Source organism: Leopardus geoffroyi, chromosome B2 (genome assembly GCF_018350155.1).
Source record: "Leopardus geoffroyi isolate Oge1 chromosome B2, O.geoffroyi_Oge1_pat1.0, whole genome shotgun sequence".
Taxonomy (NCBI): Eukaryota; Metazoa; Chordata; class Mammalia; order Carnivora; family Felidae; genus Leopardus; species Leopardus geoffroyi.
Genome location: NC_059332.1, coordinates 126,006,903 through 126,151,081, shown reverse-complemented (window position 1 = coordinate 126,151,081; position 144,179 = coordinate 126,006,903). Strand labels below are relative to the sequence as shown.

Genomic DNA, 144,179 nt, shown 5'->3' with positions numbered 1-144,179 from the left:
AGCAAGGCAAAACAGTAAATTGTCTAACTCTATAACTTAGAAATTCCTCTATTACATACCCAAAAAGTGAATACATATATGCGCCAAAGACAAGTACAAGAACAGGAATAAAAAAGTATGTAGTATCTGATTCCATGCATATAAAATTCAGAAGGAGGCAAAAAAAATTTGTGGTAATAGAAGTCAGAAGAGAAGACTGATAAGTAGAAAACGAAGTATGACTGATAGAAGGTCAAAGGAAGCTTCTGGGCTATAGAAACTTCTTTTTCTCGATCTACATGGTATCTGCATAGGTAAATGTTCACTGTAAAAATTCATTGAGTTCCTCACTTACAATTTGTGTATTTTGCTGAATATATATTATACTTTACCAAAAAGTATACTTTTATGAAACCACTTATACATCAACACTTACATGCATATCCATACACACAAACAAATCTTATGAGGCTGTCTTGCAATAATTTAACTGTTTATCCACATGAATAGTTGGTTGAGGGACACTGACAGCTGATAGCTAGAGCAAGAATAGTAATATCTTTAAAATGAGGGGGCCTTCTGTTCAATCCCATTACATTTCATTATTAAAGAACCTTATCTCATTTGATATTTACACCAAACCTCTGATTGTCTTCTCCACATCAGAGATGAGTAAAAGTAAACAGAGGAGGGAGAGTTAAAGGAATTTGCCCACGATCGCACAGTCATGGAAGGGTGGAAGTGAGATTCAGGCAGCAATGAAAAATCAATCAGCCAACTTTTATGAGGCAAGTCCCTTGTCTTGTACAAAGAACTTCTTGCTGAAAAAGTGTCTCTAGATCAATACCCCATAATACCCAGTCATTGAAGGGTTAGAGTTGTTGACCTTTAGATACGTTAAAAGCAACAAGTATTTACTGGGTTTATATTAGGTACCAAGGCTTGTCTGAGGTTCTAAGACCTCAAAATTAAAGAAGACGCCATCTTTATCCTCAAATAGCTTACAGATCCAGTAGAGAACATATATCAAAAGAAAGTTCAAATCAGCCTGGCAGTCTTAAAACATGGCCTCCAATATTTTTGATACTTCTCCCATTGAGAGGTGGGGTCTACACCCCCGTACCTTGAATCTGAGTTGACTTGCAATTGTCCCAGCCACGCAAAAATAGGAAAGTGAAGGTAGGTCATAACAGGCCATATAGCTTTTGTCTAGTTCTTTTGAATGCATGTTCACCTGGACTCTCCCCCTCAGAACCCAGATGCCATATTGTGAGAGGTCCAAGCCATATGTAGTTTCTCTTGTTGACAGTCTCAGCCAAACACAACCTTTGAGTCATTCTGACCACGGAGCCAGCCATGGGAGTGAGAAAACCGCAACGCAAGAGATCCTGTGGCCTATCTATTCCAGCCCTCGGCCATTCAAGTCACCTAGACCTCTGCGTCTTCCTTGCTGAGACTCCAGGTGTTAAGGAACAGAGCCAAGTCATTCTCCTGTGTCTTAGACAAATTCTTGACTTCAGATCCATGCCCATAATAAACGTTGTATTTTAAGTCTCTAAGTGTTTGTTTATGCCACTAAGGGTAGCTGGTTATGCAGCAATAAATAACTGAATGAGTCATTTTCCTCAAAGTCTGCTCCTCATACATCTGTATCAGAGTTATCTGGAGTACATATAGAAATGGCAGATTTCTAGGGGCACCTGAGTGGCTCAGTTGGTTATGCGTCCGACTCCAGTTCAGGTCATGAGCTCACGGTTTGTGGGTTCAAGCCCCGTGTCAGGCTCTATGCTGACCACTTAGAGCCTGGAGCCTGCTTTGGACCCTGTGTCTCCCTCTCTTTCTGCCCCTTCCCTGCTCATGCTCTTTCTGTCTCAAAGATACATAAACATTAATTTTTTTTTAAGAAATGGCAGCTTTCTGGATTCTTTCCTCAGTATTCTTGAGTGAGAAATTTGATTTTCTTTGGGGTTCTAGTAATTAGAATATCATCCAGATTTGGGCAATTCTGACATTCAATAAGTTTGAGTACCACTGTCCTAAACTGAGCTTGTGATCAACCATAATAACAGCAAGCCAGACATTTATTGATCTCTAAAACTGTCAGTGATTCTCAGACATCATTGAAAAATTTGCATTTTTCAAAAGCTTTGTGGTGACTATGTGAAAGAAGGAATTAGGTAAAACCATTAGAATGCTATTATAATAGCTGGGCCAAGAAAAAACTTAGACTAGTTGTCAAAGTAGAGAGGGAATCATGAAATGATATCTATCAAAAAAGGAAATGCCTCAGGTCTCCCCTTGGTCTCTGGTTGAAAGAGGAAGGCCAGATTAACGCATGCATCTTCCAAAAATATAAAGATGCGGGAACCATTTATTAATACCAAGTATACTTGTTATTCCATAACCTTCCCTTAGTTACTTTTTTTTTTTTTTTTTTTTTGGAGAATTATCAACATAACTGAAAAAGAGGTATGGCTTTTTGCAGGGTCTTGACCACTGTGTCTAATGGAGCTCATTTACTCTGTAGAAACAATTTGGAATTAGAAAAAGAAGTAAATAGTCTAACTTCGGATGGCTTCGTCTAACTCTTCATCCAGCTGCTGCATTCTTGATGTGCAAAGTGGGATGTTACTGGAGCCGTTATTAAAATTGCACAACAACAAGGAAGAGATGATGAAATGACATATCGTTCTTGATTGGGCTGTCCACTCACATAGCTAAAGACAGGATATGTGTGATAATAAAATCTTAAATCTGTGAAAGTAATTGCTTCTGACATCTCCAACTAGGCAGCAGCCTGCTCAGGCAGTGCTGTTCAGTCACAAATTCTAAGCCTAATGAAGTGAGAAGACCACAGTATAGATACAAATTAAAATCTACTTACCATGAACAGTCAGTTTTGCTTTTTTGTATACTTCCTTGTTTTATGGAGAAGGAGAAAATATCTGTTAGGAATAATCACCCTTTTATGTTCTGAGTCAACACAGCACACCTGCTATTAACCACAAGAAATGGCCATCCGGTAATTCTAATCTATTATTGAAACCATTGGCTCCTCTAGAACTATTTTAAGATTTTTTAAATGATTATTGTTAAGCAGGTGAAATACAGTTGCGAGGGGGAAAAAAAGGAACTGCTTAAAATAATAACCAACCATTTATCCTATTGCTTTGATATTTTTGACCTTTTTCTCTAGCACGTTTGAAATTTGTGAAGGCACAATCTTCTATCAACTACATTGCAACGGATATTATACATTTGAGAGGAGTCAGAACTTTAGGATGGGGATTTCGTGTAACTGAACTGCAATGAGGTCTTATGTAAATAACTAAAGATCATGAACAGTCCCATGAATTGCCTTTCTAATGATCATGTGTTCTGTGTCTGATGTGAATTGTGAGTAACCTTGTTGTTAACTTAGAAAAACAAATAGACAGAAAACCTCCTACAATATATGACTCAACCTAAAACCTTGCTCACATTCTTTTATATCACCTCTGAGTAAAATATAAGTTGAGATGCATCTTCTATGATATGGAACTTTCAATAAGGAAACTAGGCATCACTAAACATAGCAATAAGTCATCTATCATTCAAAGACCAATTATACGTTGGCAGCTCTAACTTAGACTTTTGTGGCTCAGATAAGTCTCTCTGGGTTTGAGAAACGAGATGAAAATTCATGCAAACAACTCTACTTTTGTTCGTTCAAGGAGGGGAGTTCTTTTATAACTATTTTCCAAATGTGGGTGCAACACTATATGTGCAGTGCATTTTTCAAATATAAAAGTGATTATTGCATTGCAAGTAAGAAAAATAAGATGATATGAAAAAGAAAAAATGGGTCTTCAGCCCCTTCCTTGCTTCTACTCTACATCCTGAATATTGCTGCCAAAATTGCGTAGACACATGGCTCAGTTTCAATGAGGATTTTATCAACTATAAAATTGCAAAATTGGAGGTAACCTCGACATGTCCCTCAAGCAGATTATTAAGACATGTGAAGTGCTCATCTTAACTAGGAAGACACAAAGAACACCAGTTAGAGAACTCTCTGCCTCAATGCATTTCAGTACCTTTTCTTAATGACTACTGTCAAAAGTTTTTATATAATAAAAATCCATTTTTTAAGAAAACCTACCAGATGCTGACATTTAAAAAAAGAAAAAAAAAAGTACTTCAGGGTGCCTGGGTGTCTCAGTCAGTTGAGCATCCGACTTCGGTTCAGGTCATGATCTCACAGTCTGTGGGTTCAAGCCCCGCATCAGGCTCTGTGCTGACAGCTCAGATCCTGGAGCCTGTTTTGGATTCTGTGTCTCCCTCTCCCTCTGCCCCACGCCTGCTCACTCTCTGTCTCTGTCTCTGTCTCTGTCTCTCTCTCTCTCAAAACTAAACATTAAAAAAATTTTTTAAATACTTCTAATATTTTTCTATGTTCTATGACTTCTTTCCAAATGTAAAGAAAAGGGAGGGATTCAAATGAGAAGAAATCAGTGTAACTGGGCAAAGAACAGGATAATTTCAAAAGAAAAAGCAAGAGTTAGCAAGTACTTATTGACTATCTGCTATGTCCTTGTCATTCGTGGCATGAGAAATGTAAAGCAAAGTGTACTCTGATATCTACTTTCAATAAATTTGTAATCCCACTGGAAATATAGAACAAACAGAGTGAATAATACCAAAGAATAGTTAATGAGTCCTTCCTATTTTTTAGTGTACCAAGGGCATAGCATATATGATCTCCTTCAACATAACATGCAACAATCTGGAAAGCTAAGTATTATTTTACCCATTTTACACATTAGAAAGCTGAGACTCAAAGAGACAAAGATAATAACTCCAGATCCACACAGCTAGTAAGGAACAGACCTGGATTGAAACCCAGGACTGTGATACCAAAGCCGGTATCCTTAAGCATTACCATATAGCACCCCATTTTTAAAAGTTAAACTCAATTACTTCTTTCCAAACCACTTGCAATAGCTTCCCTGAAACCAAAATAAGAGTATAAGCATCTTCAGGGTGCCTGGGTGGCTCAGTTGGTTGGGCGTCCAACTTCAGCTCAGGTCATGATCGCGCCGTTCATGAGTTCAAGCCCTGCATCGGACTCTGTGCTGACAGCTCGGAGCCTGGAGCCTGCCTCGAGTTGTGTGTCTCCTTCTTTCTCTTCCTCTCCCCCACTTGCACTCTTTCTCTCTCTCTCTCTCTCTCTCTCTCTCTCTCTCTCTCTTTCTCTCTCTAAAAAAAATAAACATCAAAAAAAAAAAGAATATAAGCATCTTCTGTGGCATATCTCAGTAGCAATGAGAGGGTCTATTCAAAGAAAAAAGCATCAGTTGCCCAGAGCCTTGTTAGCCAACACCTTGAACTTCCCTCAAGGCTGACTTGGTCATGAACATCAGTTCTCTTGCACCATAGGTGGTAAAACAGTCTTCTAACGATTGACACAGTGACTGGTTACAAGAGCCCAGAAGACTTGAAACTGCCATGGCATTCAAGCTCCTTAACCATTCTGCACATTCCTAAAGTGTCACCATGATAAAGTGTGCACTGATGCACAGATAACACCAAAGCCGGCAGGGGGGAAACATGACTTTTAGAACAACATTTCAAGGTCAAATGTTACCTAACTGTGCAGGAACATGTTCAACTCTTGGATTATAAAAATGCAGATCCAGTTTCTCAAGGTCTCTAAGATAAAGTTCAAATTAGGTGTTTTAAGAGCAGGCTCTTATCAGTTGTATGAGCAGCTTTCTCTAGAATTTAGCCAGCTCATTTGATAACATTGGACAAGAGGAATTTTCCAGCAACAGACCAAGGAGCCAAACAGTGGCAAGTTAAGAGCTATGCTCTGTTCTGATCCAGATGTAACATTTATCTGAGGAAGTTCTTCTCCAAGGAGATTATACAATTGCCTCTTGGGACTCACTCCAAACCTACTGCGGAATCTCCTAAAGTGCCACCAACCCTCACCCTCCCTGACTCTTCATATAAAGACAGTGTTGGTTGATCCTCCCTAAAGAAGCTTTCCCCAGAGTAAGGAGTATGGCCAAATAGTATTTATGAAGAATTTATAGATTGTATTTAACAACTGAACTTCCACTCTTCTGGAGTCAATCTGAACATGGCTAGTGAGTTGTTATTTACTTGGTATGTCTTTGCCAGAAATCTGTATCCCCTGATAGTGAGGTTGGTTAATATATTGAGATATTAGTTTGGGTTTTGTTTATCCTCTGCATTTTTTCTTTACCTCTCCCTTATCCCAAAAAGGCAGCCAGGTCTGTGTGCTGCCTACATCAAAGATTTTTGTTGTAGAAGTTTCCTGAAAACATCTCTGCTCCTTTTGTTACTTTTGCATTCAGAAATTCTGGATTGCTTGAAGATATTAAGCTAAGAGTCAGGAAGAGGTAGAGAGAGGGAGTGCTTTTGGTAGGTAAGGTATGGAAACATCAGTGGAAAGCTGGGCATTGCCCTGGAAAGGGAGTGGAGTGGAGGAGCCCATCGGTGGTGAGACTACATGCTCACTTTCCGGCAGGACTTTGAAAAGTAGCATAACTTTATAGAGAAATGGCTGCCTTGTATATCTAGAAGGCTGAGTCCTAGGAAGTGTGGCTCCCAGATCAAGCAAACACCATCACAGCCTACTTGGCATTAGGACAGCAGAGCCATCCACATTTAAGCACTAGTAAGGCACAAACAATGAGGATCTTAGCAGTGGCCATAAGGCTCTTTCACAATTTTTTAAGCACCATTTTGGCTTTTTGATGACCCTAGGGTCCCAAAATGACTGAGATAGATAGAGATTTACTTTGATTTAGAGGCACCTGACTGCTGTTCTCCACCTGAATTCCAGTTTAACAATAATTTGAGCTTCACTACTCTTCTGGCTCTACCCTGCGCCCCTTTGCTTCCTGACCCCATCTCTACCCCTTCCTCTCCCCACCCTCCACACAAGTCATCAGAGATATATCTATACCATTGTTCTTGTGGATGATAGAGGGATTTTTAATTTCCAATAAAAGGAAGTAGTCACCCATAACTTCTCAATATGAAAACGGTAAAGATTTATCTTCACTTACATATGCAACTAGAAATAGCAAATAATTTGCCAATTCATTACCTTTTGAAGAATATCCTGGAAAATTTGAGCTGAAATTAAGTGAAACTTTTGCCAAAAGGAGCATTTGAATTTTGCTTTATTGAGCTATTAAACTAATATATTCTCTTCTTTAAAGTTTCTGCTGTGGTATGTTTGATTCAAGCAATCTTCCAATTGTTTTACCATTAGCTTGAAGCAAAGGAAAATGAAAAGCATGACAAGGCATAAAATTGGCCTTAGCAGTATCTAAGCTTGGTTCAGCCGTGACCATTATCCTCAGTGATCTTACAGTCTGAGCAAAACAGCCATAAAATCGGGTTATTGTTTTTAATTTTACAACCCATGATTTATTTTGTTTAACTTTAGTGACAGCCTGTGATCCCAGTAAGTGTCTTCAGTTAGGAAATGCAAGCAGGAAATCAAGGCCCAGAAGTCATTAGTTGTAGCATGTAGCCATCTCATTTATCTTCCTGTATCACTATGAGAGTGCGATCCATGTGATTCCTATTATATAAACTCACACTAGAAATTCGGTAATAAGAATAGCTCATAGAATGGAACAGAGTTCACATGGTCGCTTCAACTTCCATGGCACTCTGATTCTGGACCCTCTAGAGCTGAAACCTGTGTTCTATATTTTGCATTCAAGGGCTCCCCAAGCAAAACTCGCAGCTAAGGAGGTAACAAGTTTGATAAGGAAGACCTGACCCTTAATAGCTGTATGCCCTTGGGTCACTCTATTTAACTTTTTCGAACCTCAATTTCTTCATCCAAAACTAATAATAATGAATAATAATAATAATATACCTGCATCATAGGCTTGTTCTGAGAAATAAATGATGGAATACCTACAAAGTATTTAGCAAAGTACTTGATAAGACAAGCCTTCCGTAAATGTTTGCCAATACTATTCCTCATTTTTTTGTGAGGATGGCAATGAATGAATGAAAGAATTTTGAATCCTTTACAAATGTCAAATTAACCAGCTCTTTAACAGAAAGGACATTCCCTTTTCACATTACAAATGGTGTTATTTGTTGGCATCATAAAAGACTGTGATACAAATTTGTCTGGCATATTATTCTGAATTTGTTTAAAGTAAATGAGGAAGAAAGATACTGATGTTATTTATTCATCTTTATACCCCATGTTACTTATCTACCAATACTTCATGGCTTAAAATAACAATATTCACCCCAATACTTCGTGGCTTAAAATAACAATATTCACCCCAATACTTCGTGGCTTAAAATAATAATATTCACGTACTCAAGGTTTCTCTGGGTCAGGAGCTCAGAAGTGGCTCAGTCAGGTAGTTATGGATCAAATTTCTCGTGAGGTTGCAGTCAGAGGTCACCTGGGGCTATAGTCACCCAAAAGAAATGGAGAAACCATCTTCAATGTGGTTCACTCACATGGTTGGCAAGCTGGTGTCGGCATGGTAAGTCCTCTCTAGGTGGGCCTCTCCACAGGGCTGCTAGCTTCCCACAGAGCTGTAATGCTTCTTAAGATCTAACCTCAGAAGATATATACCCTCATTTCTGTCATCATTTATTGGCCACACAGGCCAATCTTGATTCAGTGTAGAAAAGTGCTATAGACTAAATGTTTGTGCCCTTCCCAAACTTCAAACGTTGAAACCTAATCCCCAATGTGGTGGCATTTTGGAGTAAGAACTTTGGGAGATGATTAGGTCAAAGGTGGAGCCACATGAATTGGGTTAGTCCCCTTGTATAAGAGACTCAGAGGGACGCCTGGATGGCTCAGTCAGTTGAGCATCCAATCTCTCGCTCAAGTCATGATCTCATAGTTTGTGAGTTCAAGCCCTGTGTAGGGCTCTCTGTTGTCAGCGCAGAGCCCATTTTAGATCCTCTGTGTCCCCCTCTGTCTGCCCCTACCCCCCCTCTCAAAAGTAAATAAAAATTTAAAAAATAAAATAAATAAATAAAAGAGACCTCAGAGAGCTCTTTTTCCCCTTCTACAATGTGAGAACACAGTGAAAGACATCTGTCTATGAATCAGTAGACCCTCACCAGACATCTGCCAACACCTTGATCTTAGACTGCCTAGGCTCTGGAACTGTACAAAAGTACAGTTATTTATAAGCCACTCAGTCTGTGTTCTTCTTTTACTGAAGCCCAGATGAATGTCTTACAGACAGGGCCATAGAGGGGTCTGAGTACCAGGAGATGAGGGTCATGTGGCACTCTCTAGGAGGCAAGTTACCATGGCCCAATATCTGACTTTCAAGGATCCACCCACTCACTCACTCACTCACCTCACCCCAAGGCCACTAAAATTCTCATCCCATTACAGCATCAGCTTAGGCTCAAGGCCCAGGAGCTCATTACCTAGCACATATGCCAGATCCTTGATTGGGGCTTAATCCTACTTCTTCCTGGGAAGTTTTGTCCACAGTTGTTGGCTCCTCTCTCTGGGCCCTCTGTTTTGGGTTTTTTTGTTTTGTTTTGTTTGTTTTTTGGTTTGTATAACATTGCTCTACTCTAAGATACCAAGTTGCATATTAGTTATTTATTGCTGCATAATAAACCACCTCAAAACTTAGTGACTTACACTGTTATTCAACATAGCTTGTTCCATGTTCAACTTGGAAAGCCTAGCCTCAGCAATCAGACAACAAAGAAATAAACAGCACCCAAATCGGCAAGGAGGAAGTCAAACTTTCACTCTTCGCAGACAACATGATACTCTATATAGAAAACCCAAAAGATTCCACCAAAAAACTGCTAGAACTTATGCAAGAATTCAGCAAAGTCACAGGATATAAAGTCAATGCACAGAAATCTGTTGCATTTCTATACACCAATAATGAGGCAGCAGAAAGAGAAATCAAGGAAGCAATCGCATTTACAATTGCACCAAAAACCATAAAATACCTAGGAACAAACCTAACCAAAATGGTGAGAAATCTATACAATGAAAACTATAGAAAACTTATGAAAGAAATTGAAAAAAGGCACAAAAAAATGGAAAAGTATTCCATTCTCATGGATTGGAAGAACACATATTGTTAAAATGTCGATACTACCCAAAGCAATCTACATATTCAATGCAATGACTATCAAAATAATACCAGTATTCTTCACAGAGCTAGAACAAACAATCCTAAAATTTGCGTGGAACCAGAAAAGACCCTCAGTAGACAAAGCAATCCTGAAAAAGAAAACCAAAGCTGAAGGCATCACAATTCCAGACTTCAAGATGTATTACAAAACTGTAATCATCAAGACAATATGGTACTGGCACAAAAACAGACACCCAGATCAATGGAACAGAATAGAGAACCCAGAAATGGACCCACAAACATATGGCCAACTAATTTTTGACAAAGCAGGAAAGAATATCCAATGGAATAACGACATTCCCTTCAGCAAATGGTGCTGGGAAAACTGGACAACGACATGCAGAAAAATGAACCTGGACCACTTTCTTACTCCATACACAAAAATAAACTCAAAATGGATGAAAGATCTAAATGTAAGACAGGAAGCCATCAAAATCCTAGAAGACAAAGCAGGCAAACACCTTTTTGACCTCGATCACAGCAAGGTCTTACTCAACATGTCTGCAGAGGCAAGGGAAACAAAAGCAAAATTGAACTATTGGGACCTTATCAAGATAAAAATCTTCTGCACAGCGAAGGAAACAATCAGCAAAACTAAAAGGCAATCAATGGAATGGAAGAAGATATTTGCAAATGACTTATCAGATAAAGGGTTAGTATCCAAAACCTGTAAAGAACTTATCAAACTCAACACCCAAAAAACAAATAATGCAATGAAGAAATGGGCATAAGACAGGAATAGACACTTTTCCAAAGCAGACATCCAGATCACTAAGAGACAAATGAAAAAATGCTCAACATCACTCATCATCAGGGAAATACAAATCAAAACTACAATGAGATACCACCTCACACCTGTCAGAATGGCTAACATTAACAACTCAGGAAACTAGAGATGTTGGCAAGGATGTGGAGAAAGAGGAAACCTTTTATACTGCTGGTGAGAATGCAAACTGGTGCAGCCACTCTGGAAAACAGTATGAAGATTCCTCAAAAAATTAAAAATAGAACTGCCCTATGACCCAGATATTGTACTTCTAAGTATTTATCCAAAGGATACAGGTGTGCTATTTTGAAGGGGCACTTGCACCCCAATATTTATAGCAGCACTATCGACAATAGCCAAAGTAGAGAAAGAGTCCAAATGTCCATCAACAGATGACTAGATAAAGAAGGTGTGGTATATGGAGTATTACTCATCAATCAGAAAGAATGAAATCTTGCCATTTGCAACAACATGGATGGAACTAGAACGTATTATGGTAAGCGAAATTAGCCAGAGAAAGACAAATATCATATGATTTCACTCATATATGGAATTTAAGACGCAAAACATATGAACATAAGGGAAGAGAAGCAAAAATAATATAAAAATAGGGAGGGGGACAAAACATAAGAGACTCTTAAATATAGAGAACAAATTAAGGGTTGCTGGAGGGTTTGTGGATGGTGGGATGGGCTAAATGGGCAAGGGGTATTAAGGAGGACGCTTGTTGGGATGAGCACTGGGTGTTATATGAGGGGATGAATCATTGGATTCTACTCCGGAAATCATTATTGCACTATATGCTAACCAACTTGGATGTAAATTTTTAAAAAAATAGGTAACTGAAAAAAAAACTTCGTGGTTTAAAACAACAATTATCACTTCTAATCTCTTATGGTTTTCTTAAACCATGAAGTCCAGAGTAGTTAGATTAGTCATTTCTAACTCAGAGGCATTCATGAGGTTGTAGTCTTACGTTGGCTGGGGTTACAAGCACCTAAAATCTTGACCAAAACTATAGGATCTATTTCTAACATGGTTAAGTCATATGGCTGTTAAGTTAATTCTTCTCACTGTGGGCCTCTATACAAGACTGCTTGGGTGTCTTCATGATATGGTGGCTGGCTTTCCCCAGACTAGGTGAGCTAAGAGAGTCAGATGGAAGCCACAGTGCATGTTATGAGTCTGTCTTGAAAATCACACACGTTCAGGGGTGCCTGGGTGGCTCAGTTGGCTAAGCGGCTGACTCTTGATTTCAGCTCAGGTCAAGATCTCATGGTTCATGTGATCAGGCTCTGTGTCGGGCTCTGCACCAACAGTGTGGAGTCTGCTTGGGATTCTCTGTCTCCATCTCTCTTTCTGCCCCTCCCCTACTTGCATTCTCACTCTCTCAAAATAAATCAATGAACTTAAAAAAAAATCACACATGTTCATTTCCACCATATTTGCCACACGGACCAGCCCTCATCCACCTGAAAGGGACTATGGAAAGGCATGAGCACTGATGATCACTGGAAGCTGGCTACCACATATCCCTTCCCAAAAGAAAAAATTGGGTAATCCTTTTCTCTAAATTGAACTATGACTATACATTTATATTTTATAAACAGGCCTATTAACAAATCAAGTTTATCAATTTTCTATATACAACCCCAATGAATTATATATCTGGAAAGGAACTTTTTTTTTTAATTTTATTTATTTTGAGAGAGGGAGAGTGCAAGCAGGAGAGGGGCAGAGAGAGAGAGGAGAGACAAAGAGAGAGGGAGAGAGAGAGAGAGAGAGAGAGAGAGAAAATCCCAAGCAGTCTCCTCGCTGTCAGCACAGAGCCCGATGTGGGGCTCAATCCCACAAACCATGAGATCATGACCTGAGTCTAATTCAGAAGTCTGATGCCCAACTGACTGAACCACCCAGGTGCCCCTCTGGAAAGGAACTTTCTTCCCATAACTGTATTAAATCAGTGTGAGGAAAAGTCGGCCTTCAAGGTCACATGTCACAGGGCAAATGTCACTCAGTGAGAAGTCACAAGGCATCAAATTAGGGAATTCATCAGAGTCTAGGGTCTGACCATTAACCCTAGAAGTTAAATTTGCCATCCTATTAAGAAATAATTCACCTTTCTAAGGTTGCTATAGATTGAATGTTTGTCCCCCACTCCCCACTTCAGATGGTGAAACCTAATCTCCAGTGTGAGGGTATTGGAGATGGGGCCTTTGGGAAGTGATTGGATAATGAGGGTAGAGCCATCAGAAATGGGATTAGTACCCTTATTAAAAAAAAGGCCCCACAGAGCTCACTTTCCCTTTTCACCATGTGAGGACATACACATCTGTCTATGAAACAGGAAGTGGGACCTCATCAGACACCTGTCAGTGCCTTGATTTTGGATTTTCCAGCATTCAAAACTGTAAGAAATAAACTTCTGTTGTTTATAAGTTACCCTGTCTATGGCATTTTGTTATAGTTGCCCCAATGGACTAAGACAAGGGTGGATTTATATATTTTTTTATTATTTAACTTTTTTAACGTTTATTTATTTTTGAGAGACAAAGAGAGACAGAACAAAAGTGGGGGAGGAGCAGAGAGAGAGGGAAACACAGAATCCAAAGCAGGCTCCAGGCTCTGTGCTGTCAGCACAGAGCCCAATGTGGTGCTCAAACCTACGAACCGTAAGATCATGACCTGAGCTGAAGTCGGACACTTAACCGACTGAGCCACCCAGGTGCCCCAAGGGTGGATTTATATTAACCAAGCTCTCAAAGACTAATGTACAGAAAACCAATAGCCAATTTGTTTATTTCAACTGAGGCCCTAAACCATAACAGATGAATAGGGTTCACTCCACAGACATATCTACATGTGAAATAAAAGTATTACTAGAAGAAATGTTATCATTTGTTGAGCATGGAATCACATATTGTAAGAGGATTTAGTTGGACTGTCATCAAACTCTCAGAGCTTCATGTTTTTATCTCCACTTACAGAGATAGAATTGCCACCCTGGCAAGCAGTTCAATCCTAGGTCAGGTTGCTCTGAAACACTCTTGGATGAGGGACCATTGGTGTTTGCCTTTGTCCCTCAACTTTTGCAGTGTTTCTGTAGCTGACCAACTCCCATTATTTTCTGACTTCACATCTAGTAGCTTTCATCTTATTATGGACGATTCCACAACCATTCAGTCACTTGAAGACACGGAGATTTACATTTTTTTTTCCACCCCAGCATACTTAAGAGGAATGATGTGTTATCACCAATAACTGTGGCTAAATTATAGTAGTGAAGTTAGGAGAGGGTGAGACGGAGGTGATTTTAAAACTAAAATCATTCTAGGGGCGTCTGGTGGCTCAGTTGGTTAAGCCTCAAACTTTGGCTTGGGTCATGATCTCATGGTCCATGAGTTCAAGTCCCACATTGGCCTCTGAGGTGACAGTGCAGAGCCTACTTCAGATCTCTGTCTGTCCCCAGCTTGTGCTCTCACTCTCTCTCTCTCTCAAAATAAATAACATTTAAAAATAATAATAATAAATAAATAAAAATAAGATCATTCCATTATGGTCATGAGATTGATTGATTGATTGATTGACAGAGGGTGCAAGTGACTGAGAGGCAGAGAGAAAGGGAGAGAGAGAGAAACCCACGCAGGCTCCACACTTTCAGTGTAGAGCCCAAAGCGGAGCTCAAGTTCATCCAATGGGGGCTCAAGTTTATCTCATGTAGGACGCAAACTCTCAAACTATGAGTTCACAACCTGAGCCAAAGTTGGATGTTTAATCAACTGCACCACCCACGCACCCTTACGTATTTCTACTGTGATTCATTGAACATGTTTATAGTTCAGCTGTTAGGGTTATTTCCTTATGTTCAAATTTTAATAGGGTACCTCAGTTTTGCCTCCAAATCTTGCCTACATGCCCCTATTTTTGGCTTGAGCTTGGAAAGAGGCACATATTTTCTTCCATCAAATGGAATTACATTGGTTGGGCATGCTAAGTTTAGAGGCAGAAATCAGCCAATTGACCCTGTCCCAGAAGCTTCACAATATCCATATCACTGACTGACATATAACCACTTACATCCAGGGGTATTTGTGAGTTTGCTCCTATAAACTCACCTACTTTGTGATCTTGGAAACTGCTTCATTTTCTGCTGCCCTTTGTTCTAGACAGCAGACCAGCCGCTATCGTCCATCCGGTTTCTAACCAGAGCATGAAGTCATCTAATTCTCTGCGTTTTCTGGAGTTTCCACTCATCCCACTTGGCATCCCATTCTGCTTCCCAAGTGAAAGTCAAGTATAAGCTTTCCCTGGCCGTATACATTTATGAGAGTTCTGGTATCTTTCAAACATTCAGTTTAATTGGTGTTAAGATTGTAGAATTGCGGTAAATTTACATGAACACTTCCCTCACTCTCTTTCCCTTTTTTTTAAAAAAAGAAAGTTAAATATGTGATCTTTTTTTTAAAAAAATGTATAGATGACTTTGTTACAAGTTGGCCTCTCCTTTCTAATTTCATTGTCCCCACCCCACCCTTGCCCCATTGCTCAGGAATAATATTCTCCCATTTTGAATAGCAATAAAAATGATGATTTATAATTATGTAATTTTGCTATGAAAGTTACATTAGTGGACCTAACATCCATTAATAGGAAACAAAATTACAGACTACTAGGTGTTATTTCATTAAAGAAATGCCCACTCTGGTTACTTATTGAAATGTTTATTTTCATTCTTCCTAGATGGAAGGCATATTTCAAGACACCTCTACAGAAATGCTAAGTTCTCCTTGGTACCAGGACAGGGTGAGGTGCTGAGGTCAAGGAAGTACTCATGTAGTACCCCTGCGCATTGCTTTGGAGCATAACGAGACCATTGAGCAGGGGGTGGCGATACTGCCCTTAGTAAATGTGCGGTGTTCACACTGAACCTCTGACTGGTCATCATCCACATGATAGTGAACCTCTCCCAAGCAGAAATCTGCTGTGTGTTCACACCCCCCCATTTCCCTCGCTGCTAAGAGGGGCTCAGCACCATCTAATCTGGCAGCACCTCACTGGCATCACTACCGACAGGGTCAATTCCTATTGCACAAAACGGATTGGATAGAGCACCTGCTGTTCACTGCCTCAGTGGAAATTTCTCAAGAACCAGAAAAGAATTCCACCAGTTGTCAGGAACTGTGGTGCCTTTTATGTTGAACAGCTTACATAGGAAGTCCAGAAAGCAATAAAATTTAAAAGTCAGCTGGCCTATGTCATAGATCTTTCAGTCCAGTCCTGTGAGAGACTGTCATGATGAGCCTTGTCTAAATTCTGGGTTTCAGGGGCACCTGGGCAGCTCAGTCCATTAAGCAACCTTCTCTTGATTTTGGCTCAGGTCATGATCTCACAGTGTGTGAGTTTGAGCCCCACAGCAGGCTCTGCGCTTACAGTGTGGAGCCTACTTGGGATTCTCTCTCTCCCTCTCTCTCTCTCTCTCTCTGCCCCTCCCCAACTCACACATGTGCATTCTCTCTCTTACTCTCTCTCAAAAAAAAAAAAATGAAAATGAAAAAAAAATAAATGCTGGATTTCATTTCTTCTCAGACTCATTCAAATGTCCGATTTTCACAAGTGAAGTCCAAATTACCAAAGCATGCTGTCCCCATTTGTTAATGCAAGATGTCAGCTCATAATCTTCCTTTCAACACTACCGCTAAATCTCTCTTGGATTGCTTATGAAATTTCCAGGGAGATCAGGGGCTCCTGAGTTGTTCTGGCATTGTTGTCCTCCAAGAAGGCACCGCCGGATCTTGACAATGGTGGCCCAGAGCTTCAGAGGCAAAGCTGTGTCCTTGGTGGTGGTGGACGGGGAAGCCTTGTACGTGCGTGTGGTATGAGGAGGGTGTGTATAGTGCGTGTATGTGATATTTGTGTGTGATTCACAGTGTGTGTGTGTGTGTGTGTGTGTGTGTGTGTGTGTGGTGTCAGACAATGCATGTGGCTCCCTATTCCCAAGGCTCCAGTTGCATTACTCTGCCCTTGAACCTCTGTGACTTGGATGAAACTGCCTCTACTACCCACTCTCTCTGCTCACGCTCCAGATCGGCCCCACAGGGCCATCTGGGCAGGAACGCAACAACACTTCTCTAACCCTGGAAGTTCTCGTTCCTTTTCCTCCGTCTCAAGAGACCCTGTACTCCTCCCCACAACCCCATCTCAGTACTCCTTTAGCCAAAAAAACACAAAACAAAACAAACCCTCCCAAACGCGTCAATAGATACAAGAAAGGCTGGGGAAGGGGATAACCCGACACCAGGCACGTCTAAGCCTCAGTTCCAGCCCAGCCGGGGCTTTGTGTTACATCAATCTATCCATTAACGAAGTAATTGAATTCCTCAATAAATAATCCTGAGCTCTGAACATGTGCTCAACAACAAGCTAAAAACTGAGACACAACCATAAATAAGATAAATGAGAGGTATCTGTGGGCGCTGAACTTAGTTTAAAGGGAGATACACACGGGGCGCCTGGGTGGCTCGGTCGGTTAAGCGTCCGACTTCAGCTCAGGTCACGATCTCACGGTCTGTGAGTTCGAGCCCCGCGTCAGGCTCTGTGCTGACAGCTCAGAGCCTGGAGCCTGTTTCAGATTCTGTGTCTCCCTCTCTCTCTGCCCCTCCCCTGTTCATGCTCTGTCTCTCTCTGTCTCAAAAATAAATAAACGTTAAAAAAAATAAAAATAATAAAAATAAAATAAAGGGAGATACACACAAGGAGGAGACAATTATGACACTCTGCTCTGTGCACTTGGTTGGAGGAGGCAGGCTCCTAATGGAGAGCAATGAGAAGACATCAACCTCATTAGGGGCTTCAGCAGCGACTTCCTGGGGAAGAGGATGTCTAGGTAGAAATCTGATTGGCAAACAAAGACGTAGGAGAGGGCTTCAGGTAGAAGACCCATTATTTGTGTGAAGGCCTGAAACACTGAGAAGTTTAAAGAACTTCTAGTAAGCTCAGAGAATAAAGTGGAAGGGGAGGGTGCAAGAAATACATCTAAAAAAGAAAACACGAACTAGGTTGGTTTCTTAAAAACACGGTCCAAAGGATGCCTGGATAGCTCAGTCGGTTAAGTAGCTAAGCATTCGACTCTTTTTCAGCTCTGGTCATGATCTCACTATTCGTGAGTTCAAGCCCCGCATCAGGCTCTGTGCTGTCTGTGCAGAGTGGGGGAATTCTCTCCCCGCCCCCTTTCTGCCCCTCCCCTGCTTGTACTCACGTGCATTCTCTCTATCTCAAAGTGGATAAACTTAAAAACAAAACAAAACAAAATACACGGTGTAAGGACGACCTGAAAAAGAATCACCCACTTTAGTTATTTTTTAATACTTTTAGCTACTCTCCAGATTCATTCCCTTTGAATCAATTAAACACATTTCCTAGGTGGTTCTTCCCAGAGTAAAGTATGAGAACCACTGGATTAAATCAAGCAAGGCCAGATGAGTCACTTTCAAGAGTTTGGACTTATCCAAAAATAAATGGGAAGCTTTGTTATGCAATGCAGTGACGTGATTAAGATGTGTGCTTTTGATAGCTCATTATAGAAGCAATTTAGAGAATGGACAAGTTGAGCAACAGAGATCTCTCTGCCCATTTTTGGCTGCGGTCATCAGGTTGAAGTCCAAGATTTCGGCATATTTGAATATTTGGATTACCAAATTATAAAGCCAACTAAAATCCTATCCATTTCGTTTCTCAATTTATGTTAGTTTGCTTTAGGGTGATCAACTGTCCCATTTGCCCAGATCTGAGGGATTTCCCAGGAAGTGGGACCTCAATGCTAAAAACAGAAAGGTCCCAGGCAAACTGAGATGGATTAGTTACCCTATAATTACCAAGAATAATCCCCATAATAATCTATCAGGTCACACAGAGTTCTCATTAGAGTAGCCTTCTTTAAAAAAAAAAAAAAAAAAAATTCTGAGATTAAAAGCATCTTTTGGAAAGTGAAAAAAAGAAGGTATTAAAGAGAACAGAATTAAAGCAATCATTTGTAGTTGAAAAATAATAATAATCCCACACACACTGTTGCTTGAATGCAAATTTAAAGCAGAAATAAAAATTCTGGCAGCACCTTTTAATTTGTAAGAGCAGAGGCTCTCAAGCATGGTGTTGCAATCAGTAGAGGGGCGTGTTGCAAGGAAATTGTTTTTTACTACTCATAATTAAAGGACTGAGTTCGTCAATGATTTACTCTTAAAAATACAGAAAATCAAGGTTGCCTCACTTGCATTCTGTTATACTTGCTTCGGCAGGAGAGAAAGCGGTTAGAGTTATGGCACACTTGTTCACAATAACCAACAGCTCAGGGACTGGTTCCGGACAGAGAGCTCTCTCTCATTCATCCTTCCACATGGAGGAACAGAGACCAAGCACCGCTACTTGAGGGGTAACGTGACAAGTCAGTTCACCATTTCCGGACTTCAAAAAGGAAAGAAAGAAAAAAAAGAAGATAAAAATATTAAAAATCCTTTTCCTTTAAAGGCACCCAGTTGTCATACCAGGAGAGTGTTTGCCCAAACATTGGTACTGCAGTTGATTTTAGGAGGTACAAAGATAAGACATTTTGAATTTTAACACGGTAGTACCTGGGTTACTACTAAGGAATGGGAGAACATTAAATTAGTCCATCAAATCTGTCATTTCATAAGTATTGTTGCTTAAAACTGGTTAAGCAAAAGGGCAGCTGAGTGGCTCAGTTGGTTAAGCGCTGACTCTTGCTTTCGTCTCAGGTCATGATCTCCCTATTCATGAGTTTGAGGCCCACGTGGGGCGCCACACTGACAGCATGAAGCCTGCTTGGAATTCTCTCTCTGTCTCTGCCCCTGCCCTGCTCTCTCTCTCTCTCTCTCTCTCTCTCTCTCTCAATATAAATAAATAAACTTTAAAAAATGTTTAAGTACAAAAATAAGTCAATTAAAAATATATTTAGTGGGGCGCCTGGTTGAGCATCCGACTTCAGCTCAGGTCATGATCTCGCCGTCCATGAGTTCAAGGCCCGTGTCGGGCTCCGTGCTGAGAGCTCGGAGCCCGGAGCCTGTTTCAGATTCTGTGTCTCCCTCGCTCTCTGCCCCTCCCCCGCTCAGGCTCTGTCTGTCTCCCTCTCTGTCAAAAATAAATCAACATTAAAAAATTTTAATAGGGGCGCCTGGGTGGCGCAGTCGGTTGGGCGTCCGACTTCAGCCAGGTCATGATCTCGCGGTCTGTGAGTTCGAGCCCCGCGTCGGGCTCTGGGCTGATGGCTCGGAGCCTGGAGCCTGTTTCCGATTCTGTGTCTCCCTCTCTCTCTGCCCCTCCCCCGTTCATGCTCTGTCTCTCTCTGTCCCAAAGATAAATAAACGTTGAAAAAAAAAATATTAAAAAAAAAAAACTTTACTAAAAAAATTTAATAAAAAAATATATATATCTATTTAGTAAATAATAAGACAGGTGGCAGGCAGCAAAAATTTGTGGAAGTGGTGTGGGAAGACTCAAGTGTGGGTAATGTTATACTCGTCCAAGTTAAAAGCAGAGAAAAATGCTACATCTTCATGTTGCAAAGGTGAGAGCAACACAAAATTCACATTTCAAAGCAGAATCACTTACCTTCTTGCAGAGTAGAAATGTCAGCTCATGTATTTCCACCAGGTTCAGTTATCACAGTTAGATAGTCCCAAAGTAACTGTCCAATTGAAAAAAGAACAAATCAAAATAAACGGCAGCATGAATACACAGCAGAATTTTTAAATTACGATTCTTTTCATCAATCAAATCATAAGGAATCTAATTTTCCAACAAAAGTGTGTCATAATGAAAATATAATAGCAGCTCAAACTTTCAACTTCATTGCCTAAATGGATATGGTCCATCCAAATAGGTCAGAAAACAAACACTTTTAAGTCAAAAACAAAACCAGACAACTATGAAAAAATTAAAGAACTTTGACTGTTGTATAGATACAGCTCGTGTCTTCCATGGATGTTACGATACAAGAACGTGGACAACAAAACCCCTTACATTTATTAACAACTATGATTTTAAACCATTCCTATTTCTCCAAGTATCTTATAAATTTTTCCAAAACTCTATTGCAAAACTCCATAAAGCAAAAATAAATAAATAAATAAATAAATAAATAAATAAATAAATAAGCTTCAAGATGCCTGCCATCAGATTTTATTTTCTCTCCTTTACAATCTAATTATTTATCATGAGACCACATTTTTCAGTTGAACTCTACTGTATGATTTTACGGTCGAATAAATGCAGTTCTCCTGGATTTGAGCAAAACATATTAGACTGAACTTTTACACTCCAAAATGTATTTTCTTAAGTTAACTGGATTTTTCTTCCTGGAAAAAGGTACCATTTTTTAAAAAATAAAATAAGATAAAAACAGAAAGCATCGCAATTCAACCTAAAGCTTATTCTCTAACTGGCCTTGTGTGCAACTGTTCAGTTCCAGAAATGACATTTTCATGATCTATAGGAAGTCAGCAGTTACACTATGATTCTGAATCTTTCATTGGTCAATTTACTTCTAATAAAGTAAACATCAATGTTCCTATGGTGTTAGAATGCTCCTAATGTCAGATAATCATACAGAAGGCTCTGAAAGTACCCTTAGGGAATCAGATTTATCTCCATCATAAGTAACGTCTCCAAGAACTATTCTTATTTCCACTAACTACAACAGTCTGTCTTCTAGAACAGTATGACCTAATAGTAAAGATGCCAAGTGTTGGAAGCAGATGCCTTGGTTTGAATTCTACGTCTTTCACTTACTAGCTGTTGACCTTGGGCTATTTACTTTACCTCTCTTTTCCTCCTCTGGAGACTAAGAATGATAATAATACTTTCCTCCTAAGGTTGTCGTGAGTATTAAAGAGTTAATGTACGTGAAGTACTAGGGAGGTGTTTCCCCACATAGTTTCCTCAGTCAGCTAGCTTTTATCATAATCGCTAACCCATCACTCACCACCCTTGTGCAAGCTATCAAGGACGTCTCAGGAATCACTGTTTTCAAAAGACCCATTTCCTTGAAAATACACTGGGAAATACTAACAGGAGATTTTTATCGAAAGCAGCAAGTGTGGCCTAAACATAAACCAAGACTGCCCCCATTTCTCAGGAACAAGTAGACTCACATTAGCCAAAATGTGAAAACCAGAATGACTGAAAGCAATGAGATATTAGAAAGTTTATTACTAAATCCATGCTATCAGTGAGCTGCAGCTGATGTATGGAAAGAACTGAACAACTCTCGGTGAGTCATGATTCTTCGGTAAATGTGGACTAAAATAGCTACTTTCAAAGATAACTCTGTACAAGAGCGAGAAACATACATCATTTCATATTTCTACACTGAATTTAGAGGAAACATGGAGGTTTGCTATTTAAATAAAATAGTATTTAAAAATAAAATTTCAGGTGATATTACTAGACTTTTATTAAAGTCTCATCAATACAAGGTACGTATTTAGCACTTTGTGCTATGAAGTGAATTGTGCCCACAAATATCTATTTCTTCTATTTCTTTATCTCCAATCAAAGATTACCATACTTCTCAGAATCTTACGATTATAATAGCAAGGATCTCCTAGTTCCTTTTTACCATAGACAGGGTCCAAGATGAGTCTACTATATGATGCATTCTAAGGATAGCAGACCATATGTTATGGCATCATTACAGCAAGTTCTCATGGCTTTTTGCCCCTTTATTGGAATACAGAATAAAGAACAGAAATACTCTTTTCATACGAGTACCCTTTGAAATGAGGACTGTTGCTCCGTGGAGATTTTCCTTGTATGTGAAAAGTTTAAATAAAGAAAAAAAAGCACCGTTCTCATGAATTCCACATTAAAACAACAATAGAAATAGAAATAATTCTATCCTATCAAGGCATTTCAGAGCCTTCAGTCTTTGATTTAGTTTAAACCCAGGTTTGGTGCTAAGAGATTTCAGGCTCCAGTGAAGGGAGAGAATCAGAGCCCATCATTGATGCTGGGTAATCTGGATAATCTTGGATGAGGTTCAAAGTCTTCAATTGGCTCTAGGATTGAAATATAGGATTATGCAGCCAGTATTTTGTTGAAAAGCAACATTTTAGAAATTAATTCTTATATGTTAGAAAAACTCCAGATCGTGCAGTATAAATGCTAGCTAGCTACAAACTGAAGTTCCCATCCTGACACCAGGTGCCTACATTTTCCTCGGAAAATGAAGATATTAAGCCCTGCAATGATACTTGTAAATTATCCAGAGAAAACAGATTAAAAACTGTGCTTTGTCCTCAATTAACTAAATAATTCAAAATACTCCCTTTCACCTGAAGTAGTGGGGCTAATTAGAGCCTAAAATAGGTTTGGCTTCCATTAACTAGATAATCTACTTGTGTGTTTATTTAGTCCGAAATTAGAAGTTTAAAAATGAGTCAACTTTCAAGCAAAAGTTAAATGGTTTTGAAAACTCACTTCCAGAATAGTTTGACTTTACAATGACTTCTTTGGGTGCCCTATTTGTAAATCTACGTAATAAACATTGGTCTTCACTAATTTGAGACTTGCACTTCAAAACTGTAAGAAATTAATACATTCAAAAGCACCTTCCTCCCCTGCCCATCACGAATTCACTTCCTTCACCAGTGTCACACACACACATACACACACGCACGCTCGCGCACACACCGCATGCGCCCATCCTTCCGCTCACGTCAGCCTCATTCTGACAGAAGCACTAACAACAATCTGCGTCTCAGAGGGTTTGGATCTCAATCTTGTCTGCCCATTGGCATCACTGCGGGAGCTAATACTCAGGCTGCAACTGAACACCAATTAAATCAAAGTTACTACCACTGGGACCCAGGCTTCACATTTGTAAAAATCTTCCAGGTGAATCGAAGGTCAAGGAGCACTGTTTTAAGAATTGGATAATTTTTCTGCAGAATAGCCTGAAAAAGACAAATGAAAGCACGTAATTTTTCCTCCTCACCTTCGCTTCCAGATTTTCCCCTCTAATCGTCTACCGTGCTTAACCGAATTCATTCTAGGTGTAGAAAAGACAGGAAGGGAGAAAGGGGTCCCATATCACCTCTTTTTTTTTCATTTACGTATTCAATCAATGCATATTTTCTACATATCCACTACATAAGGTAAGCTTTATGAAAATTTACTAAAGCACAAGCCTTTCCTTGAGGGATCTCATAGCATAAGAGGGAAGATGGTCAGGAACAAAATGAATTATGGTATTGGGTCATAAATGCCAATACTGAGGAATAAAGGAGGCATAAAGAATCATTTTCCTTGTAGACATCAGGGACAGCTTTTCAGAAAAACTGCCTTGGACTTGGTCAGGAAGGCAGAGTAGGGGCCCTTAAGCAAACAGAGGGGGAAATGGAGTGGCATTCCAGGCTGAGAGAAAATCTGTGTAAAGGCACAGAAGCATGAACAAGTTGGATGGGTCAGGAGCCTTAACTAGTTTGGTGTGGCCAGAGGGCAGCAGAGTGTGTGTGGGGGGGGGGGGGGGGGAGGGGGGGTGGTTGGGGGGGGTGGTCTATGTGTGTCTGTGTGTGTATGTGTGTGTGTGTGTATGTGGGGGGGGGTGAGTGGGGGGGGTTGTGGGTGTGGGTGTGTGTCTGTGGGTGTGTATGTGTTTGTGTGTCTGTGTGTGTATGTGTGTGTGGGGGGTGTATGTATGTGTGTCTGTGTGTGTGTGTACGTGTGTGTGATAGAGAGAGAGAAACATGATAGCACTCAAGAATATGTGACCATTGGAAATCAGGTGATTCTTCAGATTTTAATTTTGCAATTGGATTGGAAGGTAGAAAGTGAGATAGAAAAATCAAGTCCTTTCAGACTTTAGATGATGAAGTGACTATGGTCTCAGCTCAAAAGTTATTGTCCAGGGGCGCCTGGGTGGCGCAGTCGGTGAAGCGTCCGACTTCAGCCAGGTCACGATCTCGCGGTCCGTGAGTTCGAGCCCCGCGTCAGGCTCTGGGCTGATGGCTCGGAGCCTGGAGCCTGTTTCCGATTCTGTGTCTCCCTCTCTCTCTGCCCCTCCCCCGTTCATGCTCTGTCTCTCTCTGTCCCAAAAATAAATAAACAATGAAAAAAAAATTAAAAAAAAAAAAAAAAGTTATTGTCTTAAATCACACAGCACACACTGAGAAGGCAGCACATTTGTAATATCCTCTTCAACGTAAAGGATATGTGTGCACGGGTGACTAAACTCTTTAAGCTTCTCAATATTTACTACTTGTGATCTTATCTGATCTATGATCTTACTTCTATTTAAACTACTCTTGGGGCGCCTCGGTGGCACAGCCGTTTAAGCGTCTTGACTCTTGATCTCGGCTCAGGTCATGATCTCACGGTTTGTGAGTTCAAGCCCCGCATCAAGCTCTGTGCTGATGAAGGCAGGGAGCCTGCTTGGGATTCTATCTCTCCTTCTCTCTGCCCCTCCCTGCTTGTGTGCTCTCTCTCACTCCCAGTCTCTCTCAAAATAAATGAATAAATATAAAAAATAAAATTAAAAAAAACTACTCATCCATTTCCTCCTGTGTAAATCCTATCCTGTTCAAATGCCAGTTCCTCTAGTCTGTCAATCCCTGCCCTTGTCACATATACTGAATTCAATCTCTCCCTGGATTCTACCAGCATCCATATATCTGTATCTCTTCTTGCCTCTTACAAGAGTAACGTATGAAATAAACAAAAACAAACAAACAAGCAAAACAAGAGTAACATACACATGTTTGATTCTTCCTTAAGGCAGGATCTGTATCTATTTTTGTTAAATAGGCATTTATTAAGTACCTGGTACCATTCACATATATCATCCCATTTAATTCTAGCAACAGCTAGTACTGCAATTTAGAAACTACTATCCAAATATTCAGATAAAGAAATCGAAACTCAGGTAAGTGAATTCCCCAAAATCGTACAACGAGAAAGAACATGAAGCATCTAAATCAAATTTGGAAACAGGTTCTCTTATCCCAACTACATTGTGCCCCTTACTCTTACTGAAAGAGTCCGTTTGGCAGAGGATAGGTACACAATAACTGCTTCATGAACAGTTTCTATCTTGCTTTTGCTATATTTATATGAATGTATGTCTAAATATGCAAAAAAACACACCATACCCATTCTCTATGTAGATTTATTCAGGTGCACAGACAATTCCCAATTTACAAACTGGGTATGTCCCAAATGTTTGATTACAAGTCCATTTTTGAGGGGCAAAACATTTTTCCCACAGAAATAATGTCCTACAAAGAGGGTAAGACATCACAGGAACCCACAAAATGCCTTCCAAACATAGAAAGTATCAGAATGCAAGTAGCCACCAGATGTACAATGTTTCATTTGAAAGTATATTCATAGTTTTTACCCTGGGGGGAAAAAATGAAAGTATATTCATAGTTTTGCTTTCTCCAGGAGCTGGGAGTTCCCATGATCCCTATTCCCCAGCTTGTGTGGATATAAGAAGGCGACCCTATCTAGATGTGTAAATGTTCCAGATTTTAGGCCATAAATCATGCCACACAGTACATATAATAAATATATGGACATCGGTCATGTGAGCTGCAAGAGGACAGAGATTTTTCTTTTGTTCCCTGACATATCCCAAACCCTCGAACAATACCCAGCATGTAATAGGCTCTTAATAAATATTTTTAAATAAAAAAATGAATATTTTATGGACAATGTTAGCAGCTTCCTTTCTTTTTACGCTAGCAGGTAAAAAGGCAGTACCTAAAACACTAGATGTGATCACTTCTAAATGAAGTCTTAAAAATGAAAGGTCACGGGCATGTGTATGGCTCAGTCAGTTAAGCATCCGACGTTGGCTCAGGTCATGATTTCACAGTTTGTGAGTTCAAGCCCCATATTAGGCTCTGCGCTGATAGTGAGGAATCTGCTTGGGATTCTCTCTCTCTCCCTCTCTCTCTGCCCCTTCCCTACTCTCTCTCTCTCTCTCTCTCTCTCTCTCAAAAATAAATACACTTAAGGGGCGCCTGGGTGGCGCAGTCGGTTAAGCGTCCGACTTCAGCCAGGTCACGATCTCGCGGTCCGTGAGTTCGAGCCCCGCGTCGGGCTCTGGGCTGATGGCTCAGAGCCTGGAGCCTGCTTCCGATTCTGTGTCTCCCTCTCTCTCTGCCCCTCCCCCATTCATGCTCTGTCTCTGTCTCAAAAATAAATAAACGTTAAAAAAAATTTAAAAAATAAATAAATAAATAAATAAATACACTTAAAAAAAATGAAAGGTCAGTCTTTCTGGCTCATACTAGAATTAGAACACAAAAGTCAATGTACTTTTGACCCAGGAGCGTTCAGACCAACTCATGGCCACATAAAATCTTGGAACCCGCAGATTGGGGATGAATGAATAAGACACAAAAATCTAAAAAAAAAAAAAAAAATCCATTAATGTTGCTATAAGGATGGAAAATTAAACCCCGAAGATAAATGGGCTTTAAAATGAGATTATTTGGTCTGGTTGAGAGCTAACCTTTTATAGGTATAGAATCTATGAGTCATCTTTGCACAGAGGTGGCTGACCACCTGAGCTTTGTCTCTAGTGGAGACAGGACACAAAGTTCCAGGGTGAAATTGTCAGATGAGAATGGAAAAAGATTAATTTAAGTGGGATGGAAAGATATGTGTGGGGTAGAAACTGTGGTCTCATAGAGATTTAGGTTACCAAGGTAAATTGTGGAATTTTAAATTATGTCAACACCACACAACTTAGAGGCAGAGGCTGGAGGAGGTGATCTTTCAGGTTATTCACTAGCCCATGAAACTAGGAATAAAGCCAAGTTTTAATGAAATTGCGTATAGCTTTGTTCTTCTTTCCCTGGAATGAATACGTTAAGTGAAAACCTGCATATATGTGGTGTCTTATCAATATAGAGATCTGAAATAATTTCTCCAGGGAACAAGCAGCATTTCACTGAGTTCCTGGGGCAACAGGAAGTGAATACATAAAAAGAATTACCAGATTGAAAAGCTATTCCCCTCAACCTCTTGTAAACTTGAAGTACTACTTATAATGAGAATGTTCTTACAATTCTCTCACATGAGGCATTATTTACCTACTGGGGAGAAAATTAACTGGACATGAAAACAAATTTTGAATTAAAGAACTTCAACTTAGTTTTGTATCTCGTTTGTTACTTTATGGCTGTAAGAAATTAATATAAAATATAATAATGTCACCAAGTTAGATCCGTAGATGCTTCTGTACCCAGAGTTGTCTATAATGGGATTTGGAACATGGGGATAATCACAGTAAAAAAAAAAAAAAAAAAAAAAAAAAAAAAATATATATATATATATATATATATATATATATATATATCTCAAATGCTTTCAGGTTGAAATAAATTCAAAAAACTGGCATGATAAAACGAAGGGCCCTGGACTGGCAGTCACAAGTCTTGCATTCAGGTTGAGGTTCCATAATACACAAGTAGAAGTTTATATAACCTCTCTAAACTTAATTTTCTCCATCTGCAAAATAAAGGTAACACTAACATAAGAAGTTACTGCAGAAACTTTCAAATAGGTGTGTGAATGCATCTGTCTAGCAGAGAGGATACTCGATGTTGTTGGAGTGTTGTTGCATATTACTTTCTTACTTTGCTTGAAAAATTATAACTTCCTTTTTAAATATTTATGTTCAGAGAAAGAGAGTGGTGGAGAGGCAGAGAGAGAGAGAATTCCAAGTAGGCTCCCAGCTGTTAGTGCCGAGCCTGACACGGGGCTCAATCTCATGCCTATGAGAATATGACCTGGGCCAAAGTTGGATGATTAACCGACTGACACACCCAGGCGCTGCATGACCTCCTTTAATAACAAGATCAGAAAAAAGTGGTAAGCAATCTGCAATTAATTTGTGGAAATTTATAGTGATGGGATCGGGGAAGGAGTTGGTTTACCCATCGAATATATATATGCAGGTAAATAAGTCCCAAGTTCTGTGTCTGTACCCAGTGCCTCCTGTGCCCTTATCACCCAACCACCTATCCCAAGGCAATTTGGGGTCCAGGGAGCACCATCTTGCTGATTCCCACTCCAAAACGGCTAAAAACCAATTACAACCAAGATGGCCCCAGTTCTCTAGCTCTCTGGTGTGACCCTATCAGAGTTGAGTAATGTGACCCACGTCCCCATTCTTGTTACGATGGAATTCTGGTGCCCTTTTTAACATGTCTGAGGCATGGCATTAGGGATGCATTTATGTTTTCCATTGGTGTTTACTAGGGATTTCTGCCCCCACTCCATTTTCTGCACTCTGCTCCCCATCCCCTTCTCTGAGTCGTTTTTTCCTCTCTCGTCTGATTTTCACTAGTATGGACATGGTCTCTTCTCTCCTGCTCCCTCGGAGAAATTCTAACACAAAGCTGTTTTGCATAACAGAGCTTAAGGATTTTTTGCATTACCAAAATTTAAGGATAACAGGAATAATTACAGCACAGAGCTGAAAACATTTGCATAGTGAATTTCACATGTTACTTTTCCTAGAAATCTATTTGTCCTCACTTCATAGAAATTTCTCACTGACTATAAAAAGGGGGGTTGTAATGGAGGGTATTATGCTAAGCGAAATTAGTCAGTCAGAGAAAGACAAATATCACATGACTTCACTCATATGAGGACTTTGAGAGACAAAACAGATGAACACAAGGGAAGGGAAACAAAAATAATATGAAAACAGGGAGGGGGACAAAACATAAGAGACTCTTAAATACGGAGAACAAACAGAGGGTTAGTGGAGGGGTTGTGGGAGGGGGGATGGGCGAAATGGGTAAGGGGCATTAAGGAATCTACTTCTGAAATCATTGTTGCACTAGATGCTAACTAATTTGGATGTAAATTTAAAAAAATAAAATTTTTAAAAAATGCAAAAAAAAAAAAAAAACCTGAGGGAAAAAGGTGGGGAGGAAGTTGTAGTCTGCAGCCAGGTTGCTGGGATCCCTTCTTCCCAAATCTTCTTAGACTTTCCTCTCCTTTCATCTTTTCGAGAGCCAACAACAGAGAAGCGCTAAATTCCTGCCATATTTGAGTACTTGATACTCTACTTCATAGAGCTCTCTCCCATCTAGACTGACATGAGGGCCTTTGGCCTACTTTTCGTAGTCAGGAGAGCCATTAAGGTATTTTCTTAGGGGGAAAAAAAATCTCCCTAAGGGGAATTCTTCTGGAACAAACAGCTCAAACAGGAGTGAGATTAAAAAAAAAGAAGAAGAGAAAAAGAAAAAAAGCTTCTTCCTACTTTGTACAATTTAGGGTAATAGTGTCCTATTATCAGATTTAGGTAGAAGGGATACACTAATCAGGCATGTGTGCCAAGGGAAAACATTGTTGCCAGGAAGGAAGAGTAGAAAGGTCGTAGGTAAATGTTTTCTTTAGCTTTTGTTTTTCACGAAAAAGATAATGTTCTCCAAGGTTTTCCATTACCTCCACATACTCCAGCAATTCCGGTTATAAAAAGCACACAACTAAGCCCAATCTGGGCAGAATAGAGTGTATAGATCCCAGAAAATGGAAAGAACCACCAAGTGTCGCCCAGATAAATGAGCCCAGCTTTGCCATGTAGCTTCTGAAAGGGCCAGATAAGCCTAAGTAAACCTGGAGCATGTTGGCTCAAAGCCCCCCATGTCCAAAAGCCAAAGTGGAGAAGGCAAAAGTAATTAGTAAAGTTGTGGAGACCTACCCTATCAGAAGTCCAAACATGGGAAAGAGATTTGAGTTAAGTGTAGGAGTTGCCAGTAAAGCTGCTTTCATGAAATACACATAAACCTTGCCAGACATATTTGCTAAGAAAATCGAATCACTCCCTCGGCCCTGGAAATTTGGCCACCTCTTTTTACATCCACCATCACCTTCCTAGTCCAAATTGATATGAACTTTCTCCTGGAGTTCTGCAATCATCTTCTATCTAATCTGTCCACGTCCAAACTGGCCTCCTTCCCATCTGCTTGCCAAACTATAGCTTCTGTGAACTTCCCAAATCTTGACTATGATCATGTCAGCTCCCACCTTGCTACAAACCATTGCTTAGGAACTTCAGTGGCTTAGTATACCTATTAAGATAAAGACAAATCACCACAACGTGGTGTACAAGCCAGCCCGTGGATGGTCTGACTTTCACCTTCCTCTCAAACCTCGTGCCTCCATGCTCCCCGCTGATCTGTTCAGGCCACAGACCCCCTTCTTCAGTTCATGTGATTCACCGCACTTGAGCTTGCCACAGGCTATTCTGGTAGGAACACCGTTTCTTCCTTCTTTTCCTTGTTAACTTCTCTTTTTCCTTCAGGTGTCAGCCGTGTATCACTTTCTCAAGGAAGCCTTCCCCATTCTCCTTGAAGGATCTGCTGACATCACAGGTGCAGTGTTACATTTGTTTGGGTATTTGTTTGATAAATATCTTACCCTCTCCCAGGACTGTAAGCTTCATGAAAAGGAGACACTGTCTGATATTTTTAGCAGTGGATTCCTTTATTGAAGGAATGAATGAATGCATGGATATCGGCCCGTTAGTCAACAGACTTCTTTTTCTGTATCTAAAAAATTATGAAACTTCTCAATTTGATCACTTTTCAAATAGGCATAATGTTTTAGAGCTCTGTTACGAATGACAAGTGCTGTCAGTACAAAGATTTGCTACAATTAGGTTTATTACTATTATTATCATCATAGTTTACTGTCAATATCATTGCCTTCACAACACAGAATTTTATAACTATTCTCACATTCATTCATTAGATTTTTATCCTTCAATTATTTATGAAATGTTTTTTGTGAAAACAAAATGCCCTTCAAAAAAGAATATAAAAAGACTCCAGAAGTGCCATACTGTGGCTAACAGGTCACTTTAGAATGAAGAGTTGCCTATGGATCTACTTCATTAGTATTTCCAGAATGTATACACCATTTGGAAAATTAAGGCCTTGAGAAAGATCAAAACAACATTGACAATCACTTATGGAGTGACCTTTTCTTTTTTTTTTTTTAAATTTTTTTTTTTCAACGTTTATTTATTTTTGGGACAGAGAGAGACAGAGCATGAACGGGGGAGGGGCAGAGAGAGAGGGAGACACGGAATCGGAAACAGGCTCCAGGCTCTGAGCCATCAGCCCAGAGCCCGATGCGGGGCTCAAACTCACGGACCGCGAGATCGTGACCTGGCTGAAGTCGGACGCTTAACCGACTGCGCCACCCAGGCGCCCCTGGAGTGACCTTTTCTAATGATAAACTCACCACATTAGATTTGGATGGTACCTTCATGGTCATTTATCCACATTCCTTAATTGCTACCCAATAAAGCTAAGCCTGGACTTCCATAAGGTCCTATGGCCAAGGCAAACCCTGGACCTACTTTTTTCAGCTCCTTTAAAACTACCATATATCACATTAATTCCAAACCTATTACAACCAAAGGTCCTAACTGCTCATATCCCACTGTCATACAGCCAGCTGAGATGTGAAAAGCTTTCCAGGTTGTCCGGCTGGAATATTCCACATAAATGGACACTAGTCTGTGTTATTTAATTCCAGTCTACGTTTATAAACTGGCTATGCAATACAATTCTATGAATGAAGAAAAAGATATTTCAAGATAATTTATATAAATCACTTTCTTTTAAAAGCCTTCCACCTTAAATAAGTATGCGCTGTCACTATGAAAAGGGTAAGTTCCAGTATGACCCCAAGGTCAGCTGCACACTCCCCAAGGTCAGTTCCCCTATCTGCTGTTTTCATCCATATCCACGTGCAGAACTCAATACCTATTTGATTTCACCCAGAAGAAGGCATCTGCTCTAATGTTCATGAGCAATGCAGCCTTTACTGAAGATACTAGAGGAGGAAGAAGGTGCCATTAACTCTTACTAGTCTCTGTGAGCAACTTAACACTTTAGCAGAAATATCACTCTCACTCTCTCTAAGTCCCTCTTCAGGCAAGTTGCACCAGGGTTTTTTGATGTTTTCTTTTCCCTTTTATGGTGTGCAACCACAGATTTCCCTCTCCTCCCTTCCAAATGCTCCCTTTCCTCAGCGATGTCTTATGCATTTCCCACCCACCCATCCCCCCTTTTCTTTCAGAACTCTGTACCTGTGGCCTAGCTACTGTCTTTCATCTTTCCTATCCAAATCACCAAGGAGTTCCACAGAACATGGGGACTTCTGCTTAACAGGACCCACTTTCTTAGATGATCATTTAGGGCTTTTGTTACTGGAGTACATATATGTATTTTTTTTTCTGTTCTTTTTTTTTCCCCTCAGAACTTTTCCCTTGGAGGAATTCTGGCAGTTAAAATTTCCCCATCCTATTAGAGTAGTAAAAATTCTTCTGGATTCTTCTCAGGGCAGCTGCTGTCATAAAGGAGTTTTCTACAGTAATTTTGTTTTTAATGAAATTTTTTTCAATTTAAAAATTCCTCAAAGGGAAATAAAAAATAACAAAAAACCCTCTAATTCTCCCCCACCCCCGCACCCCCCCCCCCAGGCCTTCTGATTCCTAGTGGCCCTTGGAAAAAAATTCACGAGGTCTCATAATTGACATACAAAACAGCAATTCCTTCCCCTTCTGAATCTTAGTCTTAGGAAATGATCGTAAGAGTTGAAAATGTAGATACACATTTTCAGAGAATCCAGAAGTAGTTTCACATCTCATTTCTTTAACATGCTTTTCCCTTAACAAAATGATAAGGAAATGATTAGTTTATAAGGTAATACCTGTCGCTGTCAACAACACAAGGAGCAGCTGCCTTTATCCCATTACTGAATGACTGCAGGCCATCAAGAAAGTTCCTAATGAAACTCTGAGGAGAAAAGTCTCTTACAAACAAATGGTATGCTGGCAACCTTTGCACTCCAAGAATCTGTTCTCATAAATGCTAACAGGACAAGAATAGTGAATAAAATAGATAGTATCTACCAAAACAAAACTGTTCCTTTTTAGTTCTCCTCTGAGGAATTTTTAAATTATAAATTTTTTTATTAAAAACACAGATACCTTGGAGAACCCCTTTCACAAGATACAAACGATGGCATCAGTAGTACGTTTTTCAAAAGTAGAGGATAGGCCTCAGGAAGTTGCAAAAACCGGGAGGGGAGGGAGAGTGAGTTAGTTAGAAGAATAAAATCCACAGTTTCTATTTTATGCCACTTTTTTTCAAAATATTTTCAGATATAACATTAGCTTATAAGTGGAAATGGACAAATAATAATAATCTACGAAGGTAAGAATAAGACTTGTTCATCCTTTATCTTTTTGTAGAATAGAGTTTGATGCTGGACTATCTATACGTGGCCAAATGTTTTTTTTTTTAAATTTTAAAATTATTGAGATTTCAAGACATCAATTCTTTTATGTGCTTCTGCTAATAATATTTTTATGATAACACTTTACATATAAATGAAACTTTCTCTTGTTTTTCTATGTAGAAAAGTATTTTGAAACTTATTTTTACTTGTTTCTTCAAAATGTATAAGAATAAGAAGTGTAATTTTTAATTACAAAATTGAAATCCCAAATTAAGCATATGTATTTCATTCTTTTTTTATGTATAACACTCCGAGCTCATAATTACGCTTTGCATATTTTGAAAAACATTCGTTTCAGCCGTCTCGTGGTATAACATTACTTCACAGCACCAAAAAACCTGAATGGGCCAAATTCGTTAATCAAGAAGGATAGCTAATTTGAAATGAGTCCTAACGGCTTCAATAGTCTATCCTCTGTAGCAACATAGAGTCATTCCTATTTAATTAGGTGAGCCAATGCATTTGCAAAACAATTAAGAATGCAATTTAAATGTAGGGGGTTAGTAAACATCTAGGGATTCATTCATTATGACCTCCGCGTTAAGTTTACTTTGTAAAGCAGCATAACATGATTCACTTAGAACGATAGCATAGAGACCCTTTTTTATCCATAGACTTTATACATTATATGTGCCTTCCATGCTTACACGGATTCTGTTTATTTCACTGCCTTTCAAAACTACAGTTTGAGTGAGTTAATAAATTACAGCCACAGCAGCAATTCCGGGAGTGACGGGCAAGCCCCGAGTGGCTGCAAGGAGGGAGGTAGAGGAGATACGAGCAACATGCAGCTGTCAGCATGTCCCAGCAGCACTAATCTGTAACCCACCTGCTGACCCGGTGCTGGGATTTTCCTCAGGAGAAACAACCATCATCTGACTTGAATCAAACTATTTAAAGTATGTGTTGTTCTAAACCAGGGGAGGGAGCGGGAAACCAGCCTACCACAAACATCTAAGCGCTGGACTCATTTGGAGACAGATGTTTATGTAAACTCCCAGGTCGAAATGCTAACTCCCAGTGAATTAACCTATGATGCCACCTAGCCCCTCATATTGATTAGTCATTATTTTTACCCGATGAAATCAGAATATGGGTCCAGAGGCCACACACTTTCATACCGTGAGAAAATTCAAACGTCTTCTTGTTCTCAAATGCTTTCCAGACTACTAGTAGGGTCTGAATATTGTGGGGGGGGGGGGGGGGGGAAGGCATTGTTTTCAAATGACAACTGAAATGGACATTTGAAATCAGGTCATGTCTCTGAGCAAGATAACAAAGTTACAAAGTTAGAACAATGATCCATGAAGGGTGACTCTGAATTTAAACACAAAATAACTTCATATTGTTATTAGACACTTAATACATATCACAAATATAGATCACAATATGCCATCCTGGATGAATGGGCATGTTTTATTTCTTTGTTTCATTATATTAAATTTAGAAGTAGATGAAAACAATTTTTTTTTTTTAGAAATGAAGAACTAGCTAAGAGAAACCGAATAAAGGCTGAGAAACTTACCCAACATCCGTGATGAACGACAAATATGTATAGAGAAGAAAATCTTACACTGCCTTTAAAGCACAATGTCATATACCCTTAGATGATCAGTTTATAACCTAAATCTCTGGAGTGTCACTCCTCGTGTTTTGCAAGTCAACTTTAGAAACATTGCCTATCTTTCATACCAATAATACTCCCTTCAACATTTTGGCTTACTACCAACCATTGTTTGTTTGGTTAGGCAATAGCAAACATAATCTAGGAAATAGAACATATCTAATGTTACAGTACCATTATACCTTCACATAACATCATTATCGGTTCTATCAGCAATTAATTACTCATTGTCTATAGTCCTACACATAAAGCTAATGCCTACATGGCTACAGACATCGTATTTCTACATGTACACACCGGAATGCGTGTGTTTGTGTTTACATAAATGCCTCACTCACCCAAACTGGCCTTATGAAGCGGCCTTGTCTACTTAGAGTCAAGAGCCCAAAAAGAAGTCACTGGACTGTAAATTATACAAGTCCAGGAATTTTGTCTTATTGTCCATTGCTGTATTTTTCTAGAACCCAGAATAGATTCTGGCATGAGATAGGAAATTGCTACATGTTTGTTAAATAAATGAATGTTACGTTGCCTATGCACAAAAGGTCATGCATTTTGCTCATAGGAGTGCCCTAGGCCCAAATCTGGAGACTGCTTGTCTTATGCAACATTTTAGCGAGCTTGGTTTCCCGGTTTCCCAGGCCACCAAAAATAAAATGCAGCAAATTACAAGGGCACGGGGGAGTACTGCTAGAAGCGTACTCAACATAATGAAAAATGAAAGCTGACGTCCTATATCCAGAGAAAGAGGCAGAAAACCCATAAAATTTAGCTACAAGTCCTCAAAAAAAAAAGGTATGTGTAACATTTGAATTCCTCAGTGTTCCAAGATGTATATAATTTTGCCCTGTTTTATGTGTCCAAACACAATCTAAGTTTGCTTTGGTGTGTTTCTGAACATTATATAAATGGAATCACATTGTATGAAGCCTTCCGAGACTGGCTCTTATCATTCAAAATTATTTTTGAGATTCATCTACTCTGATGCGCCGAGTTTGTTTATCTTCACCACATATGAAGAGATAACAATTTGTCTATTCTAATACCAATAGGCATTAACCCCTCTTTCCAATTCTTTGCCTTTACAACCAATGTTATGGGGAACATTCCTATATGTACCTGCTGCACGTACACGAATCAAGGGCTCCAAGGTTTTTGCCTAGAAGTAGAGCAGCTGGATTGCAGGGGATACATATTTTCAGTTTTCTTAGAGACTACCAAATCGATTTTCTAGAAGCTTCTACCCTTCTACGACCATACCAGCAGCTGAGTGTTCAAAACTCCACATTCTTGTCAACGTTTTTGTATTCACCCATTTTTTTTAATAACCAGTCTGTGGGTATGGAATAGTATCTCATTGTGTTTTATTTCTCAGGTCCTTAATGATGTTGGGCATCTTTTCAGACACATATTAACCATTTTTCTTTCCTCTTGTCAATATGCTCCTTAATGTATTGTGTATACTTTTATTCTAAGTACTGAAACTCACTTTGGTTGATTCATAGGAGTTCTTTAAAATGCTCCATATTAATCCTTGGTCATTTCTATTGTTTTTACAAACTACAGCCTTTCTTTTCATTTTTCAAAGCAGCATTTATAAATAGAAGCTGTTAGTTTCTGTAAAGTACAATTGACCATATGCATGCCTTCATGGTATGCTATCTCTTTATTCAGTTTCATTACTTATCTAAAGTCGTTTTTTCCTTCTAAATATTTTAGACTTTCCTTTTACATTAAGACATTGGCCCATCTAGAGTTGTTTTCTTATACATAGTATGAGAGAGACTTCATAGGATTTTTAAATAAACTTTCATTTTAGAATAGTTTTAAATTTACAGAGAGGCTTCAGAGATAATACAGGTTCTCCATAGAGCCCACACCCAGTTTCCTCTTTTGTTACAATCTTTAATTTGTAAACTTCTGTAACAATAAATGTACCAATATTAATATTTGTTATTCACTCATGTCCATATTTCATTCAGATTTATTTAGTTTTTACCCGATATTCTTTTTCTGTTCCAGAATCCCATCCGGGATGCCACATTACCTTTGGACATGGGTCCTCCTTAGGCCGCTCTAGACTGTGACAATTTCTCAGACTGTCCTTGATCTTGACAATTTTGAGGGGTGTTGGTCAACTATTTTGTAGACTGTTTCTCCGTTTGGATTGGTCCAATGTCTTTGGCATGATTAGTCTGGGGTTGTGGGTTTTGAGGAGGATGAACACAGAGGGAAAGCACCATTCTCCTCACATACTATCAGGAGTACAGGCCACTAACATGACTTCCGCTATAGATAAGTGATCGCAGAGGTAGTGTTTGCCAGTTTTCCCACTGCGAAGTTACTTTTTTTTCCTCCTTCCCAGACTGTACTCATTGGAAGAAAATCACCATGTGCAGCCTGCACCAAAGGGTGGGATCTATGCTCCCCCACCTTGATGGAGAAGTGGCTGCATAAGTTATTTGGAATTTTTCCCTATGAGAGATGTGTCTACTCTCACCCAACTGACATATTTATTCAATTATTTCTATCATTGTGGGTTCACGGGCATTTTATTTTATACTTTGGATTATAACATAATACTACGTTATTACATTTTTTTGTACTCAAATTATTCCATATCTGGCAATTGAGAGTTCTTTCAGTTAACTGTGGTTTGGTGTCTCTCATCAATTTTTTTTTTTCTTTAATGTTTATTTCTTTTTGAGAGAGAGAGAGAGAGAGAGACCACAAGCCAGGGAGGGGCAAAAAGAGAAGGAGACAAAAAATCCAAAGCAGGCTCCCGGCTCTGAGCTGTCAGCACAGATCCTGACGTGGGGCTTGAACTCACAGACTGTGAGATCATGACCTGAGCCAAAGTCAGACGCTTAACCGACTGAGACACCCAGGCTCCCCTCTCATTAATTTTTTAAAGTTCTCTTCCATTATTACTTCAGATATTTCAGTTTTCTCTCTCTCTCTCTCTCTCTCACTCACTTTCTGGTATGCCAATTGTGCTTATGTTACACCTGTTGATATTGCCCCACAGTTCTTGAGGTTTCTGTTTTTCTGAGTTTTTTCCCCTCATTATTTTCTCTCCTTGTGTTATAGCATGGGAAGTCTCTATTAACTTATCTTTAAGTTTACTTATTCTTTCCTTGGCCTAATCTTGCATATCCCTTTCATTATTTCTTAGAGTTTCCACCTCTGCACTTATATTAATCATCTGATATGGGGGGATGTGTGGAGGATGAGGAGAGTTCCATAATAATTTTCTGATTAAGTCTCAGTCTTTTAGTAGACTGTGTCTCCAGCCTGTAGCCTTCACGAAAGTCTCTGTCTCTACTCCAGTGCTGTAGATTTTTCCCCCTCAGTCCCTTCTCTGGATGCAATATTCCCAGTCTGTTTCTTTGAAGCATTTCCTGTGTCGACTATGTTTCCTTTTTTTCCTCATAGGTAATACAGAAGGGCTGGTGGAGGTAAGAGTGGGGAGGAATTCTTTCCATCATCTAAGATAAGGCTTCAGAATTGTGTTCTGGCAAAATGACCTTTGACCTGGAGAGTAGGCCTTTGATATGGAAAAGCTGGAGACACGGTAGTTTCACGATAGTTATTTTTCCCCATCCTTCCGCCAGTGCCGTGAGGGGATCTTTCTCACATAATTACTTTGAGAACCTTGTGGGTTTCTCAGAGGGCAAGTCCACAGCAAAAGTGCCCCCACCTCCAAAGACTGCAGCACCCATGCCCACCCCAAGAAGGTTTTCACTCCAAAGCTCGTCTAAACTCAGCTTCTAGCAATTCAACAAATTTACCATTTACGTATTCCTACAAGTTCATGGCTCTCATGACTTTGGCTCTAGGTCATTAGATCTCAATGGCTGTAATGCTTTGGATGCATCTGTGTCTCCAGATTTCAAGGCAGCTATTAACCCTACAATCTCATTTCTCTGATCAGTCCAAGGAACTGATTTTCCGTTTGCTCAGCTATTTCTTATTCTAAGGATGAGAATGATGACATCCAAGCACATTATATGTCAGTGCTGAAACCACAAGTCCTCCGTAGATTTTTTGAGTGTGTGGTAAAGAGCACATAACATAAAATTTATCATTTTAAGCATTTTTTTTATGTCTGGAGTACAGTAGTGTTGACTATAGTGTTATCTATATAATTAACGATAACTATATTGTTATGCATCAAATTTCTAGAATATTTTCATTTTGTAAATCTGAAACTCTGTATTTATTCAACAACCACTCCCCATTCTCTTTCCCCCCAGGCCCTATCTTTAGGACAACTGCCATGCTACTTTCCTTTTCTAAGAGTTTGACTACGCTAGGTACTTTGCATATAGGCGGAAGCATGAAGTATTTGTCTTTTCATAACTGATTTACATCACTTATAATGTCCTCAAGGTGTATCCATGTTGTAGCATATGACAAGATTTCCTTCTTTTTAAAACTTGAATAATATATATACACCATGTGGTAGAATATTATACACACACACACATCATGTTTCTTTATCCATTTCCCTTTAATGGACAGTTCCTACCAACATTGTGCAATTCCAATTTCCCCCCATCCTTACTAATACGTGTTATTTTCCATTTTATGATAGTGGCCACTCTAAGGGGTATGATACAATGTCTCATTGTGATTTTGATTTGCATTTCAAGGAGAACTACTGATGCTGAGCATTATTTATATATGTTTGTTGGCCATTTGTATAACTTTTTTTAAGAAATATCTGAGTCTTTTGCCCATGTTTTAATTGCATTGTTGGTGGTGGTGGTGGGGGTGCTGTTGTTGTTGTCAGATTGAAGGATTTCTTTATATTTTCTGGGTATTAATCCCTTACCAAATATATGGTTTGTAAATATTTTCTCTTATTCCATAGGTTGCCTTTTCACTCTGCTGTTTTTTGTTTGTTTGTTTGCTTGTTTGTTTTCTACAGAGAAGTTTCAAAGTTCAATCTAGTCCTATTTGTCTATTTTACTTTTGTTGTCTATGTTTTTGGTATCTTCTAAGAAATCAATGCCAAATTCAATGTCATGAAGTTTTCCCCTATATTCTCGTCTAGAAGTTTTATAGTTTAAGGTCTTATATTTAGGATCTTAATCCAATTTGAGTTAGATTTTATATATGATGTAATAAAAGGGTCCAACTTTTTCCTTTGCATGTGAATATCCAGGTTTCCCAACATCCTTCGTCAAAAAGCCTATCTTTTCCTCATTGAGTAGCCTTGAACTCCTTGTCAAAGACCATTTTGATCATATACATGAAGGTTTATTTCTGGGCTCTCTATTCTATTTTATTGTCCTAGATGTCTGTCTTTATGCCAGTACCATATGGTTTTAATTATTAAAGCTCTGTAGTATGTTTTGAAATCCAAAGTATGAGGCCTCAAGATTTGGTTTTCTTTCTCAAGATTATTTTGGCTATTTGAGGTCCTCTGAAATTCTATAAGAATTTCAGAATTTTTTCAATTTTCAAGAAAGTGCCATTGTGATTTTGATAGCTACTGCTTTGAATCTGTGGATTAATTCGGATAGTACGGACATTTTAAAAATATTAAGTCTTGGGGCACCTGGGTGGCTCAGTCGGTTGGGCGTCTGACTTCAGCTCAGGTCATGATCTCACGGTTTGTGAGTTCAAGCCCCCCGTCAGGCTCTGTGCTAACAGCTCGGAGCCTGGAGCCTGCTTCGGATTCTGTGTCTCCCCTTGTCTCTGCCCCTCTCGTGTTCATGCTCTGCCTCTCTCTATCTCTCAATAACGAATAAACTTTTTAAAAAATTTTAAAAATAAAATAAAAATATCAAGTCTTCCAGTCCATGAACATAAGAAGTTTTTCCATTTATTTGTGTCTTTAATTTCTTTCAGCAATGTTTTGTAGTTTTCAGTATACACCTCCTTGGCTATGTTTATTCCTTAGTATTTTATTCTTTTTAATGCTGTTATAAATGGTATTATTTTCATAATTTCCTTTTTGGATTGTTAATTGTTAACAATCAGGTTTTGTAGCCTGAAATTTTGCTTAATTTGTTTTAGTTCTAACTGTGTGTGTATGTGTGTGTGTGTAAAGTCTTTAGGATTTTCTACATATATGATTAGATTGTTTGCAGACAAACATAATTTTACTTTTCTATTCCAATTTGGATGTCTTTTATTTCCTTTTCTTGCCTGATGGCTGTGGCTAAGATTTTCTATACTATGCTAAATAGAAGTGATGAAAGTGGGCATCCTTGCCTTGTTCCTGATCTTAGAGGGGAAATTTTTCCATTTTTCACCATTGAATATGATGTGAGCTATGGGCTTCTCATACATGACCTTTTTTATATTGAGGTGATTCTCTTCTATTCCTAGGTTGTAGACTTTTTCAATAAGGAAAGTGCATTGAATTTTGCCAAATGCCTTTTCTGCCTCAGTTGAGATTATCACCTGACTTTTATTTTTTATTCTGTTAATATGGTGTATTGTATTCATTGATTCCCATGTGTTGAACTATCCTTGCATTCCAGGGATGAATCCTGTTTGATCATGGTGTGTGATCCTTTCAACGTATTGTTGAATTTGGCTTGCTAGTACTTTACTGAGAATTTTTACATCAATATTTATTAGAGACATTGGTCTAAAGTTTTCTTTTCTTGTAAGTCTTTCTCTAATTTTGGTATCAAGATAATGCTGGCCTCATAGAGTGAAATTGAAAGTATTACTTCATATTCGATTTTTTGGAAGAGTTCGAGAAGAACTGTTGTTATTTCTTTAAATGTTTGGTAGAGTTTTCCAGCAAAGCTATCCGGCCCTGGGCATTTCATTGTCAGGAGGTTTTGGATTACTGATTCAACATCCTTACCAGTTACAAATTTGTTCAGATGTTGTATTTCTTCATGATTCCATCTTGGTAGTTGGTGTGTTTGCAGAAACGTATTCATTTCTTCTATGCTGTCCTATTTGTTGGTATAACTCTATAGGTTTTTAAAACTAATATTATGTTACTGCTAATATATGAAACTATTTGTATCATTGGCTTTTTCATCAGCATTTTATTGTATTTTTTTTTACAATTTATTAATACTTAATAGGTGAAAAAAGTTGTAACTTGTAGCATTACTTTAAGCAAATGTGAACCTCTTTTCCCCTCTATACGGGTTTTTAATGTCTTAAATGTAAGCCATCACTTTGAATAGAGTGAGAAAATATGGTAGTGGTGGTATGATATGCTAGGTGATAGCTTTCAAACATGGCTTGAAAAAAATAATTTTTTTAAGTATCAGTTATTTCCTGAGGCATCACCACCAAATATACTTTCCCTAGAATGCTTTTCCAAGTTATAAATGGAGCAGGAAAAAAATGCTTTTGACACGAAAAAATTATGGCATAAGTGTGGCAGATAACAACAATCAAATGTATCCATATACATTTAATTTGCTTATAAATTATAGACATTTAAAAGTTAATACAGATTAAACCCAATGTCTCTAACTGCCATGCACTTTTTTGAGGAGTCAAAAGCCTTAATTAGGCAGTAATATTAGGAATGGAGTCACTGTGGGCCATGCCCAAAGTAAATATGCCACAATCTTTAAAATGTTAGGTTTAGGGGCCCCTGGGTGGCGCAGTCGGTTAAGCGTCAGACTTCAGCCAGGTCACGATCTCGCGGTCCGTGAGTTCGAGCCCCGCGTCAGGCTCTGGGCTGATGGCTCAGAGCCTGGAGCCTGTTTCCGATTCTGTGTCTCCCTCTCTCTGCCCCTCCCCCATTCATGCTCTGTCTCTTTCTGTCCCAAAAAATAAATAAACGTTGAAAAAAATAAATAAATAAAAAAAAATAAAATGTTAGGTTTATACACATAAATATGCATACACATACACAGAAGGCGAGGAAAGAAAGTAGAAAGCACATCTTAAAATGCAGATATTTTATAAATTAAAAATATACCTTCAGGCTTAAAGGAAATTCCTAGCTGTAGTGGCAGGAAGAAATCGGAGAATCTCTCTTCATAAAACGTGTATAAGCTGGACAAAACTGGCATAAACAACCATGTCAGAGGTCTGGAAAGTGACCAAAAGCAGACAACAAATTGGGAAGCATATATTCATGAAAAACTGCTAGAGCTTTGGGTAGAAGCAGCTTTAGTCAGTGACCTTCTTGCCTGGAGATGTGCCTATTTTTGCCTTCTTCCCTTGCTCATTTGGTGACCAAAGCAGAGCTGGGCAGAAAGTCAGCAGCTTTGCTACCAGAAAGAAATTTGCTTTGGGACAGGGGAAAAAACTCATGACTGTGGCAAACAACATAAAGAATAAATGAGAAGAACCCACATCTCTGCTAGCTTGAGGCTGTGGTCCTGTTTGGGGCAAGCAATGAATAGACAGAAATTATATGGAGACATCCTGGGAAAGAGAGCACTGTTTACAGACTAGATAAGTCCTCTACATGCTCATGGTTGGCTGGGAAACCACAAGTATACAAAAGGGAAACCTGAGAGAGCCCAGTTAGAAATTAAAACCACGGGTGACTCGTGAACGTGCTCCCCAAACCACACGCATGGTGATTGCCAGAAGGTGGATATTTTATGGGCTGACAGTGTTTGAGTATAAACTCTAGTTGAATGATTGTCTCTCCCCTAAGTTGTGCAGATACAGGGGTACCACCTATGAAGCCAGCCTAAAAAAATCAAAGTAAGAATAAAAAACTAAGCGGGGACACTAGTAGATGCCTATAGGGAGAGAGATTTTACATTGTTAGCCCAGACAAAGTACAAAGAGGAAAAAAAAAAATCAGAAAAGTAAATCAAAACCCAGAGTTGCTACAATTACAGTATATAAAATGTCAAGTCTGTGGCCAAAAAATACAAGATAATCGAAGAAAATTTGATCTATGCATGGGGGGTAGGAGGGATATAGTTAATAAAACCTAATTATGAGTGGGCACAAACACCGAGTTTAATTCATGCACAATGAATTAAGGTAAGCTATCAGAATAATGCTCCAACAAATAGGGAATCTTAGTGGAGAAATATGCATTACAAAAAAAAGGGGGGGGGCAATTGGAAACCTAAGAATTGAAAATATAATAATTAAAACAAAACATGCCTAACAGGGACTCAAGAGCAAATTAGAAACGACAGAAGAGTCAATGAAGTTGAAGACAGATGAATAGATATTATTCAGGCTGAAATAGAAATAGAAATAGAAATAGAAATAGAAATAGAAATAGAAATAGAAATAGAAAAAAAACACTGAAGACAAATAAATAGAGCATCAGAGACTAACTGGTAATGCCAAGCATAATAATATTCCTGTAATAGAATTCTTAAAAGCATAGAAGAGAAAGAAAAAGGCAGAAATCCCTATCAAAATCACAGCTGGTTTACTGAAAAAAATTGACAAGATAATCCTAAAAATTATATGGAAATGCAAAGCAATTAAAACAACCAAATCAGTTTTTAAAAAGAACAAAATTGGAGAACTTATATTAAGTGATTTTAAAACTTTGGAGAAAGCTACAATAATCAGGACAATGTGGTACTGGCCTAAGGCTAGACATATCAATCATTGCAACTAAATAGACCGAAATAAACCCTTACTCCTGTCAACTGATTTTTGACAAAGCTATCAAGACAATTCAATGAATGAGGTGCTGTCTTTTCAACAAATAGTGTTGAAACAACAGGATATGCATATGTTAAAAAATTAATTTAGACCCTTTATTCACCCCATACACAAAAAGTAATTTAAAATATAAGAAAGGTGCCTGGGTGTCTCAGTCAGTAAGGTGTCCAACTTCGGCTCAGGTCATGATCTCACGGTTCATGGGTTCAAGCCCCATGTCAGGCTCTGTGCTGGCAGCTCGGAGCCTGGAGCCTGCTTTGGATTCTGTGTCTCCCTCTCTCTCTGCCCTTCCCCTGTTCACACTCTGTCTCTTTCTCTGTCTCAAAAATAAATAAACATTAATCTTTTTAAACGTATGAGCTAAAGCTATAAATATTATAAAATAAGATGTAAGAGATAATTTTTGTGACTTGTTAAGCAAAGATTTCTTAGATACGATACCAAAAGCATAATCCATAAAGAAAAACATAATAAATAATGACATTATCAATAAAAACCTTCTTTTTCAAAAAGCATCATTAAGAAAATGAAAAAACAAGCCACAGACTGGGAGAAAATATTTGCAAATCATATGTTTTATAAAAAAAAAAATGTACAAAGAATACATACAGAATTCTTCCGATTCAATCATACTAAGAGATAAAAATTTGAAAAAATGAAAAAAGGTTTGAATAGATATTTTAACAAAGAAGACATTCAAATGGCTAATTAGCTCATGAAGAGATGCTCAATATCATTAGTCATTAGGGAAATGCAAATTAAAACCACAATGGTTTACACTACACATTTACTAGAATGGCTATAATCCAACAGACTGATAATACCAAGCATTGATGAGAGTGTGAAAAAAATAAGATCCCTCATACATTGCTGGTAGAAATGTAAAAAAAAAAAAAAAAAAAAAAAAAAAAAAGGCACAGACACATCAGAAAGTAACTGGGTAGTTTCTTAAATAGCTAAACACACTTACCATATAACCTCACAATTCTACTCTTAGATATCTGTCCAAGAGTATTGAAAACACATGTCTATACAAATACTTGCATATGAATGTGCTTAGCAGCACTTTTGATAATAACCCAAAACTGGAAGCCATTCAGGAGTTCATCATCTAGTGAATGGATTAACAAAATGTGAGCTATCTTTACAATGGAATATTATTCAGTGATAAAAATGAATAAACATTGATACATCTACAATATAAATAAGCCTACAAACCATTATGCTAATTGAAAGTCACACACCAGACTATATATTGGAAGATTCCTTTTATATTACTTTTCTCAAAAAAAAAGGCAAAACTATGGAGACAAAAGCAGATAGTGATTGCCTAGGGCTATATTTTTGGAGCAGGGATTGACAATTTAAGGACCCATGGAAACTTTTTGTTTGTGGCGGCAGAAGTGTTTTGAAACTGGATTGTTTTTGAGATGGTTACAAGTCATAAGATTTCTAAAGTTGTTAAACTACTACAGTGTTTAAAGTACTACAGTGGTTAAATTATATGATACAAAATTACACTTCAGTAGCACAATATATGTAAATACAGTTGATCCTTTAACAGCCCTGAGTTACGACCCCCCTCCCACCCAAAAATCTACTAACTTTTGACTCCTCAAAAACTTAACCACTAACAGCCTACTGTTGACCAGAGGCCTTATTGACAACAAAAACAGTCAGCAAACATAGATTTTGAATGTTATATGTATTATTACATACTGTATTCTTACCACAAAGTAAGCTAGAGAAAATTTTATTACGAAAATATTACAAGAAAATACATTTACAGTACTGTACTATCGTTATCAAAAAAAGATCAGCGTGGGCATTTGGGTGGCTCAGTTGGTTAACCGTCTGACTCTTGGTTTCGGCTCAGGTCATGATCTCACTGCTGGTGAGTTTGAGCCCCACATTGAGCCCTGAGCTGAAAATGCAGAGTCTGCTTGGGATTCTCTCTTCTCTCTCCCTCTCTCTCTCTCTGCCCCTCCCATGGTTCTCTCACAAAATAATAAATAAATAAATAAATAAATAAACAAACAAACGAACAAAACAAGATCTTCACATGACTAGACTTAAGCAGTTCAAACTTATGTTGTGCAAGGGTCAACTATATATGAATATTTGTATTTTACTACTGCCTTTTCTGTTATCACATTACTTAAGGTCAATCAAAGAGATTCTCTCTCAGTTCTTCCAATTTTTAACATTTCCCACCGCCCTCTACTTCCAGTCCATGTCAAGCACCATGAAAGATTTGTGACAATATCCCTATTCTTTTTCATGTCCCTCCTGGTTGGTCCACTTCATCTGCTTTAAAGTTGAGGCGTTTTTTTTTTTTTTTTGCGGAAGAAAAAGATTCCCCTACTAGCTGAGTCCAAGTTGAATGTTAGTATTTTTTCATATAATTTTTTCACTTGATATTTGTGGTATCAGATTATCACAGACTTGATAAGGACTTTAAGAAGTATTGTCTAATTTATCTACAAACAATAAGAGTTAGTGAGTACCAGAGGTTATATTAAAACCTGAGTCTGGATGACTGCATCTTCCTTGCCCTTAACTATTATTTCATAATGCTTTACTCGTTTTCCTCTTTCCCAGGTTTTGCCATGGCCCCACTTGTATTCTTCCATATCACAATGGAGATGAGAGAGGAACTTTTTACTTTACAAACCCCCAACTATATAGTCTTAGGACCTGCAAACAGTAGAAAATAGCTCTGAGCTCTCATTTTTTAACACAACTGAAAATAAATATCTTTATATTTGAGTTGTTTTGCTCAAGGCCAAATTTAACCTGGGTGGGTGAATTACTGATGAAAGGTAACTTTTGTGAACACCACAAATTGATCACAACTTCAGTGGTAATTAAGAATGACTAGGATAATATTTTATTGATTTACAAATTTACCTTATTTTGTGATTCACAAAGCAATTTCTCATGTAATTTTATTAATGTTTCATAAGCATCCTGTGAAGTAGTTATAATCAGCCTGGGTTTACACGCAGAAATAATAAATTTAACATCCAAAGATGCAGGGCACCTGGGTGGCTCAGTCAGTTAAGCATTGGACTCTTGATTCCGGCTCAGGTCATGATTTCATGGTTCATGAGATTGAGCCCTGCATTGGGCTCCATGCTGACAGTGCAGAGCGTGCTTGGGATTCTCTCTCTCCCTCTCTCTCTGTCCCTCCCCTACTCATGCTATCTCTCTCTCTCTCTTTCTGTCTCTCTCTCTCTCAAATAAATAAATAAATAAACACATAAAAACAATCCACAGATGCATACAAGTAAATGGTAGTTTTGTCTCCTAACTCCTAATTCACTCTTCTTAAAATTAAACCATTAGACTGATTCATTGTTTCTCATTGAAAAATTGGGTAAATCACATTGGCTCTCTTCCCTCCTGGAAATATAAAGAGGGTTGAAATAGCTCTGTTCTACAGTGCAAAGCCAAATTTTGACAAGCAGAGAGGCGTTTATTCTGGAACATTTAGTGAAGCCTGTGTTCGTGGTCCCACACACAGGAGCATGATCAACAGAGACCCAGCAGTATCTGGTTACTCCAAGTAGAATATGTTGACCAAATGTTATCATCTTAATGGATCTGTGAACATTTCCTAACATGGAAATATATCATCTTGGTAGATCTGTGAACATTTCCTACCATGTTATAAGATCGAGAGGTCTCTTGGGAATACTGTTTATCTCCAAACCAATGAATTTCAAATGTGAAATTTAGCATGCACTGTACTTTCTTATTAAAAACAAATACAAGGCAAGTCTTCCAACTGAGAAAGGCAATTAGCAAATCTAGTAATCACGACCTGCTATGCACTGATTATTTGTCTGTACTAATATTCTAGTCTTCTTTAGAGAAGCTACCTGTCAGTCAATAAATATGTATTTGATTATAACTTTTCTCCAGTTGAATGGCCAATCTGTGCTTTGTAAGAACCTGTAAAATCCATTATTTGATTGCATCCTTTCAACAGGAATGGCCATGCCAAAACACAGTCAGAGAGGTAGATTTCTTCTTGGATTAGGAAATTCTGGGTCAAGAAGTTTGAGTTATTTGCTCAAGTGCTTATACTTCTCAGAAGAGGCATGAATTAGTAAAGTTTTCACCTGACAGTTATAATTAAGGAATGATGTATTAGTTAAGCCACCAAATGATTTTTCTATAAAATAAAAATCAAAGCAGGACATTGAATAATGAAGCTGAAAGCCAGTTTTCCTTGTATGGACATTATTTTAATTACTTGTTTTATTTATTTATTATTATTAATAGCTCTATAAATGGGGAGATTGATATGTGTTAAATACTGCGCTATACATTCTGCTTGCAATATTTCACATGAATCTTTTGTATGAAAGATTATAAAAGTATGTTCATCTCCATTTTATTTTTTTAAACATTTTTTTTAACATTTATTTTTGAGAGATAGAGTGAGAGACAGAGTGCGAGTGGGGGAGGGGCAGAGAGAGAGACGGAGACACAAAGAAGCTGAAGCAGGCTCCAGGCTCTGAGCTGTCAGTACAGAGCCTGATGTGGGGTTTGAACTCATGAACCGTGAGATCATGACCTGAGCTGAAGTCAGACGCTTAATCCACTGAGCCACCCAGGCGCCCCTGTTCATCCCCATTTTCAATATGTTACCTAAGATTGGGGTGGAGAGGCTTGTCTAAAATCACATGAGCAGTAAAAGAGTAAAGTCAGGATTGAAATTCGAGTATTTCAGATTCCAAAGAACTTACTTCTAGCTGGTAAGTTATAATAGAGCAAACACCAGATTTTAAAACACCACCCACACCTACGTGCAACGAATATATGCATGTCCCATCCACATACACTTGTGCACATGTATGCACACGTATCTATAAACAACTTATAAGTGTCAATTGTTGTGTGTGTGAACTGTCTTTTCTTCCTGCTGTCCTACTCCCCAAACAGGCGTAGCTATTTTGGAATTATAATGGCTTCACTCTATGAGAGCCATGATACAAGCGACTGCAAAGACGCTAAAGGAGTTATTTCATTCCACAGAGACCATATTATGCATGTTATGAATGTTTAAGACAGAGTGCACAGTCTGTCATGTCAACTTTCATCTACTTCAATGACAGATTATTTTTCTTCCAGCACTAGTGGTTTGAATATATCAGCTACCAAAAGAGGGGACATTTTTCTTGGAGTTCAAACACACACAAAAATCGTGAATTTAAGTAGCATTAAAACTCTGACTCCAACTCACAAAGCAAAGAAATGCAGCATCTCACCAAACAATTCAGAGAGCATCAGAGTCCTTAGTTCACCCCTCGCTAATACCAGCTACACACAACACACACAAACCCTCATGTATTGAGTATTACTGTGTGCCAGATGCTATGTTAAGTACTCTACGTGAATGATCTCATTTACTCTTCGCTGTAACCCTATGAGATATGAATGATTTCTGTTTCCTTTTTCAGTATGAAGTAACTGAAGCTATGAAAGGTCAAGTTAAGTTGTTCTAAGGCGCTCAGCTAGCGAGAGACAGGGCTGGGGTTCCAACTCTGGTTCCAGAAACTGAGCTCATAATCTCTGCATATAGGTATACATACATTTGCGTTAGAACTAAGGAACCGAATTTTAGCACCAGGGAAATTCAGATTTACATGAGGACAAATATCAAAATGTCCAGAAGTCACTTTGTTTGACAAATATTCAAAAAACAAAATCCATTCATGAGACATATTTGGCTTCTGAAAAATCTTTTTTAGACTCTCAGTGCACTAGACTATGACATCAAATAGCATTTGTCTGTTTCTGCTTGAGGTTCTTGCTGAGATCAAAACAGCAAGGGGGATGGGCTCCTGGGTGGCTCAGTCAGTGGTCATGATCTCACCTGCTTGGGATTCTGTCTCTCTCTCTGCCTCTCCCCTGCTTGCTCTCTATCTCTCTCTCTCAAAAATAAATAAAAAATAAAACTAAAACAAAAAGCAAAAAAAAAAAAAAAAAAAAAAAAAAAAACAGCAAGGGGGAAACCTTTGAAAAGGGTAGAGGAAGTACATTTTCTAGTATATTTTTACCCTTTTTTATTGGAAAGCTATATTTGATCCATTTGTGTCCTAGATTTGTCTTGGCAAATAGCTCTCATCCCTTGTGCCAACTCTAACTAACCCATGCACCTTGAAACGAATCCTGATATTGTGCACAGAGAGCAGTGATTGATTAGCATTGTCTGTCAGGCAGGGGTGTGGCAGCATGCATGACCTGCATTTGACAACCCTCCCTCCCTGCCTTAGACAAATAAATCCACCCCTGCTGAAATATACTCCAAAGTAGTCTGTCTACAAACAGGAGAGGTGGAAGGAAGGAAGGAAGGAAGGAAGGAAGGAAGGAAGGGGAGGAAAGGAGGAGGGAGGGAGGGAGTAAGGGAAGAAGGAAGGAAAGGAGGAAGGGAGGAGGGAAGGAGGAAGGAAGGAAAGGAGGAAAGGAGGAGGGAGGGAAGTAGGAAGGGGGTAGAGGCAGGAAGGGAGGGAGGGAGGAAGGAAGGGATGGAGGGAGGGAGGAAGGAAGAAGGAAGGAAAGGAGGAAGGAAGGACAGAAAGGGAGGAAAGGAGGGAGGGAGGGAGGGAGTAAGGGAAGAAGGAAGGAAACGAGGAAGGGAGGAAGGGAGGAGGGAAGGAGGAAGGAAAGGAGGGAAGGAGGGAGGGAGGGAAGCAGGAAGGGGGTAGAGGCAGGAAGGGAGGGAGGGAGGGAGGAAGGAAGGGAAGGAAGAAGGGAGGAAGGAAAGAAGGAAGGAAGGAAAGGAGGGAGGGAGGGACACAGGAAGGGGGTAGAGGCAGGAGGGGGGAGATAAGGACAAAAAGTCTTAGGATGACTATCTCTATAATTGGAGTAGATTTTAACCAGAAATGTCCAGACTGACTAACTACATGGATAACATTGATTTAATAATTGCCGAACTTTCCACACATTTTATTTTGTATCTATCTATCAAATGTCCCCTTGCTGTCCCATATAAACAGCACACTGGCCCTGGCCACCATAACTTTGCCCAGGCTATTTTTCCTTGTGAGTAGTTCCCTTCCACTTTTCCTCATCTAGCTATAGTTCCCTCATTCAAGTCCTGCCTCATGGGGTGCCTGGGTGGCTCAGTCAGTTGAGCCTACGACTTTGGCTCAGGTCACGATCTTGAAGTTTGTGAGTCCGAGCCCCAGGTCGGGCTCTGTGTTGACAGCTTGGAGCCTGGAGCCTGCTTCGGATCCTGTGCCCACCCCCTACCACCACCCCTCTCTCTCTCTCTGTCTCTGCCCCTCCCCCACTCATACTGTCTCTCTCAAAAAAATATATTAAATAATAATAATAATAAACAGTAAGTCCTGTCTCCATGATGAATCCTGGTGCAAGCACTCTTGGGGGAAAACAGCCACTCTATTTCAGGCAGCCCTAGAGAGGCTTCGTCTTTGGTGATTTCACAATTCCCAGAGGGGGGCAGGGGCGGTGGGGAGGGTGGGGGCTTATAGCTCTACAGATAAGAACTCCTAAGGTAAGCTAGCTGGCTAGACACAGAACGGAGTATGGAAACTCAACTTTTCCACATTTCAATTATACCAGACTATTGCTTCCTAATCAGCCAAATATAATCCTTTACTAGCAACCGGAATTCTGGCTTTCATTCTCTAAGTAAATCCCTTTAATTTCTTCTTTTTTTTTATTCTTCACTGGCTTTTTCATGTGAATAGATCGTCTTCCCGGGGAGACTGTAAAACCGCGGGGCTGAATACTTAAGAGCAGCAGTGTGGAGCAGGGTGGAAGGAAACAAGGTTAGCCGTCCAAAGATCTAACTCTGGTTCCAGCTCTGCCACATTCTGACCGTGACACCTCGGCCCAATCGTTTCTCTACAACCGAGCTTCCGCATCCTTAAATCGGAATGGATAATTACCTTGTCTATTGCTCAGGATTGTTAGAAGGACCAAATTTATAAACGACTGCACACACCGAGGCAATCTGAGATTGATTCCCTTTATGAGCCTTCCCAAGCTGTAGCTGCACCGAGGGAGCAGATCTCAGCATCCTGGACTTCTGTCCTCCAGCGTCGAAGGACTATCCCCACACATGAGCCCTAACCCAGCCTGGGCTTCACCTCTGGGTCCAGCCCCGGTGTCCTCACCGCACTAAACTCTTTACAATCTCAACAGGACTTTTGATATGACGTCTGTGAGAGTTTTGTTCTGGCTTCTGGGCTTTGTCAGCGTTTACATTCATAGGGAAGAAGGATTGTTTTAATACTTACCTAATACCGTGTGGCAGATGATGAAACTCCGTCATCACCATTTATAAGTTTATTCTGAAGAAAATGCAATTCTCTACCTGCCAACATCTGAAAGCTATAAATAGTGAGAAAAATAGAGAAGCCTTAAAAGTCCATTGAAAAGTATTGGATTTGGAGAGTTTCTTGGATGGCCAGAGTGGAAAAATATTTTGCTAAAAAATTGGGAGTGTTGCTCGTACTCACACACAGGCAGACAGTTCAGTTAGTATTTACCCAGCCTGTGGCGAGGGAACACTTGGCTGTTTATTTCAGCAGAAGGGATGTTGGGAGATGCTGTTTGTCTAGTCAGAAATGCCCTTTGAGACTGCAAGGCTACCTGTGACCAATTTTCAACTAAATTTATCTTTGGACTTTGTGTAAGTAATCCAGCCTTAACCAAATTCATTTGGTCTTCGATACAACCATGTCACAAAATCCTTACCAAAAGTGTCCCCGCTTTGGTCCACAGTGATGGCTTCTGATTATTCGGCCAAAGCTGGATTTGAAACTTAAATGTGAGTTCTGGGTAAGTAGAGCGAGTTTTATTTAATATAGAAAATAACTATCACTTGTTAAATAAAAGGGACTGATATTTAACCAGTCCTTTTCAAACGTCTCTGCCCCTTGCTCCATGGTAGAACAAATAACACATATTATTGACTATTAATCATTTAACTAACTTTATTTCATGAAGTAATTTACGTTTTATTTCATTTCTTATTTGAAAGCACAGCTTAGGTTTTTAATAACTACTCTCATTGCCAATCCGACACTGACATGTTGAAAACGTGAAAAATGTATTATTTCTCAATCTCAAACATTTCAAGTTTTATGCTGTTTTGATAAAACTCAGTAATTTCAAAGACGGAATGGCTGTAATAAAGTGCAAAGATGCGTTTCCCAGAATGCGATTAAGTAGTGATTTACTATTTGTTAATCAGCTTTGTTTATTTCCATTGCCTTTACTTTTCATGTGCAATCCCACAGGTTTATTTGTGTTTTGTTTTTACTTTTGTTTTTGTTTTGGCCATTATATCGGGCTGCTCAATTTGAAAAGCAGCTCTTCTTAGCCTGGCAAGATAATGAGGCCAGGACCGAATCTCCATAACAGACCAGAATTATTTGACCAGTGCAAAAATCAAGCATAAAGATTTGTGAAGCAGAGCTTTGATTTGGGGATTTTCACCCATCATGTGGCTTCTATTTCCTTGTTTATTTCCACATTGTCGTTTCGGTATCATTAACCATTCAATCTTCACAAAACTCTTGGGGATAGTTATTATGACCCCATTTTATGGATGATAAACTACAGTCAGGGGAAAGAGGATCCTAGCACAGTAAGTTGCATGGCTAGGACTGCTCTGCCCTGAGTTTGACTTTCATGCCCAGGCTCTTCCTGCAAAGCCTCAGAGTCTCATGAGGGCAAGAGTCTGCAGCCCCAACTTCCTGTCAAGTTGACAAATGTATTAAATCAAAGATAAAGGCCTCCACGTTAGGCTGTCAAGGGGTCAGTTCACCGAAGCCTTAAGAAGAAGAAGGTGTACTAATGAAATTTGGAGAACCTAAAATTAGAACAGCACGGAATCATGTTACTTCCAATTTGTTGTTCTACTGTCTCCCATTTGTTTCTTACTGAAAGCCTCATACTATACATTTCAAAGGTGGTGATCTTTAGATACTTAATCTCAACATTTTCTTAGACACTGATCAGTCACTAAAGGGTTTTTTTTTTTTTTATAACCTCTTCAACTGTGTCAAAATAATAGTAATGATAATAATAATAACAATAATAATAATAAGTAGTGGTACCATTATCCAGGAGTCATCTATTTCTTTGCCCTTGAATGTCAATATCAAGAATTAAATAAAAGCCAAATATGTTACCAGATGCCCTTGTTGCAGAGGTCACGGAAAGGAAAGGAAAGAAGTGAGGAAATATACAGAAGGAAGATGAAAGAAAGTGAGGAAATGAGCACAGAATCAGTGTTAGAAAATAGCATGTCATAACAAAAGTTTAGGGCTTTGGGGCCAAACAGATCTAAGCTCAAGTCCCAGCTCAGAAACCTACAAGAACTGGGGTATTTAGCAAATGATTTAACCTGTCTGAGCATCAGTCTCTTCATGGATAAAAATTAATACCCACTTCCTGGAGCTATTACGAATAAGGAATAAGTAAAAGGGACAAGTTTGATCAGCCTAGCTTCTAGACTAGAATGAAACATTAGACATCGTCTTGTCCCCCCCACACACCCCCCCCACACCCCCCCCCACACCCCCCCCCCCCCCCCCCCCCCCCCGTGTAGGAATCCTCCTCTCTCACCTCTGTCAGAGGAAGGCCACCTGTGAATGTGGAACTTACAATCTAATGAAATGGCCATTTTTTTTTTCTTGGCTATACTTATTCGAAATGTATTTTTAAAACTAAGCCACTGTTTCCTTCACCCTAACTTCAGAATAAGTCTCTTAAAATGTGGGACTGAGGGGTGCCTGGGTGGTTCTGGCAGTTTAGTCTCTGACCTTTGATTTCAGTTCAGGTCATGATCTCACAGTTCATGGGATTGAGCCCATGGATAGGGCTCTGCGCGGGCAGTTCGGAGCCTGCTTGGGATCCTCTGACTCCCTCTCTCTCTCTGCTCCTCCCCCACTCACATTCTCTAAATAAATAAATAAGCAAACAAACAAACATTGAAAAACAAAAAACAAAAAAACGTGGGACTGAGATCTGTGCACGCTGCACCATGGGACCTGTATCCCGCCTGTTCTGGAGGCACTGGTCCACACCCCGGGTGACGCATACCCCGGGTGACGCTACACAGTGACGCACAATCAGCTCAGCTCTGGAGGACTTTCCTGCCACGAAAACTCCTCCTGACATGAAAACTCACAAGCTGCTGGCTCTCCCCCCATCCTGTAAGTGTGCGGTTGATTTGTATAATTTTGTTTTCTACTGGTGAAAGTCATGCCTAATTAATCAAGGCAGCACAGTTTGAAAAAAAACCTAGAGAAAGGAAAGAAAAGCCTAAAATTTCCCTTCCGCTATTAACATTTTGGTATGTGTCCATCTGCCGTTTTCTCCCATGCATGAATATATATGTTGCACTACGGTATAAGGGTGTCATTCTACAAACACCATTTTATAGCCGCGTTACTCTGTTCAATTAAGTAGAAGATAGAGATACTAGAGCTCGGAGGCTCATCACCCTCGGGGGTGAAGTGACAGAGACTGATTGATAGAAAAGTGAATGAATTAGACACGCCCTACATGATCAAGTCTGGTCGTACAGATGGGTTAATTTGGGGATTCAGTCTTCCAACTATGAATCTTCACTATAATTTGTAATCTTAAGAGGGCTTTTGGATCTTAGAAAATACCGGGAGTCGTTCAGGTTTATCTACTTAAATTGTCATTAACGTCAGAGACACATAATCTTATGTTTATCTGTAACAGTCACACACAAAAAACTCATAAAAGGCTCTCCTATTCTCTCCTGAAATTCAGACATACTACCTATAATATGCCTAGAAACACATGTCTAACAGCCCTATCCATAGAAGGGAATTAGGTTAGTTTTGTAATCTTGAGGATTGCCATTGCACCTTGGCTGTGTATTCACAATAAGACAAGCCAATGCAGATAATCAGGCCCAAGAACGTGACCCACGTAGTGGGTGTGACGGGCCCTGGGGAGCACCCAGTTCTCAGAAGAGGTTCAGCAGGGCAGAGAAGGTGTGGTCTCCAAAAGAGGCAATGTCTCTAATCCTCATTCCGACAAAGCAACTGAGCACTTTGGGAAAAAGGACTGTGTTAGAACCGTCTCTGTGCTCCCATGGCCTTTCTTAGAGACTAGCGTATCATAATAAGCCCAACTGGGAGTTATTGTGTGCCTTCTCTATCCCCTGCTCTGCTCTAGACACTTTACCTGTTTAATTTCATTCAAATCTCACCAAATCCTAATGAGATGGGAATCGCTAACCACATCGTTAAAGATAAGAACTAAAGACCATGGAGGCAATTAGTCCATGATCATGTAGCCAGTAAGTATGGATCAAGATCCATTCATTCATTCATTCATTCAAACATTTATTGAGCCCCTGCCATATATCAGAAACTGCCCAGGTGCTGGGGACAGAGTCCCTGCTTTCATGAAGTTTGCATTCTGGGGGTCAAGAAAAGGAAAATGATCAAGGAAAGCAAATAAATACACATGGTAATTCGCGAGAGTGTTAAGTGCTAGGAAGACCCAAAAAGCACAATGTTGACAAAGATTTACTGGTGGTGGGGAAAGAGGGCTGATTTACATAGGCTAGTCAGGAAGGCTTCTCCCTAGAGGTTAAATTTAAACTGCAACTTGCACGAAGTGAAAAATCCAGAAATGTGAAGATCTAAGGGAAGAGAGCAAACAAGTACAAAGGCCTTGAGGCAGGAACAAGTTTGACTTGTTCAAGAACAGAGGTAGGCAGTGGCCACATTGTGTTGATCTTTGCAGACCGTGGTAAAGAGTTGAGATTTTATTCCAAGTGTGATGAAAAACCTTCGGAAGATTTGAAGCGAGAGAGAGATGATCTGACTTATATTTTTGAGCGATAAAATCTCCGTCATTCTTATCCTGAAGCTAATGTTCTTAACCCTAAGGCAATAACGTGTTTCAGAGAGCTGGTGTCCAATTATCATAGAATAAAGGAATTACAATGACATTGTTTAAGAAGCAGGAATAATCCCAGTGGGGGAGAAGAGCATGAGAATTCAAAATAGGTGTAGTCCATAAAGGCATCTGTAGCTGCCCAGAGGTTTCCTGGTCGCACCCATCAATCAAGGATATGGACCCTAGAGAAATCAATGGACAAAAGCAAACCAGTAGCCAGTTCCTGGATGGGCAAGATTCTCAGAACAGGAACAAAGGGAAGGTGGCTAACTCAGAAGCCCAGGATTTATGGGTACTGAGGGGAGACAAAGCCAGGGAAGGAGGCGTCAGGATAAGGAGCTTAGAGAGCAAAAACTACAACTCAGGGCCTGACAGGGAGCACCAGACCCGTATGGCCTGTTCTCCTGCTAGGATTCACTTCTGGAGAACAGCTTGGAGACTGTCACGTTCTAACTGGTGTTGGTGGCACTGCTGCCTCTCTGGGTGACTTCAGAGTGGATTCCACTCTGGGGAAATGAGAAAAGACAAGGCAAAGGAAATTGAAAAGGAAGGAAGCTCCAAGTGGAGCATGATTTTTTTTTTTTTTTTTTTAATTAACCTTCTCTGATTCTTATTAGTCATCTCCTTTATTTTGTCAAGGCATACATTATGTTTATTTAATAGCCCGTCCTGAAATTTTGCAGGATTATTGAGGTCACAACTGTAGGCAAATTGAGTTGTGTGTACTCTGTAAACTTGAGGTAATTTCCATAAATCGAAGGAACTTGTTATTCTCTCTTCTTGTTTTTTTTGTGTTTTTTTTTCTGCTCTCTTCTCCCTTCTCCGTTCTTTGTCCTTGTAATTCTCCCTTCCTTCATTTTCTCTCTGCCCCTTTCTGCTTCCTTTCATCTTCGTATTTTTGTAAGTGGAGAGGTAAAATAAAAATTTTTTCAAGGTCTGCAGGGAATCAACCTGAACTTGTACTTTCTGTGAGTTTTTCTTTTATATTTCTCTAAATATGAGAGCAACCTTTGTCCTTCTCCAGGCTCCAGGCACGTTTTACCCAAGATTTCTAAAAAACGAACCTGAGCCCAAAACCAAAAAGCAAACAAACAAACAAAAAACACCTGAAATTAATATCTCCTCGGTGGTTTATTGGTCATTTCTACAAGTTCTTTGATTATTTGGATTTAATTCACTTAGATCTGAAGACACAGAGGCATTTAAACCAGGCAGGGGTTCCCTTACTATTTTTTTCCCTTGACTCGTGTTTCAATTTCCTTTTATTAATGTTTGCTTTATGCTATTTAGTTTGAAGAGCCTTGCTGGAGAATGTTAAAAAAAAAAAAAAAAAAAAAGACAGGAGCTGAGGAGTTCTGCTTTCAGGGTGTTCGTCTACTAACATTATGCCATCTGCCCGAGGCAACCGGCCTAGTCCTTCCCTGTTCTCTTCCGGGCAGTAAACAAATTTACTAAAGGAAAAAAAAAAAAAAAAGATCCAAGAGAACAAAAGGTATGCTACAAAGAGGTGGGGAAGGGGAATGCAGTGACCCCCCGTTGGTGCAGGACCCAAACAGTTTGCCCACTGTTGTCAGGCCCCAAAGCCACCTGCTTGCTTCCAGATCCGCTGAGGCCTCTCTGTACAGCTCCCACCAAAAGTTATTAACAGGAAACGGGGGGTAATATCGCACCGTGGTTGGCTTTATCTGTGAATGCCATAACTGCCATAGAGGGAGAGCGGTCTGAATCATCTCCAGCTTTCAAAACCTAGCTCAGCAGTTCCTCCACGAGGCAACCTTCACTGTGCAGCCACCCCCCACCCCCCACACCCCCGGCACCTGTATACACCTCCACAAAACTCGCAGCCTTCCCTGTGCTGCATGTGAATCTTGTTCAGCTCTCCAGTATTGGTCGCATCGCATGATAACACACTATGTTTATGTCTAGCTCTGAGTTGATCGGGATTGGTACAGTACTTTGCTAGGGTGGTCATAACAAATTACTACAAACTGGGTGGCTTGACCACAGAAACGTATGGTCCTACAGCCCTTGAAGTTACATGTCTGAGATCAAGGTGTCAGCAAAGTTGGTTCCTCCTGAAGGCTGTGAGAAAGAGTCTGTTCCATGCTTTCTCCCAGCTCCTGCTGGCGATCTTTGATATACCGTCATGTATACAGGCTTCACCCTCCTCTCTGCCTTCAAGCTCAAGTGGCACTCTCCCTGTGTGCGTGTCAATCTCTCCATATGCCCTTCTTTTCATAGGGACAGCAGTCAGTTGGATTGGGGGCCCACCCTACTGAGTATGACCTCATGGTAATTAGTTACATCTGCAATGACCCTATCTCCAAAGGGCACCGAGAATTAGGACTTCAACACAGGAATTTGGAGGGGGTGGGGGGTAAGCACAATTCAAATCATAACAATCAGGTCCGAGGCTTTATTCCTTTTTGCATACCTGATACCCAGCACAGTGCCAGCTCTTTGCCTGAGGTCCAAGACCTTCAATAATGTATGTTTAATTGGCTTAAATATCTCTGCCGCTTTCAGTATAGGTGTCGGCCAAACTGAACGTGGGATCTACTTTTTTTTTTTTTTTTTTTTTTTTTCTGAAACGTAGAACCATCAGGAAGCCAGAAAAATCTCTAATAAGAGAACGGGTCCCTCTGATCTCCAGAGACATCAATGTGATCATCAGAGGCTTGGATAATAACATTCCCCTCAGTCTTCATGCAAGGAGACTGCATGTGACAAGGTACCTTAAGGCCATTACTTGGCACATAGAGGTGACCAAGGCTTTGCCTGGCTCCGGTGACCTAACATATAAAGAATGAGGCTTTTGAAGCCTGCAGACCACATTCATTCTGCCGATACCTGCAAAGACAGATCCCCACTCCTCCTTCATTTCGCCTTATCTTCTATCAGAAATCCAAAAATGAAGAGATCAGAGATAAATGGGGCACAGGACTTTCTTAAAGAGAAATGTCTGATGGGGGAAAGAATGGTTTGATGGGAAAACAGAATGTGGCAAATCTAACAGGGTGAGGCCAGGGTGTAGTGGGAAGCCAGAGGTCATGAAGACTAGGCTGGATCTTCAGAAGAAAATAACAGTGTGCCAAGTGAGTAGGTGGGCAAAGGTCTTTCTAGGCAGCGGGTATAGCTTTACACAATCCCAGAGGTCAGAGAGCAGGAAGGACTACCATGGGCTATCAGGTTGCAGTCCTAGGAGTCTGGGGTCAGGGATCAGATCAAGAGCTCAGGCAAGTCATGTTAAGGAGGCAATAAGGGCTTTAAGCACCAGACCAGCACTACTAACTTTGCAGTTTAGGAAGATCGCTGAATTCAACAAGGATTCATTAGAGGAGGCCTGCGTGGATCAGAGAATATCAACTGGGAACCCATTAGATGTTCCAGAAAAGAAATCATCACAGGGACATGAACTAAAGGAGGACAGCGGTGGGCAGAGAGAATCAGGAAGAGGTTGTAGACACTCCCTGTGTCCACCGAGAGCCCCTGTCATCCTTGGTAACACGTTCTGTATATCCCCTGTAGCTGCACTTGGGCTTGAATGCTCATATTCTCCCTCCCCACCTGTGCTTCTCCTTTAAAGACACTGCTTGGCCACTGGAGGGGCTTTGCCCACAGGCAAAAAGAGCTCAAAGGGACTACAAATTTACTCTCTGCACCCCACCCCCCCACCACTAACCTTTCAAATCCCACAGTCCTCAGCCAGTGATTATAAAATAGAAAACATAAAAGCTTAGGTGCTTTCATTCTGCTTGGGACAAATTCCCAAGCATAAGTCACACTTCAAAGTTCTCCCTGGCACCAGCTAAAACCAGGCCCTCGCCTGTCTTTACTTCCCTTATTCCCCTACCTGCTCCTCCTAGAACTTCCTTAATAAATCACTCACACATGATTCTTTCCCCCTGAGATGTCCTCCTGGTGAACGTGTCCTAAGACAGAAGATTTGAAAGCTATTGAAAAAGAATGTGACGTACAGAACTTGTAGTCACTTGGGAAGTGATTGGATGTGGGAAACTCTGATAGGAACTAGAAGAAAAATATTTAGGGCAGCACAAACCATGTTCACAAACGTGTATTTGGGAAATGAAAAGGACAAATGGGTAGAAAGTTAATTTTACACATCTAATATTTATCCTTCCATTAACTCTCTATGGGGGGAAAATAGAGGCTTTTGATCAGTAAATTGTTCAGGCTTTGTTACTCCAAATTTAGGGCATTGAATATGGTGCCATGGAAATCCGTATCTCTTTAGCAGGATTTGAATGGGATTACCTTTGTATCCAGAAGGGGAGACTCAAAATTCATGATTCATCCAGATTTCCATCAGCCTTGTGATGCTATCCCTCATGGCCTCACTGCTCACAGATCCATGCGGTCAATGGGTTTCTCCAAATGCCTCATATTCTTCATGTCCCAAAGTTCTGCACTGACTGTTCTCTACGCCAAACTGAGAGGGACTTCGGTTGGTACTTGTGGATTAAGCTCCATATTCTCTAAATGTATCTTAAGCAGAAGTAAAGTTTGCTATTGCAATCGAACACAATTGGACAGCAAAGTTAATCTGATACACATGTGATGACAAGTATAATAAGTGTTATGGTGCTAGGTGTTAATAAGCCATAAGCAGCTCACATAAATATCACTCAATGTGTAATTTTTCCACGGGCAAAGTAAACATGCTGTTTGTAGCCTTCTTTTAGAGAGGCTATAACCAGCATTCAGGTGAATCAACAGCTTTCCAATCACACACATGATTTAGACAACATAGTTCCCGGGTTTTACCCCCTAGTAATTATTACCCAACTGCATTTGAAGGTCTGCTTTAGGCACCCTGTGCAGGGTGCCATAGACACATGGAAAATGGCAGCATGGTGTCCATCAGTAAGCAACCTGGGTTCTCTAATTTTCACTCCCAGCCTCAATATCCAAGACTGACATTTATTGGGTTCCACTCCCACCCTTTTGTGTCCCCAGTTATGGCATTGCCAAACTCTCCCCTTCAACAGAACAGCCCTGTCCGTGGCCTCCTGGTACCTGCCCACAAACTCCAGGCTAAGGTCTCAAGTCTATGGAAACTGTCCATCAGTTCATGACTTCTCTGTTAAATCAAGTGGGTGTCTGCAGATCCTTAAAGGTAGAAATATAGGATGAGATGTGGTAGGGGCTAGGAGAATAGCAAAGAGAAAAGATGGGAAAGCAAACAATCAGGTGGTCACATAGACGTGAGCTTTGGCAAGTTCCCCTGAGCCCAGGAGCTGTCCTCACTGGCCACGGTTAGCAGGGTCCTTCTGAGAAGAACTGAAAGGGATCTAAAAGTAAGTGCCGAGATAATAAAATAATAGTAGTGTGTGTTCAGGGCTTACTATGAGCCAGAGACCGTACTAACTGTTCATTAACTGTTTAATCCTTAACAACCACACTCCTGCCATGAAGCAGATGGGAAGACTGAGGCTAAGAAACATGCCGTAAGCCAAATGGGTAGTAAGTGGAAAAACAAGGCTTTGAACCAGCTTTTCCTAAAGTCAAGTCAAAATTCATAACTGCTTCACTCAACCGCCTTCACAAGACACTCAGATCTGCCGTCTTGCTGTAACTTATGCCAAACTACAGCATGGATTTTGACACAAAGAAATGGCATCCTTTTCCTTAGTGTTGTCTTCTTCATCCCAACATAAAATTAAAGAAGAAATACTTTTTAAATAAAAGGGAGTTTGAGAGAAGTAAGGCGTCAATATGAATGAGATTTGATCAAAATATAAATGGCAAGATGAGAGGTACTGACATCAGGAAGGACACCATCTCTGGTGAAAAAGACTTAGAAAGCAGAGACTGGAGAGGCCAAAGTAACAGGTCATTTAGCTGGTTCTTTTGCCAAGTCTGGTCACATTTCTATGCAGCCAAACACAGGCAAACAGAGGCTGCATCCAGAGGTTCTTCGTGTCCCATCTGGGCCCCGCAACCTCAGACTCTGGCCCAGGAACCTGTTGAGGAGCTGTGAGTATGGAGGCAGGCGGCCAGAGTTCGGCTCTCCAACCTTTCTCCTTGTGTCCTCGAGTTAAGGCCTGTTCCAGGAGAGACTTTAAAAGGACTAATGAGCTCAAGACCTAAAGTTTCAATACTAGTGCCCCAAATTCCTTACCTCTATCTTCCACAGAGAGGTAAGGATGGTCACTTGGACTTCAACATACACCCATCCCTTTGGGACAGAAAGATTGAGAAAATTACACGCAGTTAAGTAACTAACTGGTTAAGTAACTAATTTCATTGATAGCAGATGGACATTAATTCAAAACTCCAAATACCATTTTTGGCTCAGTGCTTGTGCCACAAGGTCTTCATCCATCATCCTGGCGAATTTACCGGGACCCAGAGCATTGCCCGGAATCCGGCCGGCTCAGATGTATGAATTGTCAGCACATCTCCTGCAGGGGCAATTCACGTTTACCAAGTTCACAGGGTAGATATATAAACCTGAAGGCAATTTATTAATTGTGTGGAGTGAGCAATGACCATCACAGGGACTGGAAGTCTTCAAGCCGATGCCGCTAGTACATCTCCTGCAGTGGGCACACCTGTGGAAAACCAAATCACACCGCCAAGTTTTCCTGGGGGACTGGGAAGCAGAACAAAGAGAGTGAAAGAAGCAAATATTTAATGGTAGCAGGCTGTGATGGCCAGATGCAACCATCTCGCAGAACACAGTTGAACAGAGGCTCGGTAGCTCAGGTTCTCTCTCCATGGACCCAAGGCACTCAGATGTGTCAGTGGCCTCTGGCAAGTTAGCATCCAAGGCTTTTTATTTATTTATTTTTAATTTTATTTCTTTACTCTGAGAGAGGGAGCGTGAGCACAAGTGGGGGAGGAGCAGAGAGAGAGGAAGAGAGAGAGAGTTAGAGAGAGAAAATTCCAAGCAGGTTCCACAGTGCTAGTGACAGAGCCCGAGGTGGGGTTCTAACTCACAAACCAGGATATCATCACCTGAGCTGAAACCATAAGTCGGTTGCTTAGCCGACTGAGCCAGCCAGGCACCCCAAGACTTTTTATTTTTAATGTTTTCATGGCTAACCAATGTTTTAGTCACCTTCTTCTTCTTCTTTCTTTTTGATATAATACATTATATCTGTTATCAATCAAATCTTACAGGCTTAGGAGTTATTCTGTCTTTTTTTATTATTATTGTTTATTTATTTTTGAGAGAGAGACAGAGTGTGAGCAGGGGACAGGCAGAGTCACAGAATCTGAAGCAGGCTCCAGGCTCCGAGCTGTCAGCACAGAGCCTGACGTGAAGCTGGAACTCAAGAACCACAAGATCAAGTCGGACACGTAACCAACTGAGCCACCCAGGTGCCCCATATTCTATTTTTTTAAAAATAACTTCCATCTTTAGTTTTTATCATTTATTTATTTTAAACGTCAATTTCTCTGATAAGCTTATTTCCCTCTTGGAGAAAGCGTTCCTAAGCGCACACAAAAAGTTTTACGTAAACCCCTACACACGGACAACTGTGTGCATTTTCACGTTATTGGTGAACAGGGAGAGTGTGAGAGGCAGAATACTAAAACCAAATAACTTTCCCTGGGAAACCAAGAATTCAATACTAGCAGAATATATCTCTACAGTAGCACATACATTTACTCATTCTTTCATTCCGTAAGCATTTACTGAGAACCTACCATTGGCTTGCCATGTTCTAGAAACAGGGAAACTGTAATGAACCAGCCTGACAAAGTGGCTGCTTCCACAGACCTTCAATTCAAAAAGAGGGAGGGAGACAGACTGCCAACAAATTAGAAATAAAAGAAAGCAAGTAGTGCCTAGTGTTCTGATAAAAAAAAAACAAAAAACAAACAAAAAAAACACATGTCTTACAGGGAGACTGGGTAGGGTGGTCAGAGAAGTCCTCACAAGGTAATGACATATAAACTAAGACCTACATAACAAGAAGGAGCTACATGTCAGTCTGGGAGAAGAGCTTTCCACACAAAGGGTACATCTGACAAAATGCACACATCTCTCTCTTAGACAAAAACACCTCTCATTAATGTGAGTTTCACAAAGAATTCTATACGCAACAATTGCATTGCAGATATTCTCTAGAATTTTAAGAAGAGAGAGCCTCAGGGCACCTGGGTGGCTCAGTTGGTTAAGCATCTGACATCGGCTCAGGTCATGATCTCCCAGTTCGTGGGTTCGAGCCCCGTGTCGGGCTCTGTGCTGACAGCTCAGAGCCTGGAGCCTGCTTTGGATTCTGTGTCTCCCTCTCTCTCTGCCCCTCCCCCCGCTCATGCTCCATTTCTGTCTCAAAAATAAACATTAAAGAAGAAAAAGAAGAAGAAGAAGAAGAAGAAGAAGAGAGCCCAAATTTTAGATGTTTTTTGTTCCAGGATATCATCCATGGAACTTATAACTGTCGAGACAGAGTGATTTTCTCATTTTATTCACCCAGCCATTATAGGCGTGGTAGATGACAAAGACGAGAAGAGAGAACTGCCCATGGCTTCGCTGCTTTCCTGCTGCTCACCCTCTCCTTCCCCAACCAAGATCCTTCAAAACCTGACATGACGCCAGCACAGTTCCGAAGCTTCTGCTATCAAGTGGCGATATTGACCGTCAGTGCTCTCATATATGCATTTAATTTTCTGAGCAAGGAGAGACTTGCTTGGTTAGAAGTGAATCCTGGCATGATCTCTATCCCCTCGTGATGGCACCAGAACGATAACAACAGCCACCAGGTTTGGGCGCCATTCTGTAACAGGCAGTCTTTCTTCATTTCTGGCTCCTGCTTTACGGAAACCGGGGTCACATTTTGTTCTCATTTTTCACATGGGATTGGAATAGACAAGAAAGAAAACAAACACTAGGAGGAAAATGTAGCTACATTTTTTGTGCCCTGCCTTTTTTATGTCAACGATATTTGGTACTGAGCTGAAAGCAGCGGTGGTGAGGGGACAGGGAGTGAGCATTTTGTCGTGGTCAGTCCACATGGCAGCTATGTCTTCGCTTGTGGTTTGTGGGTTTCCTTTGGCATATTCTGTCCCTCTAGATACTTTGCTGTTGTTTCCTAATTTAAAACTCACCATTTTAAGATCTTCTACGTCCTGCTACTTAATGTCAGAAAATACCCCAAATATTCTAGTTTAATAGCAATGTTTTATAAAAACATACAAACTCACGCTTTAGGACCTTACTTCACAAATATCCAATATCAATATCACTTATGGTCCATTTTTAAGACATAATTCCCGAAATACATGCCTGTTATATTCCCTGAACGTATTCGCCTTAACCCAAACATCTCCAAGTATCTACAGAAGTGACATTCCAGTGGAAATTAGAGCCATCACTATCGGAATGAGAAAAACATTGTAGAAACAGATACACGCCATAGATGTCCAAGCCCTTCTCTACACCCACCCATTACTTTTACATAACAAGATGTAACTTTGTTTACGCTGCATTAGAACTTCAGCTGTAGTGAACTGAAATTGTACTAGGACTACACACTTGCATTTCCTTCCGTTATATAAACCATCCTTTTCTACTTATGTGCCTCTCTGACTTCTCCTTTAACAGCTAAGAGTGTGGTAAGCAGTGGCAGAGCATTTCCAAACCGACTAGGGAGTGCTTAGGGCTGGACTTTCTATAAGAAGTAACAAAGGTTTGAATATTCTTTCCCAAGAACTGCAGAGGAAGTTCCTGATACTTCTTGCATAACTTTGAGATAATCAGACAGGTTACCTCTGTCAAATAACTCATTGGTATATTTAGCAATTAAATAACATAAAAATGCTTAAACCTAAAAGTCTCCAAACATGCACCCTCAGTTAGGGTCTATCTGAATCTTCAACAGCTAAGTTGCTTTATAAAATATCCAGATTTTCTGCATAAGGCATAGATGCAAAGATTTCAATATTAAACACTTTTGACAGCCATGACAGAGTTGTTAATGAAATGTATAAAATTAATATCCAACTTAGATATGTGGACATCAATCTGGAGAATATAGGGTTATCAACAGAGCTTTGTTGTCTATACTGGAGAAATTTTAAAACTATTTGGGGATATTGCATTTCCTTTCCTTTGCTTCAGATGATTTACTAAGACCTTGGGCAAGTCAATTTCTTTCAGAATACTTCAGCTTATTTCCATTTGTGAAACAGGAATGGGGACAGCTCCAAACGGACCTGTCCATAAGATTCTGAAATTGCTTCAAATGGAGTTATGTAAGAAGAAAGCACCGTTGTTGTTTTTAGAGTGATCCCAGAAAAGCACTTTCAATAATCACAGTTCAATCTCTTATTAGACACTGGAATATATTGCCAACATGACTGGGTGTTGAACTCCAGTTTGGGTAGATCTATCTCCCTAGCTGCACATTAGAGAAGCTCATCAACTCTTTCAAAAGGAGTGATCTATCGAATGGAAATTTAGTAACCCGTGTTGAGTAAGTGGAGCACCTCACTAAATAAGAAAAACACTGGGCAGCTTGTGCCTGATTGTTTTTGCCTTTCCTCCCAAGCTACCTGCTGTGGTTCCTGACTGAGCTGCATTCTGGTATCTCCAGTCTGCTGGCTCCCCCCCCCCCCACCCCCGCAAGAGTGGTTCAAAATGCCCAGAAATGTGAAGCCTCTTTACCTACTGAGCCCTCCCTTGATGTTACCTTCTGGAGTTTACTCTCCCCAACCCAGAAACACAGAAACTTGACAAACTACCCAAATTGTGAGTCAAAAGTGTTTTTTTTTTTTTTTATTTCACTGACAAAGTTTATTCCAATTAATACAGTTCAATACGTGATTGTGCTCTTGGGATATATATGTATTTCCCACATGTTAACAAATACTGGATGAGCATCTACCATATGCTAAGTACATACAGGAAGTTTCTCTCCCTACTCTGCATCCATGTAGTATTTTATACCTTTCAAGTGGAATTTACCTTACTCTGTCTTATCCATTGAATACTGAAGTAGGCAGAATGCCAAAATGGCCCACAATGGCCCACACTCTTATATAATCCCCTCCCCTTGAGTATCGGTAGGACCCGTAAATATGGTGGGATACCCTTCCTATGCTTAGGTCATATTCTGTGTCACAGGTGACCCGATCTGAATTCCTCAATGAGACCATAAAAGGGACAGGTGGAAGAGATTTGAAATGTGAGAGGGATTTGAACCAATGGGGGATTCTCTGAATCTCTGAAGATGGAGGGACGCATACGGCAAGGACCTGAGAGTGGCCTCTAATTGCTGAGAACAGTCCTTAGTCAGCAAGAAAATGGGGACTCAGTCCTACAACTGCCTCCAAGCTCACAACCGAGTGAGCCCGGAAAGAGGGCTCCAAGCCTCCAGATAAGAACTCAGCTCAGCCAGCACCTTGAGTATGAGACCCTGACACAGAGAACACAGTTGAGTCACATGACTGCTGAATTACAGAACTGTGGGCTGATAAACGGGTGTTGTTTTAAGCTGTCCAGTTTGTGGGTAATTCATTACACACCAATAGAAAATTAATATAAGTGCCATATCCCGCGGCTAGACTGTAAACTATTTTAAAACCAGGGTTTTGTATACTTCTGTATACCTTCTATATAACTTTGGGAAATGCTCTAAGTTGACAGTGAGAACCACTTCCTATGTTTCTTTAACTGGCTTATCTACGGAGCTCTTAAAAGTCCTCCTAAAGTACAGACTCATTTCATTTAGACCTAGATTCTTGCTCTGGTTTCAAAGAGACATGGATCAACTTTTTCAAGAATAAAAGAAAAGGTCATTAGTGTTTCCAAGTCCTACATTAAAAAAGAGAAGTAAGAGGCAATGAATTGGAGGGTTTTCTGAAACTTGTATTTATTCCCTATGATTGTTTTGTTTCTCCTGCCAGTTGTGACATTATATAGGAGGAACACTAACAGAGGAACACTTTTAAAGACTCAGGAGTTAATTGGACATCAGAGTTAGCCAACTGGAAGTCAGCCAGGAACAAAGAGGGGGAAGAGTGTTACAAAGAAAAGGGATATTTTGTGAAATATCTGGAGAAAGAAAAGAGCAGACCTGTTCAAGAACTCTCAGTATTTCCGTATGATTCACATCTAGTGTAGAAGAGGAGAGGGCAAGCTCTGAGGCATGAGAAATAAACAGGAACCTGAAGACTTTGACTTTTCCTCTGGCTCTAAGACCATCTTAGAGTGCTCTCCGAAGCCCAATAATGTATCTATGCTAGTGTCAGCTAAGAGCTAATGAGCTTGAGTCCCTCATGGGTGAGTGGTCGGTGCAGGAGTTTCATGGGCTTTTTGGTGGCCTCACGAGAATGTCCAAACAGCACTGATTGAACCTTAGAGAACCACTCCCAGGTGAAGCCCTACCATGAGTGCCTTCTATCTGGACAAATGACAGGAAATAAAGCGATTTGGGTTCCCAAGCTCTGCCAGAAGGATAAGAGCAGTAATGGGTTTCAAGGTTCCCCAACCCTAGAAGAGTAGGAACATGGACAGCCTTGTCTGTATCCAACTAAATTGCCTCTTTGTTCTACTGAATGAGTGTATCAGAAGACAGTCCATAAATGCAAGACAAGTTAACTTATACTCATTCTTCCCTTATCAATTCTTCTCGACTAGCCCATCATGGATTTACCTCTTTGTGTATAATAGTATTAACATTTCCATTTTTCCTAAGGAAAACCTACCATTTAGAGTTTAGTTACCATGAAGAATTATTTCATTGAAGAATAACTCTTTTTTCTACGGTTACTGCAGGAAGATAGTGATCTTTCTTACAAGTGGATATTTTCAAGGGCAATTAAACTGTTCTTATCCTTGACAGAAAGAAGCAGATTTTTTTCTATGGCTTTGATTTCTAAATAAGGCTTTGCTCCTTTCTATCGCTAATGTGGGACAGGGCTGGGAAGGATGGAGTTAAGGTGAGTCAGGCACAAACACGAGGCAGGGGGTGGAAGAAAAAGTAGCTTTCTCTCCAGAGAGGTCTTTGACATGGAAATGCGCCTCCAGAAGATAATGCAGAGGGAAGGAGCCCTGCTGGTGCAGGAGTTGAGGAAGATGAGCCCAAAAAACTAACGCCCAATACCTCCCTAAAACAAATGGTGAGAATGAAAGAATGCACTGTTGTGCTTCTCACAACCTCCTCAAAGGAGAGAGAAGGTGACAGGGCACTTGCTCTGCACCAAGTCCTTCAGAAAAGATATTTGAGGCCACACTCTCAAATGACAGCACCTCGCACACAATTAGCGCAGTGTAAAGCTGAGGTAAGTCGGATTTCTTACTTTTCACATTCAGATTGTGAATAAAGGGGGCCCTGAGAGGCGAAAAATAGACTTCTGTTATTTTATCAATGGTTAATCAGTGAAATTTTAGAAAGAGTTTCCCACACTTCGTTCCACCCCACTTAGGATTTTCTGGCTTTGACCGGCTCCTTGTCACTGTTGTTCAAATTATACTGTGGCCTGCTGTTTTTCTCCTTCTTCAGAAGGGGCCCAAATAATGTCAGTTGATGAGCAAACACGGGAACCTGCCTGAAATTTCCTCACCTTCTCTTGTGTAAGTGTAACTGCTGCTTTTGTTGCCGGTTTAAAAGTCAGCTTTGCAGAGAAAAAATTACCACAGCTAATGGGCCGTTGGTCATAGTTGGTCATAGAAAGCCGTTGGTCATAGAAAGCCAAGGAAGGCAAAAGCCTGGAAGCTGATTAACCCTGTGACATTGTTGATTGAAAGTGGTTAGGTTAGAACATGACACGTACCAAGGACAGATTTTTCCATCTCGCACCCTCCACACCCCCACTCAGCACTTCCACTGAAATAAAACCTGGGTAGGGAATGGGATATTTCTCCCAAGTGTTAGGAGTTCGGTCCAGTTTTTCCCTCCCTCTAAAGAGTTATTGGCAGGAAGCTGGGGGAGGGGTGGTTTGTTCAGGAAGCTGCCTGGCACATGGAAGTGTAAGGAAAGGGGATTCTCTTCTTTTCTGGATTGTTCAGTCACTCACACTCCAGGATCCTTCTTAGGGGAGAAGGAAGATTGCTACTCCATGCTTTCTGTGCCAACAAAATAAATAAAAAATAAAGACTGCATTATTTCCCAGATCTCTTTACATTTATGTATACCGGCTTCTAAGGGATACATCTGGGGAGGCTCTAACCACTTAGTTGCTGTGGAATTTTAGGTTAGTGTCTTTCTTGCTTTGAAAACTAAAACTGATTTTCACTGATAGGAAAAAATGAACACACCTACACACCTTCGAAGTGTGCCGTAAACCCCCTATTTTCTCCCCAGCAGAGGAGGCCAAGGTTAAATTTGGTTAAACTTCCCAGGGTCGGGGCGCCTGGGTGGCGCAGTCGGTTAAGCGTCCGACTTCAGCCAGGTCACGATCTCGCGGTCCGGGAGTTCGAGCCCCGCGTCAGGCTCTGGGCTGATGGCTCAGAGCCTGGAGCCTGTTTCCGATTCTGTGTCTCCCTCTCTCTCTGCCCCTCCCCCGTTCATGCTGTGTCTCTCTCTGTCCCCAAAATAAATAAACGTTGAAAAAAAAAAATTTAAAAAAAAAAAAAAAAAAAAAAAAGAAAAAAACTTCCCAGGGTGCCTGTGTGATGTGTATCTCACAAGTACACATCATACGGTACACAATATCTGTTACGTACTTTTGCTTTTAACAGCACTTCATGAACAAATTTTCCTGCCAGTAAATTTTCCTCCATATTTACTTTGAAAGGCTGCTGTGAATTAATCTCTTTCTGATGTTGGATAACTCCTCCTCAGCAGAGGTGAAAGGAAGGCATCAGAGGCATGTCTAAAAGCCCGTAAGCGCTTTGCCTCTGCTATTGACTCACCTTGTGCTCAGGGTAAGCATTAAGGCAAGTCCCTGCTCCTTCAACCTCACCCTCTGTCAGAGGTGGGAAAGGAGGCAGCCAGGTATCTGTTGCTGAGAAGGGGTTCCTGAAATGGGAAGGCCAAAGGGTGCCCAGAGAAGGGGCTCAGGAAACTTGAACCACAAGAACATCCCACACTCCCGTTCTTCTCTTAGAGACGCTTTGTTCATTTTGCCATGCCACTGACACTTACCTATGGTTCCTTTCCGAGGTCTTGGATTATAATTAAAGCCCAAAGTAGATCAAGATAAACATTTTACAGTTAGATGAAGACTTCAGATGCCTCTGTTATCGTGGCCTCCGTATTTTCAGTGTGGTCTAGACCATAGATAAGTCCATTTCAGAATGCACAGGAAACAGTAAAGGAAAATTGCTTATCTCCCCCTTCTTTTCCTCTTTTCCTGGTCCTGAACAAAAAGAGTTGCTTCTTTGTCCACTCTTATCAGCCTCGTTTTGCCTTATGTATTTTTCCCAAGATCCCAAAGCAGCAGGCAGGGAAAACAGAGAAGGCCCTTTCCAGCTCCCCTCACAGCTCCTGGGTGACATCTCCAGGAGAGGAGCTCCCTCGTTCTGTGGCCATAATGTAGGTAGTGGAGGAAGAGGAGAAGGAGGAAAGAAAAGCAGGGCAGGGCAGTCCTCATTTCCCTTTTACCTTCCATTGTTGTCTCTTCCTTTATTTTGGCACAGAAAGCATGGAGTAGAATCATCTTCCACTAAGAAGGATCACTCTAAACCTCCATTAATACATCCTCCTTCGAAGAGATTATGAAGGTACATGGTTCTATCTCCAAAAGATCTTACAAGTCTTTTAATTTTTTTTACATTTATTTATTTTTGAGAGACAGAGAGAGATGGAGCAAGACCAGGGGAAGGGCAGAGAGAGGGAGACACAGAATCCAAAGCAGGCTCCAGGCTCTGAGCTGTCAGCACAGAGCCTGATGTGGGACTCGAACTCACAAAACTGCGAGATCATGGCCTAAGCTGAAGTCAGACGCTTAACCGACTGAGCCACCCAGGCACCCCAGGATCTTTCAATTTTTAAGTTCTCGTGGGTTAGGTGCAGTGTAAGAAAGTAGAAATGCATAGATACGTACATTTATGATAGATAGTTAAATATAGATGATAAAACATCAATTACGACTAACTCTGACTGCATAATTCAAATGGCCCTATTACATTTCCAAGCTCCTTTTCAAAACTAATGTATGTCAGGGGCAACCTCCTATATTATCTCAAAGTCTGAGGCATATTCTAGAAGAAATCAATCACAAGAAATAAATAAAATATAATAAATGCTATGGTAACTACTTGATTTCTTGCTTTGCTTCCTAAATAATAGAATTATGTTCAGTAGGCAAATAGCTGAAAATAACTCCAGTATAAATAATGACATAATTATATAGTATAATAACTTTCAAGTCCACTCATTATTGTCTCTTCTTACCACTGCCTTACTAAAAATACATAACATTATTGAGTGTTTACAGTTTGCTAGACACAGATCTAAGGACTTTACACATATCAATTCATTTAATCTTTACAACCTGATGAAGTAACTATTTTGATCCTTGATTAATAGAGGAGGAAACTAAAGCATAGAGAAAGTAAGACACTTTCCCCCAAGGTCATGGCTTATAAATCCAGGATTCTGAGGCACATGATGAAGGCACTCGGTCCTCTGCTGCACCTCTCACCAAGAACTGGCTCTTATCCCTCCTTTCTTTCCTGATGGATCTCCCGGTCTTCAGTGTCTCTAGCCCACCATCACACAGCTACCAAAGTGATTACACCAAGTCATCATGCCTGTTTAAAGTCCATCAGTGATTGCCTTTAGCCTTCAGAACAAAGTCCAGGCTGCTTAGTGTAGACCCCAGCATGTTTCCTATTCTTATCTGAAGTGTCCTTCCAATGTCATTGTCTTTCTATCACTCACTGCACAAATGTCCTACACATTTTCTTATCTCTCAGATTTTACATAACATTCTCTTCCTCAGCCTTCATCCCTATTTGGAATCCAGATGAGATTCTAGCTCCTCCATGAAGTCTCCCTCTATCTCAAAGCAAGAAATAGCTTCTCACTCCTCTAGCCCCCCACTGTACTATATTCATTTCTTATGGTCTTTATTTTTGTTTTTATTTTTCTTTTCTGCCACCTTCAGTATTGCGTCTTATATGGTTATCTGGATTACAGCTCCTAAAAATTAAAGACCCTGCTTTGTGCAACTTTAAACTTAGAGTGCCTTGGGCATAGTAGATGCTCAATATATGTTTGTGGAATGGAAATTCCCTCAGATTCTGTACGGGGGAGAATACCTAGGTTTGCCACTTGTGGCTGTATTAGTCCACAGAGAAGGGTGGGAGAAGTTTGCCGCTGTGGGCATGCAGGAAGGAAAATTCCCAAAGTTGGGGGAGACCGTGACTCAAAATATAATGTCCTTGACTTGTCAATTATGGTCTCATATTTCTGCTGCATGAATAAGTAGGGGAAACTACTCTGCAGCAGGCATGGCTTTCTTTTTTCCACTTCCTATTTACTTTTCTTCTGAGTGGCCCCATCATGATTAAGCCTAACTGACCACTACAAAAATGTCTCCCCACTCCATGCAATGCATATGGATTGCCACAGAAAAAGCAGATTCAGTCATGGCCTCATTCCCTCTTCACTTTCTACCTGTCCAAAATTCTTTTTGCTCCCATGAAGACATTGTCTGCAACGGTGGCAGGTAAAATGTTATTAGAAGGAGATAATAAGGAGGTAATAAAAACATTTAAAAATAAATTTTAAAAAAAGAAAAAACAAAGACAAAAGAAAGGAAGAGACCCAAAATATTAAAAATAATGGGGGGTGAGGCACCTGGGTGGCTCAGTTGGTTAAGTGTCCGACTTCAGCTCAGGTCATAATATCATGGTTCATGAGTTCAAGCCCTGAGTCAGGCTCTGTGCTGACAGCTCAGAGCTTGGAATCTGCTTCAGATTCTTTGTTTCCCTCTCTCTGCCCCTCCCTTACTCTCACTCTGTCTCTCTTTTTCTCTCAAAAATAAATAAACATTAATTTTTTATTAAAAATAAAAATAATGGAGAAGAAACACAAATTAGAAGAAGTGATTTAAACAGCAAAAGCAGGGGTACCTAGGTGGCTCAGTTGGTTAAGCATCTGACTTCTGCTCAGGTCATGATCCCATGGTTCATGGGTTCGGGCCACACATTAGGCTCTGTGCTGACACCTCAGAGCCTGGAGCCTACTTCAGATTCTGTGTCTCCCTCTCTCTCTGCTCCTCCCCCACTCATGCGCTCTCTCTCTCTGTCTCTGTCTCTGTCTCTCTCTCTCTCTCTCAAAAATGAACATTAAAAAATAGTTTTTTAGAATTTAAAAAAAAGCAAAAATGAAAAGGAATGGAACAACATCTAAGGAAAGAGAGAAACCACCCTCCCCCACCCCATTTTTTCTTTCTTAAAATAGTATTCCAGCCTCTGCTGAAACCTGGAGTATTCCATCCACCTAAACCTCACTTTCTCAGATGTAACTCTAATGAAAACTGATATCCCTGATATCCCAAAGAGTTGAAATGCTTGCCTCCAAATCACCAAATAGCTTCAATAAAGACCTTCATCTTCCACTTAGATAAGTTCCTACATTTTATTGCTTGGTCATGGGTCAACTTGGCATTGATATTGTGCAGATTAATGGAAAGAATAACACTACTTCCATTAAGACAATATACCTGGGTCTAATCCTTTCCCCACTCTCTTCACTGACCTAACATCTTCCTCTAACTGTGTCTCCTGCCACCCATCCTAAACAGTAGCTTCAAATCATACAAATAAATTTTAGTTCAGTTGAATGACACAGATAGTCATCATAGATAAGATGTAGAAAATCTCAACTATAATCTTCACATGTATACAGTCCTCCTGGCATTCGTTCAAAACATTAACGATTCTTTCTAGCAATTCCTTTTTGTCACTTTACTTTAATCCAAGGACTCTCTAGGTCTTTGTTTTCAATCCTGAGGACTAGTGCATTCCAGTTCCACACCAAGAGTGAAGTATTTCCTTAAGATATTTGAAGTGTTCACTTCAGCTAAGACTTTACCAGCTGAAGGCTTTTGTTAAACTTTTCTTTCTTTCTTTCTTTCTTTCTTTCTCTCTTTCTTTCTTTTCTGATTACAGAAAATATCACCAACTTGATTGATCTTTCCTAAGGTCTATTCCTAAGAACCTGATTTTCTCCCTACTTCCTTCTCCAGGCTTTGATTCTTGGTACCTCCTAAAATCTGTTCTTCCATTATGAATTACTGAGGCTTGCTTAAAATCTAACCAAGTGAAATTCAATTTAAAAAATAAATCAAAACTCAGAAACTAGAAATAAAAAAATATACGCAATTGCAAAAACACAAGATGGTGGCATAGTTTATAGCTACATAAGTAAGGAATACTGAGGGGTTTTACTTCTTTGCATGCACATTGACAGGCCACAGAATGATCAGCCTGATGAAAAGGAATGTGTTCTTATGCTTCACTGATAGGACTATCAAGACTAGATTATACCAGGAAAAGTTCTCATTTTTCAGAAGTTACCCATAATATTGTCTCCTGGCATAGGTAATATATTTGAGGAGGTATAAAGGCAAACTAGAGAATTTCCAGTGCAGACAGTAATGAGTAAGAAGTAACAGATAAACTGTTCTGACCAAGATGGAGGAATAGGGAGCAAGTTTGCCATCTTGCCCAAAAACAAAAAACAAAAACCTAGATAATGTACGTGACACAAAATTTTAAGACAATGGGCATCAGGCAACAAAGGACAGTGATTTTTGAGAGATGGTAGGGGGAAAAAAGGTAAATTCTATGATTATTTCAGGTTATTGCTTTGAGAGAGATATCAGGTAGTGGCTCAGAATGAGGAAAGCCAGATGAAACTTAATGGCACCCTGAGCTGAAGACACAGAGCTGAGAGTCCAAGGAGATCAAAGTAGCTAGAGTTCATAAAACAAAGTACTACAGAGGAAAGTGATGAACAGAAAGAAACTCCTGGACCCGCAGAGGATCTTCCTCAAGAACCTAGCAGACTACTAGTCAGAGTATACATGTGAGGAAATACTTGATGTTAGGGAAAGAAACCATCTGAAAGGATCATAGCAGTTTCTAGTGCTCATAGTAGACTGGAAATAGTGCCTGTTCCCACAAACCAGACTAGAAAATCTTAAAATTTATAGGGCATGGGTAAATTCAGAGGGTCCTGAGTCAGTAATAGAGAATAAATAGCCTCAGAGTAAATGTTACTCTGGTTCTGACTAAAAGATTTTAAAAGAAGGATGAAATAGATCCAAACTATTTTCACATTATTTACCTGCATCCCAAAAGAAATCTGAAGAATATTTTTAGGAATACAAAATTATGCAGCACCACGAAAGTAAAATTCACAATGTCTGCGATTCAGTCAAAGATTACTAGATATGCAAAGAAGGAAAATATGACAAAACAAGGGGAAAATTCTATTGAAATATACCTTGAATTAATGACAGCTGTTAGAATTAGCAAAAAAGGACACTGAAGCAGTCGTGATGAATGCATTCAATATGTTACAAAAAATTCTGTAGATGCATAACACACTTTAAGAAATGAGAACTATATAATGTCTTAGATAAAAATATAATGAATGAGATTTGTGAACTTGCAGACATAGCAATAAAAACTTCCCAAATGCAGCAGAGAGAGAAAAAATAATAATTAAAAGAAGAAAAATATAAAGTGCATAATGACAATATCACAAAGATCAGAAGGAATGAAATGGAATATACTATATTAAGTTCTCTATATTATCCATAAATTGTTAAAAATCACTGAAACATAGACTAAAATAAGTGAAATTGCTTACTATAAACCACTAAGCAACAACTAAAATAGCAAAACAGTTTTAATTAGTAAGCCAAAAAAGGAGATAAAATGAAATCATAAAAATAATTGATACAAAAGAAGGCCAAAAAGAGAAAAAGGGGGTGGGGGGAGAACTCATTGAAACATAACCAGAACTAATGGCAGATGTTAGAATTAGCAGAAATGGACACTCCAACTAAAAGGCAAAGATCGTCAGACTGTACCAAAATAATAAGAGTTAATTATACACTACTTAAAGAAACACCCTTTGAATATAAAGGCACAAATAAACTATAAATAAAAGAATGGAAAAGGGTATAGTATGGTAACACTAACCAAAAAGAAAATTGAAGTGGTTATATTAATATAGACAAAGTGGGTATCAAATCAAAAGATATATCTAGGGATAAAAATGATTATTTCTCAATGGTTGGGACCAATTCATCCAGAGGATATAAAAATGTTAACACTTATGCATTTAATAACAGGACTTCAAATGTATAAAGTTAAATCTAATAGAGCTGCAAGAAGAAATAGAGAAATACAAATTATAGCTAGAGGCTTAAGTTTATTTCTCTCAGTATCCAAAATATACAAAGAATTTATAAAACTCAACACCCAAAACACAAGCCAATTAAAAAATGGGCAGAAGACATGAATAGACATTTTTCCAAAGAAGACATCCAGATGGCCAACAGACACATAAAAAGACTCTCAACGTCACTGATCATCAGGAAAATACAAACCGAAACTACAATTCTCACACCTGTAAGAATGGGTAAAATCAACAACACAAGAAACAACAGGTATTGGAGAGGATGTGAGCAAGGGGAACCTTCTTGCACTGTTGGAATGCAAAGTAGTGCAGCCACTGTGGAAAACAGTATAGAAGTTCCTCAAAAAGTTAAAAATAGAACTATCCTATAATCGAGCAATTGCACAATGAGGTATTTACCCAAAGAACACAAAGATAATAATTCAAAGGGATACATGCACCCTTATGTTCATAGAAGCATTATGTACAAGAGCCAAACTATAGAAACAGCCCAAGTGTCCATCAGCTGATGAATAGATAAAGAAGATGTGAGATAGATAGATAGATAGATGATAGATGATAGATGGATGGATGGATAGATAGATAGATAATAGATAGATAGATGTATATATAATATACAATTGAATATTAACCATAAAAAAATGGCATCTTGCCATTTGCAATGAGGTGGATAGAGTTAGAGGGTTAAAAAGCAGAATAAGTTAGTCAGAAAGACAAATACCACATGATTTCCCTCATATGTGGACTTTAAGAAAAAACAAACGAGCAAAGGGAAAAAGAGAGAGAGGCAGACAAACCAAGAAGCAAATGCTTAACTATAGAGAACAACTGATAGTTACCAAAGGGGAAGTGAGTGGGGGAAATAGATGATGGGAATTAAGGAATGCACTTGTTATGATGAGCTCTGGGTGTTGTATGGAAGTGTTGAATCACTATATTGCACACAGTGTAAATCACAGTATATGTTAACTAACTGGAATTTAAATAGAAACTCTTCTAAATACACACATAAATAAATAAAAATTTCCTTCTTTCAATATTTGATAGAACAAGTATACAGAAAATTATCTAGGACATAGGATAGTTAAACAAGACTAATAGTCAAATTTACCTAATTGACATCTATAGAACACTTCTCTCAACAATAGGAGAATACACATTATTTTTAAGTGCACAGGGAACATTTAACAAAGCAAACCATATTCTGGGCCGTAAAACTAATTTCAGTAATTTTAAGAGGATTTAGTTCATAAAAAGTGTCTGCTCTGACCATAGAGAAATTAAATTAGAAATCAGTAACAGAAAGATCTCCAGTAACTAAATAGCAAGTTTCTACATAACCCAAAGGGCAAAGAAGAATTTAAAATGCAAATTAAGAAGTATTTTAAACTGAAAAGAATAATATGACATATCAAAATTTGTAAAATGCTGTCAAAATATTTTATGGGGAAATTTATAGCATTAAACGACTATATTAGAAAATAAGGTTTCAAACCAATTAACTCAGTTTCAACCATAATAAACCAAAACGGGGCTTGGCAAAACTATGGCCCATGGGCCAAATCAAGATCACTGCCTGTTTTTGTAGAAATAAAGTTTCATAGGAACACAGTCATGCTCATTCTTCAGTATTCTATGGCAACATGCATACTGTGGTGGCAGAATTGAGTAGTAGTTGGACAGAGAATGTAGGGCTCACAAAACCTAAAGTATTGCATCTAGTCCCTTGCCTAAAAGGTTTACTCACCCCTGAACTAGAAAAAGAAGAGCAAATTAAGCCCACAGTAGATGGAAAAAGACAAGCAATAAGGATCACATAAAAAAACTCAGTGACATTTAGAAAACAAATGAATAAATAAAAGCTATGTTTCTTGAAGAGAATCTATAAAAGTGATTAACCATTCACCAGACTTACCAGAAAAATGAAGGAATACACAAATGACCAACATGAGAAATGATAGAAGTTACATCACTACAGATTCTACAGATAATAAAAGGAAAATAAGAAAACACTTTGAACTTTGTACTAACAAATTCAACAACAGATGAATGAAGAAGTTTCTTGAAAAACATAGATGACCAAAGGTCATTGAAGAAATAAGTAATCTGAATAATACTATACTTATTCATGAAAATGAATTGTAATTTAAAATCTCCTCACAAAGAAAGTTCCATGTCCACATGGCTTCCCTGGAAAACTCTTTCAAAATTTAAGAAAGAAATAATAACAAGTTTACACAAATTCTTCTAGAAAGTTGAGGAAAGATTCTTCTCATCTCAGTCTGTAAGTCTATCACTACCCTGATACCAAAAGTAGATGAGGATGTTAAGACAAAAAAATTCTATACCAATATTCTTCATGAATAAAAATGCAAAAATTCTTTGAAGTTTAGCAAATCAAATCTAACAATACATAAAAAAAGATAACACATCATGAAAGAGTGGAGTTTATCCCAAGAAAGCAATGTTGATGAGCAATTTTGGTCTAACATTTGAAAGTCAATTCATTTAATTTGTCAAATTAACACACTGGAAAAGAAAAATAATATGATCATCCCAATAATCGCTTCTCGGCCTTTTGGCTAAGATCAAGTGTGATCATCCCAATAAATGCAGGAGTAATATTTGGCAAAATTCAACAAGTATTTCTGTTAAAAACTCTCAGCAAACTAGAAATAAAACTTTCTCAATTTGATAAAAGTCATCCATGAAAACCTACAACAAACATCGTACTGAATGATAGAAATAAATATTGTCCCCCTAAGATTAGGAAAAACACAGGGATGTCTGAACTTATTACATCTATTTAACACTGCACAAAATGTTCTACCTACCACAATTAGGAGCGAAAAAGAAATACAAGGCACCAGATTAGAAAGGAAGACATAAATTCTCCTTATTGTTAAACAGTATGGGTGCATAAAAAATACCTTGGAGCTTACAAAAAAGCTGCTACACCTAATAGTAAATTTATCAGGTTTTCAGAATACAAAATAAAAAGTCAATTGTGTTTCTATATACTGGCAAAAAATTAAAAATTGAAAAATACCATTCAAAATAATTAAAAACACAAATTTTGTAGGAATAAATTTGACAATAGACATGCAAGACTGATGTGTGAATATCTACAAAACATCGCTACAAGAAATTGAAGAAGACTCAAGTAAACACAAGGATAGCAATCCTCCATTAAGATGTCAATTCTCCCCAAATTGGTCTAGACTCAGTGCAACCTCAACCAAAATCCCAGCAGGGTTTTTATAGATATTGACAAGCTGATTCAAAAACTATATTAAAATGTGATGGACCTAGAATAATCAAGACAACTTGGAAAATGTAGAATAAAGTTGGAGGACTAATTTTATCTGATTTCTCATTATGATTGACTTATTGTATTATTTTTATCAAAGACTTATTACTGTTCACTTATTATAAAACTACAGTAGTCAAGATGATATGGTAGCCACATAAAGATAGATAAATCAGTGAAACAGTTAAGAAATAGAGCTTTGTATTTATAAATAACTAATGTTTAATCAAGTTGCAAAGGCAATTCAGTAGCAAAAGGGTATTCTCTCAACAAATTGTGCAGGAATAATTGAATATCTTTAGGCAAAACACATGAACTCCCATCTTATCTAAAGGCATATACAAAAATTCAAAACTGATTATAAATCTAAATGTAAAATCTAAAAGTATAAAACTTTTAGAAGAAATTATGTCAGAATTTCTTTGTGAACTTCAGTGAAGCAAAGACGTCATAGATAAAATAGCAAAAACATCCATAAAATAAATAATTGATAAATTGGATTTTATTAAAATTAAAAGTTGTTTTCAAAAAAACACTGTTAAAGAGCACAAAAAGACAAACCACAGTCTAGAGAAAATATTCTCAAATCATGTGTCTTCCAGAGAAGAAAAGGAACTTCCAACACAAAAATCCAGTTAAAAAGATGGACAAAAGAGTGGAACAGATATTCACCAATGAAAGTATACAAATGGCAAATAAGCACATGAAAAGATGTTCAACATTAGGGAAATGCAAATTAAAGCTGCAAAAGCACTAAACATCTAGGATAATTAAAGACTGATACAAGCCAAGCTAATGTCAGTGAGGATATAGAGGAAATGAACTCTGCTGGTAGGATTTTTAAATGGTACAACCACTTTGGAAAATAGTTTGGCGGATTTTTTTTTTTTAAACTAAATGTACATCTGATCTAATCATTCCAATCCTACTTATTTATCCAAGAAAAAATTAAGTCTTATGTCTATACAAAGATTTGTACATGAATGTTCAGAACAGTTTTATTTGTAATAGCCAAAAACTGGGAAAAGTTCAAATTCCATCAACAAGTAAATGAACAAATGTATCGAGGTATATCCGTAAAACAGAACACTATTCATCAACACAAAAAATATACTGGAATGCTCTGCAACATATACAGATCTCAAAATAATTATTCTGATTGAAAGAAGCCAGATTTACCAATCCACCCTCCCTAAAATAGTATATATGATTCTACTTACATGAAACTCTAGAAGGTATAAAGTAATCTAAAGCAACAAAAGGCAGATCAGTGGTCCCCTGGGGACTGAGACAGGGTAGAAGGAAGAGGGAAAGTATTAACAAGGATCATAAGGAAAGTCTTGAGGATGATGGGTATGTCCACTATCTTGACTGTGATGATGATTTGTGGGCATATACATATGTCAAAACTAACTTAGTTATACACTTCTCATATGGTTAGTTTATCATATGTCAATTATACCTCAATAAGCTATTTTTTAAAGGAAAAAAGAAGTAACTGATGGAAATGTTTAACCAAGAAAAGAGGAAACAATAAGGTGAATAGGATAAGCATCCTTAAAAACTTGAAGGGCTATGTCTGAGCCAGATGGCTCTAGAAGAACACAACAGGAAGAAAAATGTGGGTTACACAGATATGTAACCCTGCTAAATCCATGCTCCACATAGTCCAGTGTTAGAATGGTGCCACAAACAAGAGACATAGTCCAGCTAACAAAAAATAACATAAGAATAATTCCATTTCCTCCCTTGCATTTCTTGCACAATATGAAGTATACGATCTCCAGTGATGCTTCTTAGAATTGCCTTTGTCCCTCCAAAAATTTTCTCATACTCTGTTGGCTCTGGGCCATATTTCCCAGAAATGTCTTCCCTTAGCCCATCTGCTTGCTTTTTATTCTTCTCGTTACTGTTGCTGAATCTGCATCACCAGATTCTGTCAGCACAGAGCCCGATGTGGGGCCTGAACTCAAGAAACGTGAGATCATGACCTGAGCTGAAGTCGGACGCTTAACCAACTGAGCCACCCAGGCGCCCCACCAGAGCCTAAACAAATAGGCTGACCACAGCAGATCTGTCCTTGGAAATCAAAGAAGGGGAAAAACCTGAGTGGGTGACACTAGAATCTACCTGACCAATCTAAGGGTGAGAAAAACTTCGGAACATTCATTCAGTGAAGGGAAGAACATTGATGAGGTTAAGCGCATGGTTTAGCTCCAGAGCTAGAATTTTGGGGTCCTCTGCCCTGCTCTATTATTTACTAGCTGTGTGACATTGATAAATCTATCCAACCTCTCCGAGCTTCATTTGCCTCATCTATAAAATGGAGGTAATAATAGTCTCCTAAGATGAATCTCTGAGCACTAAATGATTTAATACGTGTAAGACAGTTAGAACTAAGCCAGCAATAGAAAGCTCTGTGTAAGTACTAGCTATTCATATTGTGTATTAATAACCTTGACCCTTTCACACCAAAGATATTTTTGGAAATCAGCATTTAGCCAAAATGGAATGGGCAGCCTCAAGTGGCAGGGAGCTTCCTCTTTCTAGAAGTGATCAAACTGATGCTACATGAGTACTCCACAGGGAGATTGCACATCAGATTAATTCATTTGATACTGACTAGACCAGGAACCGCTGAAGTCCCTTTCATATGTGAGAGTCTATATCTCCATGCAGCTTTTTCCGTCTTGGTTATTTTTTTTTCCTGCTTTCCCAATTCATCCACCCTAGATCAGAACATCCTGAGTTCTCTTGATCCTAGACTTTTTATTTTAGCTTGAAGGGGTTTCATAAAAAGCCTCCTTTCAGGTGAGAAAACTGACAATTCATAAAAGAGAGAAATGAAAATATGAAAAATGTTAACCTCATAGGAAATCAAATATTTGATAATATGAAGAATGTCCCTGCCTTGTGTATACACAAGTTTTTAAACCACTCAGATTTTTATAAAAAATGTAAAATGTTTTCAGCCAACTGACACCCACATAAAAGGAATCTTTTTGCAAGATGGATGAAATAGGAAAACAAATTTGAAGTTAATGTACTCCATATAGAGCATTGACAGTCACTTAACCATAAAATTCATTTCCCTGTTTTCTTTTTTTCCTATTTCTTTTGCATTCAGGAAAATTCTAAGTAAACAAATGGGTTTTTCTACCATGGTGTTCAAAGAAAAATCCATTTCCTAATCAGAGTGAAATCAATAATAGCTATCAGAGTTTGTCCCCACATCTGCTTTTTCTCTAGCCCCAGAATGTGGGTGGGGTGTTTTTCCTTTTCGTTAAAGGCTGTCACCACCTCCTCTGAGAAATTGCCCCCCCTTTCCTGTACCTTAAATCTTTGTCTCTGTTCTGACATACCCCTCAAACTTGCAAATATCTCCGTGTTTCTCTCATTCATTAAAAACCCTCTTTTGACCTTGGGTCCATCTCCAACTATCAACCAATCTATCTCTTCTACCTCTTTGCTCATCTTGTCTGTCCACTGCCTCCATCTTCTCCCCTTTAATTCTGCTCTTATTCCTGTTTTAGAATGATCTCAGATGTCATTTCCTAATAAGATACCAGACATCACCTCGACCCCACCAAAAGTGGTTGATGTCTCTGAAGGGCTCCAGTGATACCCCAAAATACTCTTTTGAAATTCAGGTTTGCCTCAATAGCCTTGAGAGCAGGGCCACTGGGCTTGGCCATGGTAAATAAAGAGATGCACACGACTCTTTGCAGAAGGAATGAATGCCCCAATTCTAGAGAAAATGCATATGAAAAGGAACTGATGAGAATTTATGCTATAACTTTGATATATTGGGATTTTAAATTTTTCAGATCAAAAGGGAAAGTAGTCAGTAATCTCTTTGGCTCTGAGTTCCGTCTCTAGATGCAACAATGTATAAGCCCCTTATACTAGTCATTATTTTTTTTTTTTTTTTTTTGGTTCCCGCCAATCAGTAATTCAATCATGAATACATATTTTTCCCTAGGCCATTTGGGCTGATCCTCTCTATGATCTACATAACTTCTCTTGACCTGTCCTCCACATTCATTGACCAGTGTACTGCTATGGCCATCCCCAGATTGTCAGTTACTTCCTGTCTGGCATAGAATTGACTATCATAATATAAGCTTTCATACTCAGTGTCACAGACTTTGAGATACAGAAAGATGTGGAGATATAATTTAAGCTTTATTTATCCAAGGCCACATAGTTTGATTTCTTTTCTTTTTTCACTCGGGGTCTTTTTGAAAGTTTAAAATTTTTCATTTCATGTATCTTATTTTTTAAACTTTTTAAACTTTTGAACATTTCATATATCTTATTTTTTAAACATATATCTTATTTTTTTTTTCAACGTTTATTTATTTTTAGGACAGAGAGAGACAGAGCATGAACGGGGGAGGGGCAGAGAGAGAGAGAGACACAGAATCGGAAACAGGCTCCAGGCTCTGAGCCATCAGCCCAGAGCCCGACGCGGGGCTCGAACTCACGGACCGCGAGATCATGACCTGGCTGAAGTCGGACGCTTAACCGACTGCGCCACCCAGGCGCCCCAACATATATCTTATTTTTTAAAGTTTCATTGTGGTACAGAAGTACATTAAGAGCTTTGCTGACATTTTCTCATTTAATATTTACAACAACCTTGTCGAGTTCACATTATAATTATAAATGTATGCCCATTTTACAGTTGAGAAAACTGGCGTGGAAAGAGATGAGGAAGGTTAATTTAAGCCATGCAGCTTGTAAGACTTGAGTCAGGAGAGGCTGTTCCCAGGGCCAACGTTCTTAACCAGTACCCTACACTGTCTCATAGCAAATCCAAGAACAAATCCTCAGAGAAAAACTGACTATAGACACTTAAGTATGTAGTTAAAAAGAGAATAAAGACTGAAAAAATAAGAGAATAAAGAATAAATATTTCTGTATTATTAATAGAGTGTGTACATTTTTAAAAAGGTAGAATGACATGGGGAAAGAAGAAAAAAAAATAAACATCTCAAAAATAACACTTTAAAGAGGCTCCTCAAAGCAAGTACTTGACTCTCAGGCCATTAGTCATGGATTTAGATTTTTCTTTTAGGCTATTGATAGCCAGTGACATGGCAGTTTACAGATTTAGTTAATCATTGTTCTCTCAGTGAGCAAATTTTTCAATCTGTTTTAAAAACAGTCAAGTAAAAGAACTAAAACATATTAAGCCAACTTGGATGGGAAAGGAGAGTCTTAAAACATTTGCACTGACATCATTGCTTACCTAGTAGAGACGCTCCTAATATTCTAGGAAAAACAAGTCCTTGAGGAAGGGTTTCTGTTCTCAGAGAACATTCCACAAACCTTTATAATTACGATGAAAATGCAAGGCCCAAGAGACTTGACCCTACCAACAAAATCATCCTCAACATACATGCCTTTATTTCCTAAGGTAATAGATAAAAATAAGATAGTTTAAATATGAATAAATGGAGGGGATCTGTTGTCTGTTTGTTTTCCTATGACATGAGCCCATCTCTGTCTCCTCTTTGAGTTAATCATCATCGAATTACACTAAATCAGAGATGGCAGGGGCTGCGACTGGCTGGATACCAGTGTTTCTCATTGTTTGGTTATACTGGAAAGTCTTTGGAATGAACTTAATCTGAAAGACCTTTAACCAGCAATTCCTGTAGACTTCTAAACAGCAGAGGTTTGGGGTTTTTTTATTTGTTTTTTGGGTTTTGGTAAAAGACACATGAAAGGAGGAGTGTGTATGTGTGTGATATATATTTTTTTCTTCAGTTAAAAATAAGACAATATTAACACTCTTTCTCTTCCTCCCACCCCCCCTCCTTTCTCTCTCTCTCTCTCTCTCTCTCACACACACACACACACACACACACACACACACACACGCACACACACACCCTCTTTCCCTCACAAAACTTTTGCTGTTGGAAGTCTAAGAGAATGGGAACAGGGCTCATGGGTGTGGAGAGGGAGAGATTTCGTTTTAATTTCATACATTTCTGTTTGTTTGCTTTTTTAACCATGTTTGTGTGATATTTTTAGTTAAAATAGCCTTTTTGAAACCTGAACAAAATGAAAAGGCAAAAAGACACGACACACACAGACACACACAGCTGTGTGTGTGAAGGAAGAAGGGAAGTACAAGCAAAATATTCCAAGATGGCCGTGGCATTAGTATTACTCTCTAGCTGAAAAGTGAAGTTTTTCCTGGGGAGTTACATTGTTTTCCCTTCTTCAGGGGTGGGGTGAGGGATAAGGAAGGCAGATTTGCATCTGATTGGCAGGTTCTGTGAGAAACTATCCACTCCAATAAGTTTTCTTATTTAGACAATTTCTTTCTCAAAATTGATGGTGCCCTTTCCTTTGAGGCGGGGGATGGGGTGGGGAATTGGATGTTGTTTCTAGTGACTGCTGGGAGAAGGGAGTGGGGGCAGCTGTCTGACTGAGAGACTGAAAAGGTTCTGGGAGAATGGAATGTTGTTGTTTCTCCATTTTTGAAGCCACTCCTCTTTTTTGATCATGTTTATACTTTAAAATTTCACACAGTGGTCAAACTAGGCAAGGTGCAATTTCACATGTCCCCTATGAACACTGGACATCCACACTCGTCCTGTGTGCACCCAGGCACACGATTTTTGTGGACATTTAAGATGAGTACCTTAGTTGTGCATGTGGGGTGTGGGGAGGGGGGAGATCGCATTTTAATACCAAAATGTGACAGTCACATATTTTTTTTTTTTAATTTTTTTTTTTAATTTATTTTTTTCTCTGTCTTTTGGGACAGAGAGAGACAGAGCATGAACGGGGGAGGGGCAGAGAGAGAGGGAGACACAGAATCGGAAACAGGCTCCAGGCTCCGAGCCATCAGCCCAGAGCCCGACGCGGGGCTCGAACTCACGGACCGCGAGATCGTGACCTGGCTGAAGTCGGACGCTCAACCGACTGCGCCACCCAGGCGCCCCAGACAGTCACATATTTTAAATGCAGCCCCCTTTTTGCCTTCCCTATAGAGTCTTCTTCCTTTTTAATAGAGGTAACATATAAATCCTAGTGCTGTTCTTTTCAACTATAGTTTAGAGTTACACTGAAGAAGATGGTTATAAATAAGATAAAGTTAAAATACATATTTCAGATGAAGCATTCCACTGTGCCATAAAAAAGCAAGCTTTAAGTTGACTAAAAAGGAATATTCCAGCAATTACCCAAAGATTCCACAGCTGCTAAACTAGAGAAACTATCTTCCTTTCTTTGAGGCTAACTCATCATCTCTCACAATTACCTCACAAGTAATCAAAGCTTTTATGAAAACGTTAGTAGCCAAAAGAGCCACTCTGAATGCCTTCATTCCACTGGAACACTATTTACAGTCTTGTTTAGTGCCACTAATAACTTTTTTTTTTATTTAAAAATTTGCTCTCCTGAAATCTGCTTTAACAACAACGATAAAGTATGGTCTAAAATATTAACATAGTATACGGATAGAGCATCCATTTTCTAAAGCATTTCTTTACAACATGTAATAAAAAAAGAGTATTTGGGGAAAGGGAAAGGAGGCAGTTGTTGATTTTGATGACTGCTGTATCCAAGTTTGGTGGAACTCTTCACGTTACCTGAGAAAACCTGCTTGGGGGAATATATTTTAGGAATATATGTGCATGACTTATAGAAATTCATGGTAGATAAACAGCCATGCCTACATTAGATCGTGGTCCAGGCCTGCATTCACGAGATGCCTGACCAAGACTTTATGTTCGGTTTTGCTAACACAATCACATACCAGAGGTACATGCTGCTCTTCAAATGCATGTAAGGACTTAAGAGACTGTTCTTTTCTACTAGCTCCTAAACCCTTGTATCAGCCAGCTAGTACCAAAACAATATTGCATAACTAAACTAAAACTCTTGACCTTTTGTTGGCCTATAAAAAAATAAGCATTTTTTGGGGGGCGCCTGGGTGGCGCAGTCGGTTAAGCGTCCGACTTCAGCCAGGTCACGATCTCGCGGTCCGTGAGTTCCAGCCCCGCGTCAGGCTCTGGGCTGATGGCTCAGAGCCTGGAGCCTGTTTCCGATTCTGTGTCTCCCTCTCTCTCTGCCCCTCCCCCGTTCACCCGTTCATGCTCTGTCTCTCTCTGTCCCAAAAATAAATAAATGTTGAAAAAATAAATAAATAAAAAATAAAAATTAAAAAAAAAAAATAAGCATTTTTTTTCTCGCTCATATATCTGTACATTGAACTCAGCTGATACAGGCCAGCCTTAGCCAGGTTTGGCCTCAGACGTTGGGTTGGACGCAGGTCTGCTAATCTCTCCATGAACCAGTGGCTATCTAAGACATGCTCTTTTCAAAGCAAGAGGAAAAAGCACAAGAGGGAAAGTTCCTCTACACGTTTTAAGCACCTGCTACTGTCCACCTGCTGGTACCTCACTGGCCAAATCACAGGGCCACGGCCAGCACCGATGGGACAGGGAAGTAGACTCCTCCCACAGGAAGAAAAGAAGAACGTGCACACTTGCTGGCCAAAACTCCAATACCCCAAGACCCTTTTTTCTTTCCAGGTCATTTGCTCTTTCTCTAGCGGTCTCATCAAACCCAACGATTTCTTTCCTGTCTATGGATTATCCATGGATAATTCACCAATTTATATGTCTAGTGCCAAACTCTCATCTTAGTTCCGGAGTTTTACGACCAAGGAACTACTTGGCAACTGTACCTGGACATTTCAAAGACAGTTCAAATGTAATACATTTAAATAAAACCCATGATTACCCCCACTACCTCTGACAGACCAAAATTGGCATTCTGCTAGCATTTTCTATGCCACTGAATGCCACAATATCCGCCTATGCAAACCAGGAATCTAGGAATGTATAATATTTATTCTCCTTCAACTGTGAAGTCCAATTGATTGCTGAGACTCATTCTACCTTCCACATGTATCTTGAAACTTTTGTTTCTGCTTCTCTTCATCTTCACCAGCATCCTATTCCACCCTACCAGCAATTTCTTTTTGGATCACTCTAATATCTATTAACCGATACTGGCCCTATTTAATTTGTCTTCCATTTAGAGTAATATTTTTTGTAAAGCAAATCTGGTCATGTCACCATTCCTGCTTAACGCCCTTTAATGGTTTTGTGATTTTTAAAATATGTCCCAAGTGATGTGACACTACCTCTTTCGAAAAGGGGAGCTTAATTGCCCTCCCTTTCAATGTTCATAGGAATTGGTGACTTACTTCTAACAAATAGAATGTGATGGAAATACCGTGTGACTTCTGAGACCAGCTCTTAAAAACGATGGCTCTCTCTCCCTCTCTCTCTCGCTCATCAGTAGCTCTGAGGGAAGACAGCTGCCATGGCATTGGACACTCAAGAAGCCCTGTGGAGAGGTTGATGTGATAAAGAGCTGAGACATCCCACCAGCAGGCAGTACCGATTTGCCAGATATGTAGGGGAGCCACGTTGGAGACCCTCCGCTCCAACCAAGACTCCAGATGACAATAGAGCTTTGGTTGACATATTGACTGCAACCTCATGAAAGATCTGAGCCAGAACTGCCCAGCTAAGCTGCCCTTGGATTCCTCCTCCACAGCAACTGTGAGATACTAAATGATTATTATTTTTTAAGGCACTAAGTTGGTGGCAAATTGCTACATGGTAGATAACTTCCCATTGCTTTTAGGACAAAGAACAAAATGCTTAATGTGCTTGTAAGAGCCTCCATTCAGCCTCCTAGCCCTGCCCCCTAACATATCCCACCACTCTGCCTCCCAGACATTCGGGCTTTCTTTCAGTTTTGTGAATTATCATGCTCCTTTCTACCTCAGGGCTGTTGTTCATACTTTTCTTTTTTTCCAGTAAAGATGTTTCTTTCTCTGTTCACTGAGTTTTAGCCTATATTTCCACTAAATCTCAGCAACGTTTTTTACTTCCCCAGTTGTACTTTCCCAGACATCACTGACCTGGACAAGTTCTCTTACTACAACCTCTCTCTGTAGCATAGATCTCATCCACCTGTATACATAGTTATCATGGATAATTTGATTCATATCTCTTTCCCACTAGACTACAGGAGAGCAGTTTATTCACCATTGTAGGCCTGGTGCCTATAATATGATCAGCCTAGAACTGGCAATCAAGGAAAATGTGTAGAATGCATAGATGAATTGACACGGATGTGCACAAAAACAATAGTACTGGGCAACACCCGGCAGGTTCAGAGGGACCAGAGCTGGAAGGCTGTGTGAATAAGTTAAAGGCCGATTGTCCAATTTGCCTTTTATCCCCACAATTTCTGCTGCCTCTGTCTTTCCATGTCTCCTTCAGGACCTGCCTTCCCCTTTCTCCCTGCTTCACCTTAGAAGTTTCCAAAACTCTCATGTCTATTTTCCCTGTTTGTCAATCTCAGCTGTCAACCAAGGGTCAAATAAAATAATTCACACCCAGGTGCCTGTTGCCACCACTAAATTCCATTGTGCTGGAAGGCACTGGAGGGAAATAGACATAGAGGAAATGAGCTGGCAAGTGGGGCAAACCCTAAGACAGAAGGGAGGCCAGGTAAGAGCTGGCAACACTGGAGTAAATCCAGGGCAGGAAGAGAGGTGAGGACAGAAGAGAGGACAGCAGGGTTAGTTCAGACCAATGCCCAGCAGGGCTCCTGATCTGAAGGCATTCAATCCAAGAAACAAGAAAGGGACATAGGTTCCAAGCTATAGAGTGCCTGCGGCGGAGCTAGGTTCCATGGAGGAATGAGCTAAAGAATACAGGGGAGACAAAGACTAGCACTGAGGAAAGAGGCCTTCAGGAATAAGCAGGAAAGAAAAGCCTCCAAATCACAAACCATAGAAGAGACCAGCACCCCTGTGGACATCAGAAAATTGGAGGAACATAGAGAAGGGAAAAAAAGCCTTCCCATATAGGGCATTGTATCCATAGACTCGCCATTCTGTTCCAAACCTACCTCTTCCGGTCAGAGGGCACAGAAGGCTGTTCTAAGCACCACATGGCCAGGGGCAGTTCTGATGGTTCCATCCAGACATCTTCACAGAGCTCCCCTTAGGACAACAATAGATGGTAAGTGTTCACACCCCATTGGTGGACTGAAGGTTTGCTGGTTGGTTGTTTTTCCAACTTAAAAAATATATTTGAGTTAAATGAATAGACATTGATTATGGACTTCTAAAGATGAAATAGCCAAGGAGATTATTGCAGCATGCATTAGGAACACACGTGGCCTCAAAAATACCTGCCGATACCTGCCAGGAAGCAGCTACCTCCTCTGGCAGCTGAGTGTGGTCGCACGCTGAGCCACTGAGCAGTTCCTAGCAATGCGGAGTCAAGGTGACCATGGCTGACATCACACATTCAGGGAAAATCCTGAGATAGACGGTGAGGAGATTTAAAGAATCATATTTTGAAATAATACGTTTCTTCCCTGCCTTTAATTTGGTAAACCCTAAAGCCTCTTAATGGCTTTAGGACAGTTTATTTATTAGAAATATCAGTGGCATCTCAGTGACTAGAAGGAGAAAAATGGACCAAAATACCACTGGTCCAGGATTTTTTTTAATTTGAAGCTTTGGTGACTGAAAAAGATCAGCAAACTGCCCCAACTGATTGGTCTTGAGTGGATTGTGCAAAGATAAGAAGAAATTCTAAATGATTCATTGGTTTTGCCACAGTTTGCTCCATTGTGTGGACAGACACAACACTTTTAACCTATCACATAAAGAGAACACCGCCTCGTCTGGCATATCTCCTAGTCCATATGTCACCTGAGCTTACAGACTCCAGGATGAGAATACCCCACCCCAACCACCACCACCACCCCTGACCTAATGGATAAATTACGCAACTACATCCTTTGACATGCGCTGTTAGAAGTCAAAGGCCTTCAGAAGAATTGCCCTAAGACTATCACGTTTGCCTTCTGAACTTCGCTTTGGGGCTCTGCTCAAGTGCGGTCTGGCAGAGAGGGCACTTCCCTGGCCATAAATAACCATTGAGTCTGACCATACTTTCTCATTCTTAGTGTTGGGAAAGTAGGAGGGCAGCTCTGGTTGCCACCATTTATGTGGCTGGTAACACGTAGTGTCATCAAAAATAAAATTATAAAATCAAATGTATTTGCTCTAATTTGTTCCCAAAGTGATGTATCGAAAAGCTATGTAACCATGGGAGAATATAAACTCCTCAAAGATGCCTTTGGTAAGCTTCTGAAACAAGTCATTGTCAACTGCAATGAAACAGCCCAACAGTCACCATCTATTGGAAATCTTCCAGGGATAAGTTGTCGCTGTAAGAGTTTTCAAAATATTTGCTTTTTTTTTTTAATTTTTTTTTTCAACGTTTATTTTGTTTTTGGGACAGAGAGAGACAGAGCATGAACGGGGGAGGGGCAGAGAGAGAGGGAGACACAGAATCGGAAACAGGCTCCAGGCTCTGAGCCATCAGCCCAGAGCCCGACGCGGGGCTCGAACTCATGGACCGCGAGATCGTGACCTGGCTGAAGTCGGACGCTTAACCGACTGCGCCAACAGGCGCCCCACAAAATATTTGCTTTTAAGTAAATTAGATCACATTCAGATTAGCCACACAATAATGTCAGTCACTCATTTGCATCCTCTTTTGTTTCCCTGAAAGGGGAGAAAAATACGTAGATCCAGCTAGTGGGGGATAACCTACCAATCAGCCGTTGCCAAAGTTCCCCCTTGTCTTCCTCCACCTTTCCAGGAACACTCCCTCTTCTGAGAAACATGGCTTTGGATGTCTTAGTTGTATGTCCCTGTGGCGGTGTGTTCCCTGTGATAGTGTCATTAATTGTGCATCTCATAAGAAAAAAGAAGGTGATCTCAGACACGAGGTCCTCTATGAATATTTAGGAGTATCTGAAAAGAATGGTCCGTCTTCAGCTTAGCTCCGAGAGTATCCTGAGCTAACGCAACACTGCCCCTCTTGCTTCTCGCCTGCTCAGCTGTCCATTACAGTGGTCATTTGACTACATTGCATTTGACTACAATTATTATTCCCGTCTATCCCCTCACTAGGACTCCTGGCCTTGAGACTATGAATGTGTCTTTTTCTCTTTGTGTCCTGAGTCCAGCACAGTGCTTGGCACGTAATAAAAATTCGGTAATGCTTGTTGGGTGAATGGATGGACAGACAGAAGACGGCTCGATGGATACTTGGCAAAATAAATGCAGAGGACAACGTCCACCTAAACCACAAATGCTGCCTTCTTTTATTGAACTTGGAAAGTTCTGACAATGTTTTGAGAACCAAGGTTATGTTTTGACCAAACTAATTTAGTGTTTTGCGAAGCATAATTTTGGAGCCCAAATGACTACGTTTGACAGCGTCTCTTTAAGCAAAACTGCATTTTGTTTAGACCAGGGCATCCTGACTGACAAGTTATATTTTTTCTTTGTTTGAAAGCCTTTGCAGAATGTATGAGTGCACCAGCTATGGATTCTTTATGGTTTCTGCTGCTTTATAACCTCTGACAGAAGGATCTTGCTTCCAGGAGTACGGTATCTTAGTGGCTTTCCCAGAATCCTTAAAATGCTATAAGAAGGCAATAACATTTACGAGGTACCTGAATTCTGCTAAAATGATTTTGAAAAAATGGGAGTTTTTAAAAAATGTGTCTCTTTAAGGGATAAAGATTAGAAGCAACGCTGTGGGACCTTGATGTGGCCCACTGAGAGGGCAACGGATGTGCGTCTTTGAGGAAGGGCTTAATTCATAAAGTACTTGACTCAACTCAACGCAAGCAAACCAGATGACTTTGCAAATTTGTCTGTGAATTGAATCATTTGTTCCAATTTCGTGTTTCAGACTTTCTGAGAAGAATATTTCCAAGAATACCCAGGAGGATTCAAAGTGTGAATAAACCCAGATTTCTCTCTCTTCTCTTAAACTAAAAAATGTAGGTAATAAAGGACAAATTACAACATTTGCATTTTAGGGTTTAACATAAGCTTACACAAATTGATTATTTTGTGGCAAGTTCTAACCTGAGACATTTAAAAAAAAAAAAATCAACTCTGACTTCAGAGAAGATGGTGTGAGCAAGTGGAAGGCAGAATTTAGCTTATTGTTTGACTCTGGTTTCTTTTTCCTGTACTATCTTTATAAAGGCTGTAAGTAGCAGCTTAGAGATGCTGGAGAGCTTTTTTTCTTTTTTCTTTTTTCTTTTTTCCTCCCTTCTCTAAAAGAAGACTTGGCCAGAAACTGCATTATTTGCATGTGGTCGGATCTTGACATATCCTGTGCTTTATCTTGTCCACATTGTAAAAGGTGCCTCTGGACTTTAGGATTTCAAACAAATCAGCAGTTGCTGAACACCGCGCGGAAAATGTATCCATTCCAAACGGAGTCATCATCGCCGGTGACGTTCTCCTCTCCAAACCTGAAAAAGCTGCAAACTGGTAACACAAACCACATGGTCGCTTCAATTCCACTCTCACCCTTGGCTAAACAAGCGCTGCCTGGCAACCTTGCCGTCAGCTGGGCCCGTGCTAATCGGAGCCGCACTGCCCTGTAGTTAAATCGGATGCCTGCTTTCTGGGAACCCTTCAGTGAATGCTCTTCCTTCTTATCAGTTTTCTCGGTACTGTTTGAAAAGGGCTTCTGTGGATGAGAAGAACAAGTCCTCATAAAGGGAGCTGCTGAAATAGTAAAAAAAAAAAAATTCAAGTATTCTAGAGACTCTGCAAAGAAACGTCCCGCAAGGACAGCCCACGTGTTGCTTTGGACTTGGGCCCCGCAGATGCATGGCCCCAGCCTCCCTCGTCCCGGAGTTCTCTCTCCCTGTGGAAACTCAGCGAGGATCCAGCGTTTGGAACAAAGAAATTAGGATCTGAAGACTCAAAACACAAACGTGGCCTTCTTCTACCTGGCTCTGGAGACAATGACACTATCTTAAGGCCCACATACTTAGGGGGAGAATATGTATTTGGAACGCACGGATGATGACGACATCCCTTCAAGTAAGCCTGGTTATGACCGAGATGACAAATTTGCTAAGATAATTGAGCATGTGAAAAGTGACACTTCCAGGAAAGAGGGATGGCCAAGCAGCCACACGGATGGTGTCTAATGCGAGGGAAGGTCGATAGGAAATTGGATTCACCTGGCAGAATTGGACTTCACTTTCTGGCCAAATTGCATAAACAAAGATATCATTCAACTCTTGCTGTTCCCCGGTTGACAAAATGATAGCATTTCAAGCGACTGGTACTGTCTCTGCACACTGTTGGCACTTAATAAATGTGAGTTTGCTCTTCCCCAATCAGGCAAATTTCCTCTGAGAACCCTGGGTTCGGAGCCCCTTAGGTGCATGCGATGCTTACCACAGCTCTGTGGGCCTTTTTTCTTTTTCTTTCTAATCGTATTTATTTATTTTTGAGAAACAGAGAGACGGAGCACAAGCAGAGGAGGGGCAGAGAGAGAGAGGGAGACACAGAATCCGAAACAGGCCCCAGGCTCCGAGCTCTCAGCACAGGGCCCTATGTGGGACTTGAACTCACAAACTGGGAGTTGCCTCACCTTCTTTCCTGAAGCCTACAGTGACTAAGACAAAGGGAATAATCTGAAAAGGAGTTGAAAAATCCAGCCATATTCCAGCTACTTTTTTTGAGTAAGACTTAAAAAAAAAAAAAATAATGTTTATTTTTGAGAGAGAGAGAGAGAGAGTGAGCATGAGCTCGGGAGGGGCAGAGAGAGAAGAGGACAGGGGATCCGAAGCAGGCTCACATTGACAGCCCAGAGCCCAACGCGGGGCTCAGACTCATGGACCATGAGATCATGACTTGAGCCGATGTCAGACCCTCAAACAACTAAGCCACCCAGGCACCTCTGAGTAAGCCTTCTTAAAGTAAGCTTTTCATGTGTCCTTAATCTCGGGATCCTTGAACCCAAGAACTTGGATGGACTTGATTCTAAAGGTAAGAATACCATACCCCAAAAGGAGTAGATGGTTCCAAGTCAAAAAACACAGGACAGCCTGGCTCTTGTGAATCAGAGAGCAGGGGTAATTTTTATTTGTTCGCCTTCACCTAGAGTTGCTCAATGAACAGGCAAAATATTATATGTGTGTCTGGAACTAACAGTATGCACACATCAAAGGTTACCCCATAATTAAAAACATATCCACATTTTAGATTTTCGTTATTATGGACAGAAAAGACTTTGGACCTTACTTAATGTTCCTGTTCCAGTCTTTTCATTCACAAGTCCAGCTCCTGAAATACTCAGAAATCCACCTACTGAGTGAACACCCCCCACGCCCCCCAGGACACACATGTTCTGGCTTCTTCCATTGCCCGTTTTCCTTCACCTGGCCAGTAGGGAGAGTAAATCACATCCCAGTGTTTGTTGTAATCACCCTCTGTGCAAGTGTACAGATTTAACTTTCAGGGCTATTATTTGCCATTCAAATAATAAATGAAATTGCTTATATTTGCATATGTTCTATTTCCCAAGTGTTTTACACTTGTTATTTTCTTTGATTGTCACTTCTGGGAAGCAGGCAGAAATAGATATTAACACCCTTATTCTAGTGATAAAGAAACAGATATAGAGGTGAAAAAAATGTCTTAGGGAAATATATTCCACGTAGAACCGTCACCAGGTGGTGGAAGGCAAGAAGGTGATTTCTTTCTTTTTAGTTGAGATTCCTGTGACGGACACAAGTGGGCCAAAGTCAATGAAGTTTAAAATATATTGCCCATTATTTCAGTTCTAGTGTGTTTCGAACAACTTTTAAATAGCATAAAGCTGAATTTCTCACAGGTACTTTTCCCAGAAATCTGTCTCGATCACCATTTAATCTAACCTATGCCTTCCCTCCAGACTTGATTGGGCTGCTTTTTTAATCCATGCTTTATCCTCTGCCTTCGATCCAAATCCGGCGTAGACCTAACCCTAGGTGCCCCTCTCTATCTGAATATAGTCTCTTTTCTCTTATCCGCTTTCTAGAAACAATTAAATACACAGCTTTCATTTCCTTCCCAGCCCCAGTGCCTTAGCTGCAGCTTCTGTCTTGAACCGTCTCTCCAAACATAAAAGAGGCACAAGCTGATCACCAACATTTAGAGCACTCTTTCTCTTTCTGCAGACTGCCCCCCCCACCACTTCCCATGACCAACTCCTCCCAGTCAAAGAAAGCTTTCTCCTGGCATTGTTCTTTTCAACATACGAGGGAAAATGTTTCCCTCTTTTCCCTAATTCCTTCTTTGATTAGCAGCTGCAAGCTAGGTATGGTGACTTTCAACTACAAAACATCTCTGAAGCCTGTTGCTACCAGTAACACAACATACAACTTTTAAACAACTCTTTCTGATACAAACTGTTCTAGCCAAAGAGTTCCTCTGAACTGATTTCTAAAATGGGTGATATTCTTCCAGAACAAAACATTTTATGCTAGATTTTTTTCAATGGTGATTTAAATCATTGCATGACCCATTTATCCTTAAAAGCTCAACTTCTTTCCTGTTATGCAGCTCGGTTCGGTAATGATTTCTAGCACAATGATAATGTAAGGGTCCCTTATGACTTCCAAAATGCTCAAAGTGCTTGAGCATTTGGTTTTAGAAATCCTCACAGGGTCCTTTTTAAGGGGAATGCAATAGGTAGGTGTAGATTTGGAGAAGAGCCAGTGAATGGTCAGACGTCTTTTTTTAGTGGGCTTCAGCTTTATTAAGACTTTTTAACTTATTTCCCAAAAGATCGTGTGCATGTCATATACCCCACATTTCTCCTACTTAAAATGGCAATTATCTGGAACTCAGTTACTTCTTCCTTTAGTTCTACAATGTGTAGGTAGTTAGTAATTTTCCCAGGCTCCAACTGTTCACTTTCTTTGTACCCTACTAGACCTGTCTCTCTGTACCCCGAAACCTGTACTATCCAATACAATGGCCATTATTTCTATTTGGATTTAAATTAATTAAAATTAAATTAAAAAAAGGCAAAGGAAATAAAAGCAAAAATAAACTATTGGGACTACATCAAAATTAAAAGTTTCTGCACAGAGAAGAAAACAATCAACAGATCTAGAAGGCAAACTACTACATAAAAGAAGATATTTGCAAATGGCATATCCAATAAAGAGTTAGCATCCAAAATATACAAAGAACTGATACAACTTAACACCCAAAAAACAAACGATCCAATTAAAAAAATGGGCAGAAGGCATGAACCAGACATTTTTCCAAAGAAGACATCCAGATGGCCAATAGACAATAAAAAGATGCTCAACATCACTCATGTCAGTGAAATGCAAATCAAAATTATGATGAGATATCACATCACCTGTCAGAATGGCTAAAATCAAAATCACAAGAAACAACAAGTGTTCGCGAGGACGGAGAGAAAAAGGAACCCTCTTGCACTGTTGGTAGGAATGCAAACTGGTGTAGCCACCATGGGAGACAGTTTCCTCCCGGAGTTTCCTCAAAAAAATTAAAAATAGAACTACCTACAACCCACTGCTGGGTATTTACCCCAAAGATACAAAAACAGTAATTCAAAGGGACACACGCACTCCTATGTTGATAGCAGTGTTATTTACAATAGTGAAACTGTGGAAGCAGCCCAGGTGTCCATTGAGAGATGAATGGATAAAGATGTGGTATATATGTGTGTATGTGTATATATTCAGCCACATGAAACAGAATGAAATCTTGCCACTTACACCACCATGGATAGAGCTAAAGAGTATAATGATAAGCGAAATAAGTTAGTCAAAGAAAGACAAATACCATATGATTTCGCTCATATGTGGAATTTCAGAAAAATAACAAATGAGCAAAGGGAAGAAAAGGGAGAGAGAGAGAAACCAGAACACAGGCTCTTAACTACAGAGAACAAACTGATGGTTACCCGAGGGGAAGCGGGTAGCAGGATGGGTGAAATGGGGGGTGGGGATCAAAGAGTATACTTATCATGACGAAAAAATAAAATAATTTTAAAAATTAAATAAAACAAAAAATTTAGATCTTCAGTTACACTGGCCACATTTTAAGGGCACAGTAGCCACTAGCCTCATGTGGCTCAGTAGCTACATAGACTGCATTGGACAGTGTAACCATAATATATTTCCATCATCACAGAAAGTTCTACCGGACAGCACTGCTGTAGATTATATGGTCCATAAGAACAAAGACTACACCTGTCTTTCATATGGCAGCACGGGCCTTTAAGTATTCAGCATATAGTAAGTGCACAACAATATTTGTTGAACAAATACTTCATCCAGGAAGATCCCTCCCTACTCCCAGTGTGGGAAGACAGGGAAGGGGGCTTTAAAAAGAATTCCTTATTGAAAAAAGCAAAAGTGACAGCCTAGCTAAAATGACAGCTGATAAATGTGGGCAAGAGGAATATGGCCATAAGCCAAACACAAGTATGTACTTCGTCTTGCAAAATTCAGTAATTGCGAAAAGATTCATATCTCACAATGAGTTAAATATCCATTCAGCACTTAGCTTGAATTTTTTTTTTTCCAAAATCTGGCTACTTTATCCAAACTAGCAATCCAAATTGTTGATCTTAACCAACTCCTGGTTAGAGTTGGAACAACAACGACAACGACAACCAAAAAAAAAAAAAAAAAAAAAAAGCAAAAACCCCTCTCATTGGGATTATCATCAGGTTCCCTGGTTAGTTCTTCATGAAGTCAACACTTAAGTTCAATTTGCAAAGAGTGAGAAACAAAGTGGGGGAAATAACACTAAAGGTACTCACCACACAAGAACTTCTTTCTATAAAGGCAGTTCTTAATGGGAAAATGCATTGGCTTGAGGAGTTTACTTATAAGTTCTTTGTTAAAGTCATTTTTCCCATAGAAACAACATCCTAAAATGGGCGACTCCGAGAACAGCCTTCTGAAACCAAGTCACCCATTGCCATGGCCGAAGTAGACAGTTAAGACGACGTGCGTACCGCTGATTCTCTGGGGAAATACATTCAAATTCTAATTCGGGGTGCCTGAATAGATGCCTCACCTAGCTGTCCCTGCCTGACTTAACTCTAAATTGGTGGTGGGGATTTTGTAGCCTTAGGCCAAGAGGGCAAGAGCCCCCACAGTGAGGAAACCAAAATGGGGAGAAGCAGAGACCCAGAGTGAAGAGGCGTCAGGAGCTCCAGAGTAAGGAGCAGGATGACCAAGGGGTGAGAAGCAGAAATAAGGCATCTGGGAGGTGCTAAGGTAAGGGCACAATGGTGGGGGGGGGAAGCAGTGGTGGAGGAATACAAGGGAACACGCTTTCCCCATGTAATACCACCCGTCAAACAGCCATGACCCCTCTTCCTCACCGCACACAGCCCTGTGATAAACCCATAAATGGTGCACGCCTCCTCAGTTCCCTTAGGATAAACTAGAATCCGACTTTGGCCTTAGATCCATTTGTCTGGCTCTTCTCTTCTCCTGCCTTAGCTGTCACCAGGCTGCCTGGACCTCTTCTCCTCAGCCACACGGGTCCTCTCTCTATCATTCTCATGCCCCCTCCCCACGCAGATCTTCAAATAGGCTACTTACTTAACCTGGAAGTTCCTCCATTTCCTTCTGGGTGAATTAATCCCTATCCAAACTTCACATTTCAGCTTTGATCACTTCCTCAAGAAAACCTTCTTTGAACTCCTAGATCAGGTTCAATTTCTCCTCTCTTTCTATTCTTACAGCACCACGTACTTTTTTTTTTCCCTCATTGCATTATCAGAGCTGTGGTTTTACATCTATTCGTGTAATTGTTTGATTAAAGGCTATTTTTGCTCATGAGTCTAGACTGTGAGCTCCAGAAGGTCTATTTCTGCTCAACACTGTGCATGGCACATAATAGGTATTCACCACATATGTATTGAGTGAATGCATGAATGAATGAAAAGCAATGAGAAAAGACGGTTTTCAGGCTTTAGTTGAGGGACCTTAGGGGTTAGCTTCTCCTGATTACAGAGGAAAAGGCAAAGAGGGGTGGTGTGTAAGCATACCCGGCTGTTCATAAATAAGAAGTGACCGTAAATGAAGAGTTGCCTCTGTTCCTTTGACAGTTAAAATGTTTATGCAATTCGGTATGTTTTTCCATTCTTTCTCTCAAGCCATCCTCCTTTCTCCTCTTGTATGATTTATTCTAAGAGGCTGAGGCTGAGTTTTTTTAGTGTAATTGAGAAGACGGGAGGTTCTGTCCTCCAGTAGAACACACACTTCCTCTCCTTAAAAGAGAAAAAATACTTTAGAAAGCTAAACTGTTCACAGAACACTCGATTTAGAATTGTCAGAGGGGAAAAAAATCAAGATAGAAAGTAGCTTCTTTGCCTTATTTTTATGACTGCAATTGAATAACAGCAGATCAAGAAAATAAATGTGCCTATATGTGTAGTTTGTAGGACCTTGAGGAGTTTTAAGACGGGGAGCACTGGAGGGGTGCCTGGGCGACTCAATCGGTTAAGTGTCCGACTGCAGCTCAGGTCATGATCTCGGTTTATGAGTTTGAGCCTCGCGTCGGGCTCTGTGCTGACAGCTCAGAGCCTGGAGCCTGCTTCAGATTCTGTGTCTCCCTCTCTTCTCTGTCTGCCCCTCCCCCTCTCACGCTTTGTCTCTCTCTCTCTCTCTCTCTCTCTCTCTCTCTCTCTCTCTCAAAAACAAATAATTATTCACTCTGATAGGATTAGCCTTCTAAGAATATACCAGTATTTACGCTTTGTGCTTCTGACCTTAATGGGTTAAAATGGAATGAGGCAGCATTTTCAGTATTCATTTTGTTGTGTTCTGCTCAAGCCAAAAAAAGAATTGCTTGTAAAGGCACAAAACGTCATCCTTCTTGCACTTGCCCTGACCCCAGCATCTAAAAATACAAAATGCTGGAATTTCTAGAGAAGGTGACTTAAAAACCAACAAACTTAAGAGGGCTAATTGTTTAAGGTCTAAACGTAGTCCACAGAAGACAGAAATAGGGAGGTGTCTCTCCAAGAGACACTGCCTGCATGCAACTGGGCACACAATTCATTTTGAAAGACTTTTTGTCTTTGCACTTTTAAAGAGAGGCACGTCCAGCATAATGGGTAATCGTGTCATCTTGGCTACCTTCTGTCTACAAGTGAGGTTAATTTTAGTCTGATCCTTATTTTGAACACATGGAAGATTTTATATTACTCGTCAACCTTTGTTGGAAGCTGAAGACAGCCCTTACGTCTCATAGAAAGTATCTTCTGTTTGAAGAGATTTTCCCGCCACGTGTTAAAGCCAGAGAGGGTGGCTGTGGATTTAGAAAAGGTTGCACCTGTTCTTATGTGTACCGTCGTGGCTAACTTGGGCTTGGCTTTCAGTTTAACTTTTCTTTTCCCTTTGATATGTACTCTACTTCTTAGTTTAAATACACATTTCAAAACACTTCCTTTGGGTTCTCGTGTGAAGGAAATTGATCACTCTTCATCTGTATGTTTTTAATTGACTTCCTCCTTCCTGGCTAGGAAATTAGCTTTCTCCTCTCTTATTTGATCTGTGAAACAGTATATGTGACACCTTCCCAGACAACAAGATTTAATGAATCTTAAATGCTGCAGACTTCACCTGACAGAGGCTCCACGTTCCCACATAACTTTAAAAATATAACAATCAAGCTCACAACTGAGCTTCTCGTTGCAAAGCATTGGCTGACATTGTTTTCCATAAAATATTGAAAAAGGTGGCTATTGTCTCAGCTGCAAGGCACTCTTTAAGAATCAATTGCCTTCTCCCTGTACAGAGTTGCCAAAGTGGGTATCTGATCCCTGAACTCTAAAAGTATTTATTTATTTCTAGTCTCATATCAGTTGTTTTTATTCCCATTAAAATTGAAATCTAACGTTTGAACCGAGAGGGATCAATAACGTCTGAGCAAGACTATGCCCGAATATTTCACAGTCCATTGCAAGAGGTTGTTGTTGTTCGTCCTGGTTGTTTGCCAAACTGCCACCTGGGCAGGTCGGTGACCAAACAGGTGATAATGTTCTCACAGTCCCACAGAAAACACACCCTGAACTCCTATTGCCACACTGCAATTCCTTGACTTTAAGTGCTTTATAGATTTTCCTGTTGTTCGAGGGATTATAGTCCGCTGGTGAGATAAATAGCTCTACAATTCCCGATCTCAGGCGACTAAGGTGGCGTTTACTTCTCAGAAGAAAACCCTCCTCCAAATCCTGGAATGTACTCTAGTTATGACCTCCAGGGGATTCCACTGCCCAAACAGCCTATTTTCCTAGGAAGGAAACTTCCTAGATTCTCTTTGTAAATACTCTTCACCATGGGGAAATTTTGTGACTGTGACCTCCTACATTCCTCCATCACGTTGTCTCAACCAATCACACAAATACATCGGAGCTCTCTCCCTCTCTCTCTCTCTCTCCCTCCCACCCCTCCTTCCCTCCCTCCCTCTCCCTCCCTCTCTCTCTCTCTCTCTGTCTCTCACACACATACACACACACACACACACCCTGCACCCCCTGTGTGCACGTCTACTCTGACCTCCCCCAGAGATGGAAGTTTTCAAGGAAATAAAAATTTTCTTAGTAACTGATTTTCCTGGGATGAATTAATTAGCAGCCTCTTCCTCAAATCCTGTTCCCTCTTTTACTTTTCTTTCTCTTGCCGGTTTTGTCCTATTAATTTTTAAGACGCGAATACTCTTTTTGTTTGTTTGTTTGTTTTCCTACCTTCTTTTATCATAATTTCATTATTGTTTTCATCTTCCACATCAAGCAGTCAGTTTGGTTTTTAAATAAGTCTTTTCATGTCTTGGAAAAAAAGGGTCAGTTGGGGAACAGGAACAGGGGAAATGGAGCTTTGTCATGTTTGTAGAAAGAAAAGACGAAGCCAAATGAAAATTGCAAGGTCTGTTACTTTAGTCCATCCATAATTTTCCCCTGACCAAGTGTAATACTTCAGACTTTCTCCCTGATTCTAATGGAACTGACACACTGCAGGTGCCACACTTTAGATTTAACAATGAAAAAAGTCCATTTCTTTTCTAGTTCCGCAGCAAAGACATCACAAAAGATAAAGTTATCATGAGCTAATTACAGTCCTTGAAAATTACCTTTGTGCTTTGCAAATATGCATTTTTTTTTCTTTGCTGGTGATGAAGAAGTTGGCAGTTTAAATAAAAAACACTATTTAAAGTAACAGAGTACAGTTATATAACCTTTTCACATAAATCACACAATAACTCTTTGTGCTTTGGAAAAAAAAAAAAGAACTGCAGTGCTTGTTAAGAAGATTTATTTATATAATAATCTATGCAAAGGTTTTTTTTTCCCCCTTTTATAAAAGTGGGATGTTCCTTTTTTAACCTCTGGAAGTTACAGACTAGAGGGCAGGAATATCCTCCAATCACCGCATTTAATTGCACACGCCCCAGCTACTAAAGACTCCAACTTAAGTAGTGTCTTGGCATTACTAGGTCTTTATTTCTAAGCACACAGAAAACTGAAGAAACAGTGCGTGCCTACTAAATAAATAAAAATAGAGAGTCAGAATCCAATCCACTAGATGGATTCCTTTTCATCCACAGATCACATTAAGACCTGCGATCATTTTTCTCATTTTTCTAGGAATAATTTTTCTTCGAGTATTTTAGATGAGTCAAGGGGCAGTGAAATCCATGGGACCACTGATGCCCTATAGTTCCTGCTCTGATTCTCTATAATTCTTCCCTCAGGTCCTTGTTTCTCCACTCAGGTTCCTACCCCACCCCTGATTTGCTCCCCTTAAACTTATTTGCTGATTTAAACCAAGCAATAGTTTTTCATTATTTACAATTTTGTCCCTACCACTTGAAAATGTCCCCGATATACAACGTCCTGACATCAAATTAATCTTATGTCACTGACCAGTCCACCCTGAAGAACCAGGGCTATACGTATAAGTTGCTAAATGCTGATCTTGGCTCAATCTGACCCACTTAATCCTCAGTCCAGAGGATCACTCCAAGATGAGCTGTCCTTTCATGAAGATACGCCTAGTGGAGGCATTTTATTGGTCAAATATATCTATTCTAACTCTTTCTGAACACTGGGGCTTCTGAAGACAGGGAAACCCACAAGGGCTTTCTTGTGTGTCCTTATCTTTCATTGAGATGCTGACCTAACTTTTAAAAGCTATCTCCATGGAAAATTCTGGGCTCTACTCCAAAACCAACCAGTAGGAGGTGGCTCTCTTAATCAGTGACTGTGTTCCGTCTTTATATAAACAGGTTAAGCCAGCTGCCAGTGCCTCTGCGACCAATTCCGGCTCACATTACCCTTAGCTGAAAGATGGGCCTGAACCAAAGCTACATTAGGAAAGCAGAGAACTCTACCTCTCCCAGGTTGTAGCAAAAGACTTCGTTGCCATATATGGTGACCAGAATCATCAGCAATCTTAATTTTTTCCCTCAAGACAATGAATAAAATGTGGCACATGTTCATTGCCAGAAGGGATGAGATTTTTACCACCCTGCCAACTGGAAGGAAAGTCTCAGAAGAAAAAGAGGAAATTTGATTCTTCTCGTCTGGTCATTGTCAAGCTACTCATTTTCCTAACACAAGGGGGAAAATGATAAAAGTAAAGACAGTTCTTTGGTTATATATGGAATGGAATGATTGTTAGGGTAGGACTTGATTAACTGGAGAGACATCTTCCCACCAGCTAATCCACAAAGGGCTTTCATAGCCCTGGATGGAACTCAAGAGTGTCGGTCATCGAATCAAAGGCATGACTAATACTGAAGGCACTGCTAGCAAAATCTGTTACTTTCCTAAGACCTCCACTTCTCTCCTTTGACCCTGAGGATGTTCCTCAAAATCCTGAGTCTCCCCAGAGCAGCAACAAACCACATGGAATAAACAGAAAACCTGGAATAATAAAAGTCTTCTGAGCAATACTTACAGATGTTGGCCAAAAACAATCAAGGCAGAAAAGGTGATCCATCATGTTCATCTGCCAAAAAAATCTGAAACTTGAAGGGTGCTTGGGTGACTCAGTCGGTGAAGCGGCCGACTTTGGCTCAGGTGGTCCGTGGATTCGGGGCCTGAGTCGGGCTCTGCGCTGACAGCCCGGATCCTGAAGCCTGCTTCAGATTCTGTCTCTCTCTGCCCCTCCCCCACTCATGCTCTCCCACTCTCTCTCTCTCTCTCTCCTCTTCCTCTCTCTCTCTCAAAAAATTTAATTAATTAATCAATTAATTAATTATGTAAAAAATCTGAAACTTGATTATGGTCATTATACCAGAAGCAAAAGAGAAACAAAGCACACAAACAAATGAAAACCTCCCCATGGATTGTGTTCTTATAATGTACTGGTAAAGAATATTCTGCTTACATTAATCATTATAATGGTAATAATTAGGAATTCTGGACCTTGCTTCTGAAAGAAATACTTTCCCAGAGAAAGGATTTTACTGTGCTATCACATTGATTTAAAATCACTGAATTAAGGCCACTGGTTTATAGGTCAAGCCATATTTGAATGGCTTAGAATAACGTTTCTCTCTTTTGCTACCAGAATTGAATGCAAAGTGTGGAAGGCCCTTATGTTGATCTTATTTTCAAAGACATGCAATATAGCTACTGCAATTCCAGTAGGATTCCTCTGGGTTTTTTTGTTTTGTTTTTTGTTTTTTGTTTTTTATTTTGACAGCATAACACTATGCCCATGGGAGCTGAGCTTTTCAGGTGTTAAAGAGGATTTGTTATAAGAAAATGATTATAATAGGATTGAATGTAATTGAAAGTCAAGGTACAGTAGCCATACGGTGTATCAGCGAGTGTCAAAACTTGCAGTGAGGGTGGAGTGCCTTTTGCTAAGTAAACAACAAAAGTGGAGAGAGAAGAAAATATTCTCTGCACAACAGGATGTACAAGGTTGGCCAACCAGATAAGCCTGCCCCGCCACAGTGGGTAGCAAATTCACAGGTGCTACAGCACTTCCCTGGCAAGAGGGGCTATGAACAGCTCCCACCTTCTCACCCCACAAGAATGTTTTGAAAACAAATTATATAATAATCTGAATTCTCCTCTGGAACTTCACAGACAGTAACCACAGGCCCTCTGAAGCTCCAGGAGGGAAAGGCCCATCCCTTAGTCATTGCCCCGGCCCTTCCAGGCCCAGACATGAGTGTCAATCTAAGTCCCGTCACACCTTTGCTAGGTTCACTGATACAGGTGGACGCACGCACACGTGCACACACATGCACACCAGGCAAGAACTGTCTTTCCGTGTTTTCATTTCTTTTCTTGAAAATGCCATTCTCTTTCCAATAGCAGTGGGTTATCAAGCATTGGAACGCTTTTCCATGGAGATAGTCCCATGAAGAATGCATATATCCTAACCACTCAGGCATCATGAATAATAAGCCCTCAAGATCAGAACTGAGTGGGGCAGAAAACAGAAGTAGGAGAGTAACAAGTGACTGCTGGTCCCCTCTCTATCCTTTATAGGGCTTTTTTCTTTCTCCATATTTGCTTTCTGGTCATTTCAGGATGTCAATAGGCAACTTGGTCATAACTTCTATTAGCAGCTATATGTTGGTTGACTTTTCATTGCTACCTATGACTGTACGTGGACGGAAGCAGGACCTGAAGTGTAAGGCCATGTTCATCTTAGACAAACAGCTGGAGAACATTCTTTCCAATCATTACTGCTAGTTCTTTACTGCTGTGGCATCCCATAACAGCCTTTGGGGAAGACAGACGTTAGGGTAGGCAAGACCGGGAAATTTCTATCATTGCTATTAGCATTCATGTATATATTGTGTTTCTCAAGCATGAGATTCATTTACAAAATGACACAAGACAGCAAATGGCATGCATGGACTCGAGTCCAGTGTTTTGAGGTGCTTTTTCTTCATACCAAGTGCATTTCTATCTGCATTCGCAATAAACAGAAATGTAAGCATCCTATATTATGTCTCAAACACGAAGGTAATTTTTTTCTTCTAATTGTTGTTGCCTCCAAATCGTGCAGAGTCATTTCAGAAGATTCATATCACACTTAAGGAATTTTCTCTCCTCCCTTCTGCCTAGGTTCTTGGTATTTTTAAGTTTGTCGCCAGCCTTTGCTGTCTTTTCTCCTCTGCAGGGCTTCCCTTCTATCTCAACGCTAGCCAATGTTCTAGACACACCAACATAAGAGACAATCGTGAGAAACAACCTAAAATGTGAATAAATGTAACCATCACCAGCCAGCCAGCATTGGACAACATATATATGCATATATGCATCATTTTAAGTTATATTTGGCATTTTGAAAATGGTTTTATACCCTACATCTGAATATATGTTTTCAGTGATTTGTGAATTAATATTTTACCCTACACCATGATGTCATTCTAAGAACAATGTGTTCAAAGGAACCATAAAGCCTCTGTATTTAGGACTACTCACCTCCCAGGCTGATGACAGAATACCACATTAAAGCAAAGTTGTTGTTGCCTTTATGAACCAGGCAATCAACTAATTACCTGCTTTGATTCTAATATCCCTCTCTTTTAAAATTTTCACTTCTCCTGTCGGGTTAGAGTAAACCATGCTGTGGCAATGTCCATAAGTAATAAATGTCAAGGTATGCCACCAGCAAAACCAATTCGTATGACACGACATAGAAATTCAAATATTTACTATACTGTCATTACAGATGTCCCCTGTTGTTTGTCACACCTCTTCCCTTTGAACACATTTCTTTCATTCCAAGCCTGCTTCCCCAGGCTCCATAGAGGATCATTCTGCTTGAAACACAAACGTGACTTCCACGTCAGAATCCTTAATAAAGAAGTTCTGTCATAAACCATTTGTTCCTTTGATCACTGCTCTGTGTTCTTTCACGCTTCGTGAACTTTAACCTCAGTTAATTTTGTTTTGTTCCTTTTGCACATTCTCAGGGCTCAGAATTCTGACCGGCCAGTTCTCCTATCACGGCAGCCCACCAATGAGCACCTGCCACATGGCCCTCCTCTTCCTTCACCCTCTCCAGGAAAGCTCCCTCTTCAGAGAAATGTGGTCAAATCCAAACTCAACTTGACTTTGTTGGTTTGCACTTTAAAACAATTCTTACCTGGAATTACAGTACGGTTTTTCGCCTCCAGATTTAAAAATGAACATGCTAGTGATGTCATATTTGTGAAGATCTAATGTCATAATAATTTCGTAAATATTCAAAATACCCTCCTTTGGGTCACAAGGAGAATTACTTGTCCTTTACCCCCTGTGAACTTAGGCCTGACCATGTGGTTTGTATTGGCCAGTGAAATGATTAAGAGACAAGGTGTAATTCCTACTTTTCTCCTCTAGTCATATTGGGATCCCTGAGTCTAGATGGTGCTCCCACGAGCCTGGATCCTTAGGTAATTATGATGAGCAAAGCCCCCACCAACTTGCATTGACTTGTAGCAGAAGTTAATCTTTGGGATTATTTGTTGCCACAGCATAGCCTATAGCGTTCTGACTAACTTATAGATAGTAATTTGTCCTTTCCCTTAGTGTCATGGCAGGGCTCCCCTTCTTCGTAATAATAATGCTGTGTATTTCAAAGCTTTAAAGCATGTCTTATCGCTCATTTTCAAAGTTTTCTTTTTAGGTTACCATTTTCAAGTCTCAGATGGAAAGCCCAACACATAAAAAGGAAAAAGATTCCATCATTTCTAAAAGCAATCATTTCTAAAGGCAATCATTTTTGTAGGCAGAATTAGAACAGATCTGATGTCTGGCCAGTGCTCTCTCCTCCGAACCAGAAATTACAAAGAAATCCAGGTTACAATCCAGTTAGAGGCATAGGCATAGAGGCATAGACTATTAAAGCTGGAAAAACTTCAGAGCTCATCTGATCCGGGTACCTGGTTTTAAGAGGAAGATCCTGAGACCCAGTGGGTTTAAAAGAGTGTCTTAGCTACCACCACACATCACGTAGTTAGAGGTTGGGGAAGGCAAAAATTCAGACCCATTTGCCAGTGTTTTTCTTTGATAATATGAGTGCCCTAAATTGAAAGGAAACTTCTTGAGGACTCCAAGAACACATATGCATCATCTCAGTTTTTGGATTAAGAAATTTAATCCATAATCTTTGGATGTGTCTTTCAGATCTGAGTTATGGTTAGTAAAAAACAAAAACAAAAACAAAAAACAAAAAATTCTTGCCTGGAAAACTGGATAACTGTGTGCAAGAAAACAAAATTGGACCCCTGTTTTACACCACTACAAAAATTAACTTGAAATGGATTAAAGCCTTAAGTGTAAGATCTGAAACCATAGAATCCCTAGAAGAAAGCACAGAAAAAAAGCCCCTTGACATAGGGATTAACGAGGGCTTTTTAAGATATATTTGCAAGCTGTATATCTCAAAAGGGGTTAACATCAAAAATATATAAAGAACCTATACAACTCAATAGTAAAAACAAACAATTAAAAAAACAGGCAGAGGAACTGAATAGACATTTTTCTGAGGTACACATAATAAAATGCAAATCAAAAGCACAGCGGGTTGTCATCTCAACCTATTAGAATGACTGTCATCAAAATGACAGGGGACAACAAGTATTGGTGAAGATGTGGAGAAAAGGGAACCCTCATGCGCTGTTGGTGGGAATGCAAACTGATGCAGCTATTGTGGAAAACAGCATGGATGTTCCTCAAAAAATTAAAAATGGAACTACACTATGACTCATTTTTGCAATCTTACTTCTGTGTACACATCCAAGGAAATGAAAACAGGATACCGTGGTGATAACTGCATCCCCATGTTTGAAGCATTATTCCCAAGAGCCAACATATGGAAAAAAATCTAAATGCCCTTCAGTGGATGAATGGATAAAAAAAGATGTAGTATACATACACACTGGAATAGTATTCAGCCATGAGAAAAAAAGAAATCCTGCCATTTGCAACAACATGAAATGAAACTTGAGGACATTATGCTAAGTGAAATAAGCCAGGTAGGGGAAGCCATACTGCATGGTATGAATGATACGTGGCATCTAAAAAAAGCCAAACTTGTATAAACAGAGTAGAATGGTAGTTTCCAGGTCCTGGCGAGTAGGCAGCAAAAGTGGGGGAGATGTTGGTCATTGAATACAAACTTCCGGTTAGAGGATGAATAAGCTCTGGAGATTTAATGCACAGGACTCACTCGACAATGTTCTGGTGGGTTCCCTCATTTTTGTGACTCTAACACCCAGCCCAGTGTCTGGACAGAGTAAGGGTCAATATGTATTTGCTTCTTCTTGCAAGACCCAGTTCAATTCTCTTTTCAGCATATCATGCTGAGTTAGTAACAAGTTGATGGTGGCTCAGTTAACAAATCACCTGGATGACAGAGGTGATGAGCTGGCACTGTGCCAGCCTAAATAATTTCTTTGTACACACTCATAGGAGACGCTAAGAAGAATGAGAGAAAAAAGCCCTTGCATATTTTTAACAAATTAGAGGAAAAGTTGATTGACTTCAAGGAGTGTAAACACCACCTCCCAACATACGCACACTCCAATCCCATCCCCACTAATTCTGGAGATTACGGGCTTGTATAGAAGGCATGTTCTTATCCCCCAGTATGGTTAGCCACTCCCCAAGATGAAACTCCCTGTCTGAAGATGAGGAAATTGATGCTATGGGCCAGATACTGTATATGGATTGGTTAGATCAATGGCTCTCTCTCCACTTAGAGAGAAAGAAAACTTTACGAAGCTGGAAGTAAGTAATTTGCCCAGGCTTCTTAGCTAGAGTATGGTAAACGTGGGCTTTGAACCCAAATTTAAGAGCAGAGACAATGACAGAATTATCCCACTAAACCAGGTGGCTTCCTACCGCAAAGCAGCCTCCTTTTATGCCCCCTCTCATTGCAGCTCCTTGGGGAACTGTCACATGACTACCATCCCTACCAAGGAGACTTAGTCCCTGAGAAGGTCATTCGCACTTTACTCTCATTCCTCCCAGGGCAATAGTGAAAGAACAGCATAGTCGAGAATGACTGTCTCTAATCTTAAAGCATCAGAAAACCAGAAACTCACTCCTTGGGCCTCATCAATAATCCTCCTGTGGATGAAGTTAAACTCAGTAGATAGCTTAATGAGAGTACAGTCTTTGACTCTTCTGGAACTATTTAAAGGTTGCTCTCTGGTTTCTGTGGTAAAGTGCCTTGAAGTCCTACTTTCAAGTCTAAGTGGACAGGAGTTGAACTGGCACAAAAAATCAAGAGAGGTTATAAGCCTTCTGATCCACCTTTGTCAGGTAGAAGAGAAGCTTTGAGGCTTACCGTGAACCCTCTTTGGACACTTAGTTTCCAAAATTCCATATACTTCACCCTGTACCAGTCCCCAGGAGAACTTCCAGCACTCTAAAAAACAATGGACAACTTAAGAGGTGCCTGGGTGGCTCAGGCAGTTAAGCATCCAACTTCGGTTCAGGTCACGATTCCATGCTTAATGAGTTTGAGTCCTGCATCAAGCTCTCCGCTGACAGCTCAGAGCCTGGATGGAGGCTGCTTTGGCTTTTGTGTCTCCCTCTCTCTCTGTCCCTCCCCTGCTTGTGCTCTCTCTCAAAAATATATAAACCTCTTAAAAAATAAAAAATAAGAAATAAGAAATGGACAACTTGAATCAGAAGGAGGGGGCGGGGTGAGCAGATTCTCCTCCACTTAGTTTGTTTTTTTAATTTTTTTTAAAGTTTATTTATCTTGGAGAGAGGCAGAGTGAGTGGGGGATGGGCAGAGAGAGAGGGAGACACAGAATCTCAAGCAGGTTCTGCCCAATCAGCACAGAGCCCGATGCAAGGCTCGAACTCACAAACCATGAGATCATGGCCTGAGCTGAAACCAAGAGTGGGACGCTTAACCAACTGAGCCACCCTGGTGCCCCATCCCCCACTTGGTGTTTTTAACATCCCTCTTCCTCTTTAGGCTACCTTTCTGTCTCTCAACACAGATGCAAAGGGATTGGGGTGCCCCGGTGGGGGGCCTCATTAAAAGTTGCCAATAATTTAAGCACTCTGACCAGAGAAAATTGGTATTCAAAATAGAAGTTTTCCAAACTGAAAGTTTAGATTTTTTTTTTAAATGTACATTTTTTTTTTTTTTTTTTTTTTTGGAGGGGAGGAATGCCTGGAGGCTGCACAGAGTTTTTAGAGGCTGGTTCCCACCACTTCTGCTGGGCTATATGATCTTGAATTGGCAGTATCTCTGAATATCCATTTCAGATTTCTAAGATCTCTTCCGTCTTTAAAATACAACAGTTCTGTCATCTTAAGTGTCCTAAGGAATAGTTAAGAAGTATGGCAAACTTTCCTTTTGCCTTTCACGTCCCCTCCCCACCCTACCTGTGCCCTGTGACTTTACACTCCTGTGCCCTACTAGATCACTTGTTTGCATCACCAGACCAAATATACCCAATTGCCATCTTCATTCCTCATAGCCCTTTCAAGCTCTGGTTGTATGATGCATGGAGTATGAGTCAGGCTCGGGGGAAAGGGGGCCTCTTTTTAAAGTTTATATGTAACTGCAAGAGCATTCAAGCATGTGCTGGCATGCCAGCCCTGTGTTTAAAAAAAAAAAAAAAAAAAAAAAAAAAACTGTTAGCAATAATGTTTTCCTGCTCCAAAGTGGTTCGGGGACATCAGAACCTCAAGAGTGGTACGGATAATGGGGAAGGGTGTGCATGTTCAGGGAGCACTGAGGGGGGCACAGTAGCCCACAACCATTTCTCCACCTTAAATTTCTGCTACCAAAAGGTTCTCCAGCCTCATTCCCCTCTGAAGTCGAAAGCTCCAGTTTAAATTCCTTACTTGGAAGGTCATTCATTCTCTCATAGCCAAAAAGCCTGTTTGCTTTTGTCTTCCCCTTGCTTTCAAATGAAAATATCAGACCACAGACCATCTTGCTTTCCCAATTCAAAAATTAATTACATCATGTCCAGAAGTGAAAGATGTTGGAAGTTATTAATGTATTAGTTGGGAACACTCTGCATTCTGATACCTTTTACATGTGCACAGATGTCTGTTGTTGGCCAGACCTGATCATTAGTTCTGAGGGGAGGAGGAGGGGAGGGCTGGGAGCAAAAACCAGGGGCACATATCCGCATATTGTCCATGTACTCATTCAAAAGCACATTGTCAAGCACATTTTTATTATCGTGAAGTGTATTTATTTATTTTCCAGCGTTAGTCAACATCTCCTAGAAGCTTTTAGAATAGGACTTCTTAACCTGACAATTCCAACCATTTAACTCTATCAACCATTATTTCCACTGTTCTGTGATTCTAACAGACCTTGAAATTAGCACTGTGTTTCTGTTTGTCACGCACGCGTACTCGCCGGCGGGATCACGCCCACTGCATCAGCTGGACGACAGACTACAAGTCATATGTGGCCTGGGTACCTACCCCTGCCACTCCGGGCAGGGCTCCAGCCCCGGGCCTGGAGGTCACGTGTGCCTGCTAGCTATTGCTCTGGAAAGAAGAAATAAAGGCCCAATTGTTTGGGGGGCAGGGCTCTGCAGATGTGGAGCTACAGTGAGAGCTGAAACACTTTTAGGTAATTTTTCAGCAGTAGATTTAGAGAGTATTTTTTCACCAGTTACAGCACCAGTCCGGATACATAATCTCTCCACATTTAGGGTGGGTCAGGAAATGACTAGGCACGAACCCAGGATCATCCAAGATTCTCTGTGCGCCTACTTAGAGCTCATCCAGACATGGGGGGCAAAGTTGGGGGCCGTGGCTTTGAGGAGGAAGTGACAGGTTGAACACCCAGCAGAAAATAAAAAACTGAAGTATCGGGGCTCCTGGGTGGCTCAGACGATTGGGCGTCTGACTTGGTTTCAGCTCAGGTCGTGATCTCATGGTTCGAGCCCCCCGTTGGGCTCTGCACTGACAGGGCGGATCCTGCTTGGGATTCTCTCTCTTTCCCTCTCTCTGCCCCTCTCCTGCTCACTCTCTCTCTAAATAAATAAATAAACATTACAAAATTTAAAAAATAAACCTAAAAAAAAAAAAAACAGAAGTTTCAGATTACAGTATGACAGATTGAAAATTTTGAAACTTGGTCCTTCACCACAGAAGGTCTGAGAAGCCCTGTCTTGGGCACGTTAAGGAGGTGCACTCCCTACAGGCATGAGGAGACTGGGATGGGATATTATAAAGTATCACAGGAGTCAGGGTAGTTAGAGGAACTGAACTGTGGTGACAACAGGGCAGGGGCTGACTTTGGGAGTAGATGAACCTGGTTTGAGTTTGAGATCTATCCTTTGAAGTTGACCTCCAGTGCAGGATTTAACCCCCACACAAGGTCTGGCATACTCACCTCTTCTACAGCCCCTCATTAGGTGCCCCTCTGCACCTGTTTTTCTCAAAGATGCAGGCATGAATTCCTTCTTTAGATTCTTCTAACACTCCATGGATGTGTGTTATTATCGACGCCCAAAACCCTCACCCATGTCTGTTTGCTTCGTGCCACGTTTCTGTGTAAATGTGCAATCAGTCTGCTTCACTGGATCCCAAGCTTGATGGGGGAGGGCACAGCGCCCATTTTTTTGCACCGTAGTATCCCTAGCACCAAGCATCATGCCTGGCTTTGGTCAGTGCTTCAAAAACTAGTGTGAAATAAACAGATGTTCCCTAAATATTTCTATTTTTTCTATAAAATGGAAATGAGAACGGAATCTGCTTCAAGTGTTACTTCAAGTGTTACATTTGCAGCACATGCAAGGTCCTCAGAATAATGCCTGGAACAAGGCAAACACTCAGCAAAGTTTGGCAACATTAATATTTAGAACCATTAGTTCATCTCCTAGGAGCCTCTCTTCAAATTAAGGAGTTATGTGAATCACCTGAACTGTGTGCAAAGTGTGTGTGCACATTTTTCTGGGAAAAGGATCTTTGATATTCCTCCAACTCTTAAATGGGGACTATTTCTCCTGGCTCCAAAAGAAATTTAGAATCTTTGCCATAGAGACTGATAGAAAATATTAGACTGTATTCATTACCTAAAAGCCTAGGGACCATAGTTTCTATTCCTCACTCAGACTGAGCTTGCTTTAATGCTCAATTAACTCACAGAGCACTGAGCTAAGAACCAGGGCACATGGGCTCCCATTAGAGTCCTTTTGTTTTGTTAGCTCTGTGACCTTGGTTAACTCATCCACCCCCTTATTTTATAAATGTTTTTGTCCTCGATCATGCAGAGATAATGAATGTAGGAAAAACTTAAAACAACAACAACAACAACAACAACAACAACAAAACTAAGATATAAAATACAGAACTGCATGAAAAACATAGGGTCTGTAAGTCAGAAGATCTCTTACTCAGAACATCCTGTTTCTTAGTTTGTAAAATAAGTGAGTTAAATTAGATGACATTTAAGATTTCTGCTAACTGCTCTCCATAATCCAAAGATCTGATATATAAATAGTCTCTGTTCTGGGGATTTGTTTTCTATTTGAGTTTTCACTGAACTAATTTACACTCTTGCCCACATCAAGGACACTATTTTTACTGACCCATTTGCAAAAGTGGGGTAGGGGTGGGAAAGTAAGAGTCATGTTCTGCTCTTAGCTGATTTTGATTTCATATATTTAACACTGTGTTGAGCTTCTCGGACTTGAGCTAAGGAAAGATAGTAAGAGGAACCCAAGAGTTGGTGAAGCCAAAAGTACTAAATTTCCAGCTCAAAACATCTACCCCACAGGGCTCAATAGACTATGGGAGATGGGTCGAACTCCTGTTTGGGGCTATAAATTCTGTGTTTTCCTTCCTCACCGCCTATGAATCTATCCATTTTGCACACTGAGGTATCAATGTCTTTTACTGCACAGGAAAGCCATCTCAGGAAATGTGAGCTTGGGAAGAGAAGAAGGGAAAAGAAGCAAGTGGAAGGTATTAACTTTCAATTATAGGACACCTGAAAAAGTTTCACAAAGGAGGGGTCAAAGGCTCTGAATGCTAGAAGACAGAGAACATGACCCTACAGGTCCACTGGAAGGTGAGGGATCTAGGAAGGGAAATGGAACCAGAGCTCTGTAGCACAGACTGGATTTCTGGAAAATCACCTCTGTCAGCCCTGGAGAGCCCACTGAGGCCAGTCTCAAAGGACTAAAAATGTAAGCTCACTCTGGTCAGTGGGCGCTTTCCAGAGAGAATCCAGACTAATGAATCTAGTTACCTCCAGATCCCTCTCCAGGGTTCTGTTCATTGTTCATTCAGCTCCTTCTTCAAAGCCCATTATTTGGAGACACACAGATAAATTTAATATTATCTCAGGTAATGACACCCCCAAACTTCTCCACCATGAAGACAATGTCCTATATTCTGCTCTATGATTTCTATACCATTTCTTTGCTGACGGCCCAATTCCTCGGTGAGGAAGATTCTACTCTGAAAGACAGTTGAGCCTGGAGTGCGATGAAACCGCATTGCCTATAACTCACACGGTCTCACTGACCTGATTTCTATAAATAGATAAATTCGTCAAGGAAAAACACAGGATTGAAATCTAAAAGCGAACTCAGGAAATTATTCGTTTCGGACTTTTGCCTCAGGTCAAATTAAAATTTCAATCATCCCTAAAACCATGTCTGTAGTTTTTGAACAGAGATTCAGATTAAATAAGCTTCCTTGATAACTTCTAATATATGGTCAATTTTTCTGTCACAAGAGTTCTTTTTTATGAATGTGATAGAATAGATGAGAACTGGATAAATCTTCTAGACTGTAGTGGATGTCATTTTACAAATGGAGGATTAGAAAAAAATAGATGACTTTCCTGAGGTAACAGATATTCATTCATTCATCTATTTACGCATTCACTCAACATTCACTCAAAAAATCTTTATTGAATGCTTACTCCATCTATTCACGGTTCTGGAGACAGAGATACAGCAGTATATTAATTTGCTAGGGCTGCTATAACAGAGTGCCACAAACCAGCTAGCCTAAACAATAAAAATGTATTGTCTCACAGCTCTGGAGGCCAGAAGTCCAAGATCAAGGTGTCAGTTGGGTTGGTTCCTCCAGAGAGCTGTGTGGGAGAAACTGTTCCATGCCCTTCTTGAGGCTTCTGATAGATGGCTGTCACTTTGGCTTTCCTTGGTTTGTAAAAGCATCACCTCAACCTCTCCCTTCTCCACATGACATTTTCCCTGTGGGCATGTCTCTGTGTCCAAATTTCCCCTTTTATGAGGGCTCCCATGATACTGGATTAAGGCCCACCTTCCGTATGACCTCATCTGAAGTAATTGCATCTGCAACAACCCTATTTCCAAACAACATCACATTCTGAGGTGCTGGGAGTTAGGACCTCAACACACAGATTTTGAGGAGACAAAATGTAATCCGTAACAAGCAACAACAAAATAAAACCTCTGCAACCACAGAGCTAACATTCAAAGGACGGGAGACATTGTGTGTGTGTGCATGTGTGTGTGTATTATCAGGCAATGAAAAATGCTAGGCAGTAATAGAGCAGGGTAGGTGTGTAGGGCAGTGATGGAGTTTAAGGGGTTGCTACTGCAGATATATGTCTCTCTGACGAAATGCCTTTTGAACAGATCTGACTACAGTGAGAGGCTGAGCCAGGAGAAAATCTAGGAGGAAGCACATTCCAAGCAAGAGGCACAGTGTGTGCAAACACTGGAAACTAGAACTCCTCACTTCTGCTTGTCCCCCAAAAATGATCCAGGGAGTGTTAATTATGTCGGAAACAATGTATCCTGGTGCCTATTTCGCCACCAGCCCCTAGTCCTTTTCTTTCCCTTTTGAAGATTCATTTCAATGAAGAGTCATTGAGTATCTATTATACACCCAGCATCGCTTGGACCTACGTGGAAACCAAATTGGGAACCCTCCTTGCCTTCCTAGAGTGAGTTTAGAAACAATCGCTTAATATTAGATGGGATGAGCCATAAGCCATTATAATTTCACTTTTTACCTGACTCTAAGAGAAAGAAAGACCATGCGGCCCCTGAGGGAATGCTTCCCATGACCCGGCACTAAAACTTCACAACAAGGCTCATTTCCCTGAGAAGAGCCCACTGGTTAGAATTGTCCTTATGTGGAGCCCAAATCTGACTTTCTGACACTTGTACCTGTTGGACCTAGACCAACACAGAACAAATATTATTTTAGCTCTTCGACATGTTAATTCTCAAAAATTTGCAGTACACTAGAATTTCTATTTATTTACTCGTTCCCTTCCACTATCACATGTAACCCACAGCCTCTGCGGTAGTTACCTGCCTCTAGGTCCTAGCTCTACTTAGCCCAAGTTTTTAGTAAATACTGGGTCCAGAAAACGTGGGTCCCATGTATGCTTTGAACAGTTCCATGCTTGATGGGGGTATTGCTTATCATGATGTAGACATGTTTCCCTTCATCCAGGCCAAAATTAAATCACCATTGTAAGCAATCATACAGAAATGTTGGCCTATATCAAACACTCAAAACATACTTTGTACTTCAATGTTAGACTTTACATTCATTGCCTTCATACTTCATCTTGATGGCTTTGATCTGGCATTTGCATGTCTTGATATTATTTCTAATCATGACTCCATATCTATGGCAGTGGGACAGAAAACAAAAATCCCCAAGTTATTCACCATATGACTCTGATTGAGTCATTTGATTTCCCTGAACCTCAGTTCTGCTCACTGTAAAGAAAAATTGGGGGATAGGCGGAGAGAGAGAGGTGTGGGAGCTAGTAATAAGTCTTGTTAAAGCATGAGAATCAAATGTGACAAGCTATGTGAAGGATTTGTGCAATGGGACACACTATGCAAATGTGAATTAATGGTAGTGATAAGACTGGCTTTTCTCCTCGGTTTTATTTCATCGATTCAAATGTTAAGCAAATTAAGACCAAAAGAGCAATCAACATGCTTTAGGTTTGTTTTCAACCTGTTGTGAGTCTGCCTAAAGGTATTATGACCCAGCCTGTGTATCCTTAGCCTCAAGACCTCATGAGCCCTCTGTGTGTCAACACAATATGATGCGGTAGTTACCATCAACAGCTTTGAGTCAGATATATCTGGCTTCAATTCCAGCCCAGTCACCCACTGGCGATATGACTTTGAGTACAAGACTTGCTTTTACTATCCTCTGTTCCTTATCTGTGACAAGGGAGATAAACAAAGTCCCTACCGGCTGGAACCATTATGGGAGTAAATGAAATAAAACAAATAGTGCCTGGCATATATAGGAAGTGTTCAACAAGTCATTCTATTTTTATGATATTATTGTGAAAATTTAATTTTCCTAGTCAATTCTCTGGTCTTTTAAAGTAGCTTTATTTCAAAAGCAAGAAAGTAAATTAAGCTAGCGTAACATGACATTCCTTATAGACCTATGTTCACTCCTAGTAACCACCACATTGCTTTATTAATATTCACAAACCATTAGCTTAAAAATCTATTCTTGACTTTTTCTGGGATGGCCTCTGAGAATAATTGACCTGTTTATGGATTGTGGAATTTATCCCTCTTTTTGAAAAATGCATTGAGACTTCCCTTAATCGTTCACCTTTTGGTCTCTGCAGTATCTCAGTAATTACTGAGATTTGTCCTCAGTTCCTATTCATTCATGAAAAAAAGCATATTTTGAGCACCTACTATTTGCCCAGCACCCCAGTTTTCTGAGTAGCCTGGCATCACTGGCACTCAGCGATGGCAACTAAAATTCATTTATCCTGACCAGGCTTTATCTTACTTCCACTCATTTACAGACAGTTGCAGTCAACTGTCTCTTTGCATTGTTTGTGAATGTGGACGAGTCATTTAACGCTGAGTCACGATTTCCTTCTCGGTAAAGGAGGATAATAATAACTAGTGTGACTACCTCACAGGGTGAAAATACAATGAGACAAGGTATAAAGGAAAAAAAAAAATCCCCCAAAAACAAAGATTCAAAAAAAAAAAAAAATTCAAGGTGTTATTTGTTCTTATCCTTCTAGCCTGCAGACCACTTTCCTTGCTGCAGAATTTGAAAGCAAAATATGAATTTAATAGTTTTATTGTCTGTTATCATTACACCATCTGCCGCAGGCAGCCTGGTGATCACTTCCTGTTCTTCTATTTTCAAACACAGAAAATGTCCTTTTGTGGTCTTTAACATTTTCAACCAGCCCAAATTTTATTATTTATTTGTTATTTATAAACCTATGATATCCTATATTAAGATACAAGTACAATCAGATCCAGCAAAACTAGAAAAAGATGAAGAGATCAAGAATGAAAAAGAAGAGATGGATGGGTAAGAAAACTTTGGCTAAATATAAGCTGTGCAGGGCAACATATACTTAGCTTTACTTTTTGGAACCAGCTAGAAAACTGGAAGGGAAAGCAGTACAGGAGGAGATACATTGCCCTCGCTGGTTAATTACAGGAAGTGTAACAATAGACACACTTGGCCACGGCACTAAACTCAAAGAGGGGTCACCGACAGAGTTTTACATAAGGGACACAAAACAAGCTCATGGAAAGTGTCTTCAACAGCAATTTCACCAAAGAAGAAATACGTTCTCTAAACGGTCCCTGTAACATACGATCCTTAATAAAAGATAAAGCTGTGCTGTCAGATGGTCTTTCTGTGAGGGTACTTCGGCGAAACATAACGTAACATTGCGCACGTATAAATAAATGTTCTTATAACCTGGCTTCATACAAAGCTGAAATTTTTTAAATCAAGAGTAATGAATTCATGATTGTGACCATTATGTTCATTCCCTTATCTGTGTTGAGGCAGATCTTGACAAGTGGCCAGACTGCTGATACATCGAGGCTGAGGCTTGACTGGAAGTCAAGCATATGGGTTTTCTGTCTTCCTGATGCAATAAAGAGCTCCATGCTTAAATAATTGGTATGCAGGTGGCCACGGTCTATTTCAAAAATTAAGGTCTTCTCACCCAAAAGGAAGGCCTTCCCATCATCTTCAGGGAGGCACACTCTCAAACCAAAATTTCTCTTAGAAAACAGTTTGGAAGACGGTGAGAACTTTAAACAAGGGCTTAAAACCCGGCAGTTCTACATCATAGAGCAAGGGCCAGCACACTATGGTTCATGGGCCAAATCGCCCTGACACCTGTTTTCATAAATAAGGTTTTCATAGAATGTAGGTACACCCATTAGCTCATGAATTGTCTATGGCTATTTTTTTTTTTATCACAATGGCAGAGTTGAATAGTCACAACACAGAATACAGGGCTCACAAAGCCTGAAACATTTATTATCTAACCCTTTGCAGAAAAAGTTTGCCAACTCCTGCCAGGGAACAGAGAGAGAGAGAGAATTCAGGTTTAAAGGGGCTTAATGGCTATAGTTACTTACCCACCATCAATTTTCACCAAAAAAAAAAAGCGTAATTTAGCCCTTTTAAATGCTTTTATTTTAACATTGCAACATCATAAAGGGCTCCCCGTGAGGAATTAGCTCACAATTCACACCGAAACAGTAACTGAATTAGTCTTCAAGTAGTGATTTCAGTGGGGTAAAAACAAATATGTGCTTGGACTGCCTTTTCTTTTCCATGTGAATTTTAATAATTTAATGACACTTTTCTATAAACAATGTATTTCCCCTGTTCTGGAGAAGAGATGAATAGACATTCTCTTATAAGCAGACACTGAGTTTATTGCCATGAACAGAGTGGCTGCAGATCAAACCACCCTTGATTAGTGCCAAAAAGGAAAGGCTGCGGATGAACGTTTCCAAAACCCAAGTCACCGTGTTTGATAGACATTCCCTTTGATGGATCTGACTTACAGTCATCCAGCACAGCTAGTTTGTCAATGGTTTCTGCAAATGTAAGCTTTATACCTAGTTTATATTAGATAGGACATCAGGAAGTTATGTTCCTCAGAGACACAAATTTCATTGATGCTTTACTGATTTATTTTCAATTCAGGCTAAAATGATTGTTGTTATGCCCAGGGTCAGGGTCGTCAGGGCCTTGATCTGCCATGGTGGTGCCCTGAGAGACTCAAATTGCATCCTAAAGGATGTTGCTGGGGTCCTTGACTTAAAGCCCTTTTTTTGTATGAACAGCAAGAAAGCTTACGGTTGATTGTGTAGTCAACCCTCGTAAGGGCAGGAGACCTTATTCAACAGTCAGTCTAACCCACTCCTGATTTCCTTTATTTTTCTAAGTCTCATTTTTCTGTTGTCCTACTTTCCTCACCACTTACTTCTCACTTTATTTTATCTTGTATGGTATTAATAGGTAATCCACCTTAAACCCTTTCTGGAACAAGGCAGGGTGTAAATAAACAAGTAGAAATGAACTCACCTGTTGAACGGAGTTATTTAGTATTATCCCTCTGACTACTGAAAAAATATCTCCTGGAAACAACTATTTTCTTCTGGCAGGGTAGCTCTGAGGTTTTCTTTCAAAAAGAAATTGCTCAACAAGTTCAGGGCTGTCCTGTTGCTCCTGCAGGCACGTGACGTTAGGACCGTGCGTCCAGAGACAGGTGTAGGTTCATGTTACCATCTGCAATGGCAAAACAGTAGGCAACCCAGTGCCCTTGCATTGGCAACAGATAGTTAGTGAATGGAAAGGGGGTGGCCAGCATCACCTCTTCTGTCTCCCGGGGTGGGGGTGGGGGGTGGAATATGTCTTAGTAATTAGTATTCGAATAGAGCTCTACAATTTGCGAAGAACTTTACACACACAGCATCATGTTCAATCCTCCCAGTAAAACTGTTGATTTGGCTTCTGACACTTCGTTTTCAGTTGAGGGAATGGAGGCTTTGAGAAACCAGGTAGTCAGTAGACAAACGTCCCCAGCCCTCTCACCATTTGATCCCAGCATGATAAGGTCTGGGAGGCTGGTAATGTGATAGGTCATAGTAAAAGGCTTTGGAGTTAACCCTGGAATTAAATATCGCACTTTCCATTTTCTAGAAGATTCTTTAAGTCACTATATTAAGTTCCTAAGGCGATTGTAACAAATTACCACAAACAAGGTGGTTTCACAATCAACAGAAATTTATTCTTCTAGAATTCTGGAAGCCAGAGGCCAAAACCAAGTGTCTGCAAGGCCACAATCCCTCCAAAGGCTCTAGGAAGAATCTGCTCCTTGCCTTCTCCAGCTTCTAGGGGCTCCAGACATTTTTTTGGCTTCTGGCCATCTCCTATCTCTGTTTCCATGGTCACATCACCTCTTCATCTATTCCTCTGTGTGTCTGTCTTATAAAGACACATGTGACTGCATTTAGGAGCCATTTAGGATAAGCTCCTCCTCTCCAGATCCTTCGCTTAATTACATCTTTTGCCATATGAGGTAGCATTCACAGGTTCCGGGGATTAGGATGTGGACACATCTTTTTTTGGGGGGCGGGGGGGGGGCGCATCATGCAACCCACTAAAGTCACTGAGCCTCATGTCTCCCTCCCTTTCATAAAAATTAGAATAGTATTGGGCGCCTGGGTGGCTCAGTTGGTTAAGTGTCCGACTTCGGCTCAGGTCATGATCTCACAGTCCACGAGTTCAAGCCCCGCGTTGGGGCTGACAGCTCGGAGCCTGGAGCCTGTTTCAGATTCTGTGTCTCCCTCTCTCTCTGCCCCTCCCCTACTCATGCTCTGTCTCTCTGTGTCTCAAAAATAAATAAAAACATTAAAAAAATTAGAATAGTATCATTTATCTGAAGGGTGAAGATTAAAAAAGATATTTAAATAGAACAGTCCAATAGAAAGGGGTCCCTCCTTTTTCTCATTGGGAGAGCTGCTAATATAATCACACTACTTTTTAGATGATTTCCCTCATTTGTCCCATTGGAATAATTCCCAAATGTACACTCAAATTCTCCCATTCTTTCATTTTGTCTTTAGATTCCTTTTCCTAATAAACTGCATTCTAAGGAGCAGTACACTTTTTGAATTCTATTTTATCATGAACTAAGAGAGTGCTTCTCAAGCATCTGCAGTGAAGAATTAGGTTTAATTTTATAAAATAAAATTTAAATATGGTGATAACGAGAATTGCTATAAAAGTTTCCAAACACTTACTTTGATCTTGTTACATACCAGTAACAATTTGCCCTTGTCCGGGACATCATTTTGAGGATTAAAAATGTCAACATTAAAAATTAAGCACATATCAAATACTTCAGTTTTATCAAAATTATTTTTCCAAAAGGTAGTCACATTCTCTCATTACTGCAAAGGGTTACTTTATACTAACATTTAGCCCCAAAAACATAATATCTGTATGTTTCCTCTTCCCAAGTGGTCTGAGTGGTATATTTTTATGACAGCAAATTGGCTTATGTCTCTTTTGTTTGACCTTTGTTTTCATCTAAATGTATACCTTAGTTATATGTAGCACCATTCTATTTTCCTTCTACCATATCTGATTTTAAATAAAGTATTTTTTCTCTAGATATTTTTAGGCTGAGTTTTATCCCATTAAAGCCTTGTCCTCTCAATAACATATATATATATATATATATATATATATATATATATATATATATATATTTGGTTTAAAACTTTAGTTTAAAATTTTGAGTTACTTTGCCACCTCCTTTTCTGAGTTGACATACATAGTTTCCCAAGGTCATAAATATTACTCTTAATGAACATCTCTGTTATTCATTGAATAAATGAAAGAATAATTACAAAGGACCACCTCCGCTATACAAACCCCTTCTCTGCCATGCCGACTATCCTTATTACCTCCCTGGTAGTTAGTCTTGGTTTTTCCTCTTCCCTTTTATCCATTCTTCTTTATTAAATATGTTCTCCACTTTGATCCAGGGCCCTTTTCCATTTTTAGCTGTTCATCTTACATTCCTAGCATGATCCAGAAGACAAATTCTTTCCTTTAGATACCTTCTATGTAACCAGCTATTACCCTCCTTTCTCTTCTAGAGTCATGAACACAAATGGGAAGAGGACAAAAAACATCCCACCCAACCCTAAATGTTTTCCCTTTCCTACCTAATCCTAGAGATGCAGATCCTGTGACTAAAATTTTTGTTCCCACATGAACCATCACAGTGGCAGGGCTCAGTGAGGTTGGTGATCTTGGCAGGTTCTCTATCATATCTGGAGGCCTGCTCTGAGAAGCTATAGAACATAGGCCCATGAATACTCCACATGTATGCATGGCCACGTCCTCCCAACCAACAGAGAGTTCACTATCAAATAGTTATGATATGTATGTTTTTATTTGGTTGAGATAACAGTTCCATCACTTTTTGAATGCCCAGGAATCTCTTGGAATCTCTTAGAGGCTGGAAAATGCCTCCACTTGAGTATGTCTGGAATTGCCCTCCAGGAGAAGAACCTCACAAAGTTTCCACCCAGTTTAATTTCCTCTTGCTCATCCTCAGCTGGGTCACAGTTGTTATAGTCCAGGCTACTCCCGGTGACAACTCTGGAGTCACCTTACAGTACCAATCATCTTCCTCCCCATAGGCCCAAGATATTCAAACTTCTTAAAAAAAAAAAAAAGAAGTTTTCCTAGCTATTTTCCTTAGCATATAATCCTGACTTCCTTTTTCTTTTTTTTTTTTTTATGTTTACCTATTTATTTTGAGAGAGAGAGAGAGAGAAAGAACAAGTAGGGGAGGAGCAGAGAGAGAAGGAAAGAGAGAATCCCAAGCCGGCTCCACACTGTCAGCTCAAAGCACGATGCAGGGTTTGTGAGATCATGACGTTGACCAAAATCAAGATTTGATGCTTAACCAACTGAGCCACCCAGGCACCCCATTAACGACTTCCTTTCTATCTGGTATATTTAGAAGCCAGAGTGAAGTTTTCTAGATTTTTAGTGTCTTCTACAACTTACATTCTAAAATTTGTCCCTGGTGTGGGGCTTTGCAGGTTGTTCCGTCTGGCATTCCAGTGGGGCCCTATTTTGAGACAGACAATAGAAATACCTAAAGATCCCTTCTCTGCCCTTCAGGCTATTTTACTCTGAATTTTCAGGCATGTCCTCACTCTTTCTGAGACCAGCCCAGTCTTCCAACCCTGTAAGTCCTTCTTTTTGTCTCTCACATTACCCCAGAGAGAAAAGGGTCTTCCTGATTAACTTCCTGAACACTCCTCCCCCAGAGGATACCTGTCCTTGACCAGTGGTCCCATCATTCACCCTTCTGGGAAGTCCACCCTGTACAGTGCCTGCAACACACTCAGGGGCCAGGTAAGATGAGTTCTAGTTACAACGAATACTTGCTTCTTCCCCTGTTCTTTGCAGATATTATCCATTGCAGCTTCTCTGATCTTGGCCCTTGCGGCTCCCATCATCTTATTAGTAGCCAGGACCAGCTACCTAATTTGCAGGGCCCAATGCAAAATGAAATTGTGGGACTCTTTGTTCAAAAAATAATAAGAATCTCAAGACTGCAAGAGGACAGCATAAATCAAATACAGGGCCGTCTGATGATAGGATTCTATGAGACTACACAGGCTAGGCTCCCATAAAGCCAGCCCTGCTACGAGCACATCTTTCTGGAATCTTGTTCTTGTGGCAGCCTCCAATCTTGTGTCACCTTCTTTGTCTCAAGATATCATTTTTGACTAGATTCCCTGTATTCATGTTTCAGATTGTCAATGACAGTAAAAAAAAAGGGGGGGGGGGGCTTGCACTTCTTAACTAGTCAATAATCTAGCCTAACTCATGTCAGCTTGTTGCTTCTATTCACCCCCTACATTCTCTGAGATGACCCACAAGGGCGACCCATTCCCAAGGAGTGACTGTTGTAGAATTAAAATTCTAGAGTCTAAAAAATAATCTCACTCATTCATTGGTCACTTGTTGCAAACCTATTCTGTGTCCAGCTGGATGCTAAGGATACAAAAAAAGATGATGCATGACCTCATATGGTTCATAACCTACTAGAGGGAGGCTAACTTAGAGAAATCAATGTAAAACAACTAGAGTAATGCTCTAATGGAAGGATACAAGTTTAAAAATCAAATCAAAAAGAAATATGAATAAGCCTAATTTCTACCAATGGACAAAGATACTTAGTTCATCACATCTACTTGTTGACAAAGATTTCCCTTCTCCTCCTCGTTTTTTCATCTGGCTTATTTTTTTGTGTTAGTTCTTCAACACATCCTTCTTCCAGTGTGGAATATCCAGAAGTTTTCCTCAAGCCCTTTCCCCTTCTCCCCTAAGCAAGAAACAAGTTATAATTACCACAAACATTGCTGGCCAACCCCTCAAGCACAAAAGAAATATATCATCTACCTACCCCACAACAGATTGCAATAGTGGCTTTGTTTTCAGTATTTCTTCACCTTCTAGATAAAGTAGCAGTGCTTCTGGAATGGCTGTAGAAGAAACTTCCTTCTTAGAAAGTGTTTTCAGGGGCACCTGGGTGGGTCAGTTGGTTGAACGTCCAACTTCGGCTCAGGTCACGATCTCGCGGTTTGTGAGTTGAAGCTCTGCATCCGGCTCTGTGCTGGTGTCTCAGAGCCTGGAGCCTGCTTCGGATTCTGTGTATCCCTCTCCCTCTGCCCCTCCCCCACTCATGCTCTGTCTCTCTCTCTGTCAAAAATAAATAAACATTAAAAACAAATTTAAAAAAAAAGAAAAAAAGAAAATGTTTTCATACACCATGGATCATGTTATAAACTGGCAATGTCCTTCTGCGCTAGTTACCTACAATAAGTAAGAGGATAGGTAAATTGCTGACACTCCAGGAACCTTCCTGACTTCCACAACTAAAGGTTCTGGACTTCAAAAACGCTTCCAGGAAGCAATAGATATGGAAACAGATTTAGGAAAACTTCATCAGCTTCTATTGGCATCATAGACAGTCAATGGACTTTTTTTTTTATTGTGCTTCACTGTTATACTGCATTGCCAGGGCTGCCAGTATTCATAATCACTCTTTCTTCTCTAGGAAGTATCTCTGACCAAGTTATAATAGGCAAAAGAATCATCTTGGCCTTCTTCTACAGAGGCTGAGAACCCAGCTGCAGGAAAGAAAATACTTCCACCCACCAGCCCCCAACTCCCCACCTTCACCCCCACCCCCATAGTCAGCTTCAATCCAAATGCCAGAGTCCATAGTAGAGTGATGTGGAAGATAACAGAGCAGCAACGTGCCAGCCAAAGGACTCTTGTTTTGTTTGTTTATTTGTTTGTTTGTTTGTTTCCCAGAGGTACACTCTGGTCAAACACCCATCTGCCACCTACATTAGCCTTCCTCCATCAACCTCCAGGGTCAGTCTTACCCATGAATGGCTCATGAATGAACGGTCACTTATGTCTTAAACATGGAAGGGTGTTAAGAAACCTGTGCTGCTTTGAAGTTTCTTCACTTGCCTACTTTGACTGTTGAAATTCTACCATCAGGCATTCCTGCAAGCGATGATATAACTGTTTAGATTCTTCCCAAGTGATAGCTCACCAGATCAGATGGTGTTCAGGGGAAAGTAGAAATAATATGAAGGTCCGGTGTGCAGACAAAAGAGGAATTTCCATAGTAGAGACAGAAGCTCTGAAAAGGAAACCTCTATCCCAGAAAATAAGTCTGCCTATTTTCCAACTGCACTTTGGGCCACAACCACCCCAGTCCCACCGAGCACTGATCTTGTCAAGTGAGGTTGTCTTGACTCAACACCTTATAAAAAGACCACACCTGAAGATCCTAGGAAAACTCAGGCTGACTCTGGTTTAGTCCCTTGCAGCTGATACAGCAGTGTTTGCATATGCTTCGTCTCCTCAGCTTGAACACTCGGCAATTGGCTGAAATTCTGGAGTGGCCTCTCTGAACTTCTCATTTCCCTTAGGCAGAACAGTGAGGCAAAGAAGACACTCTGCTCATCCTGAAGATTCTTGGAGAGATGGGTTAGCCAAAGGTTGGCAGACCACTGGAAGACTTAGTATTCTCTGTGCATTTACCTGTGTAGGTAGGCAATACTGGTAAATATTAAATTAGCCTTCTCACCTATAGGAAATAATAGGTTATAATGGGAAAAAACATGGATTTGGAACCACATAGATCTTCCTAGTGCTGCTACTTATTATGTTTGACATTGGTTAGATCATCTACTTCCTCTGAACCTCTGTTTCTTCATCTGCAAAATAGGGATAATGATGCCCACCCTGCAGGGCTGTGGGGAAAATACACGTTGAGCCCGGCAAACCATAGGTGTTCAACAAATGCAGTGGTCTTTCTCCATTAGCTCCCTATTGGGATGGAGCATATGAAATTACAATGTTCTGCTCCATTAAAGTTGTTAATCCCAACCGAGAAAAAGAAACTTTTGAAAAATCCTTACTTGCATCTTAAATATTCTAGTTAAACTGTAGTCTAGCTATCTCAGGAAGTAATGTCCCCCAAGACAAGAGAATGGACTTAGAACTAGTGTTTAACATAAGCTTTTGATATGATCTTTATGCATGAAGGAAAATGCAGCTCTCTTCCACAGGAAATGAGAAACATGGGTTTGTTATGATAAATATTTACTCAGGTTCCCCAAATCAATTATTCTAATGTATTCTAAGAATTACCAACAAATGAATTTATAATATTCTTTCAATGTTTATTGACTACACAAGGAACATTGGAAGAAAGAAAGAAGAAAGAAAGAAAGAGAAAGAAAGAAAGAAAGAAAGAAAGAAAGAAAGAAAGGGAAAGGAAAGGAAAGGAAAGGAGGAAGGGAGGGAAGGAGATAAGGAGGAAGGAAGGAAAGAAGGGAGGGAGGGAGGGAGGAAGGAAGGAAGGATTGAACCTATCAATCTATTGTGTGAACACCCAAATAATACTAATATTTCAGGAATACAGAAGAGTGACCTGACCATATGCCTGCAAAAACCCCTCCCTGCAAAATGGTCTAATTTATTTATGTAGCTCAAAGAATAAAAAACTGTGGCCATGTTACAAGCCTTTAAGGTGTTCTCAAAACAAAAATAATCTATAGCCTGGACTCAACAAAATAAAAAGACTTACCACAAGCTTCAAATTCCTGAGGTGGGAGTTTTCCATAGATCACAGCAAACTGATCATGCATAGAAAGGCTGACACAGCCAGGGTCAGTAAGGAAAGGAAGAGAAACACAAGGGAGAAATTAAAAAGAAAAGAAAAGAAGAAAAAAGTGCTACTTTCTCCGTTTTGGCATATGTAATTTCTATGAAAGAGCTTCTGAAATGGTCAACCCTCAGTAAAGATTCAGTCAGTTAATTATTTTTGAAAAGCTTTTCAAATTCCAGATAGTAATGAAGTTGGGCAAAATGGTGTTTATTTGGGGCCCCCAATGAGAAATAATAAATTCTTGGTGATTAATGGCACTTATGTGCTCTTGGCTCTTAAAAACATTTTCTGCTCTTGAGTCACAACGGAAGCTACAGCTTGAATTTTATTGTTCAATTTGCTTTTTCCTTTCCTGGGTGAGCCAGCACTGGATTTAGGAGTTGAACGTTTATAGAGTCAGCAGGACCCCAAGGGACTGAAAGCAAAACTGAGCCAATGAGGATAATGTCGAAGATTATCTACCCTCCATGAAAATGTGGGGTCCAGAAAAGAAACAATGAAGAGCGATTATAAAGACTGACAGTCTTGTAACTTCAACAAGATGTCTTGGCTAGGTTGGCAGATCTTTTTTCAAACAAACAAACAAAAACTGCCTGGTTCACAGTTGCTCAAGCTCTTCTTTCTCTCCCTCTTGGGCACACTGTCAAAGGACACACTGGTATCTTCCCAGAGGACTGGAGAACGTGTGCGTCTTCAGAGAGGATGTAGCAAGGCTAGCCGTCAAAAGCAGGGGGTTGAAAACGAAGAAAGAAGCTTTAGCGGGTCGAAAGGGAAACCTCGTTGCTCAGTAAATGATCGGTTTTGTCAGTGTGGACATGTGTTTCCCGGCGTCCACAAAGAAGTTCTCCAACTTGGGTCTTGGGCCTTACCTAAACAGGATATTGTGTCTGTAAAGTTCTTCAAGCACATGTTAGTTACACTCTACAAAATCATCCTTGTCATTTTGCCCAGTCTTGGCAGTGACTGAAAATAGTGCAAAATAGAAGCCTTTCATGGGAACCGCTAACCACACCAAAATCGAATATGGTTTTGCCGGTCCGGTATGTGTTTCCTCTAGCCTTAATCTCCCCATCTGTAAAATAAGGACCACAGGTACAAGGTATCCTATTTACAAAAACCAGGAGCTAAGGTCTTTCAGGAATGTGAAAGAAGAAACAAAAACGAACAAGCTAACAAAAATGATCTCAAGGGAGTAGTGGATGATGGTCTCAACCGTCCCATCTCTGAGGGCTGCCCCATTCAGGAGCTTCTACGAGGTCCATGAGGGACGACGTATCTTCTCCCATTGTGTCATTTTACTGAAAACTTGGGTAGATTCCTCTCCCTCTTTCTCTGTGTCCCAATTTCCTGTAAACGATAAAACTGTAAAACAAAAAGTAATAAGATCCAAATCTTCCTGCCGGGGACTTGATGAAGATGAATTAGACACTGACGGTCGGGAAGAGATGGAAGTCCCTCCATGACAGAGGCCAAACTACTTCAAAATGAAAATCATCAATTTGAGTGTGCTCACATGTTACTTAAAAATCAATGAAGAAACAAAGTGAGGGAACCCTGAAGCCATTTTAGCACCCCCACTTTTTCACGCCACTCCAACTTAGCAGCCTTGAAATATCCTGGCTCTGAAAACCCAGTCAATCATCATTAATAATGATATTTTTATAGCACTTTAAAAATTGGAATTTCCAGAGCCACTTTGATAGATGCCCTGTCACTACCTTGCCATTTGCGTAATTTTTTTCTGAGCTGGTTTTTTTTCCCCCCCTGTATTTAAAGGATTTTTTTAACAGAGAAGAGGAGGAATTTCTTTTGATTGAAAAATACAAGGACTTGCAACTTTAATGATTCAAGAACTTGAGTTTACTTAAGGAGTTAAAACAAATGCCTGCCTGTTACCTTCAGATCTGGAATGAGAGTTCAGTGAGTTTGCACAAAGATGAAAAAGATTAGAAGCAAAAGCCGGGTTGTTGTTTTCTCTGAGACACAAACATCTCGAGCAATTTACCTGTTTTTATCTCACTACGAACCTCAGGAATTACTTAGTACCTCTAGAGTGACTTTTGCAGAAAGTTCAGAATATTCCTTCAAAATATTTTACTGTAGGTGACTTCTTAACTGCTTCTGGCTTTATTTATCTGCCCATTTCTTCCTCATACACATGCAACCACGCACGCGCACACACACACACACACACACACACACACACACAGCACTGAGTATCCTTTGCCTTTGAAAATGCAGATGAAATTTCTTATTTCTATTTTAACTTCCACGAAACTAACCAACCTTATGAGATACCTTGGCAGACTCCAACTTTGAAAGGGAACTCAAACAATTCGTGTTTAACCTCCGAGCCAAAATAAGCCTGAATTTTTTCAAAACTTTGTATTTTTTTTTTTTTCCTGTGTAGCTTCTTTTACTCTTTGCCTCCAAAAAGACTGCACAGGAATTTTTATCACCACTGGGGGCTTAATACGGGTGGTGAAAAAACAAGTTCCTGTCCTGGTGCTGAACTAAAAAAGAATAAATGTCTTGGATGTATCAGGTTTCTTTGTGAAGCAATCAAAAATAAAGGGATCTAGTTTACTGGAATAGTTGCAGTGCTCATTAAAATTGATGACTTCGAAGATTCTGTGCCTCTCTTCCTTTAACCAGGGCCATCAGCCAAGAATCCGCTGTGCTGTTAAAGACATCATGTTATTGGGGTGTTGTAAAACAGACCACTGCTGTTGCTTTTGCTCACCCTTCATGTTTCAGTGTGATGGGGAGAGAGGCTAGGGGGACTAGCAGAGAATGGGCCTCGCCATTTGGCCAAGGGATGCCAATAGAATTGGTGCATGGGACTAAGACTCAACCTGGTATTTTTTGGCCATGAACCTCAAGTTCGAAAGAGAAAGAAAAGAAGCTGGATTAGCATGAGGCGGAGTTTGGTTTTTCTTAGAAATGCGCGACTCTGCAAAAGTGTGCCTTTATTTTTGGCACAAATTGCTATAGCAAATTACATAGCTTATCAGATGTGGTTTTTTGGGCTCAGTGGAGAAGCCACTGCAGAGACTTGTTCTCTTTGTTGTTTGTTCCCAGTTGGGTATTTGGGATATATCAAAAAAGTGTCCCCTTATAGTTTAGGAACAGGCTTGAATAATAAGCGATAACAATACTTGTGATCCAATTAAACTCACATTATTACAACTTACCAAATTAGACCTTGGACTTAAAAGAGATTTTCATTCTGCCCTAAGGGATGTAAGATACAAAGTTTGAAACTCCATGTCACAGATTAGCCAGCAGGCTCGTGTCAATCTTGGAAGGGAGTGAGGAGGACAGGGAGGGGCAGGAGATCAATCCCAGGGAAGGAGGAGTTTCAGAGAGAACATTCTCAAGTACTCTTCACCATCCACTCCTTTATTTCTTGACCATCTATGTAGACTCACCCTCATATAGCACGAGACTCCAAGTAGAATGTCACTTTTGATGTACTTATTATTTCCATTTATTTTGTTGCCAAAAATGGAGAATAGATTAAAAGTGTAATTTTAGAAACAGAAATTTTCCACTAGCTAAAATAACCAGAGTATGCACATGTTCATGGGTTTACTCACTCATTTATACCAAGATAAAGCACATACCAAGGGAATGCAGAAGAAGCACAAAAATAAGGCTCAAGGAGGCAGGTATATTAGAAGTACAACCCAAGGCAATAGGTAAGCAAGTGCATCCCACCCGGGAACACAGTGTTGAAGGTAGAGGGAAAAGTCAGTGTGGAGAAGAGAGGCTTAGTAAAGAACCACTCTTGGGGGAAGATGAATCTTCATTGGAAACTTCAATGATACATACATTTTCAAGTGTTTTTTCACACTGGACCCTTTTCTTTCAATGAAATCTTGCGCAGAAATCCAACGCAGAGCCGTGAGAACAGTGCCCACCCCTCACCCTCTCCACTTTCCACATCCCTCCCCTGTGATTCCCCTATCTTCAAACATTCACAGTTTGAAAATGGACATCTATATGGAGCAAGTTAAATAAGAGAAGGAAGGCAGAACTGAGTGTGGAGGACAGCGTGAATGAAGCTGAATCAGGAGGTGGTGCTAGAAATGTTCCGAATCAGTACAATGAAAACATTTAGGCAAGGAAATCTGCCTGAAGTTGATTCCACAGACTTTGGAGGACCACTGACAATTCTCCAGTGATTGGAGAGAAACGAACACTTAAGAATATTAACATGCCAAACCACGTGCTGATGGTCTGCAACAGAGAGAATCCAATGAGGATACCGTTGGAGTAATCCGAGAAACAGAAGGCAACTTTAAAAATAGGGGCGCAGCCAACAGGTCTTAGTGATTGATCAAATGTGGGAGTTAAAGGAAATGCAGGCTTGAAAGTCATTTTTAACTGATGTCTTTATGTTATACACTTGTAAGAATCTACAGTTTTTCCATGGCCTTTATCTCTATTAGTCATTTCGTATTTGTGTCGTTATTTTACTAATACATTTCTGCCACTGGATTATGAAACTCCATGAGATCAGGGACTCTACCTGTTTGGTACTAAAACTTAACATCATGGGTATCAAATAGTCACTCAAATATTTGTGAAACTAAGACACTCAGCAAATGATGGTATCATTGACTTGATTAAGGGAGCTAGAGAAAAGCAGTTGAGTTCAAGATTTATCCTATTTTTCTTAGATGAGGAAACTAGATCCCAGTTCAGATTTTTTTACCCCTGTTTAAGACATGGGGCTGAAGAGTAGTTGAAATGTCAGGAATGGGTGTAAAAACTAGGCCACCAACAACAGTCAAAGCCATGAGAATTAATTACTTTACCCAGCGCGAGAGAGAGTGTGTTTAAAGACAGACGAATTCTCATGCAAAAGTCAAATGGAGAACCAGAACAGGCAAAATTAAAGAATATTTCTCTGAGGGTAAATTTGGAATGGTTTGCCATACACCCACACGTTGAGACATTTATAAACTATAACAGGAAGAAATCCTCTTTTAAAAAAGTTTAAAACATTAGGAATTTTGGAAGTGGGAATAAGATGTACAATTAATCAAGAGGAATGCAACCCATTTTTAGTCTGTATCAAAATTTTTTATTGTATTTGTAAAATATGACTGACCACCTTACCCCAAATACTCCTGGTGTCTCTGTTGAGAAACGTTGACCCAGACATGGAGCTTTTTCTTTTCTTTTTTTTTCCTCTCCTTTCTTTTTTTTCTCTCTCCCACTTTCCTTTGATAGCAACATGTAAAACATCTCTTTCTCAGAATTATATAAGCCACATGAAATTCTAAATTCTCATTTGCTGATCTACTTCTGGTACCTTTCCACTTAAAACCTCTTGTTCATTGTTGTTTTTGTTGTTGATGCTGGGATTCTTGTGAGCTGTTGTTTTGTTTTTAGAGTTTTTGTTTTGTTTTGTTCTGTTCTTTGGTTGGTAGAAAGGAGAGAGACTGAAAAAATGTTTGAATGACACAAACCATGATTCTTTTGTAGTCAAAGAAAATGCCTGTATCCCCCACCCATTCTTACTCAGAACATGAGACAAATAGACCTTTCTTTCTTTTTTAAAAATAACAATAGCCCCAAGGACATTACTATGGCAAAGTTTCAATGTGAATTTTCTCAAATGTAACACTTTTTTCTATTGAGTCTTATGAGAAGTTATGCATACTTTATCGAGAAAATAAATAGGTATGTATTTTGAATATCCACTTGCTAAATGCTGTTAATTCCTATAAAATTTGTTGGTTAAAATTCTCAAGGCATTTGATTTTATTTTTTAAAAATTTTTTAAAGTTGGGGCGCTTGGGTGACTTAGCTGGTTAAGCGTCCGACTTCGGCTCAGGTCATGATCTCACGGTTTGTGAGTTCGAGCCCCACATCAGGCTCTTGCCGATAGCTTGGAGCCTGGAGCCTGCTTTGGATTCTGTGTCTCCCTCTGTCTCTGCCCCTCCCCTGCTCATGCTCTGTCTCTCTCTGTCTCTCAAAAACAAATAAATGTTAAAAAAAAAAGTTTTTTCAGATTTTTTAAAGTTGATTTATTTATTCTGAGGAGGGGGGAAGGGCAGAGAGACAGGGAAAGAAAGAGAATCCCAAGCAGGCTGTCAGTGCAGAGCCCAACATAGGGCCCGATCTCCTGAACCATGAGATCATGACCTGAGCCAAAATCGAGAGTCTGACGCTAAACCGACTGAGCCACCCAGGCATCCGTCTGAAGGTATTTTTTTTTTTTTTCAACGTTTATTTTATTTTTGGGACAGAGAGAGACAGAGCATGAACGGGGGAGGGGCAGAGAGAGAGGGAGACACAGAATCGGAAACAGGCTCCAGGCTCCGAGCCATCAGCCCAGAGCCTGACGCGGGCTCGAACTCACGGACCGCGAGATCGTGACCTGGCTGAAGTCGGACGCTTAACTGACTGCGCCACCCAGGCGCCCCTGAAGGTATTTTAAAGTTAAGTCCAACAATAATGGCAAGGAGTCTGAAAGAAGAAAACTCTGGGAAGAAAAAGGCATTGCAGCCACCAATAGTATTTCATGAGCAAAAGCTACACAGGTACTTTCTGGTTTCGGGTCTCAAAACTGGAGATGGGTCCGGGGACAATACAGAGCCAAAATGATCCTCTGCTAAATCTAGAAGTTAGGCTTCCGAAGACTACGTATCTGCTTGAAGGTATCACCAATCCATGAAACCCTTTTGGAGTGTGTTCATTTACTCATGCACACGAAGCTCTAAGCGGGCATCTAAGATGTGTCCGGCACCCTAGTAGGGCCCAAGAAGTGAAAGAGACCCAGTGCCCGGTCCAGGGAGCTCATGCTGGTGGGAGCTCCTACAGAGAGACATCCTCATCCGTCTTTCCTCCTCACCTTCCTAAAGATCTGTCAGGTACCGGACTGGAAACAGACAGCTCTCCTTGTTTCTATCAGCTGTGTTTGTGAGCGTATAAAAACCTTATCTAGCTATGACTTAATCTCATTGTCCTAGATTGACACCATTTTTTTCACATCCCCATTTATATTTTTCTTTTCGTGTAATTCTACATTGTACATGCAGCCAACTCACCTCTCAGGGTGGTGCCTGCCCTGCCACTTAGCAAGAAGGCAGGGGGCACCCAGAGGTCTGAGGAGAAAGAGTCATCCGTCACTGGGGAGAGAAGTCGTGAAACTTACACCAAGAGTCAGGCTGACGAGGAATACATGGAGACACATGTGGCATGAATAAAAAAGAAGACGAGGAAGAGGAATTAAAGGGAGAAATCGTTGAACCCATCATGCCTGCTTTGATGGAGCGGGATCAGACTACGGTGGGTAACGTGCCAGGCATACGGGAAATAGCATGCCGCCTGCTCGCCAGGGTCGAGTGGGCCTGTCTGTGGCAGGCAAAGCACAGTCAAATCAAGATTTCAGGTTTTCCAAACACCGCTCTGCACACACACCGGCTTCACCAAAACCCCACCTGTGTTGGCAACAGGGAATGTCGCCCAGGGGTCGAAAAGAAAAAACGTGTTTTTCTTAAAACATGCAGCTATCCTCTTCTAGAAAGATGCATTCTCTTTACATGTTGTGTTTTATCCTATGTTCATAATTAGAATGATCTGGCCGGATATCTTGCGTGCTGTCTACTTTCTTCATAACTTTTCTTGATGTCTACCTACCTAGCACACCAAAGCCACCCAGGAAAAGGGCAGGCCACAGTGTAGATCACATGTTAATGAGGTGTCCCCAAGCACTGTTGATCACAACTGCTACCTTAAGAAGCAAGAATCTATGAGGAATGACTAGGTGGACTCCATCGGTGTTGGGCCCAATGGTGACATCCATGAAAAGAATGCTTGACCTTCCTCTGCTATCCAGCCAGTTCCCACTGGCTGGCCATCCCTGCCGGTCTGAGTTTCTTCCTGCCTCCGCAGCATGCCTTTGCTCCTGATGATTCTATAGCTAGAATGTCTTCCCCAATTCAAAACATAGTCACTCTCCACAGCCCTGCCTACGAAGCACAACTTCTGTGAATGTTTCAGTCCTCGGGGACCCTGTACTCTTGTCAGGGTTTGCAGCCAACGATGGTCTGCATTTAGCATCTTTATTTACTTTTCATCTGTACTCTTCCTGATTTGCTGGGCCCTTGTCTTCTCTATTTCTTATCCAGATTCTAAACATCCTGAGAGCTCATTGCCTCACAGCGCAGTACTGTGATTTATAAGTGATCAATAAGCGATCGGTCGAATGCGTAGCTTCTCGGTAAACCAAGAACTGAGTAATATGAAAGTATGAACATATGTGCACACTTACACACATAGACAGAAGGCATCATAATCGAGTGTTAGTTTCTTTGTATATTATCTCACTTAATACAGCAACTCTGTGTGGTAGGTGCCATTCCAATCTCCATCTCACAGATGGGGACATCGAGTTCAGGGTTGTGACATATTTTGCCCAATGTCATCAGGTTAGGGACAGGCACAGACCCGTATTTTATTGTCTTCTGATTCAAGATAGTGTCACCTGCCCCACAGATAGAACCATAACAATACACCAGCTAGTGCTCTTCTAAAAAATCTTAATAAGGTATAATCTATCTCTCCCACCCACTCTCCTTACTCTTCTGAACCTTTCTACCTCGAATACTGAATATGTCCAGCATAGAGACGATACCTAGCACGCCAGGTGTAAGTCAGGAAATATTACCATGGAAAATAATGAAAGGATGAGCTTCTCAGTGTTTGTTAGTGTAAAAACCACAACACGCTCTGTATTTTCCAGCAAATGTATCAAATGGGTCACTCCGCTCATTGGCATGTGGACTTGTTCTTCCCACATACTGAGTCAGTCAGAATTGGAACATTTGAGCGGATGTGTGTCAAGCTCTTATGAAGGAAAAATATCAGCACAAGCAATGAAATCTGTAAATATTAAAAATCGTAAGGCTCACAGCCCATCCACAAGGATGATATCACTTGATTCTGACATCTATGAGATTCAGACAACACATACAGTACGACTGTGCCCAATTTACAGGGGAAGAAAACAAGGCTGAGAGAAGTTAAGTGATTTCCTAAAAGTTGTTAAGTTAGTAAGTGGCAGATTCTTAACTGGAATCCAGTTTTGCTTTTTTGTTTTTTTTTTTGTTTTTTTTGCAAATTGTGATCTTTCCCCTACATGCCAGGAAAGGAGTTGAATGGAATGAAAGTGATCATATGACAGAGCCCGGACAAGGGTAAGCATGCTCCAGAAGAGAAGAGCCCTCAGCCGTGTGAGGAGAAGCCCTTTCAGTGAGAGAAGAAGATTCCACACGATCTGGCAGAGGGAGGAAGGGAGGCAGGAGCCGGGGAGAGACACCTGCAGCTTGGCAGGAAGAGACTGTTCTCCAATGTTCCTGTTCAGAAAGTAAATGTATTTGAAATGCTGAGGACTCCACATATATTCTGTTAATAATTTACCAACTGAAACCATTAGAGATGTTGACAAAAGCTTTCCATTTACTATGGGTGTCTATGGGTGATTTGAAACCACTCATTACCTTTATAAGCTTCTGGGTTATTTCTAAGTGTCCCAACTGATCAGCAGCAGCAAAGGCAGCTTGGACAGACAGCAAATGGAGCTTTAGTTTGAACATACAACTACCCTGATTCCACACTCAGGCGTTTTGCCACTAATTCACTGCAAGACTGCTGGCCCAGGACTCCGTAGGCAAATTATACTTGCCAATAGATGAAATTTATACTGTAACTGGGTATCTCTGATTCAGAAGCTCAATATTAAAAAGTAAATATGTTTTCTCAGAAGAAACCCATCAAGGTGTCATCAGAGTCAAACATTCAGTGGAAGTGAAGAAGTAAAACATTCCTGTATCAAATAATTTCATATTCTTCCAGAACCTTCTAAGTACACAGGGACTAACGTTCCTAAAGTGAAAGGAACAAACTCCCCTCACCGTGCAGGATGAATTAACTCTTTTAAGCTAAGATTTGTAAATAAAAACCAAGAACAATAGTACTTGCTGTTTTAAAGTTCTGGATTCCTATTCCATTTCTGCCATCTCCAACCCCCTTGTAGAAGTATTTTAGGTATATAGACAATGGAATACTACTTGGCAATGAGAAAGAATGAAATCCTGTCATTTGCAACAATGTGGATAGAACTGGAAGAGATTATGCT

General features: G+C 40.1%; 1 long non-coding RNA gene across 1 annotated transcript; it reads left to right on the top strand.

Annotated features, from left to right (window-relative positions):
- Window positions 1–56,635: 56,635 nt before the first annotated feature.
- Window positions 56,636–112,079, top strand: LOC123609093. Its single transcript, XR_006717606.1, has 3 exons — window positions 56,636–56,700; window positions 92,378–92,643; window positions 111,942–112,079. It is a non-coding gene; the product is annotated as an uncharacterized LOC123609093 (long non-coding RNA).
- Window positions 112,080–144,179: the final 32,100 nt, after the last annotated feature.